This window comes from Platalea leucorodia (genome assembly GCF_965183815.1).
Source record: "Platalea leucorodia genome assembly, chromosome: 4".
Classification (NCBI taxonomy): Eukaryota; Metazoa; Chordata; class Aves; order Pelecaniformes; family Threskiornithidae; genus Platalea; species Platalea leucorodia.
Window position 1 is genome coordinate 8304588 of NC_138826.1, and position 144179 is coordinate 8448766.

The 144179-nt window shown below is 40.5% G+C and overlaps 2 protein-coding genes across 3 annotated transcripts; one reads left to right on the forward strand and one right to left on the reverse strand.

Annotated features, from left to right (window-relative positions):
- Positions 1-20455: 20455 nt before the first annotated feature.
- On the forward strand, positions 20456-87231 carry PDZD8 (PDZ domain containing 8). The gene is made up of 5 exons (XM_082308678.1): positions 20456-21417; positions 41048-41170; positions 46817-46919; positions 80238-80400; positions 82660-87231. The coding sequence occupies exons 1-5, from the start codon at positions 20510-20512 to the stop codon at positions 84855-84857; spliced, it is 3495 nt and encodes a 1164-aa protein (XP_082164804.1). The 5' UTR covers positions 20456-20509; the 3' UTR covers positions 84858-87231.
- Positions 87232-90584: 3353 nt separating this feature from the next.
- SLC18A2 (solute carrier family 18 member A2) lies at positions 90585-121124 on the reverse strand. Of its 2 annotated transcripts, XM_082310564.1 has the most exons (16): positions 121056-121124; positions 120808-120957; positions 118723-119074; positions 110979-111037; positions 108968-109051; positions 106047-106139; positions 105549-105638; positions 105397-105440; positions 105261-105321; positions 100000-100095; positions 96499-96577; positions 96201-96252; positions 95689-95752; positions 94503-94622; positions 93784-93917; positions 90585-91193 (listed from the first exon to the last, which is right to left on the reverse strand). In XM_082310564.1, the coding sequence occupies exons 2-16, from the start codon at positions 120926-120928 to the stop codon at positions 91083-91085; spliced, it is 1560 nt and encodes a 519-aa protein (XP_082166690.1). In that variant the 5' UTR covers positions 120929-120957; positions 121056-121124; the 3' UTR covers positions 90585-91082. The 2 variants fall into 2 exon arrangements, with proteins under 2 accessions (XP_082166690.1, XP_082166691.1); XM_082310565.1 differs by lacking the exon at positions 121056-121124 and having other exon boundaries at positions 120808-121045.
- Between the last annotated feature and the right edge of the window lie 23055 nt (positions 121125-144179).

A 144179-nucleotide genomic window follows, 5' to 3' on the forward strand; every position in this document is an offset into this window, starting at 1 on the left:
CAGAAGACCTCCTTGGGTTATCCTTTAGCCCTCACTGAAATGGGTTGGAAATTTCAGAGAGGAAATTTTTACGCTGGCAAGATGCCAGACTGATTAAATCAAAATGAACCTCCCAGCAGAAATCAGACGAGTTTCTCAGGTTTCCAATGAGCTCAGTGGGCTGGTAGGCTGCTGCAGAGCCTGGCGACGAGGAGAGCCCCAGCTCAGTCCCGTTAGATCCACAGCTCCGTTAGATAACTGGGTGTTAGTCACCACTATCTTTATCTGGCTATGTCACTGCAAGGAATTCATCAAAGCTGATGTAATCCACACCGGACCAAGCTCCTGGGTTGGGTGAGGACGCTCTAAGGCCATGCTCTGCTCCTTGAGAGCCTGTAATGGAGCTCGGGAACCCCAGAAGTCGTCTGCTTTTGAAAATACCTGAACCACACTGAACAACACCCCACCACAAACTGGTTCACAAGGGGAAGATACCCACTCCAAAAATTACATTCAAAACACTTCAGGGTGGCAAGGAGGAGCTCAAAGGCAATAATTTTGGGTTGCCTGTCACAACTTAATTTCACCTTGTGCATAAAATCAGCTCTCCATCCCTCTAGCTGTCTGGTCCTGTTCTTTCTCCTCTCAGGCTGTCACCCAGTCTTTAAATGGCTCAGGGATCCCTGCCTGCCTAAAGGGGATAAATCTTGGAAGAGTCCAATTATTAATCTCTAGAAGTCTCTACTGAGTATATATGATTTCTCTTTCAATTTTCTTTCTTAAAAATAGATTAATAGTTTTATCCCCTTGTTTTTCAGCTTGAGGCAGAAAATCTAACAAAAATTTTCAACTTGAATGATGAAACTTTAGTGAAGCTATATCGAATGGAAAACAAGACTTTCTCTGGGGACGTCCTGAGCAACCTTGGCATGAGGTGGGACTCAGGCGGTGCAGGGTGGACTGGCAGAGCATTCAGCAGAGCACTCCACCGGTCGGGCTGGTGAGTGGTGTCAGACCCTCCAGAGCACTGCCATGAGTGTATAAATGCATACAATCTGCCCTGAGGTCTCAGGGAAGCAAGGATGACTCCTGGTTTCATGATGTTTTCTATGTGATTATTCCAGAATCTCCTTAACTTCCCTTTCCTTGCCATAAAACCCCAGTCTCTCATCCAAATCTTGATGTCATCTTCTCTCTTCCCTCCCCAGTCCCCCATTTCATCTGTTGCTATCTGATTGTCTCCCCTCTTGTCTGTGGGGATGCCAGCAGAGCAAAGATATCACAGCAAAGAATCTTTTTGTCCTCTCATTGCTGCTACCTCCTTCATTGCAAGGCTTCAGAAGCAGACCCACCTGATAGACCTCATGTCTATGCAAGTGTCCAACACAGTGGGATGGATCTATAGAGAACTTATCTTTAGTGACCTGGCAGGTGCTCTGTCTCTACTGCTTTTTAAAATGTATAATACATGGGATCAGTCTTTTATCCCCAAGAAAATAAGCAGATCTGCACTGTTTCCATAGAAGAGGCACGGAAAGAGGGTAGCGATGAGCTGGCCCTTAGCACCAGCCCCAGGAAAGCACGGAGTAGGGTCCCAGCACCCACAGCTGCCTCCTGGGGTCCTAGCACCCACACTGGCCTGCCTCTTAGAGTCCCCCAGCTCATGAGCCCAGACTGCACGGAGCTGCTCCTGCTCCACGCTGGTCTTGACGTGGTGTCATCACTCTAGAAGTTGCAGTTTCTTCTCCTTGATCCTGAGGTTTCTTCCCGATGAGAGGAAGTTGGCAGTGCAAGAAAACAGTCTGTGCCTGTGCTCCTTTGCAGTTACAGACAAGGTGACAGGCGTGCTATGCTGACTTAGGAAAAAGAGCTGACAAGTTCTCATAAACAATAATAATAAGTAAAATAATATTTCATTTTCTCCAAATTAGGAGGAGTTTTTGTTTTGCTCTCATAAAAATCTGCTGGTCCTCTGAAATGGATCAGTAGTGACATCCAGTGGCCACAAACTGAGACAGCTATAATAATTTTGGGTTGTAATAGAGTGGTCTGAATTTACCACTAGTTACATATATCCTAAAAACGTTCTGTATGCAAAAAAATGTATAGAGTTTTTATAAGTATCACTGTTCAGGGAGCGAAGAAAAACACCACATCCACCCAGATCATCTTTTTGTGAGCTAGTGCAACAACTTCTTGTCCTTGGAGCTATTGCTCTGCTCTGACCCACACAATGAAGTGTGTTCGTCCCATCAGGCCTGGCCTTTGGAAGAGGTTTAATTCACTGAACAAGGTATTTTGAAGTGAGTTAATGGTAAAGGTCTTACGGAAGAACTTGGGTTGCCTATGCAGGTTGGCAGCTTGTTTTATCAGTTTTTTCCAAGGGCTTTGTGGCTCTCAGATGGTTTCTGTTCATCTGCTCGGCTTCTTCTGGCAATGCTGTCTGAGCAAAGGGGCTATCTGCACTGCACAGAGTTGTACAGATGTCGTGGTTTGTATATGATACGGTGAGGGAACTGCTAATAATGTTTTTTTTTAAGAGAAATGTGTATGAAATACAGCACAGATACTGATTAAAACTTTCATAACATTATTTCCAGAGATTTAGAAACAGCCACTAGATCTAGGTAGTCCAAGTTTGACTTGGCAATCCTACATCATGAGTGATTTTTTCTACACCACGTTTCTTTTTTTTTCTTTTCTTATCATGTTATCATGGTGTTCTAACCCACAACGTGCTAAATACAGCAAAGTGCATACTTCAAGGATCCAAATAGCTCCCTGACCTTGAGCCAGCAGACACAGGAGCACTGTCTTGGATTGCAGCCACCCTGCTTCACTTCTTGCTGATCCAGGGTTGCAGAGTGACTTAGCTCGTGATGGGGAATATGCACCAGGCCACTGACGAGTGAATCAGCTGGTTTGTACAATTCGGGGAACTTGGAGAAGACCGTGCTTCTCTTTCTCAGTGTGTTAGAAAAATATCGGCCAGCCCAGCATGCGGTCAGAACAGCCCAGCGTGAGCCAGGCACAGAGTATTTTTTACTGACTAAATGTGCACTAGGAAATGCTCGGCTCTCCCTCAGAGACAATAGGCTTTTCTTTAGTAAAGTGCTGACGCTGTGACTCCATAAAGTAAATCCTCAGTAAAATATTGTTTCTCACTTGATCTCACTTGCAATTTAAGAAGTTAAATTTACACCCTTTCTGACAGCCTCATGCCTCTCGCTCAATTCTAATCTGAAGCGACTGCTGCGGTTCAGTTTGGGGTTGGGAGAGATAATCAAGTTACTGTTGGTTGGAGAGTTACTGTGTGTTCGTCGAGGCTGGGGGTTCAACCACATGCATACTTCTAGACCCTCACAAACACACAGCAAAAATGCATTATCTTAAATCTTTTTTTTTTCCCTGACATTTAAATGAACACATTTTTCATCAAATATGTGACAGGCTGAGAGCATCTGGCTCTGCTGATGCTCAGTAAGTAACTTATTACACTGCAGGAGCTCACTCATTTTTGAGCCCTGGGCTTTGGTAATGCTCTTGCCTGGTTTGTGGCACTAGTATACTTGATTTGCGCTTCAGCCAGGGTATCATATTTAGGTGCTTCAGCGACAAATTTTGCACAGAGATCCAAACCTTTAATTCACAGCTATGGGAAGCATTGGAGTAAACCCCCTGCTCATTACTCATTGTTAGCATTTAGAATATGGATGCTTCGAGGAAGGACAAAATGTAGAGTCCAAGAACACATGTATTGAAGCTAAAAAGCAGAGGCATATAAGCCAGCTTTTCAGATCCTGCTGACACTTTGTCCGATATAGCAGCCTGATAAAACATCCTACTTGGCTGTTTAGGATGCTTGCTTAAGGACATTATGATGACTGGCATTTCTAGCATGTCACTTCTTGTTTTGTGATTGTCAGGATGGCTGCCATTTCTCTCCTTCTTCCATTTCTTGTAATGCTTGTTTATTTACTTGGTAATGCTTAGTCTTCTTGTGGGATTAAAAGCTGCTAAGACTACAAATAGGACACAGATGGCAGCAAGCTCATATTATTTAACGGTAAAGCACCAAACACATGCAACTATTTATACTCAGCTAGTACTTACTAACAATCATATGGTAGATCATTCATTTTAATTTCTAACAAAGGTGGGTATCTTCAGAAAGTCTGGATTCTGCTCCTTACAGAAAATTTTGGGATGACTTTCCAAAAGATATCCAAGGAACTTACTAATACTGCAGCAGTACAATTACCACCTCTCTCCTAATGTGCTGAACAGACCAAGAAGTTCACTATCTCGAAGTCTGAGTCCTGCTAAGGATACAGAAGAGGAAAGTAAGTAGTGCCTCCATAGATGCTCCAAGCTACTACATGTGAGCTACTACCTGGATACCCAGCTATCATGGGATGTGAAACATCCTACGAGCCAGGAGAGAGTGAACAGTTTACCACTACAAGATGTCAGGATAACATCCGAGAAAAATATCAGGCTGTAAGGGAGGAGTTAAAAATGGAAAGCTTTTTGTCATCGGTGCGGGGCTGGGTGACAGAGCAGGTTGGTAGAGAGGAAGGAGGAAGGGAGTAAGTGAGAATACCGGTCTCCAGCAGAGTCTGTATGAGGCAGTGGAAGTCTAGCAGGGGTTAATAGAAAGTAAAAGGACTAAACTTGGCTCAATTCAGAGCAAATAGTGTGATTTGCTTTCTGAGAGGTTTGAGATTTGAGGTTTGGCAGTTCACTAAGAAATGAAACCTTAAAAGGGGTGGTTGGAGTATTTTTTATTATTATTATTATTATTATTATCATCATCATCATCATCATCATCATTATCATTATCATTATTATTAATCTTTCAAATCCCTGGCAGGAATACGGTCCTTAGGTGACCCACCTGCAGAAGAGGTAATATATATGGAGGGTGGCTGCTGGCTAAAAGGAAAAAAGCTGTGGACTGGTCATATAGTGCTGCACTGTCTTGGAGTGCAGCGTATTTCTGCTTGGGTGCCTTGGTCTTTCTCCAAGCCTTGAGATTGCTTGCACCGTGGGGAAGGATCCACAACAGCTACCTGCTGCTGGGGATACAGGGCATATAGATTTAGCCCTTACTTCGCGTGGAAGAGGGAACTGGTTTGTTTGCATAGCCAGCAACTGTTGGCCGTGACTTCATTTTTACTTTTTTTTTTTTTTAATTCCTGTAGCAAGAAATAAAGGTGGAATCCCTTGAGATTACTGGAAAGTAAGTTCTGTTGAAGGAAAATAGGGTTTTATTTCTTTCCTGACAACTTCGCCCTCCTGCCCCCCCCACCTAAAAAAAAAAGTAAAGTAATGTTACAGCATTGCCCAAACCCATTGACGTATAAGGATATACCTTGAGGAGCAAATTCTGCACTGACCCTACATCTGTGCTGCAGCCCACACAAAGGCACCAACCCAGCTCCCAGTAAAGACATATGAGAAATACAGAGGGACTGATAAGGTACAAAACTTTCTATTAGCTTACGCTAAAAAAAAAAATAGTGCATCTGTCCAGGAAAGTCTCAGCTATTGAGACAATCAGGAAATAGGTTACTTGCTGGGTGGTGGTATCACCACAAGTAGATTCCCCAAGGGGAGTAGGGGTGACTGGATTCAAAGCTGGGTTTAAGTGGACCTCTCCCAGGTTCTTCTGAATGCATGCGAGCGTAATGTTTGCTGGCTATCTTTTCTTTTCTCTCAACTGTCCCCTTAGGACCTCTCTAGAAAACAGTTCATTGTAGCTTTACTTATCTACAGGTGAGGGGACTCAACTGAGGGGTGGGAAATGTACTCATGCTCTTCAAAAATCGTTAAGAAAAGAGGGTTGTGGTTCCTGGTGACGGTAGCAGTTGCATCATTAGCCATAGATGAAAAGAAGGCATCTGATGCTGCATATTTTTATGCATGAGGTCAAGTCTCCTTGTGCTGATTCTAGCTCTATGGGGGCTCAATCTGGGGACAAAAAAGGAAGAAGCTGAAAGTCCGCTTCATTGTAGTGAGTGCTTGAGTTCACCTACACAACTACAAAGCTTTCCTACTAACAGCAATAAGTAGTACTGAAACCAACCATTTAGACAAGACATAATGGCCTATTATTGCCTGTGAAGGAATTGCACTTAGGTTTTCCAGTATTCCTCTGTTGCTAGATTTAGTATCACATTACAGGAAGCCTGACTGGACAAACCTTGGCAAGATCTAATGATCTGATGTTCTTCGCTCTTCTGTTTTACAGGCTGACGTGCAGATGTTGATCTGGTTTGGAGAAAGTATGGGCTGGCTTTGCATCTTTTCCTATCCCAAAAGAACTAAGTTTCAGAGCCCCGTGTCCTGGAAGAACTGGGATGAAGCTTTAGACTGTATTTTGTCTCCTCAAGTCAAGATTACTCCTGAATCTCCAGAAGAAGCTGGACAAAGGATCGTGTATTTTTATTGTGCTGGTTAGTCAGTTAGGCTTTTAATGCCACAGGAAACCTGAGGGATGCAGCTATGAGTCTCTATGCAGTTAACTCCTGAGGCGCTTAGGTAATGCCATGGAATAATATAATCCAGGCTTAGTTTAAAACAAAACAAAGAAACCCCACCATCCCAGCCCCCCAAACAACAACAAAAAAGAAAAAAATAAAATCACAAACCCCAGTATATGTAATATGAGAAGACAGAGGGTTCCCTCCATTCTTACCTACATGAAAATGTATTTTCTTTGATTATGACCATCCCCTATGGTCCCCCTATTCATCCACTCAGCTGTGTTAGTCTACAATATCTCTTTAGCAATAGCCTGTTTGGATTTACATGTCCAGGAAAATCTTGCAAGTTACTCCTTGGCATCTTTATTGCATTTATAAATAACAGGCTATGTTTTTCAAGTTCTCCACCTGCTACTTCATCATAGTGCACAAGAACATATGCACTGTCTGCCAGACCAGCGCAGGACTTAATTTCCTTAGATGAACTAATCAGCAAACGGGGCCAGCTAAAGAAGAATGAACCAAGGCGATCTCAGAGAAGTCAGCGGAAGCTTTCTTCTCAGACAAGAATAAGAAAAAAGTAATGCATGAGATTTATTGAGCATGAAATCTTCAGATGCTAAGGACCAGATATTGCAAATTCTCAGCATCCATCACAAATTCTGGACTAGAGAAGCACTAAGTACCTCAGTGGTATTGCTGAAACTATTAACAGTTGGGTTCCATGTGTAGAGCAGCGGGCTATGGAAAGGAGATGCGCTTGCATGAAGATAAGCATTCCTCAGAAAAGCTGTGAGCCCGAACTCTTAATGGCTACCAAGAATCATTTTTATATTGTTTACCAAAACCCAGCACTTCTAAATGCTTCTCTATTAGAAAAGGGTACTTTGTATTGTCGGTAAATGGGATAATAAGGAAGTGTGGAAGATGAGTCACCAAGCCACAGGGAAAGAAAATGTAGCGTGAGCAACCGCAGCACCCTCACTCGCCCTGTGGTCCTTCGATAGAGCGTAACGCAGTTTCCTGCAGCTGTGGCCTCCAACAAGAGCTATATTCAGCTCACTAGTGCAGATGAGGGTTAAGGGTATTTATTCCAGATGTGCCTACATGACCTATCTAAACAGCTCGTAATTTTAGTAAGTACTTTTCTCCTCATCTTACAGGTGTGACTTTAACGCTTGAAGAGCTAAGCCCCATCTTCTCATAGGATTCAGGTGACAACAAACCTTCTGAAGATATGAAGTGACTCAGCTGAGGTCTGTGGTGAGAGTTAGGGCAGGAATCCTGGCATTGCTGTCTAATGTATCTCTCCATATTTCATATCCACATTGTTATAATACTGTCATTGAATGTCGGGATGGGGCAGATTCAAAGCAAAACCACCCTAGAAGCTGGACAAGTTGAGCCCATACACAGAATAACGCAGGAGCAAAATGCTGAGCCAGAATGATGAGTAGGGAGGGAAGACAGGGCTGTGCTGCTGAATTCTGACCGAAACCTATTTCTGTAGATAACACTTGTGTCAAAAAATCAAAAAATCAGACTGTGATATTACTGCTAAAGCTACTAAAAGTGGGGGAAGTAGAAGGGAAAAGTCGATGGTGTGTGGTAGAGCAGCAATAACTTGTTTTTAAATCTTCATTGCATCTGTGACCTCCTCCTTCACCTAAATTTGAATCTGTGCTTGCTCTTAATGGCACCTATCTTCTGTCAAGTGAACAGTCTGCCCCGGTAAATGCATCTTTCCAATAAAATATACTAAGAAGAAAGCTACCGTGGGAAGAGTCACGCTGATGAGAGTAACTGTAGGAAGCAAAGAAGAACTTGGCCTTGTGGAAAAAGCAATATTTTCCCTGTTCTGAGAGGCTTTCACAAATAACTTGGCATATACTTTGAAAATGTCCTTGACGGTGCCCTTTTAACCAACGAGAAAGCAGGCAAGCTCATGTTACAGCATCAGATATGCTGAGCAACTGGTGCGGAGGAAGTATTAATGCCCACAAATCTCCTGTGTAAAATCAAACACAGACAATTACCTTGGTTATGAACCATGGTGGTGTAACAGGCTTCAGCTAGCAGCCTGTCCAGCTGCTCTTTGGCACGGATCCTGAACAGACCTTGCAGTTGGTCCTAAATCTTCAGATACTTTCCTCCTCCCCCACCCGCTTGGCTAGTAGCCCTACCGATTACATTAAGCATTCACATAGCTGCTGATGGCTGCCCTTTTCCTGGAGATATGGGCAGCTCGGCCAAATTCCCATCACCAAGCTCTCTCCCAGGCTTTCCCAGTAAAAGACCATAGGGTGTAAGTGAAAGGGGGATATAGCCCTGAAGAAGGAGACCTTCTAGACAGTCGCCATCCAGAACAGAGCTGTAATTAGCTGAAGAAGTCTGTGCTTCCTTCCTAATAGAAGGGAAAGAGAGGAACCTCCAAATATATCAGCTCCCCCAGTCCAGGCAATTCTGTTGCACAAATGCATCCCTCTGTGTAACTCTGCTAAAGACCTCTGGTCTCCCTTGAAGAGGTTTAGCATGGGACAGAGCTCACTCGTTTTACCCATCCATGGACACCCCGCTCCTGACAAGGCCTGTTGTCAAAATCCCACTCATTTTTTTCCTGCCATCCTTCTTACCATGTAATTTATACATGTTTACTTGCGATTCTCTTCCCCTGCCTTTGACATCCTTTGTGTCTAAGCTGCTCCAGAGATCGAGCAGAGGCGTGTGTATATTAATAGAGTGGGTAACGGATGAGTACACTCTCATGCTCCCTGGCTTGTGCTCTCTCCAAAGTAGATCATTTCTGCATGGTACAAACACTATCGCCAGACTGTTTTCAGCATTTAAGCTAATGAATCAAAGATTAGCATCTCAGAAGTCTATTAACAAATTTAGGAGGATTGGTTTTTTACCCAGTATGCGTATTTATATATTATTAATGAAATCCAAGAGTTCTGCAGTATATGCCTCTATTACTCCTATATCACTCCTGTGTACGGCAGTGTATAAATTATTCCTATTATTGGCCTTTGCCTGGCTGTCTCTTAACAAGTTGACAACGAAAAAGAGCTTTCTGTTCCTTCCAGAAATGAAGCCCCACAACCACGCCAACCACAGGGCTGAGCTTAGCCCACTCTCTGCCTGTTTTACCTGCCTGGAATCTGCATTCCCACTGCGAACTGCTTTGCCTTCTGTAGGGGCGAGAAACGAGGGGAAAGCGACAGGATTACCCTGAGATAACAAAGAAAATGCTGGGTATGAGGAGGTCTGGGAACCCACGCCGGCCTTAACTCGCTCTTTATGCTGGAATCAGCAGGGGATGAAGCTCTGGGGAAACAGGTCTGAAGGAGGGGTATGCAAGAAAAACCCACATGCTGCTTCATTTCTCAGAAAAATATTATCGTCCTTCCTGCTCCTCCTCCAGAAGCAGCCATTTCTGACCCCTGAGATAAACCCAACTTGTTTTCTGTTTCTTCCTCTCTTAACCAAGCTCTGCTCCCGCAGGGGCTCCTCCGCTGCAGCGCCTGCGGCAGTGTTCACGGGGGCTCGGGGAGGTGCCTTCCAGCTTCCTCCTCCTCCTCCTCACCACCTTACCTGCTAACTCTGCCTCCCCCAGCCCTGCTCCTGAGCATGATGTGCCTCCCCAACCTCTTGTTTTCTATAATTTTTCCATCGCTTGTGTGCCACCAGTTTGAGGGATCTTCGGCTACAACCTGCTCAGGTTTTCCTCGTTAGATCCTTTCTACTCCCATACCCCTTCCTCCTCCTCCCAAGAGCAGAGGCAGCTCTTACAAGTTCATTTTCCAGACCAGCTGTGTGTTGATAAATAATTATGCAATATTTAGTGAATATTTACTGACTGCAAAGGAAAGCAAGCCTGCAGTCATCTGTGGAAAAACAACATCTTTTCAAGCCTCGACAAAGGAGTTTTGTTGGATAACCAGCTCACAGCAGCATCTGCAGTGCAAACAGTTAACAGTTGTATTTAAAAAAACATGAACGTGAGACTAAGGTAGAACATTTAAAAATAACTGTTCTTAATGTTGCTACGGAGACCTTTATTATAGCCATTGTACGTGATGTGCATTGATTATATTCCATGTAGGTAACATTTCTCTCTCAGACTAGAGAAGCTGACAATACTCCCACTTGTATGAGATGGTATGTAGGAGCACACAGGTTGTGGAAGTAAACAACTGTTGAGAGGAGGTTTGCTCGGTTTTTCAACTCTTAAAAATTTGTAGATTTTAGTACTCCATTAACAGTTTTTTACCCTTGCAGATATCTCTTGTTTAATATATTCTGCCTTTTCTAAAGCAGAAGTGCTTAGGATCATTGTAATTGGGGTGATAAATGCAGCAATCCTATTATAAAAACAAGGGCTATCATTCATACGGCTGGCAGTGCATGCATCTGGAGCTCCCGCAGTTAAATCTGAGTAGTTTCAACACATGGCATTCAAACAAAAACTGTATTGACTGCATTAAAGATTTTATTTGTCTTTAAGCCTAGTTGATTAGGTCACAGTACTGAAGGCAGAAAATGTATTGCTGGTGCTCATGTAGTTACACGGGCTGCTTTTTTAAAATGCTTTTGAGAAAATGTTGCTGATCAAAAGCGGTTAAGTCAAAATCTTGGCAAAAACCCCTCCAAGTTTTCATTACCATATTCTAAGCTTTACCCATTCCAATAAAAATAACAGTATTTGGAAATGCAGCCCTCATAGAACTTCAGTTTCACTTTTTATATGACAGTTTTCATCTTCCTGGCTTTTTTTTTTTTTTAATATTGACTCGGATTAAATAACCTTGTACGGATGACAAATTTTAGCAGAAATTATTCAGGAAGCCAAGCTTCTTTAGGGCTTATTTCAGAGAAGTTTTAAATTTCATATTGAAAATATTTACTTCAGTTTTTCCATTTGTTAGATGGAGAGCTCAATAAGTAAATTCAAACAGAAGTGTATAGGCTGCATTTCAGGCAGCTGTGGTTTTAGAGACACGCTTCTAAAATTATTGGAATAACTGAAAAGTTGTAGGTGGGTAGTGGGAGGAATTTCTAATTTGCTGCGATACTGAGGACAACAGACAAGTTCCTCCCTTCTTTTAGCCCGCAGACTAGAATTTCACCTTCTCAGTCCATCCAGTATCCTCAGCACCACTGGGTGCGCAAGAAAAAAGAACAGATATTGAACAGAACGAAAACTGTATGAATATCCATGACTTTTGCCTTCTGCCTTAATGAAGCTATAAGAATACAGTCTGCCTGAAAGTGGAGAAATGATTCTTCCGTTAAGAAGGATTTGAATTTTTTTCCCTCTCAGTACTTTGGAAGTGAACATGAAGAACACTGATTTAAATCATGCTTCTGCCAGAGGTTTTTATCTATTTTTACTGACAATCCAACCATTAGAACAACATCCCGCCTAATATTTTCCTAACTATTTTTGATACTTTCCTTGTCTAGGCAGCTCATTTAGCCCATTCCCTTGCAGTGTCCTATGCATAAACAAGGTAGAAACTGTGAAAAAGCCACGGCACAGCCTCAGTGCTGAAGGATAAGGCCAGATCTTTCTGTTACTACAGAGATAATTAATACAGTTTTCCAGCTTGCAAAACATCTGTGAAACTACGAGTTGCTTCTGTCCTTTCAAATGTCACTTTTTGAGTGTGAAACATGAGGTCATGTTTCTGGGTGAACTTAAATTTGGCTGGTGTTTGCCTTGCTCCGAACAGACTCTGAATAGAAGCAGCGCAGACAGCATAGTATGAAACCAGACTATTAAATAAACTCTAACAGGAGAAAGACAGGAATTGTAACATTATGCTTTCTCAGCTGAAACGTGTTACTAATGGTATTTACAGAGATTTCAGTAATATAGCTATTTGTCTTACATAGTTGAACAGAGCAACTTAACGCTATTACAAATATGTAGCCGAGATTGATATGTATTACATATGCATACATATGTATATGTATTACAATATGTAGTCCAGATATGTGTGAAATTATTATTATTTGTCATTAAACATAGTCTTCGGGCCATCTCCTGAAGAAAAGCTACTTGAGTTTGTTCAAAAATGCGTTGTGAGAGGAATAAAACTAAATGTGTAAAGATTAGCCACGGGAGTCCGCATGCATCTTTTCATTCTCTGAATACAGACGCATCAGTACAGGCATGGGAAGGCTGTTGTGAAAACCCGTTAGTTGGAAGGTACAGAAATGAGGATATGTAAATAAGTGTTTCCCTTTACCTTTCCCAAGCTTTCTGCCAATACAAAAGATCATGTAACAAAAAGCCAATCTACTTTTCCATGCTCAAATGGCCTTGAGTTCACACAAGGAAGGGAGCTGAAATGGCCATCTTCCAGCTTTGCGGTGGGAACTGAGGAAACTGTTCCTTTACTTAGTGCTTGCCAGACTCATCTCTAAAATAGATATTTTCTTCCCCCAGGTTTATTTACATCAAAATGCCTGGGCTAGGTTCCGCTGCCTGGAACATGTTGTTTTCATTTCAGTTTAAACTGTTAGGTTGTGAGGAGGGGGGGCCTGACCAAATGGGAGAGAAAATGGAAGGATCTCTTCAGGCATCTGTGAAAGGTTCAGCTCTGCGAACACGTTTACGTATGCTTGGATGGACAGCTTTTACATACGGCCCCCTGCGGATGCCTATAAGCACGGAGAAGCCCGAGGAGTCCCAGAGGGGCAGTACAAAGGCATGCCTGCCCACCGCACTTACACAGACCACACCTTCTCCGTAGAACAAGTAGATGAGCTGAACAGTAAAAAGTCCTTTTTCTTCCTTTTTAGTGCCTTGATACCACACATGAAACTTAGAGCAATCAGAGAGGCAAAGGTGAATTACAGAGAAATCCCAGAATCTTCCTTTTCCAAGAAATCTCAAGGATCTGGACTAAAATTTCTGAGATACTCCCTCCGGCTTGGAGCATTGGGGCAGCTTTCCTCAAATCCCTTACTGTCCCCTTATTTAGTTTTTCTTTCCAGCTGAGCCAGCGTCAGGATACCCAGGAGCTGCAAGCAGCTACAGAAGCCCAAGACCTGCCACGGCATGTCACTGATCCCAGGACCGTAGCCGGTGAAATTGGATTACCAAGTATTTGCACAAGTAAGCACTCTCCCGAGACCAGGACATGGATCTTGGGCTCGGACTGTCGAAGTGCCAGGCGGTCCTTCACTCCCCACTCCCCCCGTGCAGCCCCTTCACCCCCCGCTTCATGGCCATAAAGGCTAATAAAGAGTCTCGGCTCTGCACCGAGACGGCTGCAGCACGTGTTCAGCTCTGACCTTACCGCAGGGGGGGTAACCTCCAGCAGAAGGGAGGAAGCTTCTCGCCGTGGCCTGATTTGGCCGAGCTTATCCGGAGGCTAACGAGACAGAGCAGATGCTCTGCGACCACTGGGACCGGAGGCAGAAACCCCAGCCCAGCCGCCGTGCAAGCCACGAAAGCAATCAACGACCTGCGGACCGATGCAGGGAATTACACTTTTAATGAAGGGCAAGTGAGGCACAAAGCCTCACAGGGACCCTCATCTCAAAAATTACGTTCATCCCTGAAGTATTAACTCTTTAGCCATTGAACCCTTACACAAACTCAAAATTGCTTTTTAATGCAGTTTCTTGAAGCCTCTTCATCAGCCAGAGGCTGCTTCAGACTAATCCAGGAAGTGAGCCAAGTATTAAAAAAAATAATGTGAAGTTGTGGAACATCTAAAACATATTGATCATCATGTAATTACACCTGAAATGTATTCGGGGAAGTAGCTAAAACAATCTCCACTCTGTGAAAGATGATTTGGGAGCATGCAAGAGGGCCTCAGGGAGGCTGCCTCCAATTCTTATGAGGGATGGTGAATCTGCTTCGGAGTACATAAGGAAAAGATACTTGCGCGAACACTAAATGACAAATGTGATAATAACCATCCCAAACATATCACTTTCTAAAGCTTGAGCAAGCTAGCATTTACATGAATACCAGAAGTTAGCAAAGCAAATGCAGTAAGAAGCAAAATACGTGTGACAAACCTCACTCGCGTCTGTGAATTAAAGAACAGTTCTGGGACTTAAAATGTAACAGCAGGCAGGGCATAAAGGAAATCTTCAGTTTGCCTTGGATACTGGTACTATAAAAAGACTGAATTTGTTATATTTACATTTTAAATGTTGTGTGTGTTTTTTTTTTTTTTTAAATCTTGGAAAAATTATCTCGGTGTTACAGTTCCTAAGTGGAGGATCTTATTTCACGATATAATAAAAGCCAGGGTCTGGGTGAGATAGTAACAGAATCCCTAATTAAAAGACAGGATACTTTAAGCTTGAACATGAGCCTCTTGAAGTAAGTATCCAAAGCATCTTTACATCCAAAATATTAAGCTCTTGATTAAACAAGCATAACATATTTTTGATGATAATTAAAGATGAGCTTCAGCCAAAACACTGGATTTGTACTTGGGCCAAACTCAACCTTGGATGCAAACCCTCACTCTCTGTTTTGACATGTTCTGATCCAAACTGTTTGGGCTCTAAGCCACTGTTACTAACCAACTCAAGTGCTTTACTTGTTGCAGGTAAGATTGCAAAGCTGTTCATAACCAGTGTCGTGGTTTAACCCCAGCTGGCAACTACGCACCACACAGCCGCTCGCTCACTCCCCCCACCCCAGTGGGATGGGGGAGAGAATTGGAAGGGTGAAAGTCAGAAAACTCGTGGGTTGAGATAAGAACAGTTTAATAATTGAAGTAAAATGAAATAGAATGGTAGTAGTAGTAATAATAATAATATAATACAATAATAATACACAAAGCAAGTGATACACAACATAATTGCTCACCACCCGCCAACTGATGCCCAGCCCGTTCCCGAGCAGCGATCCCTTCCCCCCCGGCCAGCTCCCCCCAGTTTATATACTGGGCATGACGCCATACGGTATGGCATAGCCCCTTGGCCAGTCTGGGCCAGCTGTCCTGGCTGTGCCCCCTCCCAGCTCCTTGTGCACCGGGCAGAGCATGGGAAGCTGGAAAGTCCTTGACCAGTGTAAGCACTACTCTGCAACAACTGAAACATCAGTGTGTTATCAACATTATTCTCATCCTAAATCCAAACCACAGCACTATACCAGCTACTAGGGAGAAAATTAACTCTATCCCAGCTGAAACCAGGACAACCAGCCAGAGTATCCCTGTTGTAAGACAGATCATATTATGTCACTAAATTGAGACACAAAGTTAAAAGCCTCTTTTTTCAGAAGTCAACGTCAATTTGGAGCATCTGCATCTTTGGGCAGCCAAGAGAGATTTTTTTTTTCTGCCGCTGCACACAGTATTCACAATTCCAAAGTAAACTCTGCAGTTTCTCATTAGCTCTGAAAACTGAGGTTTAGGAGCCTCAGGTAGGATCCAACCAAAAAGCAGCGTATAAAATGCATTCCTATCCTGAAAACATGGGTCCAGCTTCCTTTTCTGAATTCATAAGGCGAGTTGTTTCTAGGATAGCAATAAGAGCCCCTAAAATTCTCAATTGCCACCCTTAAAAATATCTAAAAGTTGGAGGGTTAGATTTTTCAGTAGGATAAACGGATGCATTCAACTCAACAGATCCAACAACTCATGATCCGCTGGCGGCTCTCTATAGCACTAATACAGCCTTAATGTGATTGAGTCACCCAAACTGTCTTTTGTCCCTCCACTTCTGAGTGGAGGAACTTAGCTCCTATCAGCGAAATGTACTTGAGGGATTTGGAAATGAGTCCTGAGGCACCAGAGACGGGCCGTCCTTTGTGCAAGGCATGGGCTCGGCGGGGTCAGGGTGGAGGAGCTCCTCCAGGGGAGTCGAACAGAAGCCTCCCCAGGGACCAGCGGGAGGTGGGCTGAGCCCTTTCTGCCAGCACTGGGAGCAAACTCACACTGCAACCTGCCTCTTCAAACGGCAGAATTATAAAAAAAAAAAAAAAGGAATTTAGATTATTTCGAAGGGAATCTAACATGCTTCAAAGCCTCAGTGTTTTTAATGAGGTTTCCTCCAATAAAATGTAGGATCACCTGAGAAGAAGATGACTTAGTGCTTGGCAGAGTTCAGAACTAGAACTGGAAGCAGTCCTGATCACTGCATTTCTTTTTTTTTTTTAACACATCTTCAGAATTGGACCAGACCAGCTGCTCCCTATGCAGTCTATCCTGTCTGAAAGTGTAGTTGCCTGAAGACAGTCAAAAGACAAGCACAGCCCCCAGCAGTCTGTCACCAGTGTAACTTCCAGCAATCTTTGTATTTAATAGCCTTCAATAGATTTTTTTTTTTCCTCGTGAATTTACCTAATCACTTTCTAAATCCTGTTTCATGCAGCACCATGAGAATGATAATCTAATTTTGGTCTCTAAGACATGCAATACAAAAACAATAGGAGGCCCAGGAAAGAATGAAATCATTTTCCTAACAGATATTACAAAAGCAGGCAATGACTCCAGCCCAGTGATGAAGAAAATTACTAAAACCACTCATTACAAAACAACCCAGCACTTCCTGCTTTGAAAAATACTCTATTTAGACTACTTCACTGTTTTGGAAAAAAGACCAAACACCTGTAATTGCTTTTCTAAGCTTGTGATATGGCTGTTTCTTTCCTCAGCGTCATGATGTGAACTTTAAAGCGCGCCTCTCCCACTGGCCCTACTGTCATAAAAATGCTCCTAAAGCCAAAGATCCTTGGATCAGTCACAAACGAGATGAACCAAGACAAACGTTCCCAGGGTGCCACTACTCTGCTTAGAACAGGAGAACTGGCTCAAGCACCTGTCTTTTCTGTGAATTTCTACTCCTTGTCCTCTATGAAATTATTGGGCTCCGCATATTTTGCAATCTTTGCACATTAGCACTGTTGCAACCTCCTGCAAAATGTCAAAATCGGTTTTGAAGTTCTACACTTACAGGTTTATTGCTGTCATGTCCTAAATTGATTTGCAAAAGAAAAGAGTATTTTCCTTGTTTAAGTACAGGTGAAATATCCCTTTTAATAAACTCCCCCCTAGTACTTTCTAAAAATATCAAATATGCGTACAGGGTCAGTTGTCGGGTTATCTTGCATGTCTTGCATCCTATTTTATAATTTCCAGCTGTTCAAAGTGCAAATAGTTGAGTATATGCTACACAGTTTTACAAAGCTCTGTGTAACCAGGGTGGAAATTGCTGAGATTGCGTACACCTTTCTATTTATCCAGACTTCCAGAAAATGCCACAGTAATTTTAAATTGAAGCCAAAATAAAATATGCTCTTAAAGGCCATTTTTAGATGGTATTAAGATGAATCTTTTTTTCTCCTCTACTTGACAAATTTAAATAATTTTCTTTTCTCTTATTTCAATCCTATTTTATGTTATGCAACACTTTTTGCACACCCTTTTTGTATTCCTGTTAACACATTTGCTGCTACTTCCCTTTATTCCTTCATTCGCATTGAAAATGCTAAAACACACCCGGTTCCTGCTTCATAACGTGTCTTTAAGCTAACACAGCTCCTGTTGAAAACGTTCCTGGGAGAGGAAAAAGCGATGACTGAGCTGAACATTTCAGAGGCTCTTAAGCTGCCATCAGGTGTACAAAATGTGCCAAATCTCCTATTCTGCTTAGGAGAAGAAAATACTCAATTGAGATATCTGCAACATGACTTTTTTTCCCCCTGCTGTTCCTCCTGCCCCAAAACCAAGGCTGCTATTGCCTTTCTGAATATATTACTCCTTATCTGAAAAGCCATTTAGTTGCAAATCCCAAACCTTTCCATTCTTACTGCATATGCCTGTATTAGCCACGGTAAAGGCCCGTAACAGAGCAGTTCAAATGTTGTTACTAATGACCTCTCTGGTATTTCTATAGAAATGCTCTGTTAAACACCCAGGCATTTCAACTTTCAGTCACAAGACCTATAAAAAATTCATACTCTGAATCTCTAGTTTCAAACCACAGCTCTGCATCATTAAGAGCTTTTCAATCCTCCCACCCCACACGCTTTATGAAGGGGGAGGGGAAAGAGGGCTTTTATCTTCCTGGCATTTAAATTTCACATTTTCTTCTTCTCTAGTTTGCATTTTTAAGTAGTTCTGGAGGTTGGCAAAAAAACCCGACCAATAATGTGAGTCTTAGTTTTCTTTTATTCTATTAAGATATGACACTATCTAAGACCCTTTTAGCTAGATATTTAACTAAAACTGAAAACAGGTGTAAAAAACAAGCATTATCATTTACGTAACTTTTGTCTTAATTGTGGCTGTCTTTCAGAAATTATAAAACTTCTATTTCAGGACTGAAAGAAAAGACTACCCTGACACAGGGAAGCACCTGGAAAAACAGTGTGCAGCTGTCATAGTACATTCTCCAGCAGTACATACAGCTTTGATCTAGCCTTTAAATGAGTGAATTTGCTGGATTAGAATAACAGGTTTTTTGGAAGTACATTTTCCAGTAAAAATATGGTTATTTTATATGACACTTCTGTAAACCAAATTTGAATACAATGGGTCTTCTGGGCTAGTCTCTCAAAATGTTCAAAATTACTCTTTCTGAAGAGTCTCCACACGTGTTCTTCCCACTCACTGCAGCCCTGCCTCATGTCACGCTTCTTCTTTCTATCTTTCTTCATTGCTTTTAAAGCAGTTTTTATAAATATCTATTCTTCCTGGTCCTCAGTTTGATCGGCTACCACTCGCCCTGCCTCCTGCACGGATTGTATCTATCTGTTGCCTGAAGGGGTTATAGGCACTCTGGGAAGCGAGATGCCCTCCTCTCCTCCTCCTCCTCTCCGACTTCAAGGAAGCCGCAGTCTGTCCTACACAGAAACCGCTGTCCTTGATTGTCACAGCAGTTCAGTCCTACACACAGCAACAGTGATCTCCTGTGCATCACAGGCTGAAATGTCATGATGTTGTGCAAAGTTCTCAGCCTTCTTTTCTTCATATTCCTTTCCTCCATGTTTGGTTGGGTTTTTTACTTTATTTATTCAATTGCACCTTTTAAGCATTACTAAATAGTTGAAGAGGATAGAAACAGATTTATATCTTATCACCAATAATAGCAGGGCTCGATAAAACGCCATCTACGTAGTACTTTGAAAACTTGCTAAAAGCTTCTCTCATCAGCAGGAAACAAAGAGGTTGTGGGAAGTCACAGAACTCCCACAAAAACATTTTGTCTCTCTGCCCCACTCCAGAGCACTTTTACTAAAACAATCAGCATCGTCCTGCCTATTTCTGGAGACTACATGTCCTTTCTCTCCCATCACTCCTCGTAGGTTCCTTGGGCAACGAAGGGCCCAACGACACCGGTCACCTTCCCGCCGGCGGGACGTTTCCCCTGCCCGCTCAGCGCTGACGCCTTTCCTGCTGCTGGCGAGGGCGCCCCGACCACCCCCCCACCCCCCCCCCTCGACCGACCCTTCGGGGCACTCGGGTGAACCCCCCACCCAGCCTTCTCCTGGCGAGGTAACGAAATGAGCCCCGCCGCAGTCGCGGCCCTGCTCGTTCACAGAGCGGCCGCTGCAGAGCGCCCCGCCCCCCTCCCGCGGGACGGGGTGTGGCGGGAGCTCCACAGGCTCGCAGGCCTTGTGCGTGTGTCTGTGGGCTCCCGTGTGCGGGGAGCGGGCCAGGAGGGGACCCGGACCCGCCCTCGTCCCCCTCAGCGAGGCCCCGGCCCCTCAGCCCGCCGCGCTGCCCTCAGCGCGGGAGGGGACACTTCCCGCCGAGCGCGCATGCGCCCGCCGCGCTGTGACGCCACACCGCGCGGCGCCGCGACGTAGCCGGCGAAGCCTTGCCGTCTCCGCCAATGGGGCCGCGCGGAGGGGAGGGCCGCGCCGCCGTTGGCTGGCCCCGCCCCCGGCCCCGCCCCCTGCCCGCCGCCGCCGCCGCGAGGGCGGTGGGGGGACCCGGATGAGGCGGCCTCGGGCGGCCGCGGCCGTTAAACGCCGGGCTGCGGGCGCGGCCCCCGCCATGGCGGCGGCGCGGTGAGGGCAGCGCGCTCGGGGCGCGGCGCGGGGCGCGGCGAGGATGCTGCTGGTCTATGTGAGCCTGCTCTCGGCGCTGGCCGGCTGCTTCCTCACCCTCCTGCTCCAGCTCCTGCTCCTCTACAGGAAGAAGCCGGAGCCCCCCGGGGCGGCCGGAGCCTCCGACGGCCTCGTCTACGCCCGCGTCGCGGCCGAGCAGAGCCTCAGGGACTACCTCCAGGGCTCGGAGCCGGCCGGCAGCCAGGCGTCTCCGGAGCCGGCTCCCGGCTCGGCCCCGGCCTCAGCGCCGGCCGCCGCCGCGGCTCCCGCCGCCGCCCCGGGCCCGGAGCCCGGCGCCAAGCAGCCGCCGCAGCAGCAGCAGCCAGAGCCCCCTCCGGCCCCCTCCTCCCGCGAGGAGACGTGCCACTTCCTCAATGCTATCTTCCTCTTCCTCTTCAGGGAGCTCAGGGACACGGCCCTGGTCAGGAACTGGGTCACCAAGAAGATCAAGGTGGAGTTCGAGGAGCTGCTCCAGGCCAAGATGACGGGGAAGGTGCTGGAGGGGCTGAGCCTCAGGGACGTCTCTCTCGGCAGCGTCCTGCCCGTCTTCAAAGCTGTCAAGCTCATTCGGCCGGTGGTCTGCAACGAAGAGGGCTGCCCTGAGGAACTGGGCTTTGAGGTAGACCTGGAGTACAACGGTGGCTTCCACTTGGCCATCGATGCCGACCTGGTCTTTGGCAAGTCGGCCTACCTCTTTGTCAAGATCTCCCGGGTGATGGGGAAGCTGAAGCTGGTCTTCACACGCCTGCCCTTCACGCACTGGTCCTTCTCTTTTATGGATGACCCTGTGATACTGTTTGAAGTGAAGTCTCAGTTTGAAGGGAGGCCCATGCCTCAGCTCACTTCCATCATTGTGAACCAGTTCAAGAAAGTTATTAAGCGCAAGCACACCTTACCCAATTACAAAATCAGGTACGATGTCCTGCGTCATCAAGGTTACTTTGGGTGGCGTGCATTAGAATTGCTGTTTTGCTCTTGTTAGGTAAAAAGAGATTTCTGTTGGCCCTTCTACAGTAGGGGTACTTGTGCATTGCTTGTCTGATATCGAAAGTTTTCCATGAAGGTAAGCATCATTTTCCATTTATAATAGGTGAAGAAGCCGTTGCACAGTGAGATTGTGAAATGCCCCAAACTACAGGTAACTAAATGGCAGAATTAGTAGGTATCCAAAATTTTGGGATCCTGTTGGGTGTCCAACAATAGGACTGTGGTATCCCTCTCTGGAAAAGGTAGAAGCATGGCTGTGTGGAACAGTGTGTGGGTTTGGGATGTCCTCCCAGGCTTCTGCCACTGGTGAGCCACCTGGGCAAGACTTGTGGCTTATGCTTACCTATAGAGGCAAGGTGGTTGTTACTTAATGTGAGAAAGGATAACATTCACTCTAGGGAATATTTTTGAGATCCCGTGGTAGATGGTGTCCTCTTCCTTTTTGGTTTGCTGAATTTCTTCAGTAACTATTGGGAAGTCTAAAAGTGAAGTATTGCCACTATTGTGGTAAGTAAAACTTTGGGGGAACTCTTGGGTTTTTTTGTCATTTATTGTAAGATAGTATGTTGTCTTTTATAAATGCACACACTGCAGCACAGATGCGTTATATATTGAATATAATGAAATGTTCAGTGATATTTCTGTAGCAGAAGTGGTAAGTGGCATCTTTAATTTGCTTCCACCCTCATTTCTGATTAAAAGATACTGAATACCTTACCACTGTTCAGGTACCATGTTCCCTTTCTGTCATGTGTCTTACCACTCTTAGGATACCATGTTTTGTTTCTCTTTTGTTTATTCCTTGTAGTTTGTATTATGTGTTAAGTAAGTTTTTTTGTTTGGTTTACCACATTCTTCTGCAATAAGCCTGTTCTCTGAAATTCCTCAGAGATGAGTAACTGAAAATGCCTATTTGAATTTTGAAGTGTAACTAGCTTTGCAATGATGTAATTTTTAAAGCCTTTTCAGCTGGTTCTTCTGTAATCGAATTCATAAGAGGTCTCATGAAAATAGATTTGTAAAATACCCAAGATTTAGAAAGCCCTGAAAGGGCAGTAAGTAGTTTATTCAAGTAATGTGGTCGTCCTTTCAAATTTTGAGGTACTAAATTGCTCTCCAGAAGGCCCTGGGCAGTAGTGAAGCTGTCAAGGGCAAGTTTGCTTCCATTCTCTTACTGTGTTGGAAAGATACTGCAGCTGTTAACTGTGAAGAAGAGCCCGAAGGAGAGGCTGGGATAGCACAGTCATGGTGCAGAGTGAGCGCTCTTGGCATAGCTAGAAAGAGCAAGTAGAGAAAATGATCTTTACGCTCTCTAGACAAGTTTTTAGGGTGCCTGTGGAACCAGTGATGATGTGCTCCCCCCCTTCAGCAGAGGAAGACAGGCATCTTCATTTCTTCTCTGGGAGATGCACCTGGGCAGTAGGGTGCTCTCATAATTTAGTTAGAGGTAATGGATTTTCCACATATTTCTCACACTTCATGTGCCAGAAAGAATGGATGAGGCACATGTGAGCCACTGACATGCTGAAGGGACTGGAGGGGAGAATAAGGAAAGAAGCAGGCCGCAGTGTTTGGGACAGAAATGAGTATAAGTGTGAGGATAGAAGGTAACTGACACTGAGAACAATATAGGAAGCACAAATTATTATAGAACTAAGAAGAATGAACTGTTATTTTAAACCATTCTCTATAAGGTATAAGGAATTGGGAATTTGTGAATGCTTGAGAGAGAAATACAGTATCATAGCTGGTTTTCACACTAGGTAGTAGGCTGGTAGCACAGGGTGGCAAATGTTCAGTGAAACAGCGTCTAACCCTGCATATGGTGCTTTTGACCTTTAAATTTTATGCCGTGTTCTGAACATGTCATTCTGACCCACTGCGTTGTGGAGGGGGAAGGCAGGACGCTAAGCTTAATGCACATTAATGACGTTATCTTAAGGAAGGAAGATTAGGTCATTGGTGTCCTAACTGTCTAGAACTTTGCGTGTAAACTTTCAAGTGGGACCACAGACCCCTGCAGGGGAGCCTTTAGCTGTCTGTGAACTTTCAGCTGTCCGCAGTTGCCCAGGGTTTTCTGGAACACAGGCTGAAAACACATTCTCTACCAGCATGTCTCAGATGACTTTATGTAGGTAGATCCCTTGACAGCAAAACCTGGTAACGGCCAAGTAGTAACGATACACTCTTACGTGCTGGTATAGTTGAGAATTGAGGCATTTTGGTTTAAATGGTATGGTTTGGAAAATCAAGCCCCTTGCTGATAAGATGTGAAATTTGGTAGTTTTAATAAAATTTGTAAGAGTACATTGGCTTGGGATGATGGTATGTTAATATATTCCTTAGCAAAGAATGTATAGGAAGAATTCAGGAGAGTTTCACAACTGCTTAATAACCTGTTACCTTACTTAAAGCCTAACAGTTTCTCATCTATAGGGAATGTGCTTATCCTCTCCACATTTTTTTCCTTTGGCCTATATGTCTTTTGTGTAAGTACGTAGTCAATGTTTGCTTCCATGTGTAGTTCAAAACCTTTTTGATGTCCCTTACTCTTGCTCAAGTAACTTTATAAATAAATCTTTGAACAGCAGTAATTACAGCCTTGTAAACAAAAGCACTTGGAGTGTGGGCAGTTCTCTCTTCAGCTGGCTAAAGGGGCGCTTTGTTACCCTGCTAGCCTTCCAGATTGAAGTCCACAAAAGAGTTTTATCTTGTTTCAAGATGCTAAGTAGCATTAAAAATTAAAATACGCCATTTTCTTTGCCTTTTGTATTAGGTGATGTCTAGAGTTTATTACTTGGTAGTGAATGGCATAAGAAGAGAACTTTTGCCAAAAGTTGATTTTGAACATCCCATAACTAAGTTTGTGTAAAGCACGTCCTCCCCTTCTCTGTTATTTAATTGTAAAATACTGCATTAAAAAAAAAGTGTTGTCTTCACGCATGTATTGTCTGTTGCTACAGCCAAATTACCACACACATACTTTTGTATTCTTTCCAGTTACACACAAAATTTTATGCAGCAAAGCAGTCATTAGTAAGATCATCTTTTGTATCATCCATTGCTAGGGGTGACTTTGTGCAATGTGCCTAACTGTAGCTTGAAAGTAGAAGGCAGCATCTTGCATTCCTGATGCACCCTTAAATGTCTATGAGGGGAGGCAGTGTAGACTAGTAAGTGCATCTTAAAGTTTGTCTAGCATCTTATGTACGATTTTCTCCATAAAAGCAATTGTCTACTAATTGTAAAAGGAGGGATGCACTTTATGTCTAAACAACTAAGTAGCAATTTGTGTTTTATTCTAATAGTGTGTAGTCACTTTGGCGCTTTAAGAAAGGTGTTTGTAGCAAAACACCCTATTTTGAAGCTGCTCTGCCATTGAATGGCAATTGCCATCTCATATAGTACAATTTGGTTAAATCTCTGCAAGCAAGGCTGCTGGTAAAATTCAGTGAATGGTAAGGTTTTCTTTTTTTTAGTCATCATTGATAAAGGATTTGTGCAATTCAATTTGCAGTTAGCTATAAAACAGTAGTAACTCTTGCTACTTTAATCTTAATGTGTTTGTTGTTGCTTTGTAATCGAAATGCAAACAGCTTTTCTGAAAGCATTGCGGTCTGTCAGAAGTTTCTTGTTCAGATGTGGGGAAGATCTAAAATGTCAGGGTTTTTTTTTCTTCTCCTATATACATGAGTGCACTCTTGAGAAACTAGATAATTGTGAGTCAAGATTTTTTTTTTTTTATAACTAGCCCTAACTTAATTACTTAACTCTTCATTACCTTACTAGTTAAGTAAGTTGTAGGTATCATTTATTTGGCTCTACATAATCCACAACTCTATTTTGACTTGAATTAACTGTTTAAATTATACCTTTTGTTAGTTCTAAGACAAGTTGACCAGTGGGTGGAACTTGAGAATGAGCATGGAAAGCCTTGACTTCCCTGTTGGTTGGTTGTGATGTCAACTATTGGTGTTCTGCAGGGCGGCCACTGACCCACCAGCTGTGTCTCGCTGTCCCAAAATCTCTAACGTTGGCAACTCTCAGGGACCATATTTAGTCAGTCTTGCCTGTCAGCATAGCTTGACTTGGCACTAGATTTTTCATGTAGGGTTCTTTTACTAGTGCAGGATGGTAGATACCAATTATCAGCACAAAGTGGACTTTATCTAGTGGCCTGAATCCAACCTTTGGTTTTTCATTGTATACACTACAACAGTTCTTTAAAAGTAGTCCCATAGACATTGTTCATGTTGGTTTTAACTTTCTATGTCATGTCCTTTTAATAGGATAAAGCGGTTAATGCTAAGCTGCAGTTGCTAGCATTGCCACAGTAAGGACTATTTCAGGTGTCTGTCTCCTTGCTTGCTTGTGCTGTTGCAGGTGTCACAGGTTCATCTCTGTTAGTTCTCTAAGGAGCTGTACCTTGCTCATTAACCTATTACTAACCTGCTTATTGCTGGCAACCTTGATATTCCCCCCCACCATGTCAGGTATATAGGTACACTAATTAGGCTGTATTTTCTAGCCTATTCTTAACAGTCAGCTGTAATTTTGCTGTTTTGCACAGGTCCTGATCTTGCTTTGTGTATGTTTGGAGAGCTTTGGTTTTTGGACTCTTTCTAGGCAATAAAAATACACTTTGTCATAATGAAGGGACAAAGCCCTTTGTGTGTATGTAAAGGGCGAGGAGGAAGTACTTGCAGTCTAGCGTCCCTCCAGAGTTTAATTTCCTGGTATTTCTTAATCAAAGATGTAAAAAATTTGACAGCTGCTGTTTTTTTCTAAATTTAAGGTCTTGCAAGTTCATCCATTTAGATTCTAAGCAGATTAGGTATTGCCTAATCAGTGAGGCAGTTCTGTATATTTTAAGGACACTTGGTTTCTCAGTTTGTTACATTAAAAAAAGCTAATATTTTGTATTGGTAGTTTGAGAAACTATACTTTGCTTTATTTTAATGCATGCTACCACAGAGTGGAATAACTTTCTTTTCTTTAGAAGTAATCTCACAAAGGATTACTTCTAACTTTTCTATGTCAGGTATTTAGATGGTCTCCTGAGGTCCCTTCCAACATGGCTTATCCTTGGAACTGGTCATTTGCAATATAGTTAGTTATGTTAAATAGTTTTATGCTTTATTTGGAAGCTGGGCCTATATTGAATTTCACTGGGAAGAACCATTAGACAGGCCTATTTTAATTTACCATTATAGAATGCAATTTGAGAGTTACACAGCAGTTTCTTATTTTTGGCAAAACTTAAGCTGAGAAGTAATGTAAGTAGCTATTGATTTGAAGTGTGTTTTATAATAGAAATGACTTCATAATATGGTAATAGGTATTGGGAAAAGTATAAAGTTTTAAAAAGTATATATTATTCATATGTTGAGGTTATACTCAGAAATACAGAAATAATCAGAGATTGGGATTGTGAACATGTCTGATTTCAGAATCAGCAGCCGGTAGGGATACCTACTTTCTCTACAGCTTCTACAAAGGGAGAGGATATGGAGATTCTCTTCCTGACTGGATTTCTACTGTAGTTGTGATATGAACCTCTCTTACTAGTTAAATCTGTAAGGCACTCCTGTTTCAAGTTCTCATTCCTGTTACTGCTGAAAGGAAAGAGGAGGATTTTTTTTTTCTTTTTTTATGCCATGCCTATTCTCAGTGCAAAAATCTTCTTGTATACAGGATTTGAGTCCTTTTCTGCTCTGCAGAAATTGATGGTAAAGCAGCCCTGTGATACTTCTGGGTTTTCAGACTGTTCCAGAGAGGTAATGCTCTGAATGATGCCAGCACAAAGACTTGCTCTGCTAACGGCCAAGTGGTGATAATTGGAATCAGTGGATCTGTCTGTAGACAGTAGTTCTGTGCTTGAACGATTATCTTTGTAGTGCATGGATGAGTGTATTTTCTTATTCGTACTGGGGTTAGATAAATGGATCTGTAGGCAACCTGACACACAGTATACAAAACCAAACCCCGGAACATGAAATATTTTAATTTCTTCAAGGGTACTACATGTGTAGAACGAAGCTTTTTGTAGCGCAGTGCTTCTTACTGTCTTTATTTTGGGAGTGGTCTATCTCAAACATACATTGTTTCCGGAGGGTCACTAAATACATGTTTCTTCAGATTAAGTATGTGGTACAAAGTATGTAGGTAAAACTTGTTATGTATATATCAAGTTCAAAACCTATTGGTTCTAGGGTTTTTGAAACCTTTTAGTCTTCCCCAGCTCCAGCACTTCACAGGCTTTCACACTGGAAAGATCTAATTCTGAAAGAATGTCAATTTGACACTTGTTCATAATAAAGTCAGATTTAATGAATGACGTGCATTGGATGCTTCCCAGTATACAGGTGGCATTCTTTTCAGGTTAAGAGTGAGCCTTTTCCTATGACTAGTCAACAAATGTTACATTTTCTTCTCTTACCTGCAAGGGTGAGGAACAAGTACGGCACTGACTTGAGATGGATTAGTGAAGAAACTGGGAGACCAGAGGTATAGTCAGGGACAAAAAAAAAAGTCTCAGTTGGAGGGAGAGATGGATGAAGGCATAAAAGAATAAGTTTTGGTGATTACTGTTTGCATTTGCTGCAGATAGCAATCCAATAAGTATTAAGGTTAATTGATCTGACAGGAAAATAAAACCTCCTTCAACTTCTCTTACTTCAAACAGTATATAAAAGATTCTTTGTGCAATAATAATGAAAATTACCTCATTTAACACCTTTGCTGTTTTGTATTTAAAATTACTTGATCTTAGTCCTGCAGTGAACTTCTTTCATGTGGATAGTGAATGAAGGCTCTGAAAAATCGGACAAGATTTATTTGGTACTTCATGGCATTCTGCATGCACTAGCATTGAGACTTTGCATTTCTGTTCATCTGAACTTTGATCTTGAACATTTAAGCTGATCTTGCTGCTCAGTGAGAACAAATACCTTTCTTTTTATTCAGTTGTCATAATTTGTGTAGCTTTCAATTCTTTTAAATAAAATATGAAATAAACAGTAGTGCTTCTTATTTTTTGAAAGGTAACTTATTTCAAAGTATAGGGCATATAGGAGTTAATCACATTACTGAGCTGTAGGCATCTAACAAATGTCCGAGCTTGGCTCTGAGCCGGTCTGTTGGAGATGGTAGGTGTATTCAAGCACTAGAGTTGGGCTATTCTGAATCACCTTCTACAGGCTGCATTATGATTTTTAGTTTCTGTGGATAGATTGTGTGACAAATGTTCTCTACGTGTCATACAAAGCAGAACTCTGGATTTTCCTTAGAGGAGATTACTTCAAGGAACAGAGGCACAGAATTTACCTGAAAAAATGGGTAGCTAGTACAGCTCTCAGTAGCTCATTTGATGTCAAAATGTATGAGTCTCTTGTAGAACCTATTTTTTATATATTAAACATGTGAAATAGTTAATCTTTTTATTAGTGAAAGATACTTGATCGGAAGGCTCTTAAATAAGCAGCCTGGGCAAGGACAGTAGGTTTTAGTAATCAGTGTGGTAGAACTGTGTGGTGCTCCAGTGATGGGGAAGCTTAGTCTTGGGCTGCCAGTTTCACTATTGCAGCTAGTCCTTTCATGTTACTGGGTTGCCATGGGAAACTGCTTATTCTGCATTCCTGCAGAGATTGCCTGAAGTCACCCAATGTGCTCCTGTGTTTACAGTTCATGTTCACACTTGTTTGATTTAGAACTATTTCAGCATTTGGTTATTCTTGATATTGTTGTTCTTTAGAAAATAGTAAAAGACTTTAAAGTTAAACTTCTTCTAGGATTATTGTCTAAAATGAGTATGGAGAGAATGTTACATACCTATGCAGTTTGTTAATTTAATAGATAATTGGTGCCACCCTAGTCTGCTAAAATCTATTAACTGCGGAACTACAAAAACCTTTGCATGATGGTCTCAAACTGTGCTTTTGCCCAGAAGAAAGCAATGATCCAATATTATAAATGTTAGCTGGGAACAATTAGCTTTTTGAGCATGTTCTATTCTGTGTGATACATGAATATCAATATTTTATATAATCAAGAAAAAATGCTCTACTGAAAGTGTTTGTGTTGATGTTTGAAGGTTGAAGAGGGCTTGTTCATAACTGAATAAACTCTCATGTTAGAAATTAGTGTGGATGCCAGTTTGTGTGAAGGGGATTTGGGAGTCGTCATTTTATAAACATTTGCCAGGTTAATTGTGACATACTAAGCTGAACACAGAGCTTATAAATAATTTCTTTGAGTAGCTTCTGCTGCAGTCACTGAGTTTCTGGTTAAACTAAAGAATTTACTGCTGGAATGGTGTTCATCTCGGTTGAGAGACATGAGTAAGATCCACACAAGTTTTGGAAGCTTTTCCTGTTATTATTTGCCTTCACTGTTTAACAAATTGGAGTGTTTCACAAGCCAATGGAATCTAGACTGGAATTCAGACCTTCAAAATGTTCAGTGATCCCAGTGAGTGTAGTAAATAGTGAAAAAAAATCTGCAATGAAGACTTCAGTTGACAGAGAAGTTTGTGTTGCAAAGAAAGTTTCTATAGTACAGTGAAAGTGCCCAGCCAACAGTGAAACGGTTCTGTATGCGGTCTCATGGATGCGGGTGCTCCTAAATCGCTCTACTGCTGCGTTGGGTTTGGTAGCTCAGAGTTCTGCATCCCACCTGCCCCAAGCCTTTTGGGTGCCTCTCCTTCCCGGAGCACTCTTCCTCCTGGAAGGACTCTTACTCTTGTGGAGCCCTGCCCACGTTAATAAGCCCTCTCAGGACTCGGGAGTGCATCTCTGTTGACTGCAGGACCCAGCTGGAGCCCAGCAGCATTGTAGACCTGTCTGTGGCCGTATATAGCTATGAAAACCGGCAAGGAGATGCTAGGTGTAGCAGAGAAGAAAAGAAAGAGAGGAAGAACCTATTTTTTGTGAGATGAGGGAAAGGCAGAAATTGTTTTCAACTCTGGGTTGGGCTCTGGAGAACTACTTCCCCCCCCCCCAGCTGTTGTAATTCATTTTAGCCTTAAAACTACATGGGAACAACTTACCTTTATAATTTCTTAATTCCCCTGTTAAGCTTGCAGCTATGCTATAGTTCAGCAGAACAGTCTGTAAGGAGCAGTGCACCCAGTCCTCTCCATTAAAGCCATTTTGTGTAGTAGAATCCCTGTATTTTCCATTACAGCAATACAGTTTTTGCATTTTTGAAGACTTACCAAAGATCATAAAAATCTGTCTGCAATAGAGTGTATCACAGAGATCAGTTGATGATAGTTAATCAGACTGTTACACATACTCAAAGACAGTAATTAATTGCTAGATATGACTAGCATAAAATTAAATTAGGATAATCATTCGGGAATACTTTTTTTAGCAATTTTGTGTTGCTTAAGCTGTAAAACTTACAATTTGAGATGTAAATTTACAAAATTATTTCTTAATTTCTGTCCTATATTTTAAAATTATCTGTGGATATCTAACGGAAATCATAACATTTATATACTTTGTTCCTGACTTTCTTAACTTAGTCTTAATGCTAAGCTTCAGTATATTTCCCTCTATCAGTTTTAATGGCAACATAGTTATGAAAAATACGTATTTCCTTCTGAATGGGCAGAAATACTACAATCTGCTTTTGTAATGGCATTAAGTACAAGATTGTGTTGTTTGCCAGTGTCACTGAAATGAAGATACTAATACTTAGAATAACTAATAAAACATATATAAAATGCTTTAAATGATGCTAAACCCTTTCAAAAATATATAGCATACCTTTTTATGTAGTATTTTAAACGTAAGCCATTGTGTAGTAAGAACTAAAATGGATTTTTACATGAATGTCACCTGTGCAGTAAATGACTTAAACCATTATTCCTGTTTGCCTGAGCTAAAATAGGAAGAGTAGGAATTGAAGACCATAGTCTTGCAGTGACAAGGCAGAAGGCTTCATGGTGGTGTTTGAATCACTGCTGTGGATGATCTGGCCTGGTGAATAATTCCTAAGTAATTAAACAATGGAAATGATGCAGTGTAACTCTGAAAACATCAACAGTTTGTATTTTTTTTTTAAGAATAACTCTGTATACTTGCTAACAAAACTTAATGCAGTATGGTAGAATAAACAAAACAAATTGTGGTGTTGCCAAGCAAAGAGCCCAGTGGATTACAAGGGGAGGTGGGGCGGGAACAGCAGTGTTAGTCAGTGGTATTGTTTTAAAACAATACTACAAAAACTCAGATTTTTTTTCTTTTTTTTTTTTTTTATTCCTCTGAAAGAAGGGCAAATTAGAGAAACTATCCACATTCATTATGGGGATGGTGGGAGAAGATTATGGTAATTTGAGCAGCTGCTTCTTTCAAATGTAATCACAAGTCCCAACTGTAACTTGCCATCAGTGATGCAGGATTTGCGAAGTGCAGGGAATCCTTCCTGTTAATCTCACAAGCCCCTCCTGTATTTGATTGTCAACAGTGATGCCGCAGGTCATGTCCAGACTGAGCTTCTGTGTTCTGTGATCCTGTTTGTTTGCAGTACGGGCCCATTTATAAAATGCCATGACTCACAAATGGTGACACCTTAGCTTGGGTGACAGTTGGCAAGTATGTGCCACGGTGGGTGTTGTGTGTCCCCCCCGTCCCTACCAGTGCCCTCCCCACCACTGCAGTCTGAATAGCTGAGCTGTCTGTAAAACACATCCTTAATTACTGCTGTTTACAATTTTAAGGTGAACTGTCAGTCATCTCAGCTTTGGAAATGGTACTACTAATCCTGAGCTCAACTATCCCCACCACTTTGGAAGACTTTAATTGGACCAACTTCTGTCATGTCAGAAGTGACTAGATAAACGTAGACTGAAGAGAAGGTTCTGTAGTTTGAGCTTTTTTAAAACTAACTGGTGGAGTGGGGGTAAACCCTCGAAAGCTACCATGTCTAGAATTCAGAACAGATACAAATATTTTTTTTCACTTTTGGTTTACAGCTGTCAGAGACTGTTTTCAGCAGTGAGACAGTAATTTTCTGTCTCAGAGGTTGTCATTAGTTTTCATATGGACATAGGCTAGTGTTTAGAGCAGAGGATTAAAACTCTTGAGCTCAATGAATGAGTCATGTACAGAGCTTAGACTTCTATTAGAAGATCAGCATTGTTTTCCTCTGACCAGGATTGCAGAGATGATGTTTGTAGAGAGACTTGAGACCTCCTCATGGGAGAATATATTGCTGAAGTGAGAATAAGCTAGCATTTTGCAAGCATCGGTTACTGGAACCAATCTCTAATCCAACTGGCTAGAGGTAGAGTTTTGGTGTGGCTTGGGTTTATTTGGGTTTTTTGGTGTTTTTTTTTTCTTTTTTTTCCTGCTGCTGTTCTCCTTGAATGCCTAAAAGCTGGTTCCTGAACCACACCTGCCTCTTTTCCACCTCTATGTGAACAAGAGCATATTCTGTATCTTCTGTCCCATTTGGAGCCAAGCCACGATGATTCAGGCTTTCTGGTTAGACAGGGAAATTTTGTCTTTGTCCTGTCTGGGACTGAAATATAGCAGGATTTTGATCTCTTTCTCTTAATTTGAACCAACAGTTGGCTTCAGCTGGGTCACATACAATTAAAAAAAAAAAAAAAAACCCACATGAAAACTCAGAGATCACACAAGCATTGACTGCATTGAGTTAACTAAGCTATTTCAGTATTCATGGGGTTTAGAATTTGGGAAACTAGTATTCTTAAAATGCAAAAAAAATCTGTGCATGGTCAAATTGATCTTGTTTGTGCTGATAAGAAAGTAGTTTTGGTAAGTCTGATTCAAGATTTCATTTTTACCCGTGGCTCTGTCAATACAGACAGGAATGGCAAATCTTTAAGACTCTTCTTGCCATATTTACAATTACTTCTGTCATGTAAGCAGGAAAAAAATAATCTGCTATCTTTTTGAAGGAGCTACTTGACTATTGATGTTTGTTCTTTTATTTGTTCTTGTAGGATGGGTCTTAAAGTTTTAAAAGTGTTTGTCTTGCATGTCTGATTTGAGATATACCTGATATCACCATAAGAAAGAAAGATGACTCTAGTTTAAGAATCTGGAAATGTGTGAAACATCTTTGAAGAAGAAAAACCAAATAATAAAATCCTTGCCCTTTTTTTTTTGAGGTCTTGATCTAAAAAGTGACTGTTCATATATTGAGAACTTATGTGTATGAGCCTCCCACATGCCTGTGGCAGAATATCCTGTAACACAGTGGGTGGAGTGCTAGAACTGATTTGCAGTTTTCCATAAAATTTCCTAGAAAATAAACCTACTCTCTTATTGCAGTGTTTTTCAGGTTGTTTGTAAGCCAAATTTTCGTGGGTGTGGGTAAAGCTGAAATTAGTAGATTTCTATACCAAATAAGAGTATAGTTTGAATTACTAAAGTTGCCTGAATATGAATACTGACTGCACTTCTGCAGCTTTGTTCCTTGTAAAATCAGTGGAAACGGGAGAATTGCTTTTGCAAAATCTGCAGTGGTGGTACTTTTATTTTTAAAGTATTTTCTTTAAAAAAAAAAAGTACTAATTTTTTTCAAAATAAAATGGAACTCATCCTTTATCTCTTCAATGTGAAGAATGATATAAGCTGTTTGCTTATAATACCTAACCCTAACAAGCTTAAATGTAAGCTGATAAGTACTTTCAAAATCTTAGTAATGTTATCATGCCTTTTTAGGAGTGGGTTGTAGTATTTTAGAGTTTTTTTAGATGTAAACTTCATCTTAAATTACAGGCAATGTAAGAATACAGGTTTTCTTAATGACTTAAAATATCTGGTGTCAATCACTATTTGAAATTTATGCACTTTACAAGTGTGTGACTTGTATTTCTGTGAATCGGATAAAAAAGGCAATCTAAAAATGTCTGAGTTCTATTCTGTAGTTAGTCGAACCTTTTGAGTACTCCCAAAACTGAAAATAAATTCAGCAGTTATTCTTCCAAAAATATTTTAGATACTAGAACCTTCAAATATGGTAGCATTTACAAAAGTAAATTGATGCTTTACTAAACAGAGTCTGACTTTAGATTTTGATTTAATTTTTATTTAGAGTGGTAAACAAAATAGCATAAGGCTACTTTGTATACATTGCAAGTCTTAGAAAAGATACTTGTGTTTTTAGCTGGTGGGCTCTTCTGAGATTTAAGGTCTCTTTTTGCCTTGTTTATTAAGATTTAAATATTCCGTTAATGTAACTCGATTAAAAAAAAATCATAAACCTGATCGTGTTTAATCTTATTTTATGGCAATAGAGTAGTGCTGGAATTCATATAATACAAGTGATTAATGTGGTCTTAAACAGATATCCAGTAACTTTTAGACCACTGTTTTAGATATTAAAATTCCTTTATAAAACCAGAGAATAATTTAAAACTTTTCCCAGAACTTATTCTGGAAGAGTGTTCTCATTGCTTAGCTAAAGCTCTACAAAATCCTACAAAATGAAGCTGTCTTTTTGCTTCTCCAATGAGGAAATGGAGTGCTGAGAGCTTTTGAAGTTTGTTCCTGTCTGTGTTTAGCTCTTAACAATTATTTTTTTTACCATGATTGTGGATGTTCTTAACAGATGCAATGAACAGAAACACATAAGTGCTTGATTATCTTTGGCCAGATAAATTGGTATTTTTTTCCTGGTTCTTAATAGATTTCCTCATGCAACTAAAATTATTGTAGTTAAGTAGGTACTGGTGGGAGCAGTTAATTTAGCTAATAAGTTAATCAAACTAAACTAAGGTATAAAAGAGTCCTGTCCTCTTCTCTGTTAAAAGCTGACTTAAGGACCACAAAACAATCATCACGGAATAGTGATTACAAATTAATGTGAATATAGGTCAGGCATTTCTAAAAGTAAAGTCCTGAATTACAGTCTTGTTCCAGGTAGGTGAATTCCTCCCCCAGAGAACTGGCAACTGGAAGTAAGAATAGCGTTATTCAGGGGCTAAAAACACCCAGAATGAGGGGAACAAACATGACTTGTTTTTTTTTCCCCAGGTGCAATTTTGATCTAGACTTTGAGTAAGATGAGAGCAAATGAGCCACTGAAGTGACTCTGAAATACGACATGAATGAAGTCTAGAAGTTTTTTGTATGAAGGAGACATACTGATTGCATGCAGTGTCTAGAAAGATTTTTGCTGTGCTTTGTATGTGGAAGAGCTAAGTATTATGCTAAAGTATAACTTTAATCCTGTATATTAATTGAGTAACTCTACCTTAATTATCTTTCAGTATAATCATCTGACCTAATTCCTCATGTGAAATGACTTTTTTTTGCTGTTTGTGTCTTGCAGTATTTGTTGAGAAATACTTTTGTTACTTGACAGCATCTTTTGAATATTTTCAGGTTTTTTTTAACTTGCTAAAATTTCACATGAAGTTTGATGGATATTCCTCTTCAGATTCATATTATTAAGTTAAAATGCTATTAATGCTATTATTAAGTTAAAATGTTAGTTAACTAACACTTTCTTAAGAGTATGCTACTTGAATTTTAGACTTCTGGGCAAATAAGGTGATAAATTTGTGGAGGGAGGCTGATAATTTAAAAATAAATTGAAAAGGCACTATAAGCATCTAATAAAAGGAACTTTTAAAGACTTTTTTTAATAGCATCCCATATCCAAGCAGGGTTTTGGGCAGGGGCATGAGGTGTTTCGTTTTTGTGTCTCCCCCCCCCAGTATAGCTACAACGTGCCTATTCTGTTCCTCTGGAGAAGATGAAGAGGTTACAAAGGCTTAACAAATATGGTTTAAAGGCAGTAAAATCTCTCCCCCACAAAATCCACTTTACTTCTGATAGTTGTTTAGTATCATTTCAAAGGTTTGGAAGTAAAAAGCAGGCTTTTGGATATATGGATTGAGTTGGTGTGATCCTGCTTTGTAGGTCAAGGATTCGTGACATGAGTGTGAATTTTGCATTTTGGCCTTGCTGAATAAGGAGATGGCAGCATTAGACCCCACTTAAAAGTGTCTAATATAGATGCAATGAAAATCTGCCTTGGAGACCCTGGCAACAGCTCAGCAGTGTTTAGAAAGGTACAATATTTCTTGTAAGTACCTTCTGGTAACAATTTCTTAACTCTTGTAGCATTGGGAGCAACTCCTAGATTTCCCTACACCATTGTCATGGCTTAAAACCTTTTTCTCAGGCTGCAGCAGTGAATGGACTGAATGCAGACCATTTGTTACGGGCTTGTTCTCCACTGGTGGAGGATCACCAGTTGGTGTAACTAACTTTTTTGGCTACTGGTTAAAGTTAAGAAAGGGAGCTGAGAATACTGGATGAGCATTTGAAGATTTAGACAGCCAAATAGCAACCACTTTTTTTTCTTGTTCAGAGTTTGCAAAGTGACAGCCTTGAATTCACAAGAGTGAACTACCAGAACTGACCAGATCCTGGGATAGCTGCTGTGATGAGAGCAGCTGAGATTAACTGAGCCATTTCATTTGCTGTCAAGGTTGCTTTATAGACTTTTTTGAATAGAGGCTTACTGGTAGGCTACATGATCTTTTTTCTTTCTTAGTCAATGTGGTGAATTTCAGTAAGGCATTTATTGGTGGACTTTTGCTCTTTAAAGATGGACTAAATATTAGAGGGTAGCAGAACACACTCTTAAAGCTGTTATAGAAATTACAGCAAGGTTATTTACACAAGGTATTTAATAAAATAAGTTCTATAATATAATAACACCACACCCAGGATGATAGGAGACTTGTCTCTCCTTTACATAGGAAAGCTTGGGACAGGAAGATACTGAATCACCAAAGGTACCGTAGTCTCCAGGGCTTGGGAATAGAGTTCGTATCTCGTCTTGTTCACTGAATTGTGTTATTGGCACTATTAGCTAAAAGCCTACTGTTGGTACTATAATACAATGAAATACAGCTTTGCTTTCATATTAAAAGTGTGTTGTGTTGTCCCTACTTTAAATGTTTTGTGAAACCAACTTTACAATTCATTTTGCGTAGTGCTGTGACTGTTCTCAAGCGGGAAAGTTAGAGAGATGGTACGGACGTGGGGAGTCTGGCTCCTCCGCAGAGGGGAGAGCACCCGTTGTTGTTCTGCTGCGCTCCTGCTAGACCGAACAGAGGAGCAGCAGAGATGGCACTCCTCAGAGCGCCCTTCGTTACTGGCGATTGTGTTTTTAAAAGGTAGGGTAGCTCATAGACTTGCCCTACTGCAGGGGAAAAAGGTGGGAGAACCTGTGATGCCACGGTTATGTGCGCGGATTGCGGGTTGCCGGTTGCCTGTGTGTGGTTTTACAACACATGGGAATGGAGTCTTGCCGTGTTACCGACTGTCGCTGTCTGGGTCTGTATTCATTCACCAGGGCCCAGTAGGAAAGTCTTTCCGAATGAATTTGGGTTATCTTGTACTTAAATAGTCTGTCAGTTCCCTTAACTAATATGTAATTGAAATCTACTTGAAATAGTAATTTGTCCAATGTTTAATTTTGGAAATGTACAAACTCTCAGTAAATTACCTTAAATAGATAAGTGCCATGTTATAAAATTGGAAGGCTTCAGAGCAGCACTTAAACATTAAAATTAAACATTAACATTAAAAATGCATTTATTGTGGGATATTTAGCTATTTGTGTGTTGCTAATGCCAATGGAAATAGGTAATGTGTTAGGGCTTTTTGCTAAGGATTTTGCAAATAGTGGTAAGAATGTGAACATAAGTGCTTGTTGTGAATTAAAAATGTTATTGAGACTGCTTTTTAATCCCGTATTTAAAATAGAAAATTTAATTAGTGCTGCACAAGTCCAGCATACACGGTTAAGTGTTTTGCATATGACTGTATATAACTGCATTGGTATTTTAGAATTTTTTCCTCTTTAATTCATTGTTGTATTAATTTAAAAAAGAAGTCTATTTTGAAAATAGAAATCAAAATTATAGTAAACATCATGTCTTAATCTACTAAAAAAATTGCCTGTTCTGAGGATTATTTCATCATCCCGTGCTGTAGGAAAAGATTGCAGGGTGTGTTGTACTTAACACTTTGTTCTGAAGTTACTTGAGAGATGACATTTTTGGTTTGGAGGCAGATACGTCTGCATCCTCACTAGAATATTTTAGTTGGTTACTTTGCTCTCTTGTTTTGTTCTTGCTTAGTTTTGGTATTGAAAATAGATTTGTCCAGGTTTGTGTTTTTGTGAAATAGCCTGCTGGTTGTTTTATGGTATATGTAAGGGATATATATAAAAGTGTGGGTATCTTATCAATACCCACACTTTTAAGCCTGGCCTTTGCAGACATTCGGAGAGGCGATGGTAACCTGTTGGATCCCCTTTCTTTGTTCCTCCCTCCCAGAAATCTTGTTTCAGTAGCTCACTGAGGCTCCTGGTGGTGGTCATTAGTTTGAGGCTCCCATGGAAAACTTTTAATTTTTTTAATAGATTTTGGGGGAAGGTATATGGGCAGTTGCTGGTACTAATCGAAAAGTTGTTTATTTGCGCTGGGAAAAAAAAAAAAAAACAAAACAACAAACATATGAGTATTTATTCGCTCAAAACTTGGTATTATTTCCCAGTGTGTTTCCCTAAGTCTTCTTTTTTTTTTTGCCTAACAAAATCTGAGCTAAATCTGTATTTTTGAGGCGGTAAAAATCATTCCTAAAAGAAACAGGGTACCCTTGCTTGTGGTTAAAGTGGGAAATGTGTGGGGTGGTGTGTGCCGTGACGGCTCGGGGTGGGTCTGAGCAGGGAGGTGGCCAGGCTCTGAAGTGGCAGTAAGTCCTTTAGGAGTTTGTAGAGTGAAAATAGTGGGGTTGTCTTGGTGGTATTTTCCCCACTCTTGTGATGCTTACTATTCCTTTAATAATTCAAGAACAATAAAGGAAGATTATGAGTAAAATATCAAACCAGATAGTATACATGCAAGGAATATGTTGGGTTGGTTGTTTATGGTGTACTCATAAGCCTAAGACATGGCCAGTGTGATTTAATCGCTTCATATTTTTCATACATACACTTAAATACTTTATTCAGTTTATTTTTTTTAAATGGAATATTTTGACTTGACCAATTTTGAAACAGTTTTCTTCCTGAAGGAGTTAATAAGGGAGAAACTTGGAACGAAATTAAAGTTAGAAGTTGAATTGGATTTCAGGAAAATAGCTGGAGTGTTGAGTTGTATTTATTCACAGGGAGAACAAAAGAAATGTCTTTCTCATGGCTCTGTATGAGGCTGATGCTTGTACAGAAACGCAGTGTCTCGAATCAGAGCGCTGGGCTCCCTCCTGAAGTGTGCCGACAGTTAAAGGGCTCTTAATTATTTATTTGAATTTCTGAAACTCTTCAGTTCAGATCCATGTGACTGTTTCCTGAACACATTGTGATCTCTGAATGTGACAAGCAGATGCCTCCGATGGTTGAGCAAACAGCCCTTATGAAAGACTTCTTTCTCATGAAATGGCAGATACATCCTGCAGGCAGTGGTGCTCGTGTCCTGCTATTTCCAAGTCTTCTCAACAGAAATAATCCCTGGGAGGCCGTGTCAGTGAGAGGGGATGGGAAACCAAGGCATGGGGCAGCCCTAGGAAATGGGAGCAATAAATAAAAACAGAAAGGAGGAATACCCTGCAAGTGCTTTTTCATGTACTTTATATAATGCTAGTGCAGACTCCATGATATCTTTCTGTTTGCGGGGTTGCGGCCCTTGCTGTTAGGATTGCATGTGTGTGTCTGCCATGTGATGGGGCTGCAGCTGTGCGGCCTCTCCCCCTCCTTCCTCCCCTCAGATCGGGGCTGTGTCCGACACTGAAGCACTACCACTTAAAAAAATGAAACCGCTATTTATAACTCGGCATATTCTAATCAAAGAGAGAGAATTATGTGGTGAGATAACGTATGTAAAACACTTAGTATCTTGAACATGAACTGCTTTTCCTGTGAATCACATGCTGTGATGAGAGAAATGAAGCTCAAGGGCAAATATTTAGAATACCTGTATATTTTAATTCAAGAAGACTGGTTGAAAAGAGCAACTGAATGTTTTTCACAAAATGAGAGAAGTATCCATCTGTGTAACTGAAGTGTACTGTTTATTAGGATGCACCAGTCCTCGAAGTACAGCAACATCATAAAATTTTCAGCTTTAGGGTATTAGTATATTTTTACCTTTCAATGCTCTGATGTTTTATGCAGATGAACTTAAAACTTAAAATAAAGACCTGGTAACATATTTATTACAAAAGGACTCTTGTGTTAAATCACATCTGCAATATTAAACATATTCTGTCATTTGATCAGCTTCCCATTTTCTCAAAATTATCTGCACTAGTAAATGTAACTGAAATAATCTATTCCTGTGAAGCAATCTTTGTTTATATGTTATCCATGTTATGCAATCAAAAACCTTTAGTAGCTTCTACTTGTTCCTTTTGATTAGTGAATATGTAGGAATGGTAGTATATTTTTTTTAGGAGTGTTAAAAATTCATTGTAATCTTGTTACCTTTTTTTTTTATTTCTGTGTTAGTGTTGTTTATGCCATTTGAATTAAGATAAGTCTCTTCTATATTTTTCAGGTTCAAACCATTTTTTCCATTTCAAGTATTGCCACCTGATGAATATGAAGATCGAGATCTCTGTATACAGGATTTGCTATTGACAGAAGGTCGACTAAAAGTCACATTAATTGAATGTACAAGGTATGTTTTGTGGTCTTTTGCTCACTCTTGACTAAGCAAGTGCCTGTGTTTAAGTTTGTAGTATATAGCTGTAGGCCTGTTCTGATTCAAGAAGTAGCAGCTTTGGTGTTGTGATTGAGTTCTAATCAAGAAATATTTTTTTTTTTTAAGTAAAAATGAACAAATTAAAGTCACAGTAAGTTTCTGAGGCACTTCTGCGTTGTGTGTGGGTGCATGCATTTGCCTTTCATTTGAATTTTGCCTGGTTACAAGCTAATATGTGCCTCCTGGGGTTTTTTTGTTGGTTTTGGGTTGTTTTGGGGTTTTTTGGTGGTTTTTTTGTTTGGCACACCAAGTTATGAATCTCTTTCCAGGACACTATAAATGTTGTAATTATTCTATTGTATTATGTTGTAAGCAAAGGGAAATAATTGTTTCACTCAGTTTTACTTAGATTAATCCGAATAAATTTTATAAGGCATTATTTATTGTCTTTGTCTTGAACAAAATAATTGAAAGAAATAAAATCTTTCTTCGTTCATTGGAGAGAAAATAATTCTCTTTAAAGCTGGAGAAAAGGTGTGTGGGCACTTGGTTTGTTTGTTTTTTTTTTTTTTTTTTTGTCAGATCTCTTAGTTTTTGGTTTATGTTAGATCTTATCCTAGTAGTGCTTAAGCTTTGATCTAGTCATGTGCCGTTCTGCTCTTTATGAACTAAACTCTGCTTTGCAGCAAGATTTTTTTTCTTAACTTGTTCTTTTCATTGCTTATATTATCGTATGAGCTCCTTTTTGCACTTTTTTCTGTAGCCTTGTACAACTGTTGGAACTGCATTTGCTGTACTAATGTGATTTTTCAGTGCTATCGATTTCCAGAAAATATTCTTCTGCTTCTGAGGCTTGTTTGGGCCACAGCAGTGATTGTGTTTTGTAATAAAATTGCTGCTTCCCCATCTCCCTAGCTTTGTGATACGTTTTCTGTGAATGATCCAAGAATACTAAATGACTCTGTGCACTCCTTGGCTGCTGGGAGCATTTCCTCTCTACCCACGCTGAGTAAGGGAACTCCTGATATCTCTCTATAGGCAGTCTCCATTTTCGGTTCAGTAGTGTGTCATTTTTATTAACAGAGGGCCCAAAATAACTACCTTAAGTTGCGTGCAGTTAGTGGTTTGGTTTTTTTGTGTTTTTTTTTTCTTTTGTTTGGAAAGTAATTTTTTAAATACTATGTCTTTCCTGAATCTGAAACACTCTGTAACATCACCAACACATCACTAGTGTTGTGTTTCTTTCCGTTACCTTTTAGAAGCCAGATTGCTCAGTTTGACATCGTCATCTGACCTCTCAGTATTTTCAGCTGTCACAGATGCTTATCAGATGGCTGGGAGAGGATGCAGTTGCTGGCTTGTCAGGTCTTTCAAGCTTCAGGTTTGACTTAATTCGACTGGTTTATGCTTCTTGGAATTTCTAGACGCACACTTGAAAATGATGTTTGAACAGACCCCTCTCAATCTAGATGTCTGACTCTTGGTCCCATAGTAATTCCTTAGATCTTCCAGGTGCCCCACCCTTTTTTTTTTTGAATGAAATGACTGCAACTGCTGTCTGTAGGGTGCCCCTGTGAGTGAATATTCTTGCTTATTTTGCACCTGAAGGTATTGATGAGGTAGAAGCTGAAAGACACATGAAGGATTTTGGTAGTAGTAGTAGAAATATACTATATAAGAAAGTAACAATGACAAAATTTCCCTTTTTCATCACCACTGTATGTGAGCTGGTGTGAAGGTTGCCTGGGACCATTCTCAACGGTTCTTTTGCAGTGCAGCACTGCATGCTGAAATACGGAGCTTTTCTACTCGTGTCTGCCATTGGGACCTGAATGTTTTTCTTGGCAATCACTCTTGTTCCAGAAATGAAAGATCACTTTAATTTCTGTGTGGTTTTCAGTTTTGCTCAGTGCCCCAAAGGTTTTTCTCTTCTCTCTCAGTACAGTACCTATTCTTTGACTTCGGTACAGAATTTGGAGTAGCATTCTTGACCGCTGATGTTGTATTCCATCTAGTCTGGTAACAGAGCTCTACTACTTCTCCTGCTTAAGTCTGAAATACAGTGGTGAAACTATAGTGATAAAACACTTAGCAAACTTTTGGTATGTTATAAATGTCTAGTTTAATTTCATTATATTCTTCACACGACCAAATACCTGCACTTTTTGCACTTGTTTCTCTTCTAATTGCAGGCTTGACCGTATTAATTTCCTTGCTGTCATGCTATTGAAAGAAAAACTACATTTTGCATATTTTTAAAATTAAATTAATGAAAGGATGGGAACTTCGGTGTAAATAATGATAGAGAATATGTTTTGCAAATTTTTGTCCGACCTGTTGAAAATAGAAGTTTTCTTGTACAAGTGCAATGCCCTCATAGAACTCAATCATTGCGAAAATGCTGTTATCTGTCATTACCTTAAATTTTTAAGGAAAAGGGAAAAACAAAGCAACATGCTGTTAAATCTTGCTATTGATTTATTTTAAAAAATATACTGTGAAGAAAGTCTTAAAGCCTGTAAACTCTGACTAAATTAGGTGAGAATACTCTTCCAAAACTATGCCATGAAGTGGGCTTTCTAAATTAGCATTTGTTTCAATAGATAACCTTTGTGGAGAAGGAGATTTTCCTACGATAGTTTAGTAAAATACCACAGAGTGTACCTGAGACTGACTTGTCAAATTTGGAGTTTTATGGGTTCTTTTCCTTTTGTCTTCAAGTGAACTTACGTGTGTGGCAGTGGCACCTTTAGGTATGTGAATATTGAATCTGCTCTTGAGATTCTTAAAATTTGGGCAATACTCTGCTTATTTCAGCTCCTAAAATACTTGCAAATAGAAAGGCCACAGTTGAAAATAAAAAAATTAGGAAAGGATTGTAAAGGGAATAAATTCAGCTTGCTTTTACATACCTGGTAAAAAGTAACGTTACTAAAGGTTGGTGTGTACTTTGCACATACCAGAGTGTTGTTAGATTTGCAGATCAGCACTTTGGCATCATCCTACAAAAAGCAGGAAACTTGATAGCCTTGTTATTCATCCTCCTTTCCAGAAGACTATAAAGACTTGCTGAAGTTCTTGGCTCAGCTCAAGAGGTGAGGTGACCACAGCCTCCATGAGCTTCTGTTGTTCTGTATCAAAGGACAAACACTTCATGTCTTGGAGTCCTTGTAGCTCTCGGACTTGAGAGCAGGACAACTACAAACAACTGTTTTTATATCCATAACTACTCTGTTGAATCACTCTCTTCTACCTCATGCTCGCTTGCTGCAGGGAGCCATCCAATTTACAATTGGGGAAGGAATAGAAATTCACTTTCTGTACGCATATTTTAATTACTCAGGTGGTAATTTAATCACATTTTTTTTATTGATGTAATTATAGCTGGGGTTACAAACTTTGTTTCAGGATGTCTTTCATACAACCTTTCATACTGATTTACAAACTTCCAATCTGTAGGATATAGATATCTCCTTAATATCCAGTTGTTTTGGGTGTGTTGTGACACAATCTTAATGTCAGTCTTGATCTGCAGCTGTGTTACAGAATACAGTACCTCTGTTTGCATGCTAATGGAGTTATTATTCAAACAAAAATTTCCTTAGTGTAGCAGCAGTTAAAATTTCCCCTTTGTCTTTCTGAAATGGGAAATTGAATTCCAAACTCCAGCATGAAGAGCTCTTTAAATTTTAAAATGTGTAGGTTTGCTGTCTTGTGATATGTTTCTTCAAGTTGGGTGTTGGTAACCTGATGTAAGGTAAAATCTCATTATGGCTCATTGTTTTCCTTGTGACTTTTATGTTACGGTTCTGGCTGAAAATTATGTGTTATACCTGGTTTGAGCTGCCTTCTGTCCTTATTCTTCTGCCTTAGTTGCCACCAGTACAAGACAGCTAAATAGCTACTGTGCTGATGTTTTAGAGGGACAATAAGTACCTCTGGAAAATTCCCCGAGAGTGTGTCTAGGTGACCAGAAGATGAAACGTATACAACCAATGATCAGCTGTGGAAAAGCTTTAATGAACTGTCTGATATCAATGAGACCCTGGGGAAAACCTGTGTTACTCAAAAGCAACAGCTAAAAGCAGAACAGAAAAGCCACAGAGGGTTGCTGGGAATGGCTTAAAAATAAGCAAAGAAGGCCAGAGTTCGTCAGTTCAAGTAACCTTGAACAAACTTAGTCTTGTCCAGACAAAGTACCTAATCAGTTGGTTCTGAGGCTGGATTTCTGCTTACAGTAATCAAATCAATAGTGTCTAGACAAACGAGTGCTGAAGGTCAAGTTGGAAATGAGGTTGACAGCTGCTGTTTGCGGTGTTTCACTAGAGCACGCAGACTTCCCATCTGAAGACTCTGAACCGAAAACAATTGAGACTTTGTAAAGCTGGTGTGCAGGGTACCAGCCCGAATGTGATCTTCCCCTGCCATCTCCCCCATGCATTCATGTACTCGGCTAAAAACCAGTTAAACAAATTCTTCATAGAGAGACATAGAAAAGAAATGTTTATTTACCTCTCCTTGCTGCAGTGCAAGCTAGAGAGCTGTTGTAGGCAGAGAGGTGTTTTCCCTTGGGATTGGCTTAATTTTGCCAATTCTAATTGTTGGGAAAGTTGTTTTCAGTACCTTTACTTCATTTTCAAAGTATGTTTACTACATATCTCCACATCTGGAAGGCTAGGCACTCTTTCATCATAAATATTTGACCTAGAAACATTATTTAACAACATCAAGATAAACAGAGAAAATTGGTATGTTTTTCTGGCAGCTTTTGTCTATATTATCTAAAGAGTTGTGGTAACACATCACAATCACAAATAAGATACTTTGGATGAAAGCGTAGAAACTGTCCCTGTCAAATGTATATAGAAAGTTTGGGGGGAATTAAAATCTAATAGCTCTTTTGAAAAAGTACTATTTGTTTGAAGTTTTTGTTCCAAAATATTTATCTGCTTCCAGCTACTGTGAGATAAGCTGTGTACAACTTTATTGCTGTTCTGTAGCCTAAAGGTTATTGAGTTTTTTCTTTTGTAGTACTGATATCTACCTAAAAATCTTTATAGCCTTGTGGAATAGGGTATCATGCATGAAGAACCACTCTTTCATTTGTTATGAATGTTACAAAAAATTACAGATATGAGAGGATCCCAGTTTAGTGAAATAGAAACATAAGAGTAGTAAACTGTTACGTTAATCTTCAGTAACACGGTCTTTAACCAAGAAGAGCTTTAGTGTATTGTGAAGTTTAGGACTAGAATGGAAGACTCCTGTGGCTATTGTTGTTTTTTAAAAAAACAAAAAATTATTCTTTTATGAAAAAATACTAGTCTGCCAATTGAACACTTTATTTAAAAAAAGAAAGGAAAAAAGGAAACACAATAGCAAAAAAATCCACCAAAAAACCCAAAGAACCCTAGCTAAAAATTTTAATTTATGTTTGATATTTATGGAGTTCTTCCACTAGAGGGGGGCAGTGCCTTTCCTTTGGTGTAAGGCTGTGCCTGTGGAATCTTTTCTGTGTGTACACGTTGACAGAGTGTATAAATGAAGAGTAATGAGTTTAATATGATATCTGGGATATATGTCATAGTGTTACAATTCTTACTATAGGCTTTTCTATTTCAGGTTACTTATTTTTGGATCCTATGAAAGAGAAACAAATGTTCATTGCACAATGGAGCTGAGCAGTAATGTTTGGGAAGAAAAATCAAGAAGTTCTATTAAAACGGTAAAAAAGGCTATAATCTTTGCATATTGCAGTGTGTTTTATGCTCTTAATACATTGTCTAGAAAGAGTGTATCTTTGGGCAATCAAATGGGTGATATAGCAGGGGGGAAAAAAAAAACCAAAAAAACCAAAACAGACTCATTATTTACTTTTAAATCCAAAGTATTTCACTGTCAAATTGACATGTCTGGATAATTCATGTTCAATTATCACAACTGTGCTTGAAAATGTACCTGGTTTGAATATATTGTCAACTGTCCGTCTGCATTAAAACAAATAGTGTAAAATACGCATTTTTATAGTCCTGTTATGTTTGGGTGGGGCAATGTTTAGAGAACAGTGAGTAAGATTCACCTGTCTTTCACTGGCCAGTAGGGTATTCCCTTTGGATGTGAGTGTCGAAGACACGTGCAATTGGGGGTAGCTCATGTGACTGACTTCTTCCTTTTCCCCTGCCTTTTGTGAAAATGTAGGCAATTGCCATAGATTTCTAACTTTTTTCAGAGCATATGAATCCTACCCTGTTTGCTAAAGAAAAATACTTTTATAAGTGTCTGCAAATATAGAAAGTAGTATTGGTGGTATTGTAAATTAATCTTTTACTAATTATCATACTCAATAACATGAGTTGAGCAGCATACAGCCTACAAATTGCCTTTCTTTTTTTTGTGTGTGTGTGAGGATGAGAGTTGTTTTTTTATTTTTTTTTCCCCTTCCTCAAACAAGAGGTGCTGTGTATGAAAGAGCCTTTCAGTTTCACATTAGGGTGATACTGTGGTAGTCATCAAATTGAATTTGGCTTATGCTGAGCAATTGCTTATTGGAAAAAACCTAGAAGCTTTAAAAAGACTTTATTTTGACAGTTGGTTTCATGCAAAGAAATCACTGGAACAAAAATCAATGTCCAGCATTTTACCCTCTGCTGTCTGAATGCAACTGGCTTAAGCCCTGTGCCTTTGTTATATCTGACTGGAGTTGTGTTTGGAGACCAGCAGCGTTTTTCCACTGGAGCAGCAAGAATCCAGAATTTCAGCATCTCATTTAGTTTCTGCAATTAAATTCCACTTTGCATTGTTTTTAAAACTGCTTGTGACAAATGCTATGATACTTGTTTTCAGCTTACTGTATGTTATGTTTTGCCAAAAAGGGTGTATGGCTGGGCAACAGACAGAAAGCCTGTTTTTGTTGTCTTAGCTGCTGTATTCTTAGTCAAATGAAAAACTTGAAGGGAGGGTAGAGGTTCACCTATGCTCTCTTAGGAACCCCTAACACTGAGTGGCAATTAGCTTTCTGAGAGTAGCAGGGAAACGCCAAGCGGGGAGCCTGCGGCTGGAGTGCAGACCGAGAAACTTCAGAGCAGAACTTTCCCAGAGTGCGGTTCAGCAGCCAGACATCATAGAAACCCATGGCAGCTCAGGACTATGTCCCCCAGAGTTGTCTCTGTCTTGGCCCCCTCTACCTGCTCCTAACGCAGTCAGCGGTGTTTATGTGGTTGCGAGTTAGCCACGTCAGCTCCCCGACTTGCCTTGCTGCGTGATAGCTCCAGTGCCGGTGGAAAGGAGAAGGAAGGGTGGGATGGTAGTGGCTTCAGCTAGTTTAAGCGGCATAAAGCATTCCAGTGGTCCTGAGAGGAATTACTGAGTTCGCTTAACTCTAGAGGTTGCTAGACTTCATTGAAGCACTAGGCAGGAGGTAGATTTGAGTAATTTGTTTTCAGATCTTTTTGTTTAATCTGTTTTATGCAGCAGTTTTTAATTTTGTTTAACTTTTTCTAGTTTGTTTTAATCTAAAGGTTTAAGCCTCTTTGTATGATCACATAAGGATAAGGTAGGAGTAATTCAGCCTTAGTAGTCTGGCCAGTTCATAGTCTTAACCCTTTCCTAATAATAATAAATATTACAGAATTTTCAAGAAACAAGCAATACTGCCAGGGTTAAAAAACAAAAGCAAACAAACAAAAAAACCCAACCAAAAAACCCAACCAGTTTCGGGATCTGGACCTGCTCCTGCTAATACTTACTCATGCGAATGACCCTTTTGTTGGGATAAGCTGGGTATGAAACCATGCACAGATCCGCAGGGTTGATGCTTTAGCAATGAAGGTAGCAGTACACTGATTTACCATTGTGCTTCTCTGGACAAATTAATTTGTGCTTATTTTTAGATAATTTTGAGTAGCAATATTGGAATATATTCTTTTATACATAACAAGAGGAAAGAAAAAACGCTCCGCAGCTGACATGGCACCAGGGTGTTTGTAACAGCAGATGGCAGTAGGACTAAGCTGATGGAAGGTGGAATAGCTCCTTTTTAAAACTACAGAAAAGTACTCGGGGTGAGACTCTCAAGAACTCATCTTCTGTTTCAGCATCTAAAATGAAATGTCAGGTTTTGAAAATTTCTTAAACTTTTGGAAATCTGGCCTGCAATGTACAGAAGGTTTTTCTATTCATCTATGCTGCAGTCCTTCATTAAGCATCGTTCAAACACTGCCTGCCAGAGAGCAGAGACTCCTTGATCTGAGTTGCTGCCTCTCTAGCTCTGCTGTTCGTATGGAAAATTCACTGTGCTCAACCACCTTGAGCTTTAGACCACTAGATTGGTGGCCTAATTTTAAGATCCCGCTTCTGAAAATCTTGACATGGTAGAATAAGGAAACTGAAAATGAGCAACTTGCAGAACTACTTTTTGCTTCTCAACTTACATTCAACATGTAGTGAAATCATGGAAGTCTGTTCTTTAGGAAATCAGGTCAAATATGCAAGTTAAGTTACAAAATATTAGGAGATTTTGCTGGGTGGCAAGAGTATTGCCAAAGACCCTCAACAAAATAAGTAGTGTGGCTAACACACTTAACGTTGGAGTTTGGTTCTTTTTCTGAGAAATGATAGCTGTGAATAGTTAAATAGGAATCTATCAAGAAGAGACATTGTGATATTTTCCAAACAAAAAGTTTACTTGTATCATTAATCATGATTTTTAGCTTTAATGCAATGTTAACCGCAAGGCAGCTGATTGCAGTACTTAATATCTTGCTAGTATGAACTCCTCCTTTTAATGCCCATGTGTGCAATAATTATTGGAGGTGAAGTTGTTAGAATGAATAACAACTTCAGAAACTAGGGAGGAGAAATTATAGACTAAGTTGAAGTAAAAAGTAGATAAATTTGTTCTGGTTTAAAAGCGTCTAATTTATAAGAGGCATTTATATAGGCATGAGAATACATCCTCTGATTCAGACTATATTCTACAACATTCCCAAGGAAAATTTTCATAACTTTCTATACTTCCTGGCATTTTCATTCTTTTTATTATGTTAGTAGTAGTGATAAAAGATTAGACAGGTTTAATACTTCATAATGAATTTTGGTGAGACTTTAATCTGATTCCATTATTTATGTAGGTGTCAAAATTGGTTTTGAAAAAAGATGCTGTGTTATTGAAAGTATCTAGAGCATTATTGAAGTGTCTGTTATAATACAAAGGTGTCTCAGGTTTCCAAGCTGTTTATCAAATCAATCTGAAACACCAATAAGACTTCAGAGAGGTGATTTGGCCCCTTCCCATGTGACACATGTAAACATTCTTAAATATCTTAATTCCGGCAGCACATACTACTAATTACATAGCGATGCAGTGATTAATGTTAAAATTTAATTATGTATGGATAGGGATGTAGTAATTAGACAGCACTAACAGCATTGGATTACTAGACAGGTGTTCCATGGCTAAATAATTAGATGTGTCTAAATAATGATATATGTTTGTAGATATTAAATGGAGGCTGTGTCATAAATATGAATGGTTATGTCCATTGAACTGCCAGTTAGCAATACCAGATCAATTTCTACAAACAAAAAGAATTGTTCTCTTTTTCCTTGGAGCACATTTGTTTAGAGCAGGCCCCTCGCCTCATTACGCTTGGTGAGAATCTTGCTGCTGACTTTCCCTGTGCCAGCACTTCATGTGTAGTGTTGTGAAAGAACAACGTAATTTTTCAGCAGAAACTGAAGTTGCTCTGTGAATAAAAGGAAAACATAGGCTGCCTTCCTTAAAAGTGGCAGAAGAATGGACATAGAAATGACCTTGAAGTATTAGTAACAGAGACCTGAGGTAGCATTGCAGCTGTAAGTACCCCTTACATTGCCTCTGCAGTGCCTTGACTGCTCTGTGGGTGCTCGGCTGTCCTGAGTGGGGTGAGTGCTGGCACTTGCCTCTGGTTCCAGCAGTGTAGAGAAGAATGAATCGAGGGTATAGTTGTGTAGGAATGAGAATCTTGGTTCATGTGAACTGCTCTACATATCTTGGTAGTCATGTTGCCTTTCTTTAGGTACTGATTCTTTTTGACAGATAAATTGGTTTTCTACGAATTGTAGAAACTATTGCAAGTAGATTGTTATCTTCTGACACTCTTATACCCAAGAAGCATGTACAAACTGTAAATGGTTTGTGTTTTTTATTGGTTGTTTGACTGTAGAGTAATGAGGGAGAGGCGCTCAACTGCAAAACAAAATGTATCTGTTCCAAGTTTTCTTTTTTTTTTTTAATAGAAGTTCAGGAGCACAAGAGAATTGTTATTGATTTTGAAATAATCAAGTTAGATAATCTAAGAAAACACCTTTAAATTCTGGTTTCAACTAATACGTTGTCTGAGGTGGTACTGTAGGAGTAGCCGCAGTTTTGTATTCCTAAAGGTAGTAACTGTTGGTTTTGTTGTTGGTAAGTGTTGTGTTTTTTTTTTTTTGTTTGGTGTGGGGTTTTTTTTTTGGGGGGGGGGGAACCCGTTCTGTGACTACTAACTTCAGCAACACAAACTGCATTTCATATTCTGCAGAGTACACATTTCCATCTAAAACACCACATCTAGGAGCCCATAGGACTTTACTTTTGCAGCAGTTGTCTCAGGAGCACACAAATATCCTCTGAAGTAACCTAAGAATAGAAAGAATTAAAGAATTAAGATAAGCATCCCAACACTTTTTTAGGAATTCTGCTAGATGCTTTCTACAGTTCATTCTGAACATTGTGGTCAGCACTGGAGTAACTGCAGGAGAGGACCAGTGACACCGTCAATATTGCACTCTGAATTTGTGCACACATATGCGTACACATATATAGGCCGTGATCTCCGCTTCTTTTGGTGAGGTTATCTTGATGGATATGGCCTTTTATAGATGAACTTAATGGTAACTTAGAAATTGCCGTAGGCAGGCTGGCTGGTTGGTTGGTACCTGTTTATAAAAAAGAAAGGCAATATTTCTTAGCCTTTTAAAAAAAACCTAAATTTCCTTTGTCAGGGATTAAGGGAAACTTAGAAGTATTCCAGTACTGCAACATATGAATGTAAAATGAGAAATAATGTAAATCAAATCCAGCACCTTCTGAAATGAGTTGCCTGAAGACACTAAACTATAATGTCAAAATTTGAAGCAACTGTGAAACGTTAATTTGTAAATACATGAGTTAAATGCCTCACAGTTGGCATTTCAGTGTGCTTGTTCAACAGCCTGCCATTTCAGAGTTTAATCATATCAAAAGAAAGGAGGAGGATTAAAGCAAGAGAAGCTTTTTGAAAATGTCACTTTTTATGAAAATTCATGATCTTGTAAAATTTGATAATATTTGTAAATACAATGGGGAATAGTTCTGAGATTTGTGCCTTACATAATATTCTGTAATCCGTCTTTCAAATAAACTTGAAGGCCATCAGGATTTTTTCCGTCTCATCTTAAACATTTAAGCTTTTTGACTTGTGGCTTCAGAAAGGTTTTCTGTGATTAAAGGAGACCTTCTGTGAAAATGCACTGTAGTTTTTTTTTTTTACTGCTCAGGGACTATTCAATAGGAACATTTAAAAAAAAGACCAAACAAACACTTAACAGCTTTTTTTTTTTTTTTAAAGTGTATGTATATTCAGGTAGTTGTTTAGAAACAGATGTCATCGCTCTGGTCACAGCCTGACCTGATACTTCTTGCCTGCATGTAAACCATTCAGAAGCTATCATGTACCGCATCCTTGGGCATGCATACCCTCACCTGGGACAGGTAGAAAGCAGCACTTGCCACACTTTATTGCATTTGGCAGCAGACGATACTGAATGCATCACGTGCATCCAAGTCTGTAACTTCCTTTACATGCACCTTCTTTCTCCTAATGTCCATGCTTGAAGTTGTGATCCTTCTGACCCTCCCCTGGAGTGCTGCAGGGATTGACTGCTTGCAATGAATCTGACTTGCTGAGTTTCAGATTTAAAATACCAGATGAAAAGATTAACAAATAAAATAACTGGAGTAAGATGAATCTGTAATGAGCAGGGCTTCATGCTCTGCGTGTGTGCTTGCACTTCCCCATGCCCAACTCTTATTTCAAGAGATGCCAAAAGAACTCATCATGGTACTCATGTTTGGGAAGAGAAGTTCTGCAGCCAGGTACTTGTCTTGCATAGTGAAATAAGTCTGTTTTGAAGCCACTTAATTCTGATCTAAATCTCCATTAGATTTTGTACCCGAGTTGTATTGCAGCTGCCGTTGGTGATACTGTCTATTCAGTTGGGGTCTTCCAAATCAGTATTTTGCAGGGTGTTGCGCTCTCTGAGAGCGTAGTACTGACCTCCTCCTGATTCATCAGGAAGAGTCATGAGAGAGGCGCAAGCCTTTTAGATGGCTGTTGGGTGAATTCACCTTTGTAAGACCTCTCTGTATGACTGTTCTAGGACAAAAATTATGTAAAACTTCAAGCTTGATCAGGGATTAGTTCTGTTCTTTTAGTGGTTTTTACAGAGCTGATAAACAACATTCAGTTTCACTGTGTGGTTGGTTTTTTTTTTTCCTTGAAGGTTACTCATGTAATAAGCAACCTGTAGTACAGATTGTTTGAGTTACCTTTTAGCTGCCTGTCTTCCATATCCTCCTAATAGAACCCAGTTTGAATAGCAATTGTAAGCTTTTCTTGTCATACTTTTTAACTTACAACTTCATATTTAAATTATAAAACTATGAAGTAAACACTAAATGATCTCTTTTCTTAAAAATGCTTGTAAAAGCTAAGACAGGCACACTGTTTTAGTGTGTCACTAGCGTGGTGCTGATGACTTCTTTTTTTGTATTCTTGTCATCTGTTCTGCCACATGTCCAAATATTGGATGCAGGAAAGAGTTTTAAGTAGGTTTTACAGCAGCTGTGTTTCTCATTTGCAAAGAAATTGATTTACAGTGATAGCTGATCTTGCTAAATAAATAGATGGCTGATGCATGAAAGCCAACTTTGTTTGTATAAACAGTATGGCCTATTGTAAGAGAGATAACAGTGTTTTATTGACCAGAATAAACAAAGTGGTTTCTGGGTAATTCAGTATATTTCTGGAATGACTTTCTGAACTATTTTGTTACGTCCTGTTGCAAAGTTATACGGCCAGATGAGCCAGCAGCTCAGGTTGGTGACTGCTGCACATGGCTGGAGTGGAAGAGGAAGGACTTAACTTAAACACAGATATTTACAGCCACCGTTGGAAAAATAAGCTGTTGTCATTCTCATGGGTTTGTAGTTTTTCTCTTCAGTCTTCTAGTTTATTTTTAAAATATATTTTCTCAGAGCACCTTTATAAAAGTTAACCCCTTCTTAATGTACTAGGCTTTTTATTTTCAGATTGAGAGATTGGGATCTGTTCCTATTAAGGAGGTAATAATTGGATTGAAACTAATTTACCCATTTGTATGGATTTTAGTGATGTTGTAATGTTTCCCTACCAAATCAAGACCTGACCAAGTAAACTTTATGGGGCATGTTGAAAACTGTTACCTTCCACTGGTGAATGGTTATGTCTTCCAAAATAACTAATAGGAAGGGAGCCTGTGTTTGAGTGTTTAATTACTGAAGAAAAACATGTTTTCGGGGTTGTAACAACACAAAGAGAAAGCCTGGAGGGGGGGATAGAAGGAGTCTCGGGAAAGGGGCCCATGGCTGTGAGTAAAAGTACTCGTTAAGAAGTGGTGAGGTACTGGCACTTGGTGCTCATCTGCTCTCCTAAAACCAGGTAACTTCTGAAATCTGCCTGAGACATGGGGTTTGACAGATGATGAAGTTGTAGGGGTGTTTCTTTCTGACTGCAAGTTGCTCAGTGGTAACTTGTCTATGAGCTACTCCCACAAGTAGTTCATCATCTGGAAGTTCATCTTGTAATTAAGGAAGAGAAAATTACATTGTAGTTTCTGCAGATTGTCAAAGGATAAGCAAGTGCTTGTAGTTATCCCAGAACAGCCGATGTGTAACTTCTGACCCATCAGTGCCTTCAGCAATCTGTTATCGCCCTTGGTTCCAAGCATAAACAATTTACCTGTTTATAGACCTTGAAGTGCAGTAATAACTATTGATAAGGCTCCTCTTCTGAATACTTTATTTAGTTGCTTTGTTTTTCAAAGTTCAGACAATTAAAGCTGCCGAGTAGCTTTCCACTAAAAGTTTATCAAGAGCCTGCAGTTAGATTTTGCATTTAATTTTGGGTTTACTCTTTATGGGTTGTTTAATACCTTCCCATGCCCTCCTGAGTATGTCAAATGCTGCTGCCGAGTTTTATCTACCCTTGTGCTCTACACTGCTTATTGCTGCTACGGGCTGTGCTAGAGAAGGAGCAGGGAGAGTTTGTGTGCAAATGAATGTCCAGGAGGAGTTAACTTATTTTTAGCAGGATTTTACCCAAATTGGTTATGTCGTTTATTTGTTGTTGTTTTGTGGTTTTGTTTTTTGCTCTCTTTTTTTTTTTTTCTAATCCAAATTGGCAGATTGAGTTTGGAGACTTGACAGAGTCTTTAACTCCTGCTAAATTGCAAAAAATGATGGATAAATTTGGCAGACCTTTTCTTGAAATAAAGTAAACCTGTTACAGTTTCCCTCCTGGAAAGTTTCTACTTTTCATTTTATAGTCTGAAAAAGGCATAACTAGACTAGGAGTAATATCAGCTCTTTAGCAACTCATTTTGGTAAGATGAAAGAGTGAGACATAGTGGCATACACTTGGCTGCTAAACTGTGCCATTTGAAAAGGAGATGTTTTAGCTGACAAACTGTAATACAAGGGGCAGATGGAGACAGCAGAGAGGGAGATGGGTTGGTACTTACTAACGGGTGTTTGTCACCAGGCGAGCAGCTTCTTCAGTACTAAGAACAGGCTTTAGAGGGATGTATGAAACGAAGAGATCCCAAACAGGTTGGTTATTACAGGTTGCTATGTAACTGAAAATACCCTTTGGTTGGTAGGTCATCTGTCACTTCTGTAACAGACGTTTGCTTGGCTGTTGTTGTTGCTCGCTTTTAATGCCCATAGATGCATCAAAGTATCTAAAACAGCCACTTGCTTTTAGTTAATGGACACACAGAGCTGATCAGAGTTTGTGGCATTCGTGTTTCCATCTCTTCTTTCCCATAATTCCCCCCTCGGAATGCACGCTGTACATCGATGGGGAAAGGTATCCAGTTACTCTGCAAGTCTTTAGGGATTGTGAATAGCATGGGCAGCCAGGAGGAGTGCACTGTGAAAGGTGTGGCCTATCACAGTTTGGACAAGCATGTATTTTACTGATCTGCTGGTATCTGTAGGGCCTCAGTTCCTATCCATCCTGAGCTCCTGGTCAGCGAGGGCTGCTCTCACTTGTGGGCATGTGGTGTAAGACTGTATTCATTTTACACACCTGCTTTGGCCTGCAGCATGTTAGACACTTAAAGTGTGATTTACACTTACAGTTGCGTAAGTGCAGCTTTTTGCATTGATTTTTTTTTTTTTTTAACAATCAGGGGTTTGAGTCTCTTTTCTGGTTCTCTATGTGATTCAGGCTTTACAGATGCATAGGGCCATCACTGGGTGCTCCTGTTTGGATTTCATCAGTTACCCTTCTGTTCAGATGAGTTTTTAGAAGAGATAATATTCAACCCTTCTTGAATATGTTGATTGAATAGGCATACCGGTCCATTGCAATTTAGTGAGAAGTCGATGGAAGTAATATGTTTTCTCTCAGTTCCACTTGATTTAGACAGCTGCTCTGCCTGTCTATCTGTTTGAACGTGACTTTGGTTAACTATCTAAAATATTACTAGGTACAAATTAAACTATACTTGAAAGAGGGGGTATAAGTCTCAGAAGAAAGATTTTCCTGACAACAAAGAGCTAGAGAGGGAAAAGTAAGCAAATAGCATCTCCAAGGCAAACATTGGTGGATTTCTGGTGCTAAGGTGGTGTGGGAAGCTGGTAGCTCCTCCGCACAAATGTAGTTTGATGTGAGCCATGGCTTGCCTTCCATCATAGCGTGTGTGAAGGGGCAAATGGCATTGGATTCCTTAGTTTTGCTTTTCACAGAATGGCTTGTATATAAACATTCTCATTAGTACAGGAAATGTCAGGTGCTTGAATCTGAGTCTCATGGCTAATTTAGCTGGTGTAAATATAGAAATTACATCAGCTTAAACAAAAAGCATCATCAGGCTAAATATCAGGAAGAAACTTCAAATGGAGTTTTTTTTTTCCTAAAGGATCCTTAATATTTAATAATATGTAGTATGATGATGATTATTGATGATTTAACTAATGAACTCACGGTTCTTTAATGTAGGTGTTTGATGTCCTTCAATGGGAAGGAAATTCATTTTCATACACCACAAATAGTTGATATCTAGCAGTCTTAAATTTTGTGGTGCAAGTGTCAAAATACAGGCATAACAACTGAGTGACTGCAAAGAAAGCCTTTAATTTTGTGGGAAGAATTCCTTATTCTGAGTACAATCATATGTAATGTTGCTATTTTTATGAAGTCAAATGAGTTAAGTAGTTCAGATTCTTGGACTAAAGGTAATGCAGTGTTGTTACATGTGTCATGTCTTACCTTCCTAGAATGCTGTAATTATTTAACTGAATATTATCTTGAAATGACTATTCATGTTTTTCTTCCTTTCTCCCTCTTCAGTCACAAGCTGAAGCAGAAATTAGATGTTTGTTTCTTAGTGTTACAAGAGACACTTATAGGTCTACCAGGGTGCAGCTCAACATCTGGAGGCAGCAGTGAATGAGAATGGTGTTTGGAGTATTTATACGTTGTCACTAGTTACTGTGGCTATTCTGTGTCTGTAGAACAGCAGGAGTCAAACCTTGCTTTGTAGACAAAAGTGTGTGTTCAGACAATTATTAGTGCAGGATAAGTGACTCTTCTTGCTTTTTCTTAAGGGTGACCAAGCATTTTAAAAATACTTTCAGTAATTAAAAAAATATATAAGCAAGCATTTTGTAATGTAAGTGTAGTGCGTGTTCTCCAAATGCTATATAATGATGGCAAATAGAAATGAGAAAGTAATCTGAGTGGGCAGCATAGCAATTGCCCTGGAAAAGCCTTGGGGATCAAAAATGGAATTGCCGATTCCCGTCATACAAATGAAATAACTAAAAGGTCATTCCAGTGTATTAAGGTTAGATAGAGCAGACTGATGTTCTGCAAAGGACACCTACATGTTGGAAGTAATTAGTAGTGAATCATTGTTAGAAAATGGAGCATTTCCCTTAATGCAGTCTGTCAAAAGGCTGCCTCCATTAAAGTTTTGGTAAGATAATCTTTGAACTATGAATGTCTTTACAAATATTTTAACCAAAAGTCAATATCTTCAGATCTTTACTGATGTCATCTGTTTCCATTTTTAGGTGCTTAGTTTGGAACAAGTAGCATGTCTGCGCACCCTTAGATTCATTTGATGTTAATTGAAGCTATGTATTTTCCCTAGCTGATGGAAGAAAACAAAAACCAAAAAAAGCCCGTAGAAATCTGGCCGGATATGCAGAAAGGTTGTTTTTTTTTTTTCCTTAATTATAAACACATCCATAAAGTTTTTCACATCTAAACAAATATATAAATATACATATACACTTTATATATGTATGTATAAGTTGTGCGTATATATAAATACATGCACTAAATATATATTGATTTGTGTGTGTATATATATACACACAAAATTAAAAACATTAGTTGTTCTTCTTCAGTTAAATTTAAATGGAAGTCTCATGGCTAACAAATTGACCATGCATTTAAAAAATGCAGATACCTGTAAATACAGTAAATGACCCCTGAGAAATTGGGCTTGGCTTATCTAAAGTTCGCCAGTGCTTACAGCTCTGATTTATACAAGAGTCAAGAAATAAAAAGACTATGTTTATCAAAGCAATTTCAGAAATCTGTTTCTGGGTTCCTTGGTAGTTAAATCGCACATCTGTGGGAAGATAGTAAGAACAGGCTGTACAGCAGCTTGTAAACTAAAAATACAGTCACTTTACATAACAATGTGAACTACATGTGAAGTGAGCATAGGATTATGGTGTTCATAAATTCAGAACACAAACAAACATGTGGTCCATCTCCACTGCAATCTCTCCCACTTTCAAACCAGTGATTTTCACTGGTCTCAAATCAGGTGCACGTTTGTAATAAGTACAGATGAAAATACCCTTGTCTATATGATTTCAGTCAACTAGTTAAGTCTGTAACAAGTAGCTTAAATTGTAAGTTGCTGTTCAGTCACATGGTGTTTCTGTGACATGTGGAGTCAAAATCTATTTGAGCTGTATAGCCCGTTCTTGGGGAATATGAAAAACATATGTGACAAAGGTGTTGATGGATGTTGTACATACTTATGTATAACGTGCTTTTACTCATAATTTTTGGATCTGAGACCTATGCATAGACTGTAGATAAAATTGTCCTGTCTGGACATGTATGTATATAGATATAAATGAAGGCCAGTTTGGGGAATCGATGTGCGTATCACCAGCTACGTTGACAGCAGGATGCTTAGGCTGCCCCTGCGTTAATCAGTGGTACAGCCTGGGGGCTGAGGACAGGAGTTCCACGCCGTACGCATCGTGGAGGTTTTACTGGGGTCTGCTTCTGGTCTGTCCTCCTGGGCTGACCCGGGGTTAGTGGTAGGAGCACATTGTCGGGTGTAGCCTCCTCCGGAGGGAATGCACTTTGTGTGTTCCAGGAGCACTCGGTAATGCAAACCAAAGCACAGTAGGTGGAGACCATGGGAAGTTCTGCCTCAAGAGCACACACCTGATCTGAACTGAAAAGCAAAGCTAGGCATACGCTTTGAGCAACTGTTAGATTGCAAATTCCATCTTTGGTGTTGGCTGGCTTGCTGCTCCTCCCTCTTCTGTCTCTCGAACGAGCTAAAAAACTATAGAATTTATTTTGTCACTGTCTTGCACGTGGCACAGAGATCTATCTGTAAAAAGTCATCAGGCTTTTATTTTTTTTTTCTGTTCATGGGAGACATAGTAAAGAAGTAACTGAGGGGCTGTTGAAGCCTGGCTTAAACTTTACCTCCTGTGGGGTGACAGGGAGGTAGGTTGCTTGTCGATGGATTTAGATTATGCAGCAAGGCTGATGCAGAAGTCATTTTATGTAAAGGGCTAGAGATGTGGAAAGAAAGCATTTCACAGATCAGGATAGGAGAAAAAAAAAACTTGGCGGGCTCTAGCTGCCTGTATGCTAAGTATGTGGGAGGGGCAAACTGCGGGCAAGACAGGATAGACCTGATATATATGACTCAAATCTCATAAAATAGATCAGACTGGAAAAGAAATGGGTAGTGATGACGTGCAGGTGAATATATTCTTCGAAGTAACTTGATTTCTTGTGATACCTAAAACGAAGCAGCTACATTTGCATTGGTAGTCATTTGTTACGTCTTTGGACTGCTGCTTTACTTTGGAGGGGTGAAGTGTTGGAGTATTTGGAGTGCTGAGTATTGATGAGATGAGAACTTTGAGGGTACTCCTGAATTTCCTTAGCTGTGCTCTCCTGTTAAAGCACGGGGAAGTAAGGGAGAGGTAGGGGTGAGTCTGTTGATTGGTAGGGCTGGTAGGGCTGGTTTTGTTGTTTCAAGACTGATAGGAATGTGCCTGAATTGCAGGCATGCAGTTTTGACCTGAAGCAGGTGGGGTAAGATGTGTTAGGAGTGAAACACTGCACTCTGCCTTCAACGTGGGAGCTTAGGAAGGCCATGGCGAGAACCCTGCTAGTTAGGCAGCCGTGTCAGCGAGGAAAAAATAAGGCACTTGGGGAAAAAGAGTTCAGTCAGCTGGAATTTCCTTGAAAGGTTCCAGTAAGGAAAATACCCTGGGTGCTAGAAAGTGTATTACTTAACCAAACCCATTCACTAAGCAGCACTTAGAGATGTAATATTTGTTAATTATTAAAGGAGAAAGCAGGCACCGTAGTAAGGGAGAGCAAATAATGACTCTTAGCTTGGTGCAGGAGACCAGGTGCGATGATGAATAACTGCATCACTTCAGCCGCATAAACAGAGAGCAGAGGATGTATGACGAGAATGATACTACCAACAAAGTCACAGGAGTAGTAAGGTGATGGGAGTAGAGTAGCTGTAAATATTTGGCTAGTGTGGAATCTCTAAAGTGCCCGATTAATGTATGTTATCTATGGGTGTTAGAAACTCACAGGAAATGTGGTTGTACTATCAGAAACATTAAACAGCTGGCTTCAGCAGAAAAATTGGCTTGATTTCAAGCATTTCTTGATACAGATATTATATATATAATTCCAAATAAGATTTAAATGATATCTGGACAAGGTTATTAGACTAGAGTCAGAGTAATTTAGAATGGAAGGGACCTCTGGAGGTAATCTGGTCCCAACTCCACCCAGGTCAGGGCTAAGCTGGCTCAGACTGCGCGGGGCCCTGGCAGCCAGGCAGTGCTAGTTGTTAAAAAAAAGTCTTTTTCTTCAAGTTTTGTTTTTTTCCTTACTAAATAGTACATGACAGACTATACTGTTACACAAGGAGGGAGGGCAGCAGAGCTATCTGAACTCATTTCGACTAGTTAAATAAAAATAATTCATAAAAAGAGTGATTTCGTCTCGAGACCAGTCTAGGACTATTTGTATAGGGATGGTTTCAGATGGAGTAAAATTTCTTTGTGTTGCAGGCAGTCCAGGCAGGAGGCAGTTTTAGCCTAAACTCTGTAATGAAATTGCATCAAGGCTATGCCTGAGCTTACAGACTTGCTGGAGAGAGAAAGTAGTAAATATGTAATATTTTTGTTTCATTTATTAAAATTCTGCAGTCTGGCTACAATGGGTGTTTAGCCAAAACATGGGAACATCTATGATGGATTTTTATTCCTTGTGAACAATATTTGAGGAAAGAATTCTTCTTTTTTTAAACAAAGTTTTTTGCCAGGTTTGATAAATGTTTCTATTTCCACTACAGTTCTTGAACCTTTAGCTCTTGGAAGAGAAGATGAAATAACATATATTCTAAAAATACGTTTGTAATAACTAGGAACAAACTTTTGGCCGCTGTTGTGAGCAAAGGCATTCGGATTCTTGCCAACTGATGTGCAGAAGTGCATTAGGAACCACAGTCTTGGCTACATATGATTGAGGTAACCAAGAATTGTGATTAATTCCCGAGCTTTAAAAATAGCTGCTAGGAGGAAGTAATTTTATGAAAGGTCATTAAAGCAGTATTCTCTCATATCTAGTAATTGAAATGAAAGTAAACGAGATTTACCAGAAAGTAAAGAATCTGATTCTAGCTAAGAACACACAATTTACTTTTACAGAGATTAGTTTCATTTCTGGATTTGTTATGACAGCTGGAAGTAAAATGGATAAAGGCATTGGAAATGTGTCCTGGACAGAATACACTCTTTTCTGCATGTTCAGAAAATAATTTAGTGGAGCAAAGAGATTTCTCTTGATATTGCCAAACCCCCAACCCACTGTATAACTCTTTGAATGCTGAAATAAATATTTTAAAGCTACAGTAGAAGAGAAGCAAGGAATGTTGCTGTGGCTGCAGGAAGAACAGTTTAGGGCAAGATGCTGTATGGGTCTTGACTGATTGTATCCTGGGCCTCCTTTTCAGCAAAGCAGTAGTAGAACAGGAGAGGTGCAAGCGAATTCCTTCCTCTTACTGCTCTTCTGTCTGTATGAGAAAATAAATCTTTGACGTTGAAACTTGGCACACTTCTTTTAACATTTTTCGGGGAGTAACTTTACCAGCTTCTGAAAGGAATTCTTCATCCTTCTGAAAGCTAGATTATTTTTTTTTTTCTTGCTATGTGCTTTCTGGTGGCTGGCTTCTAGCAGTCCTACAGATTACTAGGTAAGCTTCAAGTGTTATGTATGGTTAAATACAAAGTGCAGGAGTCTAAATTCTGTTGTCAATAGAATAGATTGATTTTGTATTTTTTTTTAAAGGTGGAATTTCTATTCAGGCAACAGCATAAACCCAAAATAGGAGAGCAATGGTTAACCTACCATTACTGGAGAGAAGATTTTTGCAAATAGATCATGAACTTTAAGTGTATAGTCATCCTTTTATCTGTCTGCAGGTATCATACGTTTCTACATATCATTTATTAAGGAAAGAATGGCAGTTGAGAATGCTGAATAAGCAGGCAGCTAGTAACTATCAGTTGTCCAGAAACACTTTAGAGCAATGCCTTCTGTAAAGACAGAGTATGGCTGATGTGCGAAACTTGAATGAGTGCACTGTACATGCAGATGCACTTTTTTGAGTATCTATCACTTCACCCCTTCCCCCAACATATCTTTAGTTCCATTCTCTGAGTATTGCTGCCATTTATCTTGAATACTTAGTATAATGTGACTGTTGGGTAGGGGTCTTATCTAGTGTAAGGATTAATTTTTAATTGGTTGTTGTTAGTACTGCAATTTTTTTGTTATTTAACAATTTCAGAAAATCATATTTAGCCATGCTGTGTTGAGGCAGTTATATCAACTGAGTCAGTGTCACTTAAGTCTGGAGGCATAAGTTTGATATCCATTTCAAAAGGTCTCATTATTCATTCAAAGGGTCTGATCTTTGTATTAATTTAGATATGTCTCCCTTTTTATATCCCTATGAGTATCTGTATACCTGTATAACTTTTTTTTTTTAAGAAAGCAGAATGATTTGTAAAAATCTGTAGGTTTGAACTTCTGTTGAAAAAAATGTGAGTATTTTAACCTGGCAGAGACTTAAACCAAGGAGGTGTTGCAGCTTGGCTCTAGTCCCTCTGTTAGCCCTGTGCCCTCATTAGAGCTTTGCTGTTTGTGTTCCCCTAACAACATAGAGCTGCAGCAAGCCCAGGTAAAAAAAACTCTGCTTTTCTGTAGGGGTGAATTGTCTGTCGGGCCGCCCACCCCACAGGGCAGCCTGGCTGCTGAGGGGGTCCCGCTGCTGCGGGAGTGCCAAGGGTGCTGCTGAGGGACCACCCCTGTCCCTCTCCGGTCACCTTTGGGCAAGGGTGGATCTTGCCACTCATTCCCATCAAGGGCTGTGTTTATCCCTGTGAACCACAGCACTGCCAGCTGCCATGGAGAAGGGCCCTTACAAAAAAAACATCTATTCACCATGGAAGCAAGCACATTCACTCTCTATGGAATAAAACCATAGCTCTTTCAATAATTATAAGCAACATATTACTTGATTTCATCATCATATACAAGTTAGGATCCTTGCGCACTGTTTTTAACCTTGGACTGCTTTGTTTGCAAAATACTGTTTCCAGTTCAACTCGGAAATGTGCCCTTGTATGAAAATGGCAAAAAATCAATGATGCTTCTGTTGAAAATATCTAAGTTACAGTTTATTTTGGTATTTGTATGACTTAGCAATGTAGGATTACCTCAGGTTTAATTGTCTTGCAACGCTCTTGTTCAAATGGTATTAAAGTGTGTAAGTCAAAGGCTATTTTTGTGAACTTCAAGAGTTCATCAAGAAGGGCAAGCTGTGCATGATGAACACATGTTTATTCATTATGATTTTCTTCTGGCATTGCAGGCTAACAGACTCTGAAGTGGAAAAAAAAAAAAAGGCACTGCACTGATAGTTTTGCTTTTTTAGCTTCCCAAATTGTCTTTTTTTTCCCCTCTCACAAAAAAGACAATCCTTCATACCTGTCTCTGAATATATTGTAATACGCGCATGGCAGTCTCTACCTAAGTGTAACATTGTACACAAATAGCTAATTTAAAACCTGAGTTTAAGGAATTGGGTTCTTGGTAGTTGATGTAAATTAATAAAGTTTTAATAATCAGAGGTCATGGGAATGGGAAAACTAGGAGTGTTTTGCCATGGTACCACAGCCATGGACATGCAGACTGCAGTTCTCTAATCCAGATCCAATTTTTTTCTGTCTCCATCCTCCTTTTCCTCCTCATCTCTACATATGCAGTGTTTCTACCCCTTTCTTCCCCCTGTGGCTGCATATAATCTCTCAGGTACTTTTTTCTTAGGCTTTTTAGTGTGTTGCAGAGGTTATAAAAGCAAACAATTTTTTGAGTTAACATATCTCTTGTTCTCATGAACAATGGGGGGAATTAAGTTACTATAACAAATTGGGAGCAAGTTAATGATTAAACTTGTAATTTTGTATCCTGAAGCTTTGCTATGAGATATTTAATCTTATTTAACTTTTCTTACTGTAAGGTATTTCATCATTCGTCACATTGCACATTTGGTTTTTTTATAGAGCTCTAATCTCTTAAACACGTAGGTTTTCAAATCAAATATTTTTAAAAGTATCAATTTAAAAGAGAAACCTCATACTTTGAATACTTAGTATTTAATGTGCCATTTATGAACCATGACTTTTTTTGGGCTGCTCCACCCAAAAGCTGTTGCTTTACAGTGATGGTCAAGAAAGTATGGCCTGATATCAAGTATTCAGATTATATCACACAGAATATTTTCATCAACTTCTTGGATGCAATTTTCAATTTTTTTTTGTTTGATAAAGCTCATTCAAATTATGAAGTAAACTGAATTAGTCATACTTAAGAAATCAAAGAAAGAAAGAACTCATGGTTTCAGAACTGATGCAGGTTCCATCCCTGTAATATGTAGAAAGATAAATATTTACCACCTCAAGTAACTAAGTAAGATGTACTTAAGGACAGCTTCTATCATGCATGTGCATCTGATGGTCTGCTCCCCTGCACACTTTGTTCAATATGATTTTTTAAATATATTTATTTCTTAGACATTTTATGGTATTGACTAAATCTTTGTTCGTTTGTAAATTAAATGAGGGGTGAGCTGTAAATTCTTTGGTTAAGGTAATTGGTCAGGGTCCCAAGCAAGCCCTGTTTCTGGTGGCAGAGAAGGGGGAAAGGGAAATGGAAAGATGTTGCGTTATGAAATCTGCTGAGTATTTTTCTTATATATTTCACTAGCTATCAATAAGATCTGTTGCTAATCTAAAAATAATAGAGCATAAACCCAGAGTACATGAAGCTGTAGTGAGTTCTGAAGTAAAAGAAGTTTTTAAGCTTGACATAATTTCCTATTCATTCTTGCACTTGCCTTACAATAGGGAAATGAGGAATTGGTATATATTACTTCCCTGAGCCAGAAGATACTTCAAAAAACCCCAGTCAAAATTAATGAACTTTTACTTCTCTTATGGGTAGTGTGTCCTGCTCTTGTAACTTATTTTTTTCTTTGATTCCTAGTAAGCTGTCTCTGGAAGAGTATTTTTCTTTTAGCACGTTTGTATGCTTCAGTGTTAGTGGTTCGGGGTCTAAAATGGGTTTCTGGAGAACACACATGTTCTGCTACCTCCAGAAATACATGGTGGGAGGTAAATTATGGGAGAGATTTCTGCCAGAATCATGACTAAGTCTCGTGATAATGCACAATCCCAGTCTCAAACATTTAACAGAAATCTGTGTGGCATAGCTAGGTAGTTTTTTTGTTTGGTTTTTGGACATCCATTGTAATAAAGCTTTTTCATAGCCTAGAAATGGAGGATATTCAGCTCTTTGTCTAAGTAGCTATACCATTTCTGTTTTCTTGTCGCTCGGATATCTAACTTGGGGGGGGGGGGGGGCGGAAATCCTGCTTTTTTTGTTAGCCAATTATATGATCACATTGATTACATGGAGAGAAAGCTACAACACAGAGGTCCTTTCCAAGCCAAACCATTCTACGATTCTATGAAAAATTCAGACCTTTTGATCTTCATGAAGCATTTATAGAACCTAGGTTGCAAAGCTGGATAGTGTGTTGATTCTGATTTACAGCTAATGTTCAGTTTCTAAATCTTTGGATATATTGGGAAGTGACCTTTATGTGCATTTGGGAAAAAATCTAGAATATTTTTCAAGTGCAAAGCAAATGTAGCTAGGTATTGATTTCTTTTGCAAAGTGAATTGTCAGTATTTGATGGTGTAAAGATCTTTTTCAGTTTAATAGTTGTGGCAATTTTTATAAGTGACGAGTGGTAACGGTATGAAAATCTGGCTTCTAGGTGTGCTGTTGTCTTGGTGCTACTAATTAGATGTGACATTGAGCCGCTGTTTCACTGCCTGGCAGCGACTTGTGCCCTATAACCATAAACAAATTGAGTTGATGTGATGTGTTCAACAAAATAACCAGAAATAGATGTACGGTTGTGGAAATCTTTACTGGTTATATGGTTGTGTGTTTATACTGCAGTGTTTTGTCCAGAACTTAATTGAAAACAAAGTGTGGTTTGGCTGCCTTTCAATGTAGAGAAAGATTATTAGATACAAAACCTTGGCCTTCTTACAGTAATTATTCGGAATAAGCTAGATACAAATCCCCATCTTTTCTGGTCTTGGCAATGTAGAATTTCAGAAGAAAACTGATCTTCTGGTTTTACCAGGCACGGGGTGGGGCTTGGGGGGTTGTCTGTAACGGGAACTTCATGTTGATGCAAACGGATCTTCTATTTAATCTCTGAAGAGCTGTTACAATGACGAATCATTTTACTACATCTGCTTTAGTTCCTTTGGGTTTAGCTAGTTCTGTGGGAATGCAGAGTCTGAACAGTGATCGGGTCATGCAGGGTATTATTCAGGCTTGTGCTTTTCTTTAATAGCCATCTAGCCATTAATATTGATGAGAAATGTTAACAGTTGTCAAGAAGATAGTATGTTTATGCAGTGCAGAAACAACAAACTGTGTTCACTTAAGTCCTGTGATGTTTCAAATTGTGTAATGACATTGGTTCTAGGTACATGTGAAGTCCCTGTTGCTTAGACGATGTTATTAATAAGAGTGTGATTTGTATTACCAAAATTGTAATGGTTTGATTGTAAGAGTATAGCCTTTTACATTTTTTTTTTTTGCACGCTCTTGTGTAAGTAACTGCTTAAATATGTCACATCTTTAAGTCAAATGACACTGCTTGATTTCCTCAGCTTTGGTGCAAAGGTTAATCAGAAAATCCTGCTAGGGTTGAGGGTAGTGTAAGGGGTCAGCCAGGCTGCGGGGCTGGGGGAGAGCCAGGAGACCAGCGCTGCGCCCGCCGCTTTGGCCTCTGCGGGGACTGCCGGCGCTCCCCGGCCCTGCCGCTGCCGCTGCCAGCACCGAGCTCTTCCTTGGAGCAGTGATTCTGCTCCCGTCTCAAATCCCAGCATTTTCCTGAAGATTCCCAGGCAAGGAGTACTTACGAAGCTCCTGCTCATTGCAGAAGATGCACTATATGCCAGATGTAACTCTGCAGTTAGCATTGCTGTTGCTCTAAAGAAAACACTTCTGCTCCAGAATAAAATCAACCTGTAAATAATGCACTTATTCTTTCCATCAACATTTTTCCTTCAGAAATGTAACTTTTAAGCCCTTTTTAAAATGTGACTTTTAAGCCCTTTAGTGAGATCTAAGAGTAATGATTGGTTTGCATTAGAAAGTAGTATTGTATATTTTATTTCCATGGAAACTGACATCTGTGATGCATATTACTGTAACTACAGTGGATAATAACTTTTTATACTTTTAGTTTTGATGGCAATATCTGTGTCGGTAATCATGTGGTTAATGCTGCTGGGTGCAGTAGTGAGAATTGTCAAGCAGTTTCTCTGTGTGGAGAAGAAAACTCTGCACCATGATTATTATTTCCATTGTAAAAACCTTTTACCTGATAGTCTAATATTTTGAATTTATTACATGAAGATTAATATTAACTGTTTCATCACTATTAATTAGGTACTTCCAAGATAAATATAAGGAATTACTAGCTGTTTTAGAGGGTTTGCTTTTAATGTACACACTTGAATGTTTTTCATTTTGTTTGCTTTCCATCTCAGAGATGAACAAAACCCAGGGTTGACCTCTCTCTCGTGTGCACATATTCACAGTGCATAAACTTTTATGTTCTCGTTAATCTCCTTTATCTGTAATTTGCATTGCAGCAATTCATAACAAATTTATACAAAGAAAACCATTAACTACATAAACTTTTTATTGGTTTGGTGTCACACATGGTATTATTAATGAGCTTCGTTCCTTTTAATATCCAGTTTCAGTAACCTTATTTCAATGTTTGCTATTAGACTACCTGAGTTCTTTACGAAACATTTATATGATGACTGAGTCATGTTTAACCAATATTGGAGGAAGCCTTTTTTCTATCAGACACATAAACGGTGATATAAGATTTGGAGAAAAAAAAAAAAATCAATCTTTTCAACTTTTTCAGGGCCAAAGGAAATCATCACAGTTGGGTTTAATAAAGACTAAAAGGATGTCAGTGAGTAAGAGCCCTTAAAGAAGAGCTACATTGATGTTTGTACTAAATTGCTGTCCAAAGAGCTCCGCATAAAACTGAAGGTCTGCATTTTACCTACTTCTGACACTTTGAAGTTAAATGCAGGTTTTCTGCTGCCTTGTTTGTCTTTAACTCCTCTATTCAACTCCTGTAATTGCTGCTTAGTAAGAATGCCTCAGCAATTCATGATAATTGCTAAACAGTTTAGTTTTTGCGTGTCACATAACCTGTTTCACTGTACAATTGGAAGGTGCACTTTTTTAGTAGTAGCCTAGTCAAAGAGTACCTGCAATGTGTCAGAAGTACTGAGGAAAATAAGATGTAGCTCCTTATTTTGTTCAGTAACTATCCCGTTCTGGATTTTGCTGATGTCAAATGTCTTCAGTGCTCATCAGGCAGACATGCAGATGTTTAACTTCACTACCCTGAATTGTCACATTTATTTCAGACAAATAGCGCATGATGGTGAAGTTAGACATGTGCGTAACATTTGCAGTATTGTGGCCTTAATGAATTATTACTTTAAATGTGGTCTTGGTCCAATATGTAATTCACTTCAGAATGAAATTGCCATCACATTTTGTGACTTATATTTTTTTGGTTTTTGTAAGATACCATGTAGAACAGAAAATAATGAGGTTCACTAGCTTGCTATATAAGATGACTAGTAAAAAAAATCGCAAGAAATTTATCCATAAATATGCTTCTTCCTAAAAGTAAAGAAAAAAAACCAACCACACAAAACCAAAAAACCAAACATGAAAACTGCAGCCTTCATCTGAAATAGTTGTGTCTCCCTATGCACAGATCACAATTCACATAGCTGGAAAAATTAACAGCAAAAGGTCTAACATTCCACTTCCATTTTTTCACTGTTTTATTGTATTTAAAAATCTGTTATTCCTACTATTCCACAAAAAGCAAAGCTGGTGACTATTCCAGACCTTGCTAAGAAAGCAGAATTAGTAAGTCCATTGCTTATAAGCCTGATTTCTCTTTCTGTGACACATTTGCTGTACAGGCTTTTACATTAATAATGCTATTTGATTGTTAAAATAGACAGTGTGTGCCACAATTTTTTTTATTTTTTCATTTTATTCATTGGGGTGGCTGAAATGTGACGTACCCATTAAAGGGAAATTCTGTCCCTTAAAAACTGCTTCCAGTGTTGCTTGGAGAAAATTCTATGCTATGCTTAAAGATATACTTGGAATGGACAAGAAGAGATTAAAAACAGTGGAGAATAGTAAAAATCTGAGACACTCTCAAGGCAACGGAAGGTAGGTCCACACTGCAGTACAGCACTCTAATATTGATATACCTGAAATAACTCAGCAGTGCCAACTTACCTGTACTAAGATTTAGTGCTGTCTCAACATCAAACTCGGAGTGGACTAATTGATTTTGTGCTGACTACTTTGACATCAGAATACAGACTAACAGGTTTAAAGTCAGCATATACATTTCTCTGATTTAGTCACAGGAGAGAATCAGCAAGAACTGATTACTTACTGGCCATTTCCAGATGCCAGTAAATGTAAGAAGTCTTTTGAAGGCAAAGGTGTTTTATGTGAGGGTTTGTGGGGGGTTTTAGTTGGTTGGTTTTGTTTTTTATTGCTCTTGGCGAAGGGGAGAAGAAATGGGAAAGTGGTGTGTGGGTCACATGCATCATCTGCTGAGTGGGAGACCAGTAACCACAATTAAAAAACAAACAAACAAACAAAAAAATCAATCTTTTTGTGGAGCTGAGTTTTTCACAACTTAAAAAAGGTCTTTAAAAGGTCCAGCGCCATTAGGACTCCAGTGTTTCTTAACTTCTCTCTGAATGCTTTATTTTCTAGCGTTGGAACTTAAACTGTACCTCTTGAAATGGCTATGTAGTTCCTCTGCTTTAATCAGTGGTCAGAGCTCCCTTTGAGAAGTCCGTGGCAGTCACACTAAAATTGCAGAGATACTTGTGATGGTGGATGAACATCTGAGTCAACCCATCGTGTTAGAACTGGGTAATTTATAAAATTCCTTTCAAGGAAGCACGAAGAGTCCACAAACCAATGATTTTAGTATCTGTTCAGTGACACACAAAAAGGCACAAATGTGTAGCCAGTCCCATAAAGCTTTGTACAGTATGAATGAGCAGTAGTGCCATTGGTACCTGATTTGCCAGTTGGTAATTAGTGTTTCAGTTGGTTATGTATACTCCAATCTGCAAGCATTTTCAGCTGATACGATACAGAATGCGAATATATATATATATATATAAAGGCAGTAATGACAAAACTGACAATATTGAATAAAACTAAACAAGCTGCAGAACATATTTTGTGATATTGCAAACATTTGTACTAGAAAAATTGTGTGAATATTCATTCTCAGATGATTTTGAGTGTTGGCCGATTCCTTTGTTTTACTGATGAAGACTGTTTTCAAGACAGAATGCATTGTTCAGAATTTTTTGGTGTGAAAGGGGATCAATGTAAAAGGTCAATTTTTTTTTTTTTTAGTGGATGACAGATTAGGCAAGTGAATGGCTGCCGAGGACAGCTATGTGAGTATGGAAAAACCTCTCTAAAGTCATGGGTTTTCAGAGCAGAGTAAGAGCTGCAGTGGAAGAAAGCAGAACACCAGGTAAAGCAAAAAGCAAGTAATTAGTATTGTCTAAAATTTGAAGGATCAGCCTAGTCCAGAAACCCACGGCAAACATTACAGTGAACATTGGGTACGGTTTGACTATCAAACTAAGTGGTATAGGACAGATTAAGAAAATGTGGTTATGCACCTAAATAAATGCCATAATATCCCTGCAGAGACAGATTTCTGATAAAACTTTAATATTTTTATATTCACTGTAGCTCAGTCCTGTTTGCCATGAAGTTTTATTTTTATGGGTGATGTCTACTTGTGGTGAAAGCTCATTCTGCAGTTATTAGCTTTTCCAAAACTTATTTTGGTTATGCATTTTAAGTTTTTAATGGTTTTATCAAATTTCTTCTTCCAAGCAAAATGGGCAGAACAACATCTTTTTGGCAGTTGCTCAGTTGTGTACTGTAAAATGAATTGTGCAAGAATAATAGTTTGGATCTTCAGGATTGCTGTTCGACAAACGAATTTTTTTCATAAGCAGCAGATATTTTCCTTTTAATTTCTTACTGAAAGTTTTATTCATATATATATATCTCTCTCTCTCTCTCTCTTAAGGAATGTTTAAATATATTCATAAATTAAGTTATTTTGGGGGGGGGAAACAAAAACAAAAACCCATCCACCCTATCCCCCATTCTAGTATATCTAGAACAAATACATGCTCATTCAACATTTGTCTAATATGTTTTGGCAAGGTACTAAAAAACGGGGGGAAGGGGATGACACAAATCAACCTGGTTGTTGAAATTATCTGAATCAATGTAAACCTGGGAATGGGGGGAAAATACATGAAAATTTTCAATGAAATCTGATGTTAAAGGTGTGCGTTTCTTTGGTATGGAGGAAGCATCACATACCCTTTCTTGCTATGTTAATTATTGTCATAGAAGTCTTGATACAGATTTTGGAACAGTAACAACTTTAGATTTTAAGATTTAGCTTCAATTATGGAAACAATAAAATCAGATTTTTATTCAAACAATCTTAGGAAACACATTTTATGAATTATTTGAAAAAATTAACCCACAAATCGGTAATCTAATTTCCAAGTGTGTAAATGTGTTTCCTAGTATATGTTGGTTTCTTAGAATACAGTATTGCTTCTAGCTCTGATATACACTGATATTTAAATAGCCAACATATAGTCTTTTTCATTAAATTACCTTCAACCTTTTTCTCAATAGTGATTTGTAATTAATGCCTGTTTCTAGTGGGGAGAAAAATAAATATTAAAAAGAGTCAGTTTTCTATGTAGAGTTAATTTTATTACAGACATTATTTCCTTTCTTTCAATTGTTTGTCACATTGTATAGTCTACTTATTCTATAAATACTAGTGTGGCTTTTTATTTTTATTTTTTTTTTAATCTTCTGTCAGCATGTTTTCACACGTCTGAACCTGCTAAAGGGAATATAAAGATTAAGGAGATGGAGGCACATGTCCAATTTTAGGTAGCCAGTTCCTGGCTTGGTTCTTTTTGGGTCTGTCTCTGCCTTTGCAGTGTAGTTGAATGCATACTAACCAGGGAGTCGCTTTGGAACCCCAGCCAATTTAACAAGTTCATGAACTGAATTTTTAATGGATTTCTGTGCAACTGTGTGAGTGGGTGTACGTATCAATACACCTACGTATGTGTAAGACGTAATAGTGGACACAGTTTATAATCGATAATCAGTACATACTTTATTGACTAATGAACTGTTTAAGCATCCCAAGAACAAGGCTAGCTCTCAAATGCTCAGAAACTTTCTCCTCCTTCTTGGTTGGGAGTTTTCTCTATGCCTGGGAAATTGAAGTGTTTCTGTCATCACAGAGTCCTTGGTCAAGGCCTACACCCGACACCTTCTATGCAAGATTGATTGCTTGACAGTTTCCCTGGAACACTTCAGGGGTTATGCTGCCACGTGGACAGGAGGGCTGGAGAATAGGTTGGAAAAGGCTTGTGCTACTCTGGCCCTGTAGTTTTGGGCTTTGGGGCTGTGTCACAAAGAAGAAAAACATCTACTCCTTCTCTAAAGCATAGATGGAAATCCTCTCAGAAAATTTAAAAAAAAAAAAATCTTTTTTTCCTTTCGGTTTAGTGTTGCTAAAGAGTGTATCATGAGATTGGTGATACCTGTTTCCTTTCACTGTCTCCTCTAGCCCGTATAAATAATCTAGCAATCACTTCACTGCGCAGGTCATATATAATGACTGCATTCAGTAATAGGGTTGAACAAAGCAGTAATGTTAAAGTCCATATTTTAAAGACATATGCCAAAGACCTTTTTTTAATAATACAAATACCTGAGTCTTCAGAACAGAAGGAACTGCTTCCTATTTTTGTGCTTTAATGTTTTCTCTTTTCTGACATGAAATATTCCTTCCTTTCCCCTCAGCATGCAGGGTTGTCTAGGAGAATGTAATACTTTACAGGCATATTCATAGACATTCTCTTCTTTTTCTGCAAAACACATTAGACCATACCTTGCAAGAATACCTAAGATCCACTGTAGTAACTCTGATGGGTTGGAAAAAAAAAAATAAGGTTTTTATCTACAGTACAGCACTGACATGGTGTCAAATTGTGATACGTACAGTGTGTTACATACCACTGATAGGGAATAAGAAATATTTGTAAAAACATTATTCTTTAGTTGATGTAAAGTCAATGAAATAAGATTTCTTATGTGCTTGGGTGATCAACCTTTTCTTAGTATGTATTCAAAAGAATGTGACATGCTTACTAAATTCTAATAAAGCTTTATTATGTTAATGCTTACAAATAATTAAGCAAATATGGAATATTAGTTACAGAGTAAAATTAAGCTTTCAAAAAACAATTTCCTTTTCAGTTCCTGAAAATAAGTAATTTGGTTTAAAAGCAAAAGTTTTATGCTCTGACAACGATGCTGTGGCTTAGTTTGGTGACTTTATTTTTGTACACATCCAATAGTTTTTAAAGTTCAGCTGAATGATGTTGCACTACTAGTAAGAGGTTGTCATACATACTTTTCCACATGTTGTAATCTCTGTATTTATTGCTGGACATTATTTATTATGTCTTGTCTTAGAAATTCTGAATGGAAATGCTATATCTAATGTTAACTTATGTTGTAGTTACAAGACTACAGTATTACTGATGACATTCTTACCACTGTATTCAAAAAAACCCTAACTTTGTAGGTGCAATTTGGGAAGCAAATAGCAAGTGAGATGGCATCACATTTGTCTGTTGCGTATAAGAGGGATGTTTATTTATCATCCCTTTGTATTTGCAAAATCTTTCAGACTGATAAGTTAATGAAGCATTTGAAGATTAAAACTGCATCCTGTATTGACACTTATGTAAATATTTGGCCATTTAAATGCTATTAGCAAGCTATAAACTTCTGAATGATCACTGTGTAGCTGTGGAGTTCAGTATCAATATGTTAAAAAAGGTTGGAAAAATTGATTGTCACTGACATCCAACATCTGCTAGTCTTTTCAGAACGACAAGGCCGAGGTAAGGAAGGGCTAGGAGACACAACATAATTTTCTGCTGCATTGTATTTCCAGAACATACTTCCAATATTGAACTGAAAGTCGTGGTGGGGTTATGCTCTGCGGTGGCTCATACACTGATGCATATAAATGAACTAAAGCCTCTACTGTGAAATCAATGCTTATAGACTTTGTCCTGTAAGAGTCAGGCATTCACAGCCCCACATCAAAATGTTTTATTAATTTTAAAGTGAATGGACATCTTGTGTCCTCTTCTTGTTTGTTTTTTTTTTTTCTTTAATAATAAAATAAGGAAATTGCTTCTTTTCATTTTTTCCCAGGATAGTCATTCTGTTCTGTTGCATCTTAATCTCAACAAGTATTTCATAAATAGTCTGGAGGTTGCTTACCTTTTAAAAAAAAAAAGGGTACATTTTCTAAGGTCTATGACACAGTTTAGCTCTAACTTTCAATATAAATTATTCTGAATGTATGCCTGTCACTGACAAGCAAGTAGTATTATCTGCTTTGTCTTGCTCCTTATTTAAGTAACTACTAGGGCTTGCAGAAACTAGTAAAACAGATCTATTAATGAGATCAAATTAAAATAAACTTGCTTTAATATGGTATAGCTGGTTGGTTGAAATTTCCCTTTCTTCCAGGCACAGCTGTTAATTTTTGTCCCTTGCAGCAAGCTTCCTTGATAAATTGCTGATAATTAAAGGACATTTATTTCTTCTAACCTCTGTGTTATTTAGCTGATTTTTGTCCTTCTGATGTCTCATGTTCTGGTAGATCTTTGGCTCTTAACATTTATTATCAGGTTTTAATTTGAGGGAGAGGCAGAAAGGCATAAAGTAGCTGTGCTGGGTGTACGAAGATGCTTGGTTTTGTGAGTGTACTTGTTGGGGTGGGGGGTGTTTCAGAGCTTGAAACAGTGTTTACCTGCACTGCAGCTAGCCTGAGCGATTGTGGTATTGCTTGGTGAAACTTGGAGTTGCCAGAGAGAAAAATCAAGGAAACTGTTCATCTGGTTTGGGTTGATAAATAAAACCAGTTTACTTCGTGAGAAAGCTTGTGACAGTGCCAAAGTTAATAAAAAGTTGAGATGAACTTTGCTTGTTATGTTCAAAGGCGCTCTCCTTCCAAAAACAGCTTTCCATCAGATACCGCTAGAATATTGGAAGTCTCCTCGCCATCAGTGAGTCATACAAACTGCAATCTGCGGTCGGTGTCCCTGCATGGGAGCCAAATGTTCCGAGATACCTAAGCGTCTTTCGTCCCAGCTGTCCCGTGTTCCTTTTATGTGGTCTCGCCCTGGGAGAGGAGGGAAGGGTGAAATGCTGGGAATCACCTCAGAGGTTTCTAGTCTTTTACAGTAGAGCATATTTCATTTTTAAGTCATCCACTATTGAGATCCGCTCAAAGTAGTCCTTGGATTCAAAGGAAGCTCAAGAGGATGAGGGTCTGTACTGACAAACTGTAAGAAAGCTTTTGGTAATATTTTTTTTCCTTTTTACTGTCTAATTATGCTCTTTGCCCATATCTGCTCATTACACAGTTTGCCGTGATTGCAAGTACTAACAGTGGTTAGAGGTCATTGCTGCCTGCTTTCAAAACGCTGGATGTTGCAGTGCCAGCTCTTGCTTTCCTTCTGGCATTCCCTTTCATATAAGGCTTGTTGCTTTCTGAAGAACAGATCTTTAGAAATCTTATCGCTTCTTTGTGCCACTCTTTGAATGGATGAGAAAATGACTGTAAAAGAAAGTAGATTTGCATGAGGTAACTCCTGTAAAAGTGTTATGATGGCCAGCTTCCTTCAGTAGTTGGGTGTTTTTCTGATCCGCTCAAAGACTGATTGCACAAGAATTATCTCCTGTTGCAAACAAACTTGCAGCAATGTTTCTTCTGCAGTGATGCAAAACTAACAGACTATCTGTCTTGGATGAGCCATGACTTTAAACATCTTGTGTTATTAATTAGCTCCAGTTCTGGGTGTTAAGATCCAGAACTAATGTAAGATTTTGGAAGAAACTATATATCATCAAAATAGACGTATCCCTAAAAGAGTGTAATTAAATGGCCAGAATAACTTAGAGTTAAGAGGAAAATCATCCTGTTTTGTTTTGTATTCTCCAGCATTCATCCGTTTCTTTCCTGAAATTCTCTCATTAAAGAGCCTTATATTTCAGTGGACTAACAAAAATTAAGGCAAAAAACGGTTATAGTTTGCTTTTCAGTCCTTCGTAATATTCATGTTTGTCAGCATTCCTTAAGTGGGAGTTTAATTTCTGATGTTCATTATGAGAGTTTTGTTATCTATTCAAACACAAGGATTTGGAACTCTGGATTTCCAACCTGAATCATTTAGAGCAAGACTTTCAAAGGAACCATCATAGGAGAATTGAGATTTGAGTACTTAGACTCTGTGGCAAATCTCAGAAATAACGGTCTCCTCGTTGTTTGATGATAATATGCAGAGCTACATAGCACAGGGGAGTGATTTTTGGAAGGGAGTTTTTGGTGTAGGTCTGTATGCCACGACAGCAAATTCATGTCATTTGTGGTTTTCACAGTTAAAATATTCAACTAGTGTTGTTTGAAATTCTAGTAATTGTTCATGTTGTTTCCATATAGCATGTGCAACATTTGCTAACTTAAAGCCATATTATATATAAATAAAGGACTAAAGCAGAAGAGTAATTATTTTCTTTTAAAAAAAGTTTCTCTTTTCTTCCACAGGTATTTCTAATACTTTTTCTTTGTGTCTTAACACTTAACAGTTTATTATTTACTTTTTTAAAATTTAATTATGTATCAGAGTTTCATGGTGTAAATGGGAATGGCCTTAATTAAAACAAGCAAACCCCCCCTCCCAAAAAACCCGAGCACAGTTGTTTCTGTAGGCAACTATTTACTTGTTTGCATTATAGAAGAACCTTGAATCTTAGAACTGCAGTTAAGCATATCTTTGGTCTTGTTATTCTTACATACATCACTGGGTATTAGCAATAGACGTTAACAAAGTTTGAGAGAAAATATTATCTTTAAGTGACTGTGGGAAATGCAAAAATTAGTGACAAAGCTTAGAAAGTTAATGCAAGTCTGCTTCTTCAAACTCAATGCTGTTCTTAAGTAAACTGTTTAGTGTAGCGTTTTTATTTCTATAAAGAACTGAACAACAAACAGAAACCCAACATGTGGTGCTATTAAGGTTATAGGAAAGAAGTGAAAGCCATGCAGCCAAGGACAGAGTCCTGCACTCAAGTTAAGTAATCCACTTCATCTGTGGAAAGCCATTGTACAAAACTAAGCAAACGAACACATCCTCAGAAGAGGCGGATCGGCTCCAGACAGTTCAAACATCGACGATTGAACAGCAACAAAGTAAATGCAGAAGGATGGAGGAGAAGACTCTCTCCCTAAACTCAGTAAATTGAAACCAAATAGAAAATTTCCTATGGAGGTTTTCTACAAACAATGTCTGTCTCTCTGTTCTTGGGAATCAAAAAAGCAAATTAAATTTCTGTCCTTGGAGCTGAAACATAGACTGAGTTCCCCTGTCAAATAGACAGAATGTACTTTGGTGGAATGATAGTAGACGGCCATTTGAAACAGCCCTGAAGGAATGTGTTTAAGGGGGAAAAAAAAAGTATGTTTTAAACTCACTAAGGACAGTCTTTATTAAGAAAAAAGTTGCCAAAGATCTCAGACACTGAAGTATGTAAACAATTGACCACTACCTAGTATGTTCTTCAGTAGAGACTTCCAAATTATGAGAGATCTGTGCATGAGTGTGGGATGAAACTCTGCTACAGAGATTGCACTGCAGTTGTTTTATTTTTATTTTTATTTTTTTTTTTTTTTTTAGAATAAGGTATTTGAGATTAAATTAAATTTTGTCTTGTATTTGTCTTGCAAGACAAATATGAGAAAAGGGTTCTGAGTCTTTGAAGAAACTTCTTTGGCTATTCTTAATTTCGATTTGTGCTAAATATGCTTTAGCAATGTGCAAGTACATAATATTTTTCTCACTCCAAACACCTTTTTGTGTGGAGTACTGAAGAGCTACTTGTAGTAACAGGTTTTATAACACAGATGTGGTATATTCAAAGCGATACCTAGATTGATGGTACAGTGCACCTTTTAACAAAGCTTCTTCCCAATAAAATGGATGATGAGGTGTTTAGTTGTAGCTTTGTTAGGACTGGGGCTTTTTGCAAAGATGAGCCACGTATTGCCTTTCCTGCTGACTTGTATTTGCATAGGTTAGCTCAGTACTGTTATTAATTGTATATAAACTGTTGAACAGATGTGTACACACACATTTTTATATATATATATATATACACATATATATTTATTTTGCTGACAATTCCTTGCGCTGCTCTCTAGTTTTGGCATATTTGGTTCTTCAGAACTGATGACATTTGGTTCCATCTTTCTCCAAAGTTGTAAACTGAATTGGCAGACAGTTAATCTATTATGTGATAATCTGCTTAATGAAGTCAATGGAAGTCCTAATGTAATTTTTTAATAATATCAGTTGTATAATTTTATTTAAATGATCATTAGTAACCATGAATCCTTGCAGTCAGCTTAACCAACATACCCTTAGCTTTTTAACTTCTTTCTTTCTAGGCAGAACTAGTGAAAGGGAATCTGCAAAGTGTCGGACTCACGCTTCGCCTTGTGCAGTCCAAGGAAGAAGATGCAGGGCATGTTGTCATTGAAACTGTGACTCCAAACTCGCCTGCTGCGGCTGCTGATCTACAGAGGGGAGACAGACTTCTAGCAATTGGCAGTGAGTAATATGTCAGCTTTCAAAATAAGTGTCGTCTTGCAAACTGGGAGGACGTGTCTGCATACAATTCAACTGCACTACCTTTCTCAACAATTACAGTTATGCCTGGCACTCATAATAAAAACTAACATTTATGTATTTATGGCCACTTAAGGTTATCATTCACTGGGTTTGTTTTCTTGCATATTTATTTACTCTTTGCTAGGTAAAAGTCAAAATAAAGTTGAGTAAACATTTGAATGTAAACATATTTTAACTGCTCTAATAGTGATGCTGTGAGGTTCTCTACTTAGTTTCTTCCAGTGGTGTTACAAAATGTGCTTAGCTTACAAAGAAAACTAACATTTTACATCTTAGGCCTGCATACTCAGCTTTGAACCTAAAGGTACTAAATAGAGTATGGAACAAGTAGTGTAAACATATTGTTGACTAACAGAGTAATTGTCTGAAATGTCAAAATGACCCAAGGTCTGCTGAGTATTTGACAGTATTTTTATACCTTTAGTATCAATTTTTGTCAGCTCTGACATGTAGGAGCCTAAGTATTATTTAGAAATCTACTCTGAAGTTCTCATATTTGAAGACTTTGGCCAAATTGGCAGATAAGTGCTGTGTTGAGGCAAAAAGTTACCCTTGACTTTTGTGGGGGAGGGCACTGTGGTTTTTTTTTTAATAAAGATTCTGTTGAAATCCCTGGGCATTATGAAGTGGATTGATACTAGTTTATATTCCACAACTTTAAATTAGACCATCTCCAGATATAGCTTGAATACTTCTGTTTTATATGGACCCTGAGACCAACAGAGAACTAGATGATAATCATAAACCATAATCAGAAATTGATACTGGAAATCTTACTGCTTTAAACTTGAGAATGGGAGGGGACTTACAGAATATGACAGTGGACACAAGGACAAATAAACCATTAACGAGAACAGTGGCTAATCAACTTAGTGAAAGCAGCAGATAGAAACCTGTTTATGATCATTAAGAAAGAATGCAATCTTTTCTATTCTACTGGATGTTGTGGGACTAAATAAAACAGTATGGAGTAGGAATTGTAAGTAACTTAGTTTAAAGTTGTTGGGGTTTGTATAGTGTCCAGGGATTTATAAAGACTAAAAAGGAGTAGGAATATCACTGTATATTAATAACATTTTAGAAATAAGTGTAGGTACCACTGATAAAATAGAATGTAAACTGAAATCACTCTAGGGGAAAAATGGTAAAAGAAATTATGTTAGGGTTATATTGTGAATCTAGAGATTATCTCCATCATGTCATTGGTAGGGAAAGAACTGCAGAAAGAACTGCATAATTATGAGCTGTATATAGTATCCCCCATATCCCTGCATGTGACAGCACACGCATTTCTTCTCCAAACATTAACCCTATAAATATGAGGTAAAGTAATTTTATATATGGTTCTGCTGAGTCATTAAGATACTATAGAAGAGTTAGTGTGGTAAAATACTATGAAGATAGAATTTTATACACTTATGGCATGAGCTACTTAAACTCCCTACTAGCACAGTCACATTAATATTTATTTTTAAGTTTTTATCTGAGAGGTTTTACAGACCAGAGCTTAACCACTACAACGAGTTATTGTCATTAGGTACTGCCTAAATCCCCATTGCATTGCTCCAGTGATGTAAAAGGGTTTTGAGTTGCTTCGAACAGGTAATGTAAAGCTCGCATGTAATTTGTTGAATCTTCCCATGGGCTCTGCAGGTACTGTCAAATGGCTCTGAAAGTTCCGATGAGGGAGGTGATTCAGTTCACTGTTCAGCCACACTGAGAATGTAGCATCATGCCTATATTTTGTAGCATATTGGAACTATTTTCTTTGTTAGCCTGCTTCTGTTTTAATTATAACTGTGTTTAAAGATACCCATCTCTTGAATCCTTTGTTAAATCCCTGCTGCTGAAAAGTCCAAACTTACAATAAGACCAAGGTTAAAAATGTTAGCATGTAAAATGAACATTATAACTTTGCAGCATTGATAACAAACAGCAAACTGGAGTATTTATGTTAGTATCTTTTTCAGCTCCTGAAGTGATATATTTGTATGAATAAAATGGAAAGGATCCATCTGTTACATTTTAATTAAGCTCTTCTGTCATAATTGACTTCCTTTGTTAGTGAGCAATAGTACTATTACCACTGTTAAAGATCTAAAGATGTTTGTTGACTATTTTTGGCCATTTAGATTGTTATCATAATTAAAATTTAACAATTTTTGTTTTTTTTAATAGGTGTTAAAATCACATCAACTGTCCAAGTGTTGAAGCTTATTAGACAGGCTGGGGACAGAGTTTTAGTCTTTTATGAAAGGCCTGTTGGGTATAATCAGCATGGTTCAGCGCTGCAGGATGGATTTGGGCAATTGGAAGACACTGCTTTTTTGACACAACCAGAAGATGACCAAGCTAGTTTATCAGCTGATGTTGATAACAGAGATTTTGATTCAGAATTTGAGGACTTAGCTTGTGAATCACCTGACCAAAAAGAAGATCTGCCAACAACTCCGAGTCCCAAACGTTCAGTAGTAATACTTGCTGCTAAACCACTTGGAACTATATCTCCGATTCTGAATCGAAAACTGCATTTAGGAAGTTATCAGACAACATCAAAAACGCAACAGAAGGATGGAGCTAAAGTGGCAACACCCAAAACTATTGACAGTTCAGATGCATCGCAGCAATCAGGTAAACAATCACAAGGATCCAGTACTAAGCCTCCTGTGCCACCTAGGCCGCAAAGTAAGCTTATTTTGCCTACTAATGAAACTCAAAATCTGTTGGAAACTGGAGGTGTACCTTCTGAAAAACCAGAGAGGCCACCTCCACCTACAAATAACGGAGATAAATGTACAGAGAAGGTAGTAAAGAATAATGATCAAATAGAAGACCCGATGGTATCAAAAGTAATAACAGCACCAAAACAAGATACATTAAAAGATGGACTTTCAGAAAATGCACGTAGTTACAAAGATAGTGGAGATGATCATCAAACATGGGAATCACCAGAAATTCCTTACAAAATCCGGCAAGGCCGATGGCCAAGGACGAGAACATCCTCCTGTCTATTTGAAGTAGAAGGATACCATAAGTACCTTAATGTTGCACTCTGGTGCAGAGACCCTTTCAAAGCAGGTGGTTTTATCTGCTTAGGATATGCAAGCATAAAACTTGAACAAATTGCTTTAGATTGTATAGCTACATCCTCAATGGAGTATATTAGAACATTTAAACTGGATGCTCCTACACCTAAAGCAGCAGTCACTAGAACAGCATTGCGGAATTTGACAACCCATAAGGGATTCAATGAAAAATTTTGTTATGGTGATGTAACTTTACACTTCAAATATTTAAAAGAAGGTGAAATAGATGATTCAAACTTTCTCCTGGAGAAAGAAAGGGAATGTCACTTGGAAGAAGAAGCTCGTGCACTTCAGAAAGAGGATCCTTACTTGGGACAAATTGTTTTTACGGAGAACAAGCATAACTTTCAAGATACTCAGTTTCAGAATCCGACTTGGTGTGATTACTGCAAAAAGAAAGTATGGACTAAAGCAGCTTCGCAGTGCATGCTCTGTGCTTATGTTTGCCATAAAAAATGTCAAGAAAAATGTCTAACTGAGACACCTTTTTGTGTAGGAGCTGAAAAGCGACTTGATCGAACTGCGGGAGGTTGTAGAGCAGAAGGACAGGAAGCTCCCCCAGCTGCATCCTCTCGTGTGGATTCAGAATCTAAATCTGTTAACAGAACTACAGGTTTGACCAGGCATATCATCAATACAAGCACCCGTTTGTTAAACCTTCGTCAAGTCCCCAAAGCTCGCCTTTCTGAGCAAGGAACAGAGGTGGTAGAACCTTCACCAAAGCACACACCAAACACTTCTGATAATGAAAGTAGCGACACTGAAATCAGCGGGCCAAGCAGTCCTTCAAAACGTGCAGCAGGTACTGGGATAAAGTTGGTCCGAAAGGAGGGTGGTCTAGATGACAGTGTCTTCATTGCCGTTAAAGAAATTGGACGTGATCTCTACAGAAGTTTACCCACAGAGGAGCGTTTTCAGAAATTAGAATTTATGTTGGATAAGCTGCAGAATGAAATAGACCAGGAGCTGGAAAATAATAATTCACTCGTTAAAGAAGAAAAAGAGACAACTGATGCAAGGAAAAAAGCCTTGATTTCTGCTGCGCTGGCTAAGTCAGGTGAAAGACTGCAGGCCCTTACGCTGCTGATGATCCACTACAGAGCAGGCATTGAGGATATAGAGTCTTTGGAGAACATGTCATTAGAGCGGCAGTCCAAAAGAGGGACTAAAGATTCGGAGGAACCCAACATAGCCGAAGAAATGGATAACGAAGATGTCAGTCTGACAGAGGCGCCAACATTCAACATCATATCAGAAGAACCAGTTGATCCACCTCAATCGCTAGACTGATATTTACATATTTAGCCTTTGAAGGAATGGACTAAAAGAATACTTTGCACTTAATTACACACACACACACACACACAAATTAAATTAAAACACTGGTATAATGTACATGTCCTGCTTCTGCACAGTTATTTGCCTGTGTAAGAGTACAGCTAATAATGGTTCTTCTCCAGCTACAGCACCATCCTTTTGTTGAACTGGCTGGTTAAAACTACATTTTGGGGTTTATATTGGAAATTTATTTTTAATAACTTATTTTTATTTTTTCTAATTATGTAACCTTACCATTTCACATTAATGTGTGTGGTGTCCTTAATGTATTACTTGCCCCCTCCCCCCCCTTTTTTTTTCTTGAGCTAGTGTTTGAAACAGGGAACTGCAGGATTTTCAAGATGTTTAGTTTCCATTGTATGATGAAAAAAATTATAAGCTTGTTGCATGCCTAAGCTGATGACTGACACAGAAGTCACCGAGGGACCAGGCTTTAAAATGTTGATCACGGTTATTGTATGTCTTCTAGGTAGTTGTGTATTTTTTGCCAAACATATCATGAAAGCAAACAAAAGGTCTTTCATTTTGTCTGTTATTAATATTTACTAAAGTTAACATTGCATATCACTTGTTCCCCATATTTTTGTTAAATACAAAAACTTTTCATAGTTTGTAATTAACGTGAAATATAGTAATGCTATGCTAAAAAAATCTTCCTTAGAACTTTCGGCTATTGTATCCTGATTGAATAATACTAGATATCAAAGTACATACTAGTCTCTAATAATAATTTAATTGGGAATATTTTTGAGATAAGAGGCTGGTTGCCTTCCAGAACAAAATTATATATTTAAGTGTTGTTGTATTATCTGATAAATTGATAAAGGAAAATTGTTCTTCTCAAGAGTTGGAGGTTTCATTGCATTCTCTGAAAAAGCATGTAATGACGGTTTAAGTAATTTTAAAAAAATTAATATTTTGCTGCAGACTTTATCTTATCATTTCAGAAAGCTTAAGCTACAAAATACTTTACAAAACAGGTAAACGTGTTCTCTCTCAACACTTTTGAGTAATCATATAGTGATAAGTTGCATTCAGCTTCTCAGACAGAAGAGACAGTCTGAGCAGAAGGATCACCTTTGTCAGAAAAATGTCCTATAGTGTATATAACATGTTTTATTTGAGTCAAAGTGAGTCGAGTAGAGATGAGGAAGAATTTCAGCCAGCAGCTTTTGAAAAGAACTCTCTGGTTTTGTGCTATGTGTAAACTGTGGATCTTAGCATCACCTGGCTAAGGCCGTTGTTCTTATTTATTTCCTGTAAACATGTCTTTGTTTCATCTTCTGTGTATAGAAATGCCGTATAAAATATCACCTTTATTTTAGGTACTGTGTTAGGTACTGGTATCATTATCACTGGTAGTAGAAAAAAAAAAAAATGCCTTTGTGGAAATGGAGTTGAATCTAAGATGGTAAAATAACTCATTTAAATTTTGAGGCAGCCTGTAATGTACCTCGCCATTAAATTTGCTTCTCAGTTTATTTTGTGATGGGCAAAATTAAGAAGCAATGGTTTTCACAGATGGAAGAGCATACTGGTACTTCTAAACAAAATGGTTACTTCCACGCATGCAACTACTTGCACTTTTTTGTGAGTTCTGGGCAGTTGATACTTAGTTGATGTATGGAAAACACTATCCATGCTAAAAGAGGCATGTGACACACTTCTGAAATTAAGCTTCAGCAAATAATCGCACAAAATTAGCTTCCCTTCTTGACTAAAAGTTATTTAACCTATACTTGCTTGAGATGCATATTAAGACTTCCCCACTCCATTTTCTCAGTGGCTTACCATTGGTGGTGATCTGCATTCAATCTCCATCAGTGTTTGCTCTTACGGACTACTATAGAGGTTTTCAAATATATCCAAGTACTTCATTTAAACCCTGGTACACATGAAGGAGCTGTGAAAACAATGCAAATACCGATTTAAAAAATGCATTCAGAGTTTTAAATTGACTTGTGTAATACAGTGGGTAAGAAAAGCTGGATATAGTTTTCCTCGTATAGCATTGCTAATGATGATTGTAAGAGATAAATTAAACGTAGTGCAATATTTTTAAATATACTGAATGGGAAAAGGGCAAAATAGTTGTATTTTAGTGATAAGAAGGAAAACATAAATTCCTATCTGGCATTAATTACAATAAACGGTTAATCTCAAGGGGAAAATTGTAATACTACATTCCTGATGTAATCTTTGCTTCATGCGTGACTGTAAATAGCTGAAAATAAAGAATACCACAGAAAACAAGAATATCTTGACTTAATGATATCTGAATAGGTGGCAGCTACACACATTTGCAGAAGATCTGCCTAATGATTTTGTTGGCTATTATTTTATCATGAGAATAAGCTTTAATAAAATAGTTTTGCTAAATTATCAACTTCTTTGCATTGTGTTAATATTTTTTTTAAACATTTGTATTGCAATAGTTTATCATCTAAAGCCACTACTTAAAGAAAAGATCTTTGGGAGAAAAACCACAAATTTTGCATTAAATAAAGCTACTGATTGCTGGATCAGTTGGGCTTTTATGCATTCTGTCTGTTTGGATATGCGTTTATTTTTTATTCCAAACAGTGTAATAGTAGACATAGATTTCTTTCAAATTGGTGATTCTAGTTTATTCTTTGTGTAGCTAGATAATCTTATCAAATGCTAAGGATGTTTGTGTTTTGGTGTTTGGTTTTTTTTGTTTTTGTGGTTTTTTTTTTTTTTTTTAAGACCTCCAAGCAGTGCTCAAATGCTATTGCTATTCAGTTATTGGTGACAACGACCATTGCTGGAGTTACATTAGGGGAAAAAATTGTCCAAGAAAAATTCTTCTGATTTGCCCTGTCCTTCAGAATATGTTAATGGATAACTAAACAAATCCTTAGTGGTTTACTAGCTCATTTTTATCTAATCAGTTTTTCCTTATAATTCTTTATTCTTGGAGTTTTTCCCTCAAATTTGAAATAAAACATGCATGGAAGTTTACAGCTGCAGGGGAGGACTAAGGTGTGGGAACAAAGGAACTAAGTAACTTTATCACACTTAAAGTGGCACAGATAAAAATATATGCAAAAAACCCTCTGGCGTTCTTTCGTATTTTGTATTTTCTGTGAGTAAAGTTACTTCCTGACTGTCAGCAAAAAGGGTTCGTGTTTGATTACGTATTCCTCCATGGCACAGAAAATCCAAAATGTAGAACTGCTAGATTTTTTTAGTCTTTTTTAGTCTTTTTTAGTCTTTTTTAGTCTTTTTTAGTCTTTTTTAGTCTTTTTTAGTCTTTTTTAGTCTTTTTTAGTCTTTTTTAGTCTTTTTTAGTCTTTTTTAGTCTTTTTTAGTCTTTTTTAGTCTTTTTTAGTCTTTTTTAGTCTTTTTTAGTCTTTTTTAGTCTTTTTTAGTCTTTTTTAGTCTTTTTTAGTCTTTTTTAGTCTTTTTTAGTCTTTTTTAGTCTTTTTTAGTCTTTTTTAGTCTTTGTCTTTTTTTTTTTTTTTGGGGGGGGGGGGGGGGGGAATGGTGGTGTAGAGAGCCCAACCATGGGTGTCTGCGTGGCACCTAACTCCCTCCCTCTGACTTCTGGTGGACCCGGGGCAGAGCGGGCGCTGGGGGGGCAGAGCGGGCGCTGGGGGGGCAGGCTGGGCTGCCTGGGTCTGCTCAGCAAAGCTGGGTGAGACGCTGGTCCGTAAGGCTCCCACGGAAACCTGCTTCCATCTGCAGAACGTGAGTGGGATCAGTTCAGCTGTCCTTGGGCCTCCTTCTCATACTCCGTTTGTGTTGCACGAAATGTGAACTCTTGCTTCATTTTGGCCTGCTCAGAAGTACGGAACCGAGCCCTGAAGTAAGCCATTCTATGCCTTTTTTTTTTTTTTTTAAATGTATAAGTTGCTATGTTTGCATTACTTCTACACTTGTGAATTTAAGCAATACATTGGTTAATCACCTGGCAAATAAATTAACGTGTGATAATTCAGAATTCTAACATTGGTATATTAGTTTCAGTTTAATTGGATTAACAATCTGATGTTGACCAAAAGAGTTCAGTGAAGCTAGGTAAAATAACTTCTCTTGGGACAAAGTTTCAAGTATTCAAATGATCCACAACATTAAAACCTGAACCTAATGTAAATAATCATTAAAATGCACAGTTGTCACCTATTCAGTGGCAGTGAAGTACTCAACATATTGCAAAATCCTTGTTTTTGCTGCATTAATGTCTGTCCCCAAACACCTCTCAGCTTTGAAGGAAGGATTTCCATCTGATATATATTCAAAAGAATGCAACAGAAAATATACCACTATAAAATCTGTAAGTTGGTTTTTCAAATCAACCCTAGGACGGTATCACTTGGTGTTTCACGTCATTTAAGCCTCTTACGATGTTTTCTCAGACTCTTCATCCTTGCTTAAACACCCCGGGCTGGCAGCACATACAGGGCTGTGCCCTGGTGCTGCACGTTTTGGCCTTATCTGTTCCCCAAAAGTTAAATCTTGAACCAGCAGCCGCATAACAGACTGGGTTTGGAAGCATTGTGATTACCTAAGCTGCATATTTATGACCTGGAGTGAAAATATTCGTCCTCAATTACAAATGGACTAGAACTGAGGAGTGCTCTCCCATGACCTGAAGTATTTGTTGGCTTTTTCCCCCCTTAGCATACAGTAAACCACAATGCATAAGGCAAATCGTGAGGGGGTTTCTTTTTTTATTATTATTTTTACCTTATTACAATAGATCATGAACTTCTTTTAGACAACTTCATTTTAATGCGGTTTGAATGCATAATTATTGACAAAGCAATGCTTGGAAGTTTGATCCACTATATTTTTCATATTTTCTGACCATAGTATATACACTTTACAAAACTATATGTAAACATAGTATCTATGCTGTAGTACATAAAACATGTGCAATTACATGAAAGAAGGCACATAAAGATTTTAATTTTACAAATTAAAAGATGTACCATGGTTGATGAGGACATTGGGATTGTTTTAAAATGCTTTTCTTTAAAAGTCCGATTTTTCACAGTGCAAATAGGGATTGCCTTATAACCGTGCTTTTCCTGTGTTAGCCTGTGCCCCCAAATGGTACGAGATATTGGCAACAAACTGGTCTTTTTTTGATTCTTGTTAGCCAAGTTGCTATTTTAACTTCATTTTTTGAAAAATAAATATATATTGAATTCCTAGATGTGTACGTGAATGCATGTAAAATAGTGGGGTTTTTTGTTTGACCTGCTAAAGTTATCGGCTTACTTTCAGTACATGCAAAGACTAAATACTGTGGTACTGCAGCTTTTCTTAACCAGTCACTTAAGATACATCTAAAATAAAGTTGAGATGTGTTAAAAATAAAAGATTCAAAAGCAAGAAATATAAACAGTATCTTCATGCTCTTCTTATTCCCTTTAAGGGAAAGGAACAGTGCACATTCATGCCTACTTGTTTGTCTGGTGGTGGGGTTGTTTGGGGGCTTCATATTGCACAACTGGTTAGCTAATTAAAACGTCATTAAATGGTACTGATTAATAGCATTACACTCATCTGTTTAAAATACGGCTGTCCCCAGCGCTCCATGCGTGGTTCAGGGAGAGCTCATCTCTCAAACTGGCAAAGAAGCCGTGCCTTTTACCGTACTAACGTACGATCTAAAGTTGATCAAAAATTCATAGCCATGTCTAGTCCAGCCTTCAGCTCCTCCCAATGTACTGACAAGGGTACAATGTAAAAGAATGCAAATTGGATAGGTTGTCTTCAAGCTTTGCTTTTTTTTTTCCCTTGCAGTTAGGTAAGAGAGGCCCAAGCTCTTGCCAGTAACTTACGACTCCAAACAAGATACGAAATATTGTGTGTTGATGTGCTGACTTTAAAAAAACAAATAGTTAAAATTCACATGTTTATACAGATTTATACTACACATTTAATCAAAAATATAGTATAATATTCAATAAAATTAAATACACAAAATAAAGATTAACACTATACAAATCCTCTATAAAAGCTTTTCCCCCCTTATAAGGCGGTTAGCAGTCTGCTTTAGAACCATGGGCGATGAGGAATATACCTTTGGTTTTTTGACCATTTCACTATTAAATGGACAGTACAACTAAAACCTATTTCTGGATGAGATGTTTCACATGAAACACTGCATTTTGTACACCAAAATACATTCTATGGCTTTTCACGTTATTCATCGCTTTCATATTCTTCTTCTTCATCACCTATGGGGTAGGACTGGATGTTGTTCTGGGTATACATTTTTGTTTTCACAGAACAGTTGTGATCCATGAGTATGGCCTGCAAGAAAAGAGAGCGTGAACGTTGGCATTCCTGCTTAGCATCCAGCTGAGGTCCGTGGCTGACCCCACCACTCAGGGATCCGCCTGTCCTCCGTCAAAGCAGCACCCAAACCCATTTCAATCAGAGCAAATCGAGTCCGTGGGTCTGTGTGAGGTGGGAGCTTGGCCCTAAAGACATCACCAGCCAATTTCTGTTACCTTAGTGGAACCAGTAGTTCAGCCCACATAGTAAACTGAAATACATCTACCTGCTCTCCAGTTGCAGTAACTTACCTCTCCTACATTTAATCTCCATCTATTAAAAGCTGGATGAATGAGCAAGAGGAGTCCGGCTGCCTCAAGCTGAGTCTCCCTTACTAGCTTTTCCCCCCCCTGCTTTCTGTGGAGCTCCAGATCCACGTAACCAGGCTCTGCTGAGGGTGCTGGGCCAAATATCACACCTTTGCGCCCATGGCAAGCTAAAAGGGATTAGCGTAGTTAGGGGCCAGCCACAATACTGCATCCTTCGGGATGAATTCTTCCTAGGAAGAATTATGTACTCGGAGCAGCTGTGTAGCATATTTCATGTTGAGCGTGATTACATTTGCTTTTTAATTAATCATGCAAAGAGCACAAAGTAGGGACCCTCCTTTTGGCTCTTCAAACCCGAGAGAAATGGCAAATCAGTTCCCTGACACAAGCCACTTTGCATTTAAAGGTGCGTTAAGGGGGCAGATGCTGGAAGGTGTTTAAGCCGTGGGGAGAGATCCCGTCCCTTCAGTGATTACCACGTTACACATGAAACCCTGTCAGGGACCAGGGAAGCACGCCATAAACTTCATATCTCTGGCAAACAACAGCAGTGCTTTTTTTTTTTTTTTTCCTCCTTTCTGTTCCTCGGCCTTAGTGTGCAAAAAAAATAAAAAAATCAGTGCAGTCTGCAAAGGTCACGACAAGGGATTAACTGGAATCTCTGGGATTCTGCAGTCCAAATATGTGCAGAACAAAAGGCCTCTGCCCTCACGTGCGCCACTATTTCAGCAAGATTCATTTTTCCACCTTCTGTTCTGCTCACGCCAGTACAAAGCGTGAGCAGCATACGCAGCAGGTTCTGTTCTTACCTCGCAGAGATGTGGCACTGAATAGTAAGACCATGGCCATGCAAAATTACATTTTCTTTTCACCCAAATAAACAATTAGCAACTACATTTTATGCCCAAGTCGACCTTGTTCAGTACGAGCAAGATGAAGTGCTGGGTGGGCCAGACCTACAGATGGTGACAGATGTTGCCACAAAGATTGGTACTTGCTTCCCAGGACTTTCCCAGCCCTGGAATCACAACAGGGATTGCACTGCATTGGAATTCCTTCAGGAGCTTCCCATCTTCTTGCTGAGCAGAGGAAACGTAGTGAATACAGCCTGGATCCCCTCCCGCAGTAAGAGGGCTTTTGAACCTGATCCAGTATAAACGTATAGGAACAGCAAGTCTTGCAACAGCAGAGTAGGGGAGGAGATAAAGGACATTATACGAAAGGGCAAATTGAGGTACAGAAATGGGAAAGGAAGGGAGAGAGGAAAATGGTATGAGAGGGGAAATGAAGGAAAAGGATAACAAAAGCAAAGCAGCAATCTTTTTTTTGAGGGAGGGGGACACAGGCTAGGCAAACAGCGAGCAATAGGAGGGGAGTGAAACATTCCTGCAGGCGCATTCGTGGGTGTCCTGGGGCAGAACTCGTGCAATAAGCGGGGGAACTCCTTACTCCAGGTCTTGTGGAAAGTAGACTTTTATACGGACTCAGAGAGCAAATGTGAATGGGGGAAAATGGGGGAAAAAGGTCTGTTAAAGGCTGTTAATCACAGTCACTTTTGACTTGGGTCTCAGCCCCTAATTTTAGGGATGTGTCAGAACACGTTCACCAGCTCTGAGACTCGTCCCTAGATACCCACTGCGGGCCGCAGGGGACTGGGCAAGATTGCTGATTCAGCCAAGCATCATCATTCTTAGCAGCACTGAGTAGCTGGGGAGCACTGACTGCTCTATAAAATTAAATTATATTAAAAAAGAAAGAGTCAGGACAAGGCCTGTGATACAGACAGGATAAGAGAAAACATTAATTTGTGAGGGCAGGTGATCTGTGTGGAGGAACAAGGAAGAGGAAAAAACACGATGCAAAATGTACTGTAGAAGACCATGAAGAAAACAGGTTGAGGCACACAAAGGAATGAAACACGTTGAGAACTTGGTCAAAACATTTCTGGCACTTAGAGGAAAACAAAAATGCCTTTTATACTGACTCCACCACAGCGTATGCTGTTGCAGATGAATGTCTGCTGGACCCTGCTTCGTGATAATCTAATTTGTGACTTTGGAGCATGTAACTAATAAAAAGCTTTTGCTTATACATCTTGGACATACAAAGAAGGGGGAGTTCATTCCAAAGGTGATGCATGAGGGTGAAATAAACTGTGCTGGTCCCATTTTGGGGAAGTTAGAGACAAAGATGGAGAAAGAAGTTCTTATCTGTTTCACTGGGGGAAAAAACAAAACAAAACACCAAATAACAACAAAAAAGCCCAAAACAAAAGAAAGAAACCACAGTATGCTTACCATTTTCTCCTCTTTGGCAGGTGGACTACGAAGGAAAAAGCAGAGAGGAGCGAAGAGGATATCCACAATCCCTATAATTGTCATGAGCCAGGGAAATCCAATGGCCTTTGCAATGGCACCACCAACAGAGGGACCTTGTATAAATAAAACCGTTTTCTGAATACTGCTCAGACAAATTTTGCAGCAGTCACTTTTAAACAACAGTAATTTTATATACAAAACTCCCGCTTTACAGATTGATTTGAGGAATGTAAAGACCTGTTTGTAATTATAACAGAAATCTCTTCTGGCTCCATAATCCGCGTTCACTGAAGAAGTCAGAGATGCTCCTAGGGGCTCCCGGGGCATCTGCATCATGCACTCAAGGAGGCAGGGGTTCAGAGGGAAATTATTCCCCTCACGAACTATTAGGAGCACGGCTGTGGTGGTAGTTTTAAATGTTGCAAGACCTCTTTCCTAGGGATATCCTATTTGTGTTCAGTTCCTGCCACTTTCAAGCCTCTTAAAGCTAACAAAGCTGAGCATGGCGTTGCAGCAGAGGAGGGGAACAGATGCCAAACACAATTCCCCACGTCCTTTCCCTCTGCTTCTGATTTCTTATAGAAAATAGCCACCGCAGCTCATAAAGCCTGCGAGCTCCACTGGGACTCGCACCTACCATCCTTGCATATTCCTCTTAACTGTCAGGTGCCTTACAGGCAGGAAAAGGCTGGACTTACCTACGGCGAAGCCCATGCAAAAGGCAACATCAGCTATTGCGTACACGCTGCCATAGACTGACACGTGACGCAGATCTACGAGGTAGCCCATAATTGGCATCATGGAGGAGTCCACCATTCCTGGGCGGGAGGGAGGGAAACACATTTCAGGAAAAGACTGCCTTTTTTTTTTTTTTTTCTTTAATGTCTTGGCCAACTATGTGCTAAAAAGGGATTAAAGCAACTAAAAGGATGCTTATTCTTAAATAATTGTGTTAAAATAGACTGTATCATCCATGTTTTTTAAGGTCTTTACTGTGCCTGAGGTCACGTATGGACATGTATGGATGTGTACACGTGACACTTGCCAGGGGACAAGAGATGCGAGCTTAGAGCGTGTCAACCACTTCCCAGTAACTGTCCGTGCAAAGGCTCCTATCTCACATTACCAGCCAAGTACCTTTAATTTAGGGGAAAATTATTTTTTACAAACTTACCCTTACTGTAGGCCTAAAAGGTTGCATTAGCCTCCAGTCAATCAAAATCAGTATGGTGATTTTAACAGGTCTTTTGAGCCACACTTTCATTGCGAGCAAGAAACAGCACAAGACAGCTGACAAAGCTGCTGAGATACTGGGCATTTGTAGTTGTGCCTCTAACTTCTGTCCTAACTACACATCCCTCACGCGTGAAGATGCCCCAGAACACTTGCTGACCAGCCACGTGCTAAAATCCAAGCCATGGCCCCCACTCCAGCCTGACTGCATGGGCCAGCATCAGCAACGTTCACACATACTACTTGAAAAAGAGTACATGCGTGTGGGCTTGGGAATTCCTATTGATGACCAAAAATTTAAGCCTGTTTTTTTTTTTTCTATGAACAACAGGGAAGACTGGGGTTTGGGCAGTGCATTGCTTTGTTCCTGAAAACAAGGTATAAATTCATGGACAGTTTGAAACATCTGTTTGGGTCGATGGAGCAATTCTGGACAGACTTTGGAATCCAGCTTGTCTAACAGCAGCCTGGTTTAAACTGCCTGAGCACCGTCCTTTAATCCTTCTTGCTCTATCTATCAGTTTGGGCCTCAGCTCGAGCTTCGCTACTGTCACATCAGAATGGGAACAAAACTAATTTTCCATGTAACTTCATATAAAATCATTTTCACATAACAAACAGACTGTAAGAAGTCATTGGAATTTTTCTTACCAATGGCAAATCCAACTCCAAAATTTGGTGCTATGAGCCCGTAAATGTTTTTAGCAAACGGTACCTATAAATGAAATTTCAGGCAGTTAATTAAGTCACACTACACAGGCTAATGAGGGTAGTTTTCTTTTTCTAAAATAAATTCTCAGGGTAGTTATGGCACACTTGGTACAAATGTGCAAGTTAGAGTTTGATCCTTGTTCTGAACTACTGTTTCAGACAACTGTGCCATTAAACCACTGACACACTATTATGAGCAAGAATAAACTGGTGAGTGACAGCTCAAAAAAAGGATCATCCTCCTCCTTTCAGAGCCAGTCTTCCTTCAAAATAATTGAAGCACTGAAATTTGAAAGCACTCAAAACTCTGATCTGGAACCTATTAACTACACATTGTTTAATAACGTATCAGAAAGCAGAAACTTCAGCAAAATCTCATGGGGAAAGCACATATCTGAAGATGAACACATGAACATTTAGATGGTTTGAAAAATACCTGATCTTCTACTTACGCATAAAATACTTATTCCCACGATTATCATCCCAAGTAAAGCACAAAGCCACCTATCAAAGAAGAAACATCACTCAGAGACTGGTGACACTGAGATGTCAGAGCTGAACTTGAATGTTTCAAAGTCACGTCTAAAGCGCCGAGTTACACAACCAAAGTAGCAACATGTTCAAAAAAGTGATTTTGCCACTAGAGAACAAACTTTAATAATTTCCACTATCAATAAACTGCCCTAGGAAACACTGGAAATGGTACATCAACCGACTGGAAGATTATTAGTACTTTTAAATTAAGCATACCTTCCCATTTTGTGTGCAAGTATCCCAAAAAGATTAGTCCCAATGAGATAAGAGATACTAGCTGGAATAAAAGCAACGCCTGAAAAATATGAATGAGATCTTTTATCAGCAAGGATTTTAGTGAAGCGTTAGACGAAACTAATAAATTCCAGACACTGCAATTTTGATTTGAACGCATCTACTAGAGTCTTTGTGCATAGCCCAAAGAATCAAATATCCGGTTTGTTGCAACCTTCTCATGAAATCTAAGGACAGCATCTATGAAATGCAGGAGCGATGTGACACCTTTCAAAAGAGTTTTTCAGCATCAGCTACGAGAACTGGTATGGGAGAGGGGGTGGAAAAACAAAGAGCAAAAGGTTTATATCTAACTAAAATGAGCTTTGGGATAGGTCAAAGCAAGCAACTCTTTCGCGGTTGCATGGCTTACGGAGCATATGCTCAGCACATGCAGCAAGCCCAGAACGGTTGGGGTGGGTGAATCCCTCCCTGGAGGGGGTACAGCAGGACTGCTGCGGTGGCTTTGCAAGTCACAGTCCCCCTCCACACCCTGGGATGCTGTGAGGCCTCGCCATTACAGGCGAGTTTGCAGCGTCACAGTACGGTCCTTGGTCAAGTGGCGACTGAAGCCAAGCATATATCAAGAACGTAAAGGTGAAGAAACATTAGGATCATGGTTTTGAAATTATTTAGCCAACATATTTACAATAAAAGTTAATTTTAAAAAAATCAGTTATTGGTTTAAATTAAAAAAACTGATTATCTGTAATGACTTGCGTGAGGGCACCCAAGTAAATCCCTTCTGACCCTGATGGGAGGGTACCCGGACCCTCCCATCTCCTCCACATCCACTTGGAAAAACATACTGTTGGGACCAGTAATATTTTCTAGTCCTGAGGTTTCCACAGCAGCAGCTGTATCTGGAGTAGATGCTGGCTGCACAGTGGCCAGAAATATCTCTGGTTTAAAAGCCAATTACAGTCTGTACTTGAGGATTCATCCTCTCCCTACAAGTGAGTCGCAGGGCAGGAGCCAGCCGGAGGGCAAACATCAAAGGAAGAAATGCTAATGGAGAGCACAGTGTGCCATTGCCTTGACTGCTTGGAGAGCACCAGGGAGGATGATGCAGACGTGTGTGAGAGCAGGGACTGCCTTCGGGGAGAAGACATTGTATGAAAAATACCCAAGAGGCAGAGAAACGGGGTGGATCCTTGTGGGATGGAGTTGAATGGGTCTTGGAAGAAATAAGACACAGTATTTTCCTGTTTTTGCTGTTATATTTTTCATCTTCTTGGGAAAAAAAGAACTGGAAAAACCTGACAGAACTGGGAGAGTCTGACAAATTAGCACATGCCACAACAAGCCTTCCATTTGGTTATTGTTAAATCAGGTAGTTTGGATTTAGCAAGCAGCCGTGACATTATGGTACACAATCCAACCATTCCTTTTAAGTGTATATGCTCTTCATCTTTCACCAAGGCAACAAAGATTTTCTCATTTCCTGCCTATCCATCTTCCTTCCTATCTCTCTGATATTCATAAGAAAAAAATCGAGAGGTAATTTTTAGCCCAGCAATATCCTGTGATTAAAATCCTTGTGTGTTACAATGGTGATGCTGGGGAAACATTTTCACCTGTGTACCCACAGCTACTTCAGTACTGCTTGGAGCTATTTTTTTTTATACCAAATGGTCACACATAGCAGACCTTGACAACTGTAAAAAAAAATACTGCAAAGGCCTGTTAAACAAGGCTTGCAGGTTGGTGTGTAAGCTGTGGTATACTGAAGCAGAACTGTAATAGTCTAAATAAGCTTTATGCACAGTTACATGTATTGATCAAATCAAGGTTTTTTATACCTTCTTCAGATCATGCTTCAAACAGCTGGATCTCCAAATTGCATAAGATAATCATTTGCTTAAAATCCTGCAGTTCAAGATATAATTTAAGAGGCTTAAAAATTTTAATTAATGCTGTCAAATCAGACAAAGCGTAATGGAGTCAATTACTTATATCATTAAGGGGTAAAATTAGTCTTAATTTAAAATGGATATTTTCCTTCTAGGAACCTCTGTTCAACTAAGAGATTTGTAAATCTCATTTCCTTTGCACCAGTCATATGAAACTCTAGCGAGGGAGGTAGATAAGCAATCTTTCTTTTTCTTTGTGAGGTATAAAATATCAAAGTTGTTTGTGCATTAATTTTGCTGAATTACAGGCTAGCAGTCAGTACCATGTACAACAGTACAGCAACACACTAAGGACTACCGGCTATGGCCACGCTACATCTGGGTTTGCATTAATAAGAACGAAGGTTTGTGCTTTCTCTATGGTGTAGGGACACCTACATTAAGAAAGAGTAGGGATATTAGTCGGATGCTAGTTGAACATCATTTTCGTGAATAATTTTTCTTTTTCATTCAAATTCCATATATTGATACTGAAAAATACCCTAATGAAATGACACAATACAGAACACTCATTAACATTATCAAATATATGTTGTGTTTGTAACGGTAAATTCCCTACAAACTATTGAACCGGTAAACATCAGCCAGGTTGACACAGAGGATCAGCGCTATGCGTTGTGGTACACGACAGCCAGGCTCCTCCCACCCCAGACGATTCACATCGACCTCCTGCACACAGTTTGACACTCACGGGAGGTTGGTCCATTTTTCTTCCCCCCCCCCACCTTGTTCATCTCAAAGAGAAAGTAGCTGTCCCAATTTCACTCTCTAGTCTAACCTGATACATGGGACAAATTCCCAGTTTGCCTGTGGACACCGGATTCACGAGACTGTTACAGGTTATAAGGTGGCCCAAGCTGGGGCTCTCCCATTGCTTTCTGTTGAATGGGATGACTAAGTCATCACTGAAAGGGTGTCAAATCTATCAGATTCAAGGGAAAATTCTCCTCATATCCTTGGTGGCTACATTTTAAGTAAAGTCCATCCCTCTTCCACTCCTTGCCAGGAGCAGCCCTGGAAGGAGTATGTGTTGGCATGGGCATGCTCTGCACCAAACATAGTGCACCTGCTGCAGAGTTCTGCGGCTGCCGGCTCCTGGCAATTCAAACTGGGAACGGAGGAAGGATTCCCGCTGGGAAAAACCCCAAACAAATAGTTTTGCCCCACTGGGCTGGCTCGGCAGCTCACAGGGCACCTGGCAGCTGCCCCAGCCAACACTCGCTGCCAGATGCGCTGCTGGGGCTCCCAAAGGAGCCGGGACAAGCACAGTGCCATGGCTGCCTGCATCTATTTCTCCTTGCAATGTGAGTGTTGCCCCTTACTGCAGCCTCTATTGCAATAACATCAATCCATTACCTACTTTTCTTACACACCAATGTTTGCAATTGTGCAGGTATAACACTGACAATTTAAAGACAGTAAAAAAAAAATTACTACCCTGCAGCATATAAGAAGACCGTCATTAACAGGATGAGAACTGAGACAGTCATTAGACAAAATATAGAGATGCAAATAATATACGGTACTTTACCAAGCTGCCATTTTTCTGAACACATGGTCTCCATCATCCAGATGGGTAAAGCTGGTTCAAGCATAGCAATAGCCATGTTTGCAAAGCAGATTGATCCTTAGAGAAAGAAAGGGAGGGGAAAAAAAAAAAAAAAGTAGTAGTAGTAATTATTTCTTTTGACTATGAACAAAAAGTCAGGCAAAGAATGGATGCTTTTACATAAAACATTGTGCTTTTTACAGTCCTGTTTGTCATGCATCAGGTGTTAGTGTTAAATAGAACAGAATGTAAAATCACTGAAGACTAACTTTCTGTATATTTCTATTCTCCTAGAAATTCTACAATAAAGGTTAAGCTATTTTCATAACGTGAAAGTTTGCAGTGAGCTTGATGACATTTAGAAAGTTCATGAGGTCTGGCTGTTGTACAAATGATTAACTAAAACTACGATTTTTTGGTCTTTATCTAGTCTCCTGGGGCAAAACTGGAGCCCTGCTGTGTAAGAGGCCCAGGCTCTGACCCTATGCCGCCGTCATCCTAGAATGACTATGATGAGATGTGAAGGTCTTAATCCTAAAAATACCAAGAGACAACCACAGAAATGTCTATCCCCTACAAAAGGGAATTCAGTGTCAAGATCCTATAGCTAGCAGCCAGTAAGTCCATGCAGCAAAGCATGGGTCTGGCTGAGCTTGCCCAGCCCTATGAATTTCAAATGCTTCCAGATCTCTCTTGAATTTCTGGACCTTCAGTCACCCAGACACAAAGGATAACAAGCAGTGGAAGCGCTGATTCAGTCTTACCCACGGGCTCAGCTCTGCCCTACGCCACCGCCTGCAGATCCGGACTCCAGTGGGTTTGTGTCAAGTTTGTCTATCCTCAGTAGTGCACTCCAGCTGCAGTGCAGGGATTATTCAACCCCATGGTATTTCTTTGCATTCAAGATGCCTTTCCCACTTACTCAAAAGAACCCAAGGCAGTCAAAGCCTAATGCAGGGCAATGGGACACATCCCCTCTGCTATTCCCTTACAAATTGACTTTCAAGAGAGTTTCGAAGTTACTAGAAGTGACAACCTCAAACTTGTGTTCCCACTTTTCTTCCTAGTATTTATAATCTCTGAAATTTAGAAAAGTATTCTAGACTCTTACAGTCATTTACCATCCAAATTTTACTTTAAAAAAAAAAAAAAGAAAAAAAAAGCTTAATTTGTCTAAGGTCAAAGGAACATTATTTCTCATGGAAAAAGTTCCTCATCATACAGTTCAAAACAAAATGAGCACCGATGTCATTCTTTGCTCAAACCTGTCACAATATATCAGAATCTGTATCCACAATTCCTAAAATGAACTTGCAGGCTAGCTGGCTCACTCCCTTCCTGGGGCAAGGAGCAACAGTTCAGCACTGCTTTACCCTAAAGATGAAAGGTTAGATCTAGAGCTAACCTTTCCACTCCGCTGCAAGCTCCCAGTAGCTTGTAGTGTCTGTACGGAGCCCCCGTTGAACACCTCAGGGCTGCCCTCTTCTGAGCCAAAATCAGCCACGCTCGAGCAGCTTCCTTAATGCCGGAACAACATTTCAGGCCACACAAAGTGCAGCCAGAGGAAGCAGGGCCATTCTAACAGAGATGGCTTAAATAGCAAAGGTCTTATTCTACTCGTAACAAACTCCACAAAAAAATGAGAAAGAGGAGTGCACGCACGTGTGTGCTGCATCTGCTTCTCAGGTACATGGTGACAGAAGTACTTCAGATCTTTAGGACGTACCCCAAGAGAAAAGTGAGAGCCTGAGCTGGTACTCTGCAAACTCAGGGCAAAGTCCAATAAAGACTGTGCTGCCTTAGCAAAGCTTCCCCAAAAGAAGATAAAATATTTTTATACGTCTTGCATAGACCTGACCTCTCTTTAGAGGGCCACGTCTCAAGGGCATAAATCCTACATTGTTTCTTGTTTAAATTAGATTAAACGTCCTGCATTGGCCAGAAGGGGTGAAACTGCAGCCTTCCAGCTGGATCCACAGCTAAGAACCCATTCAGCTTTTAGACATCACTGGTATTTTTCTGTGAAAAAGCAGGTACCCAGTGAAAAGCTGTTGCACACCTTCTCAAGAACCCATGTGCTCACGATGCTATCTGCCCGAGCTCTGTTTTTTGGATGTGATAATTTAAACTAACTTGTCTGTCAATGCAACTTTGTCGGCCCGTAGCACCTAACGTTTCTTTAATCCCTGTCAGTGAGGTCTGGTTGTGAGAATGCCATTGACTTCATTCACTGAGCTCCTACCAGCAGGGACAAAAAGTGTCAGTAACATTTCTTTTGCCTGGGTCAGTGAGTACTGATGGCACTGACTTTGAAGCATCACCTCTGACACAACCTACATAGGAGGCAGAGTCTGTATTTGCTCACGTTTCCTTTCTCGTGCAGAGGTTTGCATGTGAGCTTGCCATATCATCTGGTCCTGTCCCTCTGATGCCTGCATCTTTGTGACCTCCCCACCTGGACTGGTGAGTAGATGGTCAACAGGAATGGCCACAGCGCATCCTGCAATAGCTATTGCTGGCACCGAAGGTGACCAGGCAGTAGGGGCCGTAGGGGCTGCGATACACAGTGAGTGAATGAGAGCACTGGCCTCCTGGCTGTTCTGACAGCCAACGTTAATAACTCACAGGCAACACGGGGTTATCAAGGGGAAAAGTCGCACTTTCAGAGAGAGGAACACCATGCTTGAGTTTAAGACACCTTGTGTTAAAGACTAATATTGTGCTATAGATAAGCCAAATGGGTCAGAAAGTGCTTGTACTTTGAGCATACAGACAACTATGACTCAAGTGTATGACGCACGCTCAGGAGATTGAATCTGAATTTATACCATGACATTAGCGTACCTACATTGAGAGTGCAAGAAACACTTAAACTGTTAGTCCATTTGCAGCATGCCTAAAATGGCCCTGGTTTTTACTTGTGGTTAACAAGTCATCCCACTAGAGATGCAGTCAATTTTTTAATGAGGTTATTAACTGGCTTAAAAGCCATTCAAACCCTTTAATCTCCTTGAGCAGCGGCAACCCAATGGGACTTTTAACCTTCTCTCTAATCAGTGTATCTGAACATCGTACACAGTGTGGGACATTTACATTCACAGCATCCTTGTAAAACAGAAAACATACTATCCTGACTTAGATATGGAGAAATGCGGCATGATGCCTTGACTGATTGCCTCAAGGTGTCAGAGCACAGAGCCCTTCCCCGTTAATATTAGGATCAGAAGTTCCCATCTTGGAAAACAGAGCAAGGAAAACACCGAACTCCTTGCAGCAAGGGAGAGCAAATGAAACTTTCAGACCCTTTTCAGTGTAAAAAGCAACAACCTCCAAACTGAAGCAATTAACATTTAAACAGTGTATTCCTGGTGCATCAAGAAATCTGCATTTGGACTGATGTGCACTGGTAGGCCAGAGGAAAAGCTGAATTTATAGTTGGTATATGGCATTCAGCTCTGAAAAAAACAAATTTGGTCTGCAAGGGAAATAAAGCAGGGGGAGAACAGGCTGAGGTTAGAGAACATCAGCATCATCCGTGCTGTCAAAGCACTGGGTAGTCTGTGTCCTGGGAGGCAGAGACCCCGGTGCTGTACCTAACCCTGCTGGCAACCCACCACAGGGACTTTCTCAGATCCTGGGCGCTGATGCCTGGTGGGAGGGGGACAGGTCACCCAGAGCAGCTGGAGAGAGCAGGAGGGATCGGAACACAGCGGGTCTTTATGTTTCTACCCCTCTGTACATCCTTCCTTTCCCTTCCTCTGGTCATGCCCAGCTGCTGTGGATCCAAGATGAGAAGGGGAAAGAGGAGGCACCAGCAGTGCCTGCAGGCACGTGCCGGGAAGCAAGAGGCAAGAAGAGCCAGGGCAGTAAAGGTAAGGGCTCTGACGCACACTGTCCCGATTCCAGGCTACCCAGCCCTGAATCTTTTCACTACTTTACTGCCCTGAGACTGTGCAGCTCTGCTTTACAGAGCCCCGAAACATCAGCTGAAACAACTTCAGAGAAGAGAACAGCTGCAGAAATTGAATGCCATGCGAATGTGTTAGAAAATGGGAACAAAGTCCATCCCTGCTCTTAGCAGACATGGGACATGGTCAAAATAGTGGGATCCATGGCCTTTGGTACCTTTTCTCTTCTTTGGCTAAGACTAGTTTGGCATGAGCAGCTAAGTCTTAGTCAAGCAAAGTACTCCTTGAGATCAGTCTCCTGGAGGTATTTTGTGGTTTAAACCAAGTTCTGCCACAGATTAGACCTTGGCAGGGACTACATTATTCTCCAGAAATCTACTTTATATGCTAGATGAACCTCACCTTGCAGCACCTCCTTTAAGCACTGTAAGAGACAAGGTACTGAATCAGATGAATGGTAGATCTGATCTCTTATGACAGGTACTGTCTTTGCTACTCTTTTCCCTCAAATACTTTTATTCTATGAAAAGGTCTTTCAAAGCTCCAAGAATTTCTCAAGCAAAAGTGTTTGTATAACTTTAGTCACAGCTTGACCAAGTGTCTAGTCAAAGAGTTAGGGTAATGGTCATTCCCTAAGACCGCCAAGAAATAGCAAACCCAAAAAATGCCTGGAAGAATTGCTTTCTTGGGCAAGCAGGTTAGGATTAACGAAAAAAACTGTAAAAATTATGACCTCTTTTCAGATATTTTATGAACATTACAAAAGGCCAGGCTTAATTCAGAATAAACATTCAACAAAATGCAACACAAAAAGGCAAACTTCCCTTGAGACAGAACGACTCATTAGACAAACGATACATGTAATACCAAACGCCATTCACTGTTCAACCCAGACCTTTTCTGAAATATAATCCATGCTCTAGAGACCAAACTCACTCCTTCTTCAAAGGAAACAAAGTTCAGTGTTATTCCCTACGCCTGCCTGCGATGTGCTGGCAATCCCTCCCTCCGAAAGCCTTGGCTCTGTTCACTTGGCTCGTAGAAAGTTTCATGGCCACATCTCAATGTGGTGCAGAAATTCATTGCCTTAGCAAGCAAGCGCAAGCCACTAGTGTCCTCTCAGCTGGAAAGACACCTGCATTTCAAATTTTCTGCCTGTTATGTTTCTACTGGCATATTCATCCTGTATTACCAACAGATTATGTTTTTCTTTGAGCTTTATGTAAATGAAACCAGCAAATGACAATATTGCTAAGCCAGTTCAGCCTGAGGCACTCCAGGATGCCAGGTATAACGCCAGTGGTTGGTTTAAAGGAAAAAAAAAGGGTCTGGTACCTGCTGCAATAATGATATATGGGTCCTTCAAAAGTGTCAGTAATGGTGTCCCCTTCTGACTCTACGAAACAGAAGTCTGGGATTAGGAAAGGCAAAGTGTCACCCACTGCCCAAAGTGTTTTACCTTAATACTTACTTCTGCTTGTGCTCTGGATGGCTGCAGAACAAATAATTGAACAGCTGCAGAAAGAAATCAATACTGTAACATTTCTTCAAGAAGGGGGTTAGATGGTAGCAATATGAAAGCGAAGTGTTACATGGTGGTGTTGACTTTTTGTGTTTACTGACCTCCATCTAACAGAGCTAGTAGTGCCAGCACCAGGAAAGGAGAACTCTTCCCCACAAACTCGTACATGATGCTCCCAAAAGGTGGGCCCACTGCCAGGGAGAAAGAAGGGACACAGTTGTGAAGCCACATCTCCGACTCTGAACATCCTCTGCAAGCATTTGGGCATCCTACTGCTCAGCGGCCAAAAAGCTCAGTTTAAAAATCCCCCCAAAAAGCAGATTGATCATGACAATAACCATGTTCTTCACTCCCCAAAATACTCTTCCATGTAAACAAAACCCAAACATCTCAGAGATCATTGCCTGGCATATGCATCCACATAAGAAATATGCTGCTGTGGAAAAAACTATTCTTAACATGCACCATGAATCTAATCTGGAGACAGCACGATAACATTACACTCGAGAAGACTCTTCTGCTCTCATAGATCACAAGTACATGCTTTGGGAAGGCTGGGGGGCGGTTTCTCTTGCCAGCAGCGCCTCCAGCTCACTGACCTAATACTCCCATAGCAAGGCCTCCTAGTGCAATTCCCATTGCGTTGCCTCTCTCTTCATCATCTGTATATACACTGGCGAGCATGCCCATCCCTAAAATAAATTAAAAAAAAAAAAAATTAAAAAAAGGAAAAAACACAAGACAATATTAGGCATCTATGGACTACAGTTTATGGTCATCATTTGCCAGCCCTACTAAACATTATACAGAGATGACAGCAGGTATCTGTGTATATATATATAAAAAAATATGTATATTCCCTTTCCATAAAATTCACTTTGAAACAAAAGGGGGTTTGGCAACGTAAATGGTCTCCAAGACCATGTTCTATTGTACAATGTTACTCAAGTAATTTAATGATGCCCCGATTTGCTAGATTCTTTGGACCTGTTTTTGTCACAGAGCTTTTAGATGATGCTTTTCAACTAGCAGAAACAAAACTTTTGACAAGTATTCACTATCTGTTATTTATACTCCAGGAGCTTGACACAAAGGTCTGGTGACCACTCACAGCTATAACTGTGGTCAGTGTTAGCGGTGCTCTGGGCGTGAGGTATTACGCAGAGCTGATTACTTTTAAAGTGAGTATTTCAGGTTCAGCATCCAAAAATCAAAGGATTCTTTTGACCTTTATCTTCATGTGCCTCACGTCTGCATTTGATAATGAACCTTCATTTCACAAAAAGAAACATGAAGCCTTGTTCAATTGTGTTTTTGTGAAGCACTCGGACACTGTAGACGTAAATGCTGCAGAAGAGTCCTCATAGAAATTAATAAATCTGTTTTCAAATCAAGGTTTAAGTAGGACTCAATAAATAATGTCCACAGCTACACAGAAAAAGAAAACAAAATATTGCATGATTGATCATGAAGTGAATACCATTCATCATGTGCCTCAAAAGAGCAGAGGTCCTGTGTGGATTAACATGCTTATTGAAAATTGTGGATGACGTCAAATTGTTTGCACGAACAGCTGAAGAGCAAGTTAGAGAATGATATCAGAATTCACAATGAATTTGTGAGATTTGAGGAAATATTCTGGAAAAAATAGCAGGCAATACAAAGAAGATAACACAAAGTTTTACGCTTAGGAACGACGACATGAGCAAATGCAGGGGGGTGAACGACTGGTTGGCTGCAATACTACAGAAAACTTCCTTGGCCTGTGAGATACGTGAAGTGCCTCTCACTGCCGTTGGCCCTCGTAAGGAGTCAGAGCTTCTTCTGAGTGCTGGGTCTGGTTCTGGCGCAGCACGGGAAGAAAGGTGGGGGTGACTGGAGACTATCCAGAGAAGAGCAATGAGAATGAGCAAAGGCTTAGAAAAATATCCGTTGAGGGACCACTGCAGGACTTTCGATTTAAAATCAGAGAGGAGAAAACTGATGTCAGATGTGATAATAGTCTTGCAATATGAAAAAGAGCCAGAAAGATAAAGAAAATAAATTGTTCTTCATGTTCTCTGAAGTATGGGAAGCAGCAATGGGTTTACATGACAGTACAGAGGCTTTTAGATGGGACACCAGAAGAGATTTCCTGACAGTAAAGGTAGTTAAGCACAAAGCTAGATGCTGAGGGCATTTCTGGAGGCTTCTGAGAACACGTCTGTCAAGTATGCATGAGGAATGACAGATACAAAGCTGATCCTGCCTTCAGGAAGGGGGTGGACTAGATGGTCTCTTGGCCTTTTCTGCTCTATTTTACAGGTTGTCTGTGAAAAAAAAAAGTCACATACTCATCTAAGAACTGTATCTCAAAGTACGTACTTGCACAGGGACTGAGTTAAAGTTGAACAATAATTTTGATTCTGGCATGACTTCCCTTTGGAAAGCTTGACTTGTAACCTTAACTTGTACAAAGAAGAAAGATGGATTTTCTTGTCTCTGCCCCTCCTGTTTGTCTTTGCCTTCCCCGTCCCTGGCTCCTCATCCTGGCCCCTGCCTGCTCCCTTAGCCACATCCCCACTCTTCCCACTACCCATCCAGGCTTAAATCTCTCTGCTTAACTAGTGCTTGTTGCACAGCTTCAAACCCATCTTAAGCATAAGGTGCTTCTTACTCCCAGTTTGAAAGCTCAGTCTGGGGCATTGCATCTCCCCAGCTGCCCCAAGCAGTGCTGCCCAGACATGGGCTGGAGCAAAATCACTGCAAAAGGAACCTAGGGGGAATCCAGCTGCTAAATTCTTAAGTTTCTATGGAGTGTGTGTGAACCCTGCTTATAGACTAGCCCAACTTGGAAGCGGAATTTTCCTGAGGAAGCCAAAAGACACATTCTTGACAAAAAGCTCTCTTCGCCACCCCTCCCAAGCCAAATCTCTATTCCTGCTGCCGTCATGAGAGATTTTTCAAAGGAAAGATTGTGAAATGTTCTAACATTAACAAATCATATTTTTTCCCATCTCAGTCTCAGAAATGGTTGAATAATTTGGGCTGAAAACCCATACTCCATTTTACCTGCATCATTTAAAATTTATAACCTTGTATTGGAAATCTGGTACGGGTAACCTGAGTCCAAACTGGCAGACAGCATGAAAACATGTCCTTGAAAACAACATTTTATAACAGAAATTTCAGCAACAGACAGAGCTGCTATTCCTACTATAATAAGTCCCAACATAAGTTCCTGATGACCTTTAAAATGACTAAAAATGAATTTAAAATGTTGAAGACACACATGCAGAAATCCCAGGGAGAGCGCAGTTCATTTAGTGCTCTTCCTTACCACAACCCAAATACCAAGGAAGTCTGAAAAGACATTTGCTTTTGAGCTGCTTTATATGAAAGGGACAGATAAAAAGTGAAATTGATTTAATTGAATATTTTTGTATTAATTATTGAAACTGCAGGCAACATACAATTCAGAAGACTACTAAAAATGACAGAATCAGTACTCTGTATTTTACTCTATCATCTCTTCTCTTACCTGCCACAGAAGAACAAGAAGAACCCACTCCTTGAAGGGACCTGGCAATAAACAGTAACGTGTAGCTTCCTGAGAAGGCAAACACTACAGAAAAAACAGAGGCAAATTTTTAAAATTAGGTTAACTCTAACTAGATTTAAAAGTTAGATTTCTTGAAACAGTCACAAAAACTTCACACAATTCAGTCAAGTGTTTACAGTGACTTGCGCCACTTTCGATGCTAACTGCATTATTTTCCCTTATTGCATTTAGATGTGTCAGTGTTGAATTGCTCTCAGGTGTCTAAGCCTCCTGGTAACACTGAATGCAAGCGCACAAGCAGATTTAACTAATTACTTAGGATTTGATTACATCCTGCTCTGATTCAGCAGCACACAGAAGGAGTAACAAGACCTTTCTTTCCAGCCTTGCCTCCCCACGCTGCCTCATTTAAGGCTGCCCAGTCTGGAGCTCCAGGCATTCAGAGAAAGCAAGATTTAACACATACGCACCCCCATGCATGCACGCACAAATATTTCCTCTGATAAGCAAATGGGTGGAGAGGTTTTACCCTGGTGTTGCCAGCTCTGTAATAGGCGTTGTGCAGCAGAGCTGGCTGAAGGTGCAGGGAAGCCAGCTCCACCCATTCAAGGGCTGTAGAAAGTTCCTGATCCTACAGCAGACCATCAGAGAAATTGCACCAGAGGAGGTGCCTCTCTCTCTCTCCCCCCAAGAGATTTTACCCTGGTTCCACTCTGCCTTTTGGGACAGAGCCCCTGGATGCTGCACTCATCAGCCCAGCTAAATTCCCCATCCCCAATACTGGAAAGTAGGAGTGTCCCAGAAACCCAAGCACATCTTTGCTCGTAGAGCCTGTGTCATGTATCATTAAATCTAGAGTGAGTTTTTAAAAACTTTTTTCAGCTCCTATCTGTTGGCCATCTAAGGAATTTTGCCAGACAGGTTATAGCTGGGGGAAGCTGTTATGCACCAACTAAACCCAAGATCCACGTGCACTTCTCCCACCCTCCCTATGGTGTTGTTCCTCTCAGGCTTTTCACCAGGTCTTACAAAAATCCCTACCCACATGGACAGAGAAAGATCAAGAAAAATAAAGGCAAGAAGGATGTCAGCAGATCAACAGTACTCCCTCTGCCATGAATTAGGCTCACTACTCTTATCTCCATCCCAACCAAAATTTGCCTAACATGTTCCTAAAATGCGGAGTTGTCAGTGACTCTAAGACCAGGTAATCTTCTCCAGCACTTCAGTCCCCTTGATGATACAGTTTTAAGCTTGTTATTCCTTCTCTTATGTAAAGTGGACATGGAAAGCTGTTTGTTCCCTTCCTTTTTGTCATAGACTCTGATACATCTTACATCTGCCTTCTGAAGCAAACCCAATTCTTTCACCATTCCTCACAGACTTCTAATGATCCTTGACATTCTCCTCTGTACTCTTCCATCTGTGCCACAACTTTGCCATGCCAAAACCAAACATAAAGCACCAGCTGAGGCCTTATCAGTGCCATTTAGAGCAAATTATCTCAGCTGACTTGCAGGCTATGCTCCTGTTTGCACATCCCACAACGATGTTTAGCAACGATGTGATACTGTTGACTCATATTCTACTCATGAGCCACTGCAGCCTCACGAGCTTTCTGATAAGCCCCTATGACAGCTAGTTGTTAAGGACCCTGCAAGACAGCCCTCTCATGGCTGATAGCCCTCCCATAGCTGTTTAAAACTGTCTGAGCACCGCTTCAGATTACAAGAACCTGAGAGAAAGATTCAGCTAAGGAAGAGACCCGCCAAGGTGGGATGGAAGGTGGTGAATTCCTTAGAGCACGTTCATAGGAGCGTACTTGTCAAATCTCAATCAGCACTACCATCTGCATGGAGCAACCACCCTTAAATTTTCCTTGGAAATCAGTCCCTCTACATCAACAAGCAGAATTCCTAGTGATAATTATTAGAGATCATTTATTTAAAAGTTGCATCTGGGCCAGACCAAATAAGATGTGGGCACTTACTGATTGTTGACGCAAACATGATGCAGAAGCCAGCAAACAGCGGAATCTGGTAGCCTATTCTGGAAAACAAAATGAACATTCACATTTCTGGGATTGTCTCACTGACATTTTGAGAAACCCAACCTGTAGTTCCTTGGTAGGCTTTGAATGATTTATTGTGGACCACATTATCAAATTTGTCCATGTTACAAATGCCTTTTCATCTGGCACAGCAGACTTTGTATCTGAAATCCCTGGAAGAAATCCTCCTCTCATTAGAATCTGATTGCCCTGTTCTTGTTCCACCATAATTGTTCCCAATAAAGCCCCTCTGGGCCTCCATGGGGTTGCCAAGGATATGAGAAGGGAAGATTGTCTGAGCATGCTGAACTTTGAAATATCGCAGTAGTGTTTCACTGCTCATCTGTTTCCATCCTTATGAGACAATGACTATAATGAGACACAGTCAAACCAATAGCTTTTATACTGGAAAAATTTGTCATCAGCTTTGTTTGGGGTTCTGCCTCAGCCAGGAGCACTGGAAGAGTCCCAAAGAGCCTGAGAATAATAGTTTTGCTTTCCATGGGTTTAGGAGTAAAAATGGAGCCAATCAAAGCTTTCTTCATCAGCCCACTTATTCATTAGGACTCTAAACAGCCTGTAGAAATGCCTGGTTGCTATAAGTATTTTCAAGTTTCCAGGAAATAAAGAATTTTCTGTCTGGAAAGCAAATACATTTTTTGAGCAGCTAAAACTGAAATTTCAACAAAAAATTCACAATATACTATTTTTCACATCATTAAAAATCTAGCCTAGAATCAAAACCACTACCCAGGTAGCTCTGAAAACAGTCTGTATATTCTATTCAGCACACTTTATTCATGGCTCTTTTTTTGTAGGATTGTGCATCTCAAATGTATTTGCAAAGACATTATTTAATGGCCCAATTCTTCAACAATAGATGATGCTTTTCAAAGGAGTACTGACTGACATCAACTTCCACTGATTTTACAGTATTGGGCATTTATATTGGCAGTAGTGGCTGAAGTAGGTCAATCAAATAATGGAAGAGTCCATAATGGCCCTCTTAATTTTTAATAATAGCAGTCGTGCCATAGGTAAACCAAAATAATTATTCTAAGCTTTGTTTTTTTGTTAATATAAGTTTTATACAATTAAGGACCTTGGAAAATGGAAAACTCTATGAAGTGCAGGGCTTGATGTTCATTATATGTCTCATTGTAACATTTGTTTGAGTTTTGTGAACAAAAGAAATCTAGCATGCACATTTCTACACACCACAGAAATCTCTAATGAAGAACTATTTTGCCTTAAATATCATCATTACCTTAAACTATGACAAAAACGTAGTGCATGGATTCTTCTAGTTTAAATTTGTAAGTGAGTGTTACAAATATCCAGCAAAGACTAGTTACTCATGTAGTACTTAACTAGACTGGTACCTCCAAAGCAAATTAAATCCCTGGCACTATCACAGATTTCCTCTGTGGCTTTATGATAATCATTTTAATCTCTCAGCACCTTGATACCTGGCCTGTAAGAGAATAATACGACCTTTTTCTGTCTGCTTTATTTAAAGTGCGTGATTTTTCTAAGCCTGTCTCTTCTCTTGCTCTGTATAGTAGGTATTATACAACGGGATGCTAATCTTCACTGATGTTTCTATGTACACGAAGAAATAAAAAATTACCTGTTACCAACTTCTTGCCTGCCTCAAAGCTGAAGTGGGCACTTCACTTCCCAGTGGGTTCAGGTAGAACAGGCCACAGAGAGGTTGACCGTAATTGCCTTAATATTGAAGTTTTCAATTAAAGAAAGCACTGATAGAAGTACAGATGAAAAAAAAAAAAAAAACCCCTGCAGGCTATGGCTATTGCTGTTGGTGAGCGATATCATCTTTCTCTGTGGTATGAAAGCAAAAGCTGATTGTCCTTATGCCTTCTTCCATTGCAAAGTAAAGTAGGGTTGTGCCTGTCAAGGCCAGCCCAGAGGTATCTAGGATGGACACTGTAGGGGAGGAGTCTGATTTCAGTACAGAAATCAAGCAATTCTGAGACTTAATACTGGGGCCATGAGACAGCAATTTGCTTCTGCTACAAGTACACCGAATTAAAATTGTTTGCATGAAGACAAATGCCATCCAAATTGCCTCCCACATTCACATTTCCATCACTAGATCAGAGACATGAGTTGTGAGATCTTCCATAAACATTAATGAGTTAAACAAAGAGAAGGGCTATCATACTCTTTCTAAACAATACTCTATCAAGCTAAAGCAGCTTTCAATTCTTCCAACAGGCTTCCTACACTTGGAAAGTTTCTGGTAGTTGAAGGCTGTAAGAAAACAAGTATTTTGGAAGTCACTTTTAATGCTCAATGAAACACTGTTCAAGCACTGTTCTTAATTTTGGCAGTCGCAGATATTGTTCTTTCTTTATCTTGGACAAACAGGGTCACAGCAAGCTGTGAAGCAATACATAGCAGAGGGTGATGAGGGCAGAACTGGAGCAGAACTCAGTCCTACTCTTGCTACCCAGCAGACCATGATGCTTTATCACACATACTGAGGTCTAACACATACCTTTTCCTCCACACAGAAATTAATCATTTCAGAACTAGACTCTGTGTGGGCACAGCTAGTCATTTCAGCCAAAGTCTGCATTGCCAGTGATCCATCGTACAAGATGATGCAAAGGTATACAGATCAGCACAGGACATGCATTTGTGCTGAGTTAAACAAGTCATTATAATCCTCTGAAAAGCTAAAAATTGCCTGGAGCTTCACCCACAATGTGGAGATGCACAATTCTGGTGTGCTGCCCCTGCATGAGACTGCTGAACCGCTAGAAGTCATGGTTGCTCTTGCTCAGGGGACGGTCTTACCCACATCCAGCTGACATTTAGTTAGATATGCAGATTGTCCCTTCCTGCATAATCTTAGCAAACCCTGCCTCCTCCTGAAATAGCAGCACTAATTAGTTGGCAGTTGTGCTACCACAAATGTCTAATCTGCAGCTGCATTCCCTGATCTGTCCACCAGATATCAGAGAGCACGGACTGGGAGTTTTTGCTGAACAATTACACTATATAACATAAATAATCACAAAAAGGAGAGGCACTACCTGTAATGGCCAAATATTCAGTGATTCTGTCCCTTGGTCCTGGGCCATTCATGTTCTTGCCATGTGAAACCTGTGAATATGCAGTTTCTACTTCTCAGCCATGACACAGCGTAGCCCACCACAGTTATCTCTACATTTTGTTCCTCTGCATGTGTGCAACACAAAAGAATATTACAGCCTGTCTTCTCTCTTCTGTTTTCTCCTTACCACACTCAAGCATGTGATTTTCTGGGGTACTCCTTTCAAAACCCTCCAAGAGAATCTGAAGCAGAATCCAGCATGTTTACCTGCAGTTAGAAGTGCTTCCTACAACTGTTCTGACCTCTGAAAAAGCTGGAGTCATTAGTTGAAGGAGGGAGGGGAAAGGCTGCCACTGATGGAGAAGGCCTAAATTACTCCATTTTAGTCCCACGTTGGCCCCAGATCGCAGGACTGCTTGGAAGTGGATTATACCCATTAACAAAGTTACCCTACAATAAGACAACCAAGTGGTCGGTCCTGTGCAGCAGTAAAATAAAGATTACACTGACCAGGTTAGCAGCTGTGGATCATTAGAGCCTAATTATCCATCCATTACAGTGCTGCAAATCCACCAATTTCAACCTTGTTGTTATACAGCCACACCGATACCACCATGAGCACCCCTTGTTAAGTCTGTCCTGGTTGGCAATCTGGCTATCTTCTTCGCTGTCAGTGAAGACTGGGGAGGACGTATAGCAAGAAGAATATTTTCCTCGAGGTTGTGAAGCATTGAACCACTGAATGCGTGTGAAGGCAAGGAAAAATGTGCAGGGTCAGCAGGGCCAGGGAGTGTGGTCCATGGACTCTCCACCTCCATGCTGTAGCACAGGGTAGGAAGAGGAGCTTTGTCCAACCTCTAGAACTGGCCATTTCAATCACCTGCCAAAACCTGAAAGGAAAGCTTACATAGGAATTGAACTGTAACTAAGTAGTTACAAATGCTGTTTATCTCTCTGCCTCATTCTTTGCATGTATCTTGGTCATGAACACATCATGGTCCTAGCCACTCTCTCTCTCATGCAAAAAGTTCAAAGCTGTAGCTAGGCTGGTGTAAAAATAATGATGAAAATACCTGTTCATTTTTTAATGATTTTCGAGGCCAATATGGATAATCACAAGGTTAAAACTATGTATTTTTTCAGACTGATAAATAAAGGGAGAGAGATGGCGGGGGAGACATACGTTGGCTCTAGTGGATGGTGGGGCTAGCACAGCTGGGCTCACAGCCTCATCCGTAGAGCTCGGTAAGAGCTTGAGAAAATAATGGAGCAAATCAGTTAGTTATAGAGAGCACAGCAGTCTTTCGCCCACTTTCTTCACTGGAAAGGATTAGGCAGGGCTTTCAATCTCCCCTTGCCAGTGCATCCTCCTCACAAAGTGCCCTGTATCAAGTGCTGTGCTATTTGTATAGTTTCTTACCAATTTCGGTACAAGGAAAAACATAACGTGCATCTGAGCCACAAAATCTTATCAGCTCGGCCCTGGAATCGTGCCGCTGTGGGAAGAGTGTTGTTGACATTCTATGGCAAAGCCATCACCTAGCGTTTCCTTTGCCAGGACTTTGTTAGATCAAGGCTAAATTGTGTTGTTTCATGAATTGCAAACCAGTTCACTAAGCCAGCTGTGCGTTTTGTCTGATGCTCCATGGAAAGAGCTGGGCTTTAAATAAGAAATTTTTTTAGCAGAACTTACTCCTTGAATGAAACCAATTTTGAAACTTATTTTTAAAAATCTACACCTCCAGTAGTTACAGAAAAAAGGGAAAAACAGCCTACAAAACTTCCAGAAAACCTAAAATAAAGTAATTATTGACACAGACTCATATGAATAGAACATCTTGTTACACCCTGCACAAACTCAAGCACTCAAAGCCAATGCCTACTGAAAACCAGTAACTCCATACTCGATTAAAAATGTAAACCGCTCTTGAACAACTATATTTGATTGAAAAATAAAAGCCATGAACACAGTGTGCTACCTATTTGAAAAAGAAACTTACTGGGCATCTTAACAAACTGTGCACGCTAATCTTGAACTAAGCGACCAGTTCTCCTTAAGCTGTGATATTTTGCTGAAATTTTGCAACAGTAATAACGGCAATAACAATTATCACTAAACAGCTTATCAGTGATAAGCAAGAGTGTTTATAATGATAACTCAGATATTTTCTGTTTCATTTATAATAATCACAATTTCCACCCTGCTTTTTAACAGATCATATGCATTGTTATTAGGAAATGTCAACTTTAGGGGGTTTTTTGGCCAATAACTTCTACAGTTGATTGATAAATGTGTGAACTGATATTTCTCACTAAACAGTTCTCAGAAGAAAGGCAGATACTGGTACCAAGATACAAATAACGCATGAAAGAAAACCAGTAATACTTAAATCTAATTTAGGGCCACTTTACCATTAAGGCACTCATTTCTGCTGTATGAGAGAAGAGTCTGTCGCACAGGACACTGGGGCGATGTGCTCCTTGATTTTTCTCTCGCACTTGTGGAGCATCTGAGCTTGCAAACCTGCCCCTGTGATTGCAATCACATGCTCAGCCCCATGCAAAAAACCTGTAGGATGTTTCCAGGAGGAAATCTCAGCTCACAGCACTAATGTTCACACTGGTGTGTTGCCACCCTGCTCCTAACAGCAGCAAAGGGAGATGCTACAAGAACGTCTACTGCCCCATGGCCAAACCTAAGGACGTATCACGCGTGTCCCGGCAGCCGGCTCCGGGGGAGAGGTGCTACCCCGTGCCTTGGCACAGGCAGCACCAGACTCTGGTCCTGAGATGCGCAGGCACACAGAGAGGCATTGGCAGGGACATGCACCCTCTTACTTAGGCAGATGTCTACCAAAGAAAGAGCGGAGATTGTATCTACAGTACGACGTAACTGCGCTATTGAAAAAGTCATTGAAAACGTGGAGCATACTATTGCCTTTCTCCTGGTTTGGCAGGTTGTGGAAATGCTGATACTAACAAAGGAAAGTAAATATCAGTAGGGCAATAATTTAGACATTTAGGAAAATCTAGAAGAATGCCTAAAGAACTGTTAGAAAATATTATTTGACGTTATGTTAATTTGCCTGTGGATGAGCTATCATATCCTCACAAAATAACACAGAAAATGAAGGTAACAAAAATCTGTTTACCTCCTCAACTTGCAGCAATATTTGTGGAAAACCAGTTTTGCAATGACATACTTATAGCTGCGTAGGTGGTATACTGTAGGAGATAAGGTGAAATGAGAGAGAAATGAAACTGTCTATCTCATTTAAAGCTTTTGTGTTAGATCAGTTCCACAGACTGAATACAGGTTCTGAATTAATAACACTGAGTCAAACTGCTGCTTAGCCCTCAGTTGGATACGCTTCTACCAGATTGAAATTAAACACTCAGACAATATATAATATTATATATATATATAAGCTCTAAAACTGAAGAAAGGTAGTTTTGGCTTCAACACCTGAAATATCTAGCATTAAAGTGCATTGGTTGTTCTGGATATTGTCACATATGATAGGCATTGACTGCTTAAACAAATGTGTTTTACAGGGACAAATTTCTGCTGCATATTATTTTCTGAAAGGAAATATTCTTCTTTATAAAAAAAGCTTAAATAAGAAATATGAAAATTAGTGACCTGACTAAATATAATTTGGCGTTTATTTCCTGCAGAGATTGATCTCATATTCTATCTGCAGCTGCCTCTGTGGGGAACAGTTACACAAAATGCTAACAATAAAATAAAATTAATTATCATAAAAAATTTAAATGATATTATAAATACTTTTTAATCTGCATGTAAACATCATTAGTGCTTGGATTTGGGGTGGGGGTTGTAAGTCATTGATATCAGTGCTTATACCCTTTATTCTGGCTCAAAAAGATATTCTTTAAAGCACCATTTAAACATACTTTGTTCAAGACACCATATATATGCAAGAATTTAGAGAGAACAGCTTGAAGGCTGAGCTAGATCATGTACTGATGGAAATCTGTGATCCACTGAACTCGGTGATGAACACGGCATCAGCAAAGTTTGACACTTGTTCATTTTTCACTGAAGTCCACACGAATTTCCCACCGATTCTTTCCTCAGACGACTCCAAATCATTGAATACCAAATCGCACCAAGGGCCGTGCATCTCTATGAGAGCAAGGGAGGGATTGGAACCCTGCCTACAGTTTCAATATCACGGTTGCCTAATGTAGGTGTAACAGATATATCACCAATTCACAGCGCTTCGTAAATACTATGTTGTAGTGTCTTTTGGCCCCATATAACTGTAGTGAAGATGTTTCAACACCATTTCAGCAAAAGTTTCTATAAAAACCTGAGGTCTCAGGAGCTGGAGGAAAAGCGTACGATGCTGAACGTATCAGATGGCTCATGCGCAGCTTACCAATTTATTTTGGAAAGGATGTAGGTGTTTAGAAGTGTTCACCAAGTGTATTTCACCAAAATATTCCTCCAGGTAAAATGAGAAGGCCAGTAACCCAGGGCCACAATAGAATTAAACATACTTTGTTTGAAATACTGGTCCGGACTAAAACATCAATATAAAATCCTAACTAAGTAACGTAGCAGAAATAACATACCTGTTTGTCAGCGGCCCTATGAAGGGGTTAGTGATTAGCTGCACTGTTGCTTTTGAAGCAAACAAGAGACCGACTTGAACATTTTCATTCAGCAGGTCCTTATCTTCCTTAGGGCAGTCAGATGGGGAAGGAGTCACATTTACTATCATTTGTTCTGTCTGAGTATGATGCAGCTCCCTGGGTCGTGTCTTATCAGATTCGTTTCCAGTAACCATCGTTGAGTTGTCGTAGTAGGAGAAGATGCTCTGAAAATTGTCCGTCATTGTTGAGACTACGTTAGGCTTAGTAGTCTGGATTTCTGTGGCATTTGTCTCATGTTTGATGCTGTAAAGGTAACTGGGAATTATTGGCACTGGAAAAACAAATAGAATATATTGGCGTCTTACTATCAGGTTATTTGTAAATGGAATCACCAAATTTTCTTGTTTGCTTTGCCGTTGGTTAGGAAATGCAAGGCTTTCCTACAGAGCACATTACTAAGGATTTTGAACGGCGGAAACACAGAGCTGAAATAGAAGTTTGCTCTTGGGAAAAAACACACCCGTAACTCAGAAGTGCAGTTTAAAACAAAAAGTTTGTTTACATTAGTCTTTATTTTTTGTCAGTTTTCATAAATATAAGATTTTCTATACAGACATCATTCAGAAAGCAAAATATAAGACGTATCAAAACCCATCGTCTGGAGTGTCACACATGACTGCACAAATCCATTTATTAGATTGTGAAAACATGAAAGGTGAGAAAAGCATTGAAACTATTATTAAATCAAAATATAAAAAATGTAATAAAACATATTTCTAAAATAAACCACAAAGCCATTGACAAGTAACAGCCATAAGAAGGAAAAACCCATAACACTCCTATATAAAGTAATCAGAACTAATGTGTTGATGTTTGCATATCTCATTACTTTTTAAAAATTTACATTGACAAGGGACCTTCTTTGTATGCTTTAGGGTCTTAGCTGCAATTTAGTTGCATTAATATGTATCTCAGAAATTAACATTTCAGAATTCATAAAAATGATGTCAGGTTCATTCAATTAAACACTAGTGACAGAATCGCCCTTCCTTGTCTTGCATCTCTTCCTGAAAATGCTCACTCTTTCAGTAAGTCTGCAAACCATGACAATGTCTAGGGCTTCTAGTATACATATTACTGAATAAGAAATTAAATGTTAAGAACTTTATTAGAAAGTATATTCATGTAAAAAAAAATCCAAAATCGACTTGCTAAAAATATATATGTTCTTGGCTAAGGTCTACATTGTGGCATCAGCTTTTAAGCTGAAGTCCCCCAAGAAATCCAGGAGTCTGATTCAGAAGCCGACACTGCAGCATCGTCCGAGAGCTGGCTCTGCACAGCCCGATCCACTGCTGAGAGAGGCATGGGCATTCGTGTGCGCGTCTGTGCGCAGCCATGAGCCACCAGGTTCTCTGAACCCTTTTCTTTAAATTCATATAAACATTTGAATATAGGGACTTCTAAGACTACCAGTGAAAAATGTTCAGGCATCTTACTTGAGTAGATTCCTAAATCTTGACACTATGCCACTGAAGCCAGTAAAAGTTGCGTCTTTGATCAAAACTTGGATTATTTTGTTAAACCAACTCATAGAAGTGCTTTTCTTAAAACCCAATCAGACAGTTTTCTTAGTAACTGATCATTTTAAGAGCAATGTGGGGGAAAGAGGAACTATCGCAAGGAAACAGGCATCTCCAATGGTAACTATCTTGTTTCAGTTGCATGACCACATGAGAAAAAATGATGATGAGCTAAAAATACTGTTATCTCTCGTTCTGTGAAGTATTAGCGGCATTTAGTAGAAAAAAGGAATTATGAAGACCTTTTTATACCATTCCTTATTCTGCAATTAATATAGAAATAAAGCGAGACTTTGATGTGTATGGCGGTATGTTTGCAACACGTAGAATATCGTTTGTGTTTAAAAAAAAAAAATCAGTGCTTGAAAATGGTTTGAGAGCATTAATCATGCATTCAGGGAGTACATCTGTCACTGGAGATTATTTCTGGCATAAATCGGGAGGGAGGAAAAAAAACCCAACCCAAACCCCTTCTACCTACCGACTACCGTCAGCAGCATGTTGTCCAGGAGCAAGGCGACGAAGACGATCAGCAGGATGAGTTTCCTGGACTGCCGGCTCTCCCGGAGCCAGCGGAGGAGGCTGAGCTCGCCCCAAGCCATGGTCCCCGTCCCTGCGCCGCTGGCTCTGGCTGCAGAGAGACAAAGGCCGTTAGGGGCGGCCGGGACACGGCGGGGAGCCCGCCCGCAGCAGCCCCGCTCGCCTCCCCGCCGCCGCCCCGCTCCGCACCCGGCCGCCGACAGCCCGGCTCCCGCCGCTGCGCCCCGTCCAGCCGCACGCTGCCAGCCGGCAGGGCAGCAGCGGGCAGGGGGAGGAGGAGGAGGAGGAGGAGGAGGAAGAGGAGGAGGAGGAGGAGGCGGCACCTCTCATCCCCGTGTGAGCGCTGGCAGCGGCGCAGCGGGGGGACTCCCCTCCTCTCCCCTCCGCGGGCAGCGATGCTCTGCCTGCCTGCCTGCCTGCCTGCCTGCAGCTCCGGGCCACGCCGCAGCCGCTGTGTGCCCGCCGAGATGGGCCGAAACAGATACGGAGGGGAAAAAAAAGAGACTCTGAAACACGCGAGCCGTGTGCCCCCTTGGCCAGCCAAATCAAAGTAGTGCCGCTGAGCGATTCTTTTCCTACGATGAGAAATTTGCAGTGCTTGGCATTTAAATGGCTCGTTTTTCGTGTCCTCTCTGCACAGAATTCCCAGGGTTGTACCCAGCCTGTGGCATCTGGTCATCAGCATTATGAATTTCCTTTCTTCGCAATCTGTGTTAGAAACTGCATTGAACATGTTGAACTGACCAAGAAACACGTTTTAACAAAGATTTGTGTTTTTTAAAACACTGTCTTTCACATCACATAATGCCCTGCTCTCTGTGGGTCAGCCAATACTCAACTTTGTCAACTGTTCTCTGCTTCACTGGCTTCGCTGAGCTTCACTTTTGGCAAAGCCCATTGAATGTGGGAAAAGTCCCGTAATGAGTTTAATGGTCCCAGAACCAACCTGAAGACTGAAGCTTGTCTTCAGCTTGTCATCAGACTGAAGCTGATGACATCATCACTATGCAAATTGTTTATTTCTTTGACTACATCGCCTGCTGTGCGTGTTACCCCGTTCGGTGGTGTCCATTTTCAATGTGATGCGATTTCCTTACTAACGCAGGTTTCTTAGGAAGAGGTGCTTAAACTTCTGCTGGTGCTGCTGTGGCAGCAGTCATTTCATGCTGTGTACACCCCGTTTCAGGAATAACGGAAGACATTTACACTGTGGAATTTTGCCAATGTGATTAACAGTAGAAGATAGATGTTTATGGTCTAAATTTCTCTCTTAGGTCCTAATCCATCTCTGGATAAAGTTTAACAGGCCTTGGGAACAGGAGTAAATTTTCAGTACAGTGTGTTATTGGCTATACACAGGTTTTTCTAAAAATAATGAAAAGTGGGAGAGGATATGCTGAGAGCACATCTCTCTTTTGTTTGCATGCAGCTAGCTTTGATTTTATTTGACGTGTCCACCATATATGTTATTTTTATATGGGACCTATTATGCTGGTACATGACAAATATCACCCAAGGCTATTGATAAGCTATTGATTCTTGAAGGACGGCTTATCAATGGTTTGTCTTTCCCAAACTTTTTTAACCAGCAACTTCAGGAGTTGGGCACATTCATGTTTGAGGTTGAATTTCCAAAACAGAGCTTCTGCTTCTGTACTCAGAGGAAACAGAACAGTATGATCTACTGGACTGGACTGGAGAGAACTGGTTTAACTTCCAAGTATCAGATCCTGAAGGCCCTTAGACAGCAAGTTACATCGCCTGGTTGAGAACTTGTGTGGAGTGCAGCAGGAGGAGGGGAACACCGGCTCCGGTTAGCAGCAGAAGCAGCATTAATATGGGATGCCTGCCAGTGAAATGGCAATAGCAATATTCTACCAGGAAAACATGGGTCTGGGTATTTTGTATTCCCAGCAGTTCCCAGGAGAGTTAACTGACAGCGGTGCTGCTGGTTCTCTCACCTGTCAGAAAGCAGATGTGGAGAGAAATAAGATGCTTTTCCAGCCATTTCTGATGAGGGACATGACTGTAGAAGCAACTTGCTTCTCTCTCTGTATCACCTACATGACAAAGTGAACCTCCTCTTCCCCCTGCCTCGCCTCCCAGTCCTCTCTTCTGGAATATTTCTCCTCTTCACCCGTCTGTCGCTGTGGTGCTGACACTCACTGACAGCGTCTGGCCACTTTGCTCTGCTGGACTTTACATCACTCCCCTTTTCTACTGTCCTAGCTTCTCTTGCCTTCAGCCAATTGATTGTTTGATAAATAATGCTAAAATATATATGCAAAATCATGCCTGCACTATTAGCATGGATAAGCATGAGAGCATTTGAATGCATTTATTTGCATGTAAAGATGCCTACTCGTGCACGGATACTACTGCTTTACAAATCTAGCCGAGGAAATTGTGCTACCTCTAGGAAGCGAGCAGGGCAGGAACCTGCCAGGTTTGCTGCTCTGCAGATGTAAACTGTATTCAGGCAAATAATGATTCCTTTACTAATATTTATTTATCTTTAATCAGTGATCTTTGTGTCTGCTGAAGAACACGCAGAAAAGGAATAGGACCACAGCCAAATCAGCAATTACTTTTGGGAAGCTGTTGATGATTGGGTTTTCCTATTGAACTTTTTACTGTTATATAATTGTTAATTAAGATTGGTCAAAAAAGAGGGAAGAAAAAACGTGGGATTTTTTCCAGTTGTTATTTGAGCTTTCAACAGAACAGCTGAGCAAAATTTCATGCTTTGAAAAATGCTGGTCAGCTCCACCTCTTTTGTTAAGTCTCTACCTTTTATTTGCTCTAACTATCATTTGCAGTACACACAGGCTTATTACACCCAGATTTAATAATATTATCACTTTAATAATTTTTAATAAGAAATAATTATAAACTCTGAAATGAGTTCAAAAGCATATATTTATTTAGGAATCAAAATTTTGAGGACTTATAAATGCTCCCCTCTGAGTGAAACACCCCTAAGCTGTTAGTGCATAGGCTTAAAGGCACAGAGCACCATAAAGCTGGTGATGAAAAAAAATGTTTTGATGTGGTATCTATCTGACCCTCAGGCTTTGGCAGACCGAATGGTAGGCTCTCCTGAATCACCTCTGCGGTGCCATAGAGTCTTTGTGGCCAGGTGAGCTATGCAGACAAATAAAATAGCCATAAACACACAGGCAATGATACTGCAAATGATTACCAGTCTGGAAACAATGTTGGAGAATAGTACTGATTAGCAGCCAAAATTTTGACCTGAGCTGAAAGTTTCTCTGTGGCAAGATGTCCTGGATGCTGTCATGGGAAGCGGCATGGTGTCGTTACAAGCACGGGGCAGAAGTGACATTTTGCTGGTTTGCCTACAGGTTCCTTAAATGCTGAAATTTAGAAAAAAAACCACTTCTGCTTCTCACCATCCAGGCTGAGAAATGCACTACCTCGCTGGCTTCTTTGGGAAAAGTAATCCCTTTTAAAGCTGTCTCTTTTTAAGATTTACATTTATTTTTAGTGCTTGGAGTTTAATTTGCAATAATTCATAATTATCTTAGCTTTCTGTATGAATTAATCATTTGCAGTTATTGCTGTTGGGGAAAATTCCTGCTATAAATAATTCTTACAATTGAAGTTGGAAGACGTACCTGGCAGCTTATGTTTTACTAATAACAAGTAATATGCTTAGTCAGCTTTTTCAACCTTTGTAACTCTTTCAAGACTTTTCTTTCTTTGTGCCCGACAGTCATGCTACTAATTACTCTGTAGTAAGACTGTGTGGTAGTTAGTTCCACTGAATAATGCATCTCCTCTTCTCCAGGCACTGAGGATATGCATTGCATTTTAATCTTCTGCCATATAGCCTACAGTAAGTGTATGCGTGAATGTGTATATTTATATATATGATTGTTCACTGTGACATGTAATGTTCAGAGGAGAGAGAAAAAAAGCAGAAATTTTGCTTTTAAGAATGTCACTTATCAATTAATCTATAATGCTAAACATTTATTTAGCTGAGCAACTGTGTGTGTGATAACCAGGTCTGAAACTGTGAGGGGTTCATCTTTAAAGCTCGAAAGGCTCAGGGTGGAGAAAGGTTGTGCGGGGGAGGAAGAGATGTTACACAGCTCACGTGTCCCTGCGATAGAGAACTAAAACATCACTTGTTCCCCTTTGCGCAGAAACAACAATGTTAATTTTAATGTAGGAACATAGGGCAGCCATTGCCCCATGCACCAAGAAGCTGTGGGAGGAGGTGCAGATATTTTTTGGAGATGTAGGAAGGCTGTAGTGAAGAGGAGTAGAAGGAGAGATGAAGATAAATAGGTGATGCTTTATTGTGATGTTTCTGGGAAGTGATAGACGTCAGGAGATGTATAGACATGTCATGGAGAAAATCCTGGACCACAATACGTAATGGCATGGGCTATCTCTATGCAGTAAATAATTTAACCTGTTAAAAAGTAAAATTTTTCAAGTTAGGGCACATATTCTAAAATATTGTTCACACATAGTCTTGACCCAAAGTAGCAGCAGCAGTCTGAGGTGCAGTCCCTTCAGGTTTTCTCCATACCGTTCACACTGGAGAAAAAAAAAAAACCAAAAGCTGATATGGTTGGGAAACAGTATTGTAAGAGTTTCAATGAGGGTTTCAAATTTTCAGAGTGTTTCAGAACTTTAAGAATTTTATTCTACAGCACAGCATCCCTCCTCTAAAGTTCATTTTTTAAACTCTTTTGCTATTCACATTAGAAAAAACATTTGGCTATTCTAGAGTTGGGGAAGTGGTTGAGTAGAAAATCAACGCTTACCCTGCTCCCTATCTAAACCTCTGAAGAAAACACAGAGCCTATAAGACTTAAGCTAGCATGTTATAGGATGAAAACAATATTTAGCTATATATGGGAAAATATTGAGCTACATATGGTTACAGTAGCTGAAGTAATGGCAGAATAAACGCCAGTAATGCTTGATGAGTGCAATGGTTTCCTGGTATACCTCAGGTGTACATCCTCGCCTTTTAGACTTGCTTGGAAATGTAACCTGAAGAAACCTGAAACTGATGGAGGAGGGGTCAGATACCAGCACTGGCCCTGATTTCTCCTCCTGTCTTCCAGTGTTACGTTACTACTGCCCGTCTGTGACACGAGAGAGGGCAGGGCAGTCCCCTTCGGTCCCACACCCCAGAACATCATCATTTTTCTGCTGGCTTTTTGCCCCCGGAATATTTTTCCTTCCTGAGAGTGAATGCCAGCAAGAGCCACCTGATCCTGAGGTCTCCTCGGGGTCTGTCCAAAGAGCCATCGCGCTGCAAGACGGCCAGGGAAGCTATTTTTAGTGTTTTCTGTGGCAGCCTTTGTCTAACCACTCTGGTATTACTGACCACAGGTTAGTGATGGTGAGGTCTAGTTCTGATATGTTTCATTACTCTGACAAGAAAAGAAGGTCTGCCAAACACATGAAAAGCTGGAAAATAACTAAGCTAAATAACACCTTGTTTTATCTGTTCTTTCCAAGCTGGTATTCTGTTTGCAATGAACACAACCCTGAGGGCAACCCACTGTTAGCTCCGTGATCAATGGGAAGGCATGCTGGCCTCAGTTTTACAAACCTAATTATTTTCTTCAGAAATCTGACTGAAACTAAAAGGCATCTGACTAAAAATCTTTCCTGTCCCTGGAGCTTAGAGGAATTCAGTCATTGCATGTAAATTGTGTTTATATTGACTGCTTACATGTCCTTTGAAATTGGTGCCTTTAAGGTGGCTTTGCAAGAAAACACAGTCCCCTCCGGGCAGAAACTGTGAACTCCATATATTAAGAAATATGATTAGTAATAAGAATGTAGTATGTGTTTGTATTTAAACACACAGAGACATATACAGATAAATGGTTGCGTGTGTGTGCATGTGCCTGCATATATACGTGTGTGTGTGTGCAAGGTGCCACTGAGCATCAGCTACTCGGGTAATGGTGCACAAGCCACAAGCCCTGGGAAGTCTGAAGGCAAAGCAGAGGGTGAGCAGGTTGTGGGGAAAGGAAGCAATAGCTTTTCCTTCAGTGGCTGGGCTTCAGGGGCAAATACCTTCCTGCTCTTTTAGCCCAGGCGTCAGCTTGTGCAGTAACTCAGAGTGTCCAGGAAGATTTAAGGTCAATTTGGTTTAAGTAGTTGCTCACCTTTAACATTTGTCAACTGGTTAAAAGATTAGCCAGCTTTCACACACATCGTAAGCCGTATGTCACAACACAGCTCTACATCAGAAAGTGTATTCAACCTCTTCTTTCTTCTGGCACATAACACATCACCTGTGTTAGCACTGATTAGTTTTGCAGAACTGGCCAAGGCTGAGTGCGTGAATGCAGGGGTCTCCTGAGCAAAAGAGATCCCGAAAGTGAGGTAAGGCAAGTTTGAGGTGTGACATGCATTCACCATCAGCTGTGGTGTTGGTAGAAGAAAGGAAATGCTCAGAGGCAGTGACAGTCACGAAGCCAAAAGAGTTCATGAAGCGGAACTGCAGAGGTGGAAACATAAAGCAGGACCGCTGGGCAAGGAAATACTTTTGCCACGTCTTGAATCAGTTATAGGGAATATCCTGCTTGAACTCAACCGAAGTATCTCTATATCTTCAAGACATAACTCAAGAGATAGTGAAGAGGGCTATGTGAGATGTTTGCCTCCAACAGGATGAAATAGCTGATGGCCAGGGCAGGCTCTCCTCTTTCTATGTACCTTTGAAACTGTCAGGAGTGAGGAGATGGCTCCATGCCTCCCATAGATCTGTAAACCTTCATTTAGCACAAAGAAAGATGTGCAAACAAAGTGAGAAAGATGGGTAAAAGACATGAAGAAGCACTTTTACCTCTTGGTTGCATTTCAGTTCAGTTGCTGGGCTGTCATGATAAAACACACTGTGTTGCAAGGCCCTGAAAGCCATACCAGGGGTCCCGGCTTAGTAAAACTCTTGGCCAGATGGTTGTTGAGGTCCTCCTGTCCGGGATTTTCATGCTTGCTTTTTCCATTAAAGCTTGTTCACTGCAAAATCCTCCAGCATGACCAAGATGGACTGTTTCAGCATCTGCTGGCTGGCTCAGCCATATCCGTGCACCATTGTAAAGGGACCTCCAGTTCCCATGTGGTGGGTGGGTGTTGTTGGCACCTGATGGCACATCACATCACAAGGGCACAGCAGTGACATCAGGGCTGCCACACCGAGCAGTGGGATGCCTGGGACTTCTTGTGGAGTCATTCCTTGTTCTTTAACACAGTTTTAGAGCAGCTGGCTTCTGCTTGTGTAAAAAGGTTAAACCAAGCTGTAACTTTGTCTCTCTAAAGGATGAGTTGAGTACCAATAAAATAAAACAAGGTTTCATTTGCCATGTTTAAGAATGATGATATTATAGTAGAATCCCCCAAATACACAATCATCATTAGTGGAAGTGGCTCCAAAAAGTTGGCCAACTTCATTAACGTTTAAGAGCTAATCCTGTCCATTGAGGAAAGTGAATCCACTCTAAAATCCTTGAATTGCCTGCCAGACCTACATCTAAATATATTATCCTGGATTAAACCCTGTGGAAAATTCATAATGAAAACCAAGCCAACCACACAGAGCAGGTGTGAACTGCAGGCTGCTGAATGCTGTGATTGCTTCCCATAGTTTATAATTTTAGCAACACCTGGGCTGAATGTGCTGTGCTGATGCAACAGCCTTGTGGATCCTAATGAAATAATTAGGGGATAAGAGCACAAAGAAACATTCAGAGCTTGTGAGAAAACAAACAACCATAATGCAGGAACAAAGATACTAGATTAGCTGGGAGTTGAAAAGCTTTTGTGTGGCTTTATTTATATTGCTGGCATAAATAAAATCTCTTCAGACCTCTATGTAATATGTTATATATAAATGCAGTCAATGAGAAACGTTAACTGCCTGCTCTGGATGGAATTGCTGTAGTTTTGCGGAAGGACAAAGCCTTAAATAAAATATCCTGGTCATATGGGAAAGATGAGACGGCAGAAGAAGAGGAGAGGTTTGTGCCACCTGCCTCTTTCCCTTCTGGGCTCCCTGATAGCTCAGGGAAGGGCAATGGGTGCTTTCAGAGGGCTGGTATCCTTGCTGCAGTCTGAACTGCCCTCTACGGCTGCCCCTCTCTATGCTAACCCATATGACTTGGGACAAGTCACAAAACCATGACATAATCGCTTGCTGCCTCAGTATAATGTGTGTAATGCTCTTTACTGAATCTCCGGTAGCCTCACACAGCCTTTTTAGTTAAGGTATAAGTTATGTTTTGAAATCTTCCATGACAGATGTCATTGAACAACCAGCTGGTTTTCTTTCATTTAAAACTAACCACAAACACAAGAGATTTCTAATGAACATCAGGAAAAAACAAGGGAGGTGCAACTCTACAAGTGGGAGCAATGTGGGTCTTCCAGACAAGCCTACGAAGTTGGTGGGTTTCCCTTTTGAAAGGTGATAGAGGTCAGGTTGAACTATAGATTGGTCAAAGGTACTGAGAAATAAATACATTCAAAATAAATACTCAAGACTGTCTCTGAAAGATCTGAAGGTTAAAAACTGTCATTGGACAGCTCTGAATTCTTGCAAAATTTGGTTCCGAGTTTGTTCTGAATATTGCAGTAAAATACCAGTGAAATGTGGGGTGCGTGAGCTCTACCTCTCAGCTATGCATGTGACTCACCCAGGATCTGCTTAGATACCCGGAACAAAAACCTGGCTATTGTAGGGCATCTAAAGTAGCTTAAAACCATCCATGGAGTTATTCCCTCACCCATTGCTAATGGATGAAATTCAAGGAAGATTTCTACTCTTAATACTTTGACAGCCCTAACAATTAATCACATGTATAATCCCTGACTTCAACATATGACTTTGCAGGACTGGATCCTAAAATGTGCTAGCAATAATAATAAGTATTTAAAAAAAAACAATTGCTCTCTAAGCAGTGCTCTTCTGTGTAACCTTTTAATAGAAATTATATTTCTCTGGAATATCTGTTCTAGAGTGAAGAAAACAGACACAAACTAAGTTTATATCTTACATGAGCTTGCTGAATTATAATTCCTAACACAGAAAAACATGATTTATGATCTAGAATGACTGAAATCCTTTGCTTCATCATATCTGTCATAATGTCTTAGATACCTGCATACACTGCTGGAAATGCTGTAGTAAATTTCTTCAGCCAAATTCCTTTTTAAAAATCTTTTTTGATTTTCTTCCACCAAGAGTTCTTGTGTTTTTACATTTGTTTTCAACAGGAGATTTTTTTTGCCCCTTGGATTATACAATCTTTATATGAGTCTAAACACACTTGGAAAAATAGGAAGCCCTGCCTGGGAATATAAATTGCACTGCTGTGCTTAGTCACAAATGGCTGAGCACAATGAGATTTTACAATAAACCAGAAATGTCTGTGTTTTGTTGTGTCAATAAATGTTCCAGTGATGCTCTTAAAGACAATAAATTACTGGTAATGGAACACTATCCTCAGCATGTAGAAGTCATTTTCCACTTCCAGACATTCTCAGATTAGGTTTAAATTGCTATTAGAAAATCCTAAATGTGTTTGTTTGAAGAAAATCTTTTTAATGCCTAGAAATAATCCAACAGTGGCTGGTTAGAGCAGAGTTAGCTAGAGTATTCCTGGGCAGCACAGTTTACACATTTGGGAGGGAACTCAGCTCCACCAGATCCTTACTACTAGCAGAGGGAACAATACAGAGAGGTTTCACAGCCTGTAATTTTTTGCAGCTGCTTGACGATACTGCTCAGCTGAAGAGAAAATATGTTGTCAGTCTGCTGAGAAAATCATTCTGAGAGTCTGAGTTTATAACATGGGCATAAGACTTGATCCTGAGATGGTGCGTCTGGGCTGCAGGTGGCAGAGGGTACCTTCATCATGGCAGTTCACAGAAAGCCTTTGAGGTAGCAGAAGTAAACGATGGACGTTGAAAGCAGGGCAGGACAGGAGGTGAACGGAGAAAAGGAAGAAGCATTCAGTGAAGGAAACAGCAGAAAACAGGACTCTGGTGTGCAACCATTAGCCCTTTTGTAAGTAGAGCTGTTGGTTTCCCTGAAGATCCACTGAAATCCACGGTGTTTTCATCGCTAGCGTTCATGTGCTTGGTAGTGCTTGCAGCCTGGACCTGAAGGTACAGATGCTGGGGTTCTTACACATCATCTTTTCTTCAGCGTTGATTTTAGCAACGGAAAATCAAAGCACAACAAACTCTTCACTTTTTTTCTTATTAATGGTAGCAATACTAAAGATAGAATAGCGTATGTGTTTAGAAGTGTAATGAGCTGTGAATAATCTTCAAGACTGTGATACTCTTCCTGGTCCCACACTGAAAAATAAAGAGTGAACTGGAGACATAAAGCATTAACAGGAATTTTTATATTGACTTTCTGAGGTTTTTCAGAAAGAAATCTGCAAGGGATCGAGCAGGAATTTCAGAGGGGCTAATTAACTCCACGCTCTCCGAGAACCATCACTGGCAGACTTAGACTGTGCTGCACTGCACTGTGCTGTCTCACAGACTAATGACCCCCAAAACACCGAGCAAATGATTCTTTCCTGAGCACTGCCCTAAACTGATTCCATGCATTCAAATTCAAAATTGCGTTTCCCTTAACATAAAGACTTCTTATTTTATTTTGTTTTATAGAACCAAAAAAAAAGAGAATAAATTGGTGCTGCTAATGGATATATTTCCATTAGCTGTAGGAGGATTTGCCCACATGCATGATATCTGGCCTGTGCTGACATAACTCTAAAAAAAAGGTTACCATTTCATGTTGGAAGCCATTGAAATTGGCTGTGCCACTTCCTATTTTCTGTTGGTGTTTTGAGCTTTTATAAGCCTTGTGCAGTCTTAACGTGATAGGTAATTTCTCATAGTATGTGCAGGGGCCCATGAGCATGGATGCATAATGTTATATTTATGTATAAACGTATGCGTATGTATGTGTGGGTACATTATGTATATAAAGTGTGCTCTGTAGTTTTATTTTCAACCCTACTTAACAGGAGATGTGAAACCTCGTATAATGTATGCATTGCAACTGCACGTTTATGTTGCAGCATATTTGACTGAGCTTTCCCTGATGTCTTTATTGATATTCTCTATGGGGACACAAAGAGCAAAAGTATTAATGAATTCTGATTCTGACTGAGCAGAAGCTATGTTAAATGCATTCAGTAAAAGAGGCAGCAAATATGAGCCAGAAGGCTCCAAGCAGTGAAGAAAGTTCTGGCCGTTGGCGAGCTTGCTGCATGTTTTCATGTGAGATTCCTCTTTTAAGGACCAAATCTTTCCCAGGGTGTTAGATCTGCTGTCAGTGATAGCTCCTCAGGGCCACAGGAGTCCTAAGATGAGCTCTCAATGGTACATGGGCTAGAGGATTTCCATAGATCTTCCAGGGGAAAGCAGTTCAATAAAATACTTTCTTACACTTGGACTTAGTTATATGCCTTTCTTTTTGCCAATGTATTCAAATATTGATACTAACATAACAGAGGAGTGAAGTTGGCATGGTGTCAGGCCGTTAACAAACCAGTAATTAATGGATATAATGGCAAGAAATCTTGACTAGTTGTGTCTGGCATGTAGAGAAGTGGGGCACGTAGGTGTGAAGCAGGTGGTATCAGCGAACAAAATGCTATCAGCCTTAACACAGGTGGGAACAGACTTGAGCAAGGGCTTTCACGGAGAAGGGAGTTTGCAGCATCTGTCAGTTGAGACTCCACTTGGTTGTTGCGAGCCAAGGAGCGGTACCAAGCTTCTTCACAGGGTCAGGGAAGGGAGCAATTCAGCCCTTTTATGTTGAAAAGTTAACTATAAATAATGAAGCTATAGCTGAGTCAAAAGATGCATTTGTTCAAACTGAGAAGCCATGAACAGTAAAAACTAAGCTGAGCCCAGAGCTATGCCTGAAAGCCTCAAAAAGGCTTAGTTTTGCAACCAGAGATTTTTTCTTTAATATAGCAGAGTGCAATATGATGGATAAGAACATAGAAGCCATGAAATGCATAAATGTGATTTGCTGAACACTGCATTTAAAAACCTGCAGTACATCCATCTTTATCCGTTTACTGCACCTGTTGGAGAGTGCAGTGGCTGTGTCCATGAATACCAAAGTAAATCACGCTGCTACAAATAAACACAGAGCCTGGCTGAAGGTGCGTGCTTGGGTGCTTCTGTGCGACCAGGATGCCTCCACTCTGTTGCTCATACTCAGACTTTGCTATGTTTTTAAGAAATACCTTGTGCTTTCTCTCCTGTTATTCTTGACTCCAAAAGCATTCTCCAAAGAAGAATTAAAGAAACGCTGTTGTCCTCCTTCAGCCCATCATGAGTAGAAAATCCTTGGCAAGCAGATGGACATCTGGCACGTAGAAATTGCTGCCTGCTTGATCGTTAGACGATGCCATTTTCCCCTTCATGCTCCTTAATGCAGCTTTCCCTGCCTCTCTTCTCTTTGCTGTAGATGATATGCTACTTGGGGCAGGCATTACCTTTCTATTATTTGGTTGTGCAGTGCATAGCATAAAGGGCTTCTAGTCCTGGACTGCGACTACAAGCTACCTCCATACAGACCCTAGCACATCAACGGGGCTTTGTCATCACCGTTAGCAGCACCCCTCTATTAGACAGCACCGAGCTGAGCAGTTTGTTCCATTGCAGGCTGAACGTGGCTACCTAAGACCAAACGGCACTGCTGTTTTAACCACTCAGCAGTGCTGTATTTAAAATGTTTGCAAAATCTGAAGCAATGTTGTGCAGTTGGAACTTCTCCGGCTTGTGGGTATTGCACCAGCAGAGCAGGCCTTCTTGGTATTTATCAACTCTTGTAATTAATTTGAATGTCTTTGTGAGACAACGAGCCATTCAGTGTAAATGGGCGATGATATTAGCAACTTTTGTCTATGGGATTTAGTTCTAGCTGATTACACAGTTAACATGCTTCTGTTTCTAGTTGTCAGTTCTGTATGCAGAACTTGTAGAACCAGAAAGAGAGCCGGGTCTGAAGTGTATAGAGGAGTTCAATAATCAGAAACAGAGACATCTTTTAGGTGTTAAACATTTCCTTTCCGGGTCACGTAAGCCTTGCCAGGAACTGAGTGTGGATGTACGTACTATCTAAAGCACAACGCGTTGATGATCCGTGTTCCAATGGTACCTTTAGGGAACAGATCTTGCTCTTTATAAAATTTGTTGTTAGCCCAAAACAAATTAATTGTCAAACGTTAATGAATACTCACCAAAATCACTTGCTTGCTCTGGTATAACTCTTAAGCATTTTGTTAGTGATTTCCAGTCATTCATTTCTAAGAAAGGAAGCAACATTCAATGGGCAGATAGCAGCATTAATACCTGGACTTCTTTTCTGCAGACGTACGGCCGCCATCTCCCTCTGTGTATGAACTGCACCTCTGTTCTCCGCTTATCTGACAATAACCACTGCCTGGGAAAATGTGGCCTGTTGCAGCTCCAAGTCACAGAGTCACAGATACGGCTTGTGCAAACGTAAACGAGAAGGTTGACAAAGCCCAGAGTGATAGATCTGTGTCAGGGAGGTGAATCCGCGTCAGGTTTTGCCCTTCCGTGCACCCCTGTGCAAGCCTGGATCCGCACAGCAGCCCGAGCGGCACAGTGCTCACGCTGCCCTGCTCTCTGCCGCTCTCTTTCTCCCTCTGAAGCCTTTGCTGGCAAGTTCACGCTGCTCTAAGCAACATTGATTCCTGCCTGGGTTTCTGTCTGAACTGATGTGAGAGTTGTGTGGGGGAGAGGGGAGAAGGCAGGCGGGGAGGATGGGCGCAGGGGGAGGGCATGGTGGCCGCTGTGTTTGCTCTGCACGCTCAGCACCTGCCCCGTTCCCCCCTTCAAAAGCAAATACAGAGAAACGCCTGCGAAGGTGCAGCGCCGGCAGGCTGCGGGGAAGGTGAAAGAGGCAGCACGGAGCCATGGGCGGGGATCTGCACCCATTTCCCCCCCCTCCTTGCAGAAAGGTACCCCAAGGTCGCACGCGGCACTCCATGGCCCGGGAATGACACTTAGGAGCATGTCGCCGCTGGTTAACATCTGCTTTTCCTTCCCAATTTCAACGGAGTCATCCACAATGTCTTCACTGCCGTTGCTGGCAGCCATTCGATTTCCCCGTGCCTTATATTTCCTCCTGCATTCCGGGCAGGGAAAGTTCAGCGGCCGGAGCAGCATTTGCAGGGGTGGTAAGGTCGGTGTGATGCCGGGATGGGGCTGCGGTGCAGGAGCTGACATTTGGTGTGTTTACATCAGATCTGCCTCATGCAGTTATCATCAGCCATGCTCCCAAGACTACAAGCTGGAACGATTCAGGCCCCACGGCCTCTACCATTGCAACCGAAATTCCACTAAAAATAGTGATAATAAGAGAAACGGGCGACATTTAAGCAGCAGTCTGGGCCGAATACGAGCAAGGTTGGAAGAGAACAAGCAGAAGATCATCTGTCCTTTGAAGCACTCCCCTTCTTGCCAATTCAAATATTGACCGGCTGCAGAGTAGGAAAATCCCTGCTTGCAGTGGGATGGGAATGGCTGAGCTTGCTTCAGACAGAACCCGTAAAGCAAAGATGGTGTTTGGAGGCTTCCAACAAAGGCCAGGACTCCAAAGCAGACAAAAGGCATTGAGTGCTTTGAGGGGGCCACCTCAGGGATGCTCTTTCAGTGTGAAACCTGAGTGGAGACATAGATTTCAGCCCCAGGCTGCTCTGTGACCTTCAGAAGTGCTCAGTGGTGACACCAGCTGAAGGGGTCCTTGTGAGAACATCCTCCCCCCAGCTCTTTTCACGAGCATGGTGTGAAACGGATGAGGGAACCAAACTGCCTGAAAAGAAAACATGTGCATTCGGGGTATCGTTCAACTGGATCCGTTCCCTAATCTGGCTCCCAGCTCAGCTGTACAAGCAGAAGTGCCACGACAAGCGGTGTGGGGTGGCGTTGGGCACGGATGGTCTGGAAGGGCCCCGGGATGGAAGGGAAAGTGAGGAAAAGGCAAGGCAGGGGCAAGACCTTAAGTGCCTTAATGCTCACCACTTTACAACATCAAACCGTGGTCTCAGCGTAGCTGGTTGCTAGACCGTGTGCACAGAAAGGTCTCATGTGGTTTCATCGCTTAAGAAGGAAGAGGCCTGGGCTCCCTCCCTCATCAGTGCTGAGAGTGCCTTGGAAATGCCCGTTTCTCCCCTCTGGCCACAGAGGAGGTCTTGACACAACTCAGACTGCATGCCTCTGTCTGTCTCCAGTCACTCCAGTTAGGCAGGATGAATATCACCATTTGTAGTCACCTTGAGAGGACAGTTTCCCGGACCTTGCCTCCGACAGGATTCAGCATCAGTTACTACACGTCCACGTTAGCAAGTAAAGCAGCGCTGTAGGAGCAGGTCTGTAGGGTGGCACAGCTGGCAGCGGGGACTCCTGCCCACACGGTCTATGTTTCGGGGGTTTTCCTTTGGATTAGGTCTGGTTTGCTCCTGTCAGGCCGGCAGCCATCAGCGATGGAAGTGCTTCAGGCACGTTCTCGGTGAGCAGCCTGCCATTTACCAGGGACCCACATGCCCGCTCTGGGGTGCAAATCCAAGCGCAGCAAGTGGGGACAAGCAAGAGATTCACTTCCAAGTGCACTCCTGGTCCAAACCAACCTGCTGGAGTAACCATATTCCCACCCACCTCACATGACTCTTGTTCCTCAACTATTTCCAGAAAGGAGAAAGGGTGAGCTCCTGCAGCTTCTTTATTTTAAGAAAGGTGTTGGTCAAAGAAAATCAAGTACCAAAGGATTTATTTCTTCTTTCTTGCTCTGTTTCTAATCCTGAAACAATAACAAACACCTCTCCATTGAACTCCTGAAGTGATTAACCATCTTCCACCACCAGTTGTATTGGGTCTGGCTGAGGCGGAATTAATCTTCCCCATAGCAGCCTTCGTAGTGCTGTGCTTTGTATCGGTAACTAGACTGATGTTAATAACACAACAGCGTTCTGGCTACTGCTGAGCAGTGCTCACACAGCATCAAGACTGTCTCCCCAGCAGGAGGCTGGGGGTGAGCAAGATTTTGGGAGGGGACATAGCCAGGACAGCTGACCCAAACTGACCGAAGGGATATTCCATACCATATGACATCTGCTCAGAAATAAAAGCTAAGAGAAAGGGGGAGTGGGGGACATTTGTTATTTACAGCATTTGTCTTCCAGAGCAACTGCTATGTGTACTGAAGCCCTGCTTCCCTGCTTGACCAACCTGATCTCCTTCTATGACAAGGTGACCTGCTTAGTGGATGAAGAAAAGGCTGCAGATGTTGTCTACCTGGACTTTAGGAAAGCCTTTGACACTGTTTCCCACAGCATTCTTCTGGAGAAACTGTCTGCTCCTGGCTTGGATGGGCGTACTCTTTGCTAGGTAAAAAACTGGCTGGATGGCTGAGCCCAGAGAGTGGTGGTGAATGGAGTTAAATGCAGTTGACGGCCAGTCACCAGTGGTGTTCCCCAGGGCTCAGTGTTGGAGCCAGTTCTGTGTAATATCTTTATGAATGATCTGGATGAGGGGATCGAGTGCACCCTCAGTAAGTTTGCAGATGACACCAAATTGGGTTGGAGTTTAGATCTGCAGGAGGGTAGGAAGGCCCTACAGAGGGACCTGGACAGGCTGGATCGATTGTAGGCCAGTTGTATGAGGCTCAATAAGGCTAAATGCCAGGTCCAGCACTTGGGTCACAACAACCCCAGGCAACGCTACAGGCTGGGGTAGGAGTGGCTGGAGAGCTGCCTGGCAGAAAAGGACCTGGGGGAGTTGGTCAACAGCCAGCTGAATATGAGCAGGCAGTGTGCCCAGGTGTCCAAGAAGGCCAATGGCATCCTGGCTTGTATCAGAAATAGTGTGGCCAGCAGCACTAGGGAAGCGATCGTATCCCTGTACTTGGCACCTCAAGTACTGTGTTCAGTTTTGGGCCCCTCACTACAAGAAGGACATCGAGGTGCTGGAGCATGTCCAAAGAAGGGCAACGAAGCTGGTGAAGGGTCTGGAGCACAAGTCCTGTGAGAAGCGGCTGAGGGAGCTGGGGTTGTTTAGTTTGGAGAAGAGGAGGCTGAGGGGAGACATTGCTCTGTACAACTGCCTGAAAGGAGGTTGTAGCAAGGTGAGTATTGGTCTCTTCTCCAAAGTAACAAGCAATAGGACAAGAGGAAATGTCTTCAAGCTGCGCCAGGGGCGGTTTAGCTTGGATATTAGGAAAAATTTCTTCACTGAATGGGTTGTGAAGCTTTGGAACAGGCTGCCCAGGGAAGTGGTGGAGTCCCCATCCCTGGAGGTATTTAAAAGCCGTGTAGATGTGGTGCTTAAGGACATGGTTTAGTGGTGGACTTGGCAGTGCTGGGTTAACGGTTGGACTTGATGATCTTAAAGGTCTTTTCCAACCTAAACGGTTCTATGATTCTATGATGCTATGAAGTGGCTGGACATCGTCTGCTGATGGGAAGTAGAGAATAAAATCTTTGTTTTCCTTTTGCTTCCACGCAAGGTCTTTGCTTTTGCTTTTATTAAACTGCCTTTATCTTGACTCATGAGGTTTTTTTTTCCATCTCATTTTCTCTCCACCTGTCCTGCTGAGGAGGGGAGTGATAGAGCGGCTTGGTGGCACCTAGTGTCCAGCCAAGGTCAACCCACAACAGTCCTTTTTGGAGCTCAACATGGGCCACGAGACATCAGAAGTTTTGTATTAAGCATGCCATAGCTATAGTATTTATTTAGTGGCAAGCTCCTGCACGAGTCACGGAGTTTGTTGGCTGCACTGCTTATCTCTTTATTTTGCTGAGCTTGGGAACATGTTAATACAAATAATGCCTCTGTGCTTTGCCCTGGCATTGATGGCCTTACTGTGCTGGGGGAGCTACCCTGGGGAGAAGATGAAGGAATAGATCTCCCTCTCCTTACTTGGGGTTGATGTGGATGGTTTTATTATGCAGGTTCACGAGGTCCTTGCTCACCCTTATGTGAGCTGTTTAATACTACTAATCAATACTGTTGGCCTGTTATGGGTTTTGTGGAATCTGGTCTTGTCCTGATGTAAGAGGAGACAACTTTTGGGTGAGGTGATACTGAAATGTTCCCTGAGGTGGCCAGTCCCTGGGTTGCAGGGTGTGTGGAAGGATTTGGGCAGATTCCGAGGACAGTTATTACCTCCCATAACCTAGGACTTTACACCTGAACAGGCAAGCAACCCTGGCAAAATGATGTGCCACCTGATAGAAGGGTGCCTTGCATACCCCAATGAAAACCAGCAGCTTCTAGCTGTGTGTACTAGCTTCTAGCCCGTGTACTGGGGCCTGGCCTGTGCCTATCAAGCCACAGTTCAGCACTTTCAGAGGACTGTGGTTGAGGCAGGGACCCAAACTGCATCTGAGGACACCATGGTTGAGACAGGGACCCAAACAACAACCACTACAGTAATTGCCCCAGTAGTGAAAAAGAAACAGTGGACAAGGAGAACAACGGGTCCATATGATCAATTAGTAAGGGAGGAGGAAGAAGAGGAAAGGTTTGGTCAAGGAGCCAGTCCTCCAACACAGAAATTGGAGGAAGGTGTGAGAGAATTCAAACAGGAAGTGGAAACTACCCGGTCCCTGACCTCATCAGAACTTCAAGACATACGGAAAGATTACAGCCACCAGTCAGGTGAACAGATTGCTGCCTGCCTGCTCCGATGCTGGGATAATGGGTCCGACACTCAGCAATTGGAGGGTAAGGAAGCCAAAGAGCTGGGATCCCTTGCTAGAAACCAGGGAATTGAGAGAGGAATTGGAAAAAAGGGAGCAATTTGCAGTCTCTGGAGACAGCTCCTCTCAATTATGAGGGCAAGATATCCATTCAAGGAAGATCTTGTGAACTCCCCAGGAAAGTGGACTACTGCAGATGAAGGCATTCAGTACCTGAGAGAACTAGTAGTGCTGGAAGTCATCTACAGTGATCTAGACAATGATGAGGTCTCCAAACATCCAGAGGATGTCCTGTTCACACAGGCCATGTGCAGGAAGGTGATTCAAAGTGCCCCAGCATCATATTCTAATATCTTGGCAGCAATGTATTGCCTGGATATGGATACACCAACTGTGGAGAGAGTGTCTTCTTGGCTCCAAAACTTTGAAGAAAATCTCTGTACCTCCTCATCCCTATGGGCCAGTGCCTTGGCTCTCAGAGGTGCCCCAAGAAATCAGTCCTCTCCCGCCCTGGTCAGAGGGAAAGTGAGTCCCAGGCTCATGCCGTGTGGCACACTCTGGTTCTTCCTGCATGACCAGGGGAGGACATGAGTAAGTGGGATGGTGAACCCACTTTTATGCTGGAAGCCCGTGTACATGAACTAAGAGGGAAGACAACTGTTAAGAAGGGACCACCCAAGAAGGCTGTCAGCTCAGTTGCTGTAGAGACACAAGAAGGCAATCAGCGATATCCCAGACACAGAAGAACTGAAAACACCTCCCCTGATCCTAGTGAGGGGACTTCTAGTCTGGCACTGCAAGGGTCCGACAGTGAATACTCTGACCAGGAACAGGAATAGAGGGTCCCTGCCTTTGGCCAGGAGGAGGAAAGGGATGATCTAGTATACTGGGCTGTGTGGATTCGATGGCCTGGCACATCAGACCCACAGAAGTATAAGGCTTTGGTAGACACTGGTGCACAGTGTACACTGGTGCCATCAGGGTATAGGGGCACAGAACCCATTTGGATCTCTGGAGTGACAGGAGGATGCCAAGAACTGTCTGTATCAGAGGCTGAGGTGAGCTTATCAGGGGACAAGCGGGAAAAGCACCCCATTGTGACTGACCCAGAGGCCCCTTGTATCCTTGGCGTAGGCTACCTCAGGAGAGGGTACTTCAAGGACCCAAAGGGTACCGATGGGCTTTTGGTGTAGCCACTGTGAACACAGAGAAGATCAAACAGCTATCATCTACCCTGCCCGGCTTCTTGGAAGACCCCTTCGTTGTGGGATTGCTGAGAGTTGAAGAACAGCAGGTGCCAATTACTAGCAGGACAGTGCACTGGCAGCAATATCACACAAACCGAGACTCCCTGGCTCCTATCCATGAGCTGATTCATCAACTGGAGAGCCAAGGAGTCATCAGCAAGACTCGTTCACCTTTTAATAGTCCCATATGGCCAGTGCAACAGTCTAATGGAGGGTGGAGGTTAACAATAGACTACGGTGGCCTGAATGAAGTGACGCCACCACTGAATTCTGCTGTACCAGACCTGTTAGAGCTGCAATATGAACTGGAGTCGAAGGCAGCCAAGTGGTATGCTACAACTGACATGGCCAATGTGTTTTTCTCAATTGCTTTGGCAGCGAAGTGCAGGCCACAGTTTGCTTTCACGTGGAGGGGTGTCCAATACACCTGGAATCGACTGCCCCAGGGGTGGAAGCACAGCACCACTTACTAGATGCACGGGGCAGCATCGCTGTCCCTCTTCTGCTCCAGGATCTCATGTGCCAGGTACAGCAGATCAGCCTGCAAACCATCTATGGCTGACATGGGGCTGCTGGAGCAAGAGCCAGGCAGCAGCAGCTTTCTGCAGATGTGTGGGATGCAGGCACCACAGCCAAACGGTGCAGCGTGGGGCCAAGAGGCTCGATCTCACACCCGGCGTGTGACGCTAGTCGAGCTGTGTATTAGATTAAGCATCCACATTTTCCAGTCACCACATTTTCCCTGCAGGAAGAGTCAGTCATTGTCAGTATTAAAGCCTGATGAGACCTTCTCACTGAGAGAAAAGTGTTTCATCATTATGAGTTTCCAGGTCTTCAGTGACATTTGATGAAATCATATTAAACATAATTATATTTGAGGGGAGCACGTCTAAGTTCTAATGAGCCTTTATAGTTATTCATTATCTGATTTCCTCATTTTCATTTTCCAAGGGTTTGTTTGCTTCATTCAGTTAAATTAAGGGAGAGCCATTTTCATAACCTCTTCCCTTCAACTTTCAGGTCCTTTGCTGAACTTTATGGCTCTTCGCCAGCAAATATTTGCACATGCTTGCTTAATTTTTAGCTTCTAGGGGGTCCCAGCATATATGTGAAGTTATGGACAAGAATAGCTTCATGGATAAGCACTTGCAGGTTTACAGGCTACATTTCTTTGTTTTTTATCAAAGGAAATCATTATATAAAGGAAGCAGGCTTTGCATTTTCAGAAATGACTACACTTAGTGGGATGAAAGCCAGGCACTACAGGTGCTTTGCACAAGAATTATATGCAGATTTAAAGCATAAATCCCATTTTGTCCATTTTGAGGGCATACTCTGGATTTAAATGGAAATGGACAGAGCAGCACACTGACTTGTACTAAAGATTAATATCTTCTCTGCCAGTCTGGTCTAGTTCATTATTTAAGTCCCTGATGCGGGGAAAAAAGGTTCTGGATTTTAACAGGAGTGCATATCTTCATTCATTTTTTCCTTCTCTTTCTGTCCCTTTTTCATGAGGAATCCAGGTTAGATATATCCACTGAAAGCTGCAAATTATATCTGTAACTATAATTATAATTATAATTAACTATCTAGGTCGCCTAGGGTAAGGACGGTGAAGAACTGATGAAGGTATTAATTGGCTTCTCTGTAATGATGTGTTTCCCAATAACTTTTCCTGGTAGTCTCATTAAAAATCCTTTTTTGGGAAATGAAGGATGTTTGAAATAGTGCATTGTGAACAATCACCGTAAGAAAAAGCTTCTGATAAAAAATATGAAGCACCAAAATGTTAACAGAACATAGTTGTTCAGTATTGTATATCTGTAACTGATGAATTCCCAAAATTAAATATTGATTTTTAAAATGTAGCTTACATTTTGCCTACATCTTTGTTTATATCTCCAAAATTCCCCTATCCACTTTTCTACCTACTGGACACCACTGATCATCTACTACAGATCTACAGCAGACAAAACCTGAAGTAGCATCATTTCTGAAGAGGCTTTACTCTTTTTCTAGAGGACCATAGGTCAGGCCCGGGGTGAACACTGGAATTTCCTTCCCTCTTTGTAACTGGAAGAGCCCTCACATCCTTCTGCTATATTTCTTGTTAAATATTAAACAACACACTGTCAGCCATCTGGCTATAGTGAAATAATATTTTGTTTGGACTGCAGTCATTCAAATGCAGGCCTGGTACTTCAATGCAGTTTTTGGATGCAAGATTGTCTCACAGAGCACTGCATCTTCTCTTCCATTAACCTACCAAGTACACCTCTGTTATTCTAGAAACTTTATTTTCTTTCTATATCTTCTTAAATTATCGTGTAAGTATGTTGTAGCAGATCCCACATACTTTCAGAGAGAGGAGACCCAAGCCAAGGATCTGAGAATCAAGTTCCTGTAAACTTCAGGAGTTCTGGAAATTCAAAACTCACATCTTGGTATTTGTAAATAGGCCTTGTTTTTGTTATGAGCTGGACATCTTCTGAATTCTGGACTTTCCCAGTCTCCTTCTGAATCCAAACGTAGCTTGAACATCTCTCGAGTTTCACCTATCATTAAAGGCTATATGTTTTGCTTCCCATGTGCTTTCTCTGTATCAAAAATAATCAGGTACTCCAACTTCTACTTTTTGCAAAAAAAAATTAGCTCTAATTTAACTCTGCTAGAGCCTGCATCTACATGAAAGGAGCTTTCAATAGGCTGCCCCCATTGCCTGTATTTTCAAATCACAATATTTGCATAGACTCTCTCTTCACAAGAATAAATAAAAGAGAGAAAGCAAAGTAATAAAGGGAAAATCAAGGATAAAAGAAATAATTTGCAATCATAGTTAAGGCAAAGCATCATGCTGCATCTTTGTTCTTCAGGTAACCCAAAACAACTTCAAAGTTAGACTCTAAAGGCAAAATCGATATCCATAGCAACTAATTGCATTTACTGCACCTGTTGGAGAGTGCAGTGGCTGTGTCCATGAATACCAAAGTAAACCACGCTGCTACAAATAAACACAGAGCCTGGCTGACGGTGCATGCTTGGGTGCTTCTGTGCGACCAGGATGCCTCCACTCTGTTGCTCATACTCAAACTTTGCTATGTTTTTAAGAAATACCTTGTGCTTTCTCTCCTGTTATTCTTGACTCCAAAAGCATTCTCCAAAGAAGAATTAAAGAAACGCTGTTGTCCTCCTTCAGCCCATCATGAGTAGAAAATCCTTGGCAAGCAGATGGACATCTGGCACGTAGAAATTGCTGCCTGCTTGATCGTTAGACGATGCCATTTTCCCCTTCATGC

What these genes read in the sequence shown, in the direction of transcription:
- PDZD8 (XM_082308678.1), top strand. Translation starts at nt 20,510, where the DNA reads ATGCTGCTGGTCTATGTGAGCCTGCTCTCGGCGCTGGCCGGCTGCTTC. An exon ending in CAAGAAGTTCTATTAAAACG is followed by an intron (nt 46,920 to 80,237) that starts GTAAAAAAGGCT and finishes CTTTCTTTCTAG; the next exon opens with GCAGAACTAGTGAAAGGGAA. An exon ending in CAGACTTCTAGCAATTGGCA is followed by an intron (nt 80,401 to 82,659) that starts GTGAGTAATATG and finishes TTTTTTTAATAG; the next exon opens with GTGTTAAAATCACATCAACT.
- SLC18A2 (XM_082310564.1), bottom strand. Translation starts at nt 120,928, where the DNA reads ATGGCTTGGGGCGAGCTCAGCCTCCTCCGCTGGCTCCGGGAGAGCCGG. An exon ending in ACTAGCTCTGTTAGATGGAG is followed by an intron (nt 105,441 to 105,548) that starts GTCAGTAAACAC and finishes TTCTTTCTGCAG; the next exon opens with CTGTTCAATTATTTGTTCTG. An exon ending in ATATATCATTATTGCAGCAG is followed by an intron (nt 100,096 to 105,260) that starts GTACCAGACCCT and finishes TCTTTCTCTAAG; the next exon opens with GATCAATCTGCTTTGCAAAC.